Source organism: Corythoichthys intestinalis, chromosome 16, assembly GCF_030265065.1.
Source record: "Corythoichthys intestinalis isolate RoL2023-P3 chromosome 16, ASM3026506v1, whole genome shotgun sequence".
NCBI classification, from domain to species: Eukaryota; Metazoa; Chordata; class Actinopteri; order Syngnathiformes; family Syngnathidae; genus Corythoichthys; species Corythoichthys intestinalis.
Window position 1 is genome coordinate 10,919,750 of NC_080410.1, and position 121,896 is coordinate 11,041,645.

Genomic DNA, 121,896 nt, shown 5'->3' on the forward strand with positions numbered 1-121,896 from the left:
GTGATTTACATCAAATTCAAATAAGCAAGAAACAACAAAGAAATCGAAATTAAACACATAAATAAAATGAGATATAATAGTCACATTAAAATCAGCAAGACACAGTTTTTAAAAAAATAAAACAAGAAAAAAAACATGGACAAAAAGCAAAAGTCATGACTTGAGTATTTGGAAAATTGGGGCAGTTGATGACTTAATGACTGGTTTAATAAAGTCCAGTTTCCTTGCATTTGACTGAATGGACATTCTGAATTAGCATCAGAAGCTTTGTTAAAACCTGTAAATACACCATTGCAATAATTGAATCAATTAAAATGAATGAACGTTTTTTCCATGTCTTGCTCGGACTGAAGTCTTATCAAATTTTTTTTTTTTTTTTGGAAGGGTTTAAAATAATCTTTTCCACATTTTATTGCATAAGATTCCCTTCATGAATCCATACTTTTGGTAATAGTCTTTACCAACACTGCTCCACTGAACCTAAGAATCAAGCATACCATTGTGTGAATCTGCATGTCGTGATATACGCATTAATGAAGGCTCGTGGAGGATCGCCTGCTGCTGTTGGTCTGTAATCCTCCAGTAGCCTTCGCTTTCAGCATAAATCTAATAACGGCCAGGGACTTAGTTTGCGGTATACGCCTGACCTACATCAACTGCTCACATTGTGCTTAAATCGCGTATCCTTCTGCAAAATGTCTGCTTTCAAGGGCACGTGTGCTTATGCGTTTCTGTCGTGTACACGCACTCACAACATGCACACACGTGCACAAAGAACAAGGCTCAACAGTTTAGTGTGGATGCGCCTGTCACATTACAGCATGGATTGATTTATCCTTAAGCTTTCCACACTTGGGTGCCTCGCTGCAGGTGGCTAACAGGAGAACCATAATCTGCACATTGCATTGCATCATCACAGACGAAGAGATGTAGGCACTTCCCAAAAAAAAAATTCTGTGTCGCTTAGGTGCTACTTTACTCATGTTCAATTGATTGGTTATTTTTATTATTTTTATTTTGCACTTAAAGGTGAGCAGTTAGTTTTAAATGTATTGGACATCTATCAGACACACATTTGTTTGTTGCAATAATATGGTGTTGTTATAAAAAAAAAAAAAAAGTCATTATTTTGTACCCGTGGTACCAAGTTTGTGTATACATTGTTGCAGGTATTAGTATAAAACATTATACACAATTTTTAAAAATTTTGAAAATTAGACAAGTCAGTCGTGTTATCAGTTGGATATCGATATCGGGTGTTCTCCGGTGTTCCTTGTGTTGGGACAGAGTGTCCTGCCATTTGTTCTTGACTGTCGGGGGAGAACTGATTGCGAGAGGTGGTGCGGTTTTTTACATTGTTGCAGGTATTAGTATAAAACATACACAATTTTTAAAAATTTTGAAAATTAGACAATTTTCACGAGGATATTCTTGACTTGAGGCAAAATTGAGCAAGAACATGTGTTCATAGATTGCGATTGGCTGGCAACCAGTTCAAGGTGTCCCCTGCCTACTGCCCGTAGTTGGCTGGGATAGGCTCCAGCACCTCCGCGACCCTCGTGAGGAAAAGCGGCATGGAAAATGAATGAATGAATGAATGTGTTCATAGATAATGATCAATGCATTTTGTAGTTATCGTCAGTGTTGTTAATCTTACTTTAAAAAAGTAATTAGTTACAGTTACAAACTTCACCCCAAAAAGTAATTGAGTTAGTAACCCAGTTACCTCATTGTAAGAGTAATTAGTTACTCAGTTACTCACCATATTGTAGCGTCTACAAGGACAACGCCAACTTGGTGATTATAATGCACACTCAGTAGAAAAATAGTACATTATTTTCAAATTATTGTACCCACCTGGACGCCACGAACTGTATGTAAAAAATGTTGCCCGAGAGTTTAAGATCACACTCGTATTGCTAAATGCTAATGCTAATGAGAATGCAAATGCAATGCTGACACGCTGAGCAACCTAGCCAATCATTATCGCTTTTTCAACGGCGTTTCCACCCTCTTCCCTGCTCTCCCCTCCCGCTCTGCTTTCTTCCAGGAAGCTGTGACAAAATCAGACAATTCGCGTTTCATGCGCCCCTTCACATCCACAGTAACGGTAATGGCGTTCCAAAGATGGGAAAAGCAATTAATTAGAAAACTCAGGATTGAAAAAAATAACGCCGCCAGATACGCTATCATACTCTAACACCGATATTAACAGCACTGGTTATCGTTATCGTAACCTATAAAGTGATAAAACGTAGATTCCTCAAAGCAACACCAAGTAACTTTTCAATTTTGGTCGAATTTAGCGACACCTGTGGGCAAAAGTGGTAGTGTTTTGCCTCAAGGAACACTGCGTTTCTCATGAAGACCAACGCTGCGAGGACCAGCGCACACCCGCAGTGTCGTAAAATCAATCAAAAATCAAAGTCCCGGTCGCCTGCAGATGGATTAAACAGCATTTCTGTTTCTAGCGGCTGCGTGTAGGATGAATAGTAATAAGGTAATGAATCCAGTTGTGGCTAAACAATACCATGTGATGCTTAGCAACCTGTGTCTTAGTGTGGCTTTTTGCTTTATGTTACGTTACTGTATATGCTTTATGTCCTTTATGCTCGTCCGTGTACAAGCATGCGCGCCATGCACAATCTGCAGTTGCGCGTTGGACTGGAGGTGGCAGTCGCGAGTAAAAAAGTGACAAACTCTGTATAGTTCCTGTAAGACGTCAACATTTTATTCTAGTGCTCTTATTTTTGTTTTGATTAAATTGTACTGAGGGACCAACAGAAAGGCACGACTATCCCTTTGGTTCATCAAAATGATTTCCCATTTCTCATTTTGTGTTCATCATTTCCTTTTGGTGATCACAAAAAAGACCACAAAAGCCCCAGTGAAAACCCAAAACATACTTGCGGAATTAATGCTTTAGAAGGTCACAGAGCTATTCACACTATTTTCTCATTGTGTGCTATTTGCAGCGACATGGCAGTGGTAATTAGAGGTGAGACAGCTAGACGGGTATCTGTGTAGATAATGGGACACCTCTATTTTGGTTCTACTCTATTCGTTTCTAAACCTCAGTCTTCTCTGCACATTTTTCTTGCAATCTAATATTTCACTCTAGTCCACGTGGAGCTGAACTGAAATTGTCCCACATCAGTTCCTCCCTCTGAATCGCCTTAATGCTACTGTTGTCACGATACAAAAATGTTCAACTTAATATCGATACTCGAAAAAAAAAAAATAAAAAAAACTCATTTTTCATTACTCATTTTATGTAGTATCATTTTCGATACTACATAAACTCTTTCGGGTCATTGATGATGATAGATGTCCAGTCATATGACTCTTAAAAATGTAATTAAGACTCTTTATCACGAGTCGATGTCCACTCCATTTGAGGTGGGAGGCTGACAGCAAATGAAGTTTCGTTCATCCGCTGCTTGTCCTCCCACTTCAAATGGATTGGGCGTCGATAGCATTTTACTTCGCTTCCTGTTTATCAGTCACTTCTTGTTGATTTTGTGGCATTTCTGGGTCACTTCCTGTTGATTTCAGGTCATTTTCTGTTGGCTTTATAATTTTTTCTGGCCACATTTATTTGATTTTGGATCACATTCTTATGATTTCGTGGCATTGCCAGCTCACTTCCTGTACATTTTTAGTCTCTTCCTGCTAATTGTTTTTTTTTTAGCTTCGTCAATGGCAATGCCTTGACAAGGAAAATGCAAAACTATTGTCCATTGCACATAAAAAGTAGTGCAAAATCAAATTTACACCATCACGACAAATTTCTGGTGACCTGTGGTAGTGCAAAAACAAATAACTGAGTATCGAGTGATCAAATTCGATACTTTATCCGGATACATTTCAGTATTCGATACTTTTCTTTTTTTTTTTTTGACAACCCTACTTACCGCATCTCTGACTTCTTCATATTGGAGGCCAATGCATGTTCAATTGGACTGATGTGGAAAATAATCACAATTAGTTCAGTCCTGTTAAGCAGGTCAGGCCTAATCTATTCCAACGTGCATTTTCATTGTCAATTTGTCACTGTAGTTATCATTTAATCAAGTTAAGATTGTCTATCATCCAAGAGGATTGGACCTCGAATTCTTCATTTTACTTGCTATCTGGATGAAATTGCCTTCCCATTTCGATTATGTACAGCGTGCACACACAGAGCTATTATGAATCAGTATTAGTAAGGATGTATCAATGTAATAATTGATATATTACTTTAATGTGTTGCGTCCATCCTTCATTGTTGCATTTTAGTTATGCATTGAGCAGCTTAGTCCACACCAATTATGTCAATGCTAATGTAAAGTGCAAACCAAAACTATGTACAAATACAAGTGTGCGCGTAAATATGAGATTGCACATGCTCCACAATGTCTACACATGTGTGTGTGAGGGTGGGGGTGTGCGTGTTTATAGGAGTGAGAGAGAGAGTTATAATAGCAGGATTCATGGGTTGAGATCACACAGTCTGTCATGTGGAGCCAGACTGCTTTGACCTTGACAAGCTTATTAAGAATACATGTTGGATAGTGTTATATATTTCGTTTCATTTTCTCTCTAGCCTTGTTACACTGTGTCTCTTAGCAGATGATTTAGCGGGTAAGACAATCAATATGATAAAACAATATATTTTTGTGGGGCTGCTTCGCATGCAAAGCTCCACACACACAGTGTAATATTCGTATTTTTTCCCCCCATCTACTATTTCAGTGGGCCTCACAGCCTACGCACTTTGACCGATTCTCACCGTTCCAACTTTGAAACGTTCCAAAACCTCACACCATGCAAGCTCTCTTTCGATTTCAAACCCTAACATTTAAGATTATGGCAAGATCATGGACCAAGCCCCATTTCCAATAGCAAGCTAAGCCAACTAAGATAATTCGCACAAGACAATTTACAGCAATATTCAGGAAATGAAGGCTTACGAAGATTGCATAATCTAGTTTTTGCCAAAAACATGCTGCCCCACCAAAATGACGTAAACATCTGCATTTATTTCAAGTGATCCCAATAATTTACAATGGGAATAAAATGACCTGCTGTTGACAGTGGGCGCCCCAAAAAAGCACCAGTCAAACAGAAATACCCTAAAATCAACAGAAAATTATCCAAAAAATGTAGGTAATGACACCGGAATGCTCCAAAATGTGCAGGATTGACCAACAATTTACAGAAAGTGACTTTAAAATAAGTATGTCTTCTGATCTGATTCATTTAAACTGGGAGGTTTGTATGTTAATGCTAATGTTTCACTGACACTTTTACAGGGAGGGGAGAATGAACGAAAGCTAATGAGTTAACAAGGACGTGACCTGAAAGTGCTCCAAAATAAGAGGGATTGAACCATAGGAGAGCAAAGCATCCCCACGCAATTTCTTCAAAAATTGCATTTTCTAGTTTAATTTGTTTTGTAATTAGTGAGTGCAATTTTGGAGCACTTTCCATTGAGTTTTTCTTCAACAGATTTCATAAAGCAAATCCGCAGCTTCCAATTCCAGAATGAATCCTGCTGTGCAGGAGAACATGGTTAATCTTAGAAATGTATGATTAATCACAAATGTGGTATTGCGCTGTTAAATTTATAGTTGTTTTACAGACTTTGTATGAACGTAAAATGTGCACTCCATTTTTCCTCAGTTACTTTAAGATGCCATCAATTCCACAATTTTGAAACATATACAAAATTCTCAATGGTCAATTAAACAACATTATGCATTATGCTCATCTCTACTGAAAGTAATATTTCAGATACAGTACATTTTGTATTACAACACATTGTGAATGGATGGTTTATTTTGACCTGCTGTTGATACTGCTGTTCTGTGACAGGGATAAATACCCAGACAGACTCAAATGGTCACTCATATCAGACTGACAGACTCATATATGATTTAAAAGTTCGGCTTGATCATGCACTAGCTTCTTTTTTACATTTGACACTTGAAGTTGGAGCCTGGAGCATAATTCAGTGGGAGGTCTTAGCATAAAACCAAACATTTACATCTTCTTTATTCTAAGAGTAGATCGACAAGGTTAGAATGATATAACTTTAGAGCCGCAGTTGTAGGGATACTTCGCAAAGAAAAGCTGACCACATATAATATTCATATTTATTTTCTGTCCATTTTCAGCACACCGCTCAGTCAGCACACTAATTGGTTCTCACCATTTAAACATTTCAAAAATGCCTGTGTCGCCCATAATGTTTAAGGAGTGGGGACTAAAAAAAAAATTAATTAATTTCCAACAGCAAAATAATTTCAAATTCCAAAAATGTATCTCATTCTACATTAAAAAATTCAAGAAATCAAGACAAACTAAAGATGTATACAATTACTGTCGAATACATTAGGTAATCTGACAAAAATATACCCATTTATTTTAAATAAAATGAGTTTATATGAACAGGAAGGACCTGAAAAAGTCAAAAAAATCTACAGGAAGTGGCCATTGAACAGGAAGTCACCCAAAGATGCCCTAAAATCATCAGGAAATGATCCAAAATTACAGGAAGTGACATGCTCCAAAATGTGCAAGAAACAGGGCTGAACAATATTGGAAAAATGTGATATTTTAATATAAATAAACAAATAAATAAATAAATAAATAGATAAGGGAAAAAAACTGACATTGCGACTTTTTGGGGGTATGAGATATATTGCAATAGATGTACAGTATATTGCGATATTAAAACTAGAAGAATTTTCAACAGATGACTTGAATAAGGGCTAAGGGAGTTGACCTCTAAATGATGAAAATTGCTGCATATAAAAGGGATAAAAAATGACATGTCTCTGCACACCTGCTGACTTTATTAAGCAAAACAAAAGTTTAAAAGTTTCACATTGCGATGGCGATGTTCAAACGATATATTGTGCAGGCCTAACAGGAAGTGAACTGTGAGTACCCTAAAATTAATTGGGAAGTGATACAAAATTTGTCACGGCCCCGACAGAGGAGGACCACAGATGCGTCACGTTTTCAACAATTTATTGACAGGACCAGCAGGGCAGGCGAAAAGATGGCAGCAGTACAGACAAAGGCTAGGCAGAAGTCAGGTTTCCAAAAGCAAAAGGCAGGTCGAGTTACCAGGGCAGGAGAGAAGGCAGCAGTCAGGCAGATTCAGATTCGGCAACGAGAGTCAGATTCAGAGAGCTAGGCAGGCAGGTAACAGGCAGGTAACAGGCAGGCTTCGCAGACGGTCTGACAGAGTGGAACTGAGAAGCAAGGCTTTAAATACACAGGTTGATTGATGAATGAGGCAGTGCTATTGGCTGGGCTGTGAGTAGGTGAATTGAAGACAGGTGGGGATAATTGAAGGCAATTAGGCCATGCTGCAGGAGGGAATCAGGTCATGACAGAACCCCCCCCCCAAGGGACGGCCCCAGAAGTCCCCCAAAAGGAACCACCACCCAGGGCGGGCGGATGGGGAGCCGGCGGAGCGTTAAAACTCCGCCGACCGATCAGAGTCCAGGTCAGGATCCGGTTCGGGTGCCCGATGGGGCCTCCTAGGGCGACCCCGCCGTACGGAGGGCTGGTCAGGGTTCTGACGATGGAAGTCAGTGATGAGCGTACGGTCTACAATCCGTCCAGCAGGTACCCAGGATCGTTCCTCCGGACCGTAACCCTCCCAGTCAACCAGGTACTGGATTCCTCTGCCTCTACGTCTGGACTGGAGTAGCCGCCGAACAGTGTAGACCGGGCCACCGGTGATGAGGCGTGGAGGAGGAGGTGGTGGTGCATTTGGGACCAATGGGCTCTCGTGAACCGGCTTTACTCTAGAGACGTGGAATGTGGGGTGTATCCGCATGGATGCAGGCAGTTGGAGCCGAATGGCGGTTGGGCTGAGGATCTTTTGGATGGGGAATGGACCAATGAACCGAGCAGCCAACTTGCGTGACTCCACCTTGAGTGGCAGGTCCTTGGCTGAGAGCCACACCTTCTGACCCACTCGATAGACGGGTGCAGGAGTCCTTCGACGGTTGGCTCCGGTGGAATAACTGGTGACAGACCGTAGGAGTGTGGCACGGGCTCGCGACCAGGTACAGAGGCATCGTCGGGCATAGGCAAGGGCTGAGGGACAGGTAATCCTTTCTTCTTGGCTGGAAAACAGCGGAGGTCGATAGCCGTACACACACTGGAAGGGGGACATGCCCGTGGCGGAGCAAGTAAGGGAGTTGTGAGCGTATTCTACCCATGTCAGTTGTTTTGCCCAGGACCGGGGGTTGGATGCTGCCATGCACCGAAGTGCCTTCTCAAGCTCCTGGTTAATCTTCTCTGACTGGCCATTGGACTGGGGGTGAAATCCCGAGGAGAGGCTGACCGTGGCCCCCAGCAGATGGCAGAATTCCTTCCAGAAGGTGGAAGTGAATTGCGGGCCTCGGTCTGAGACGACGTCCCTGGGTAGCCCATGAATTCGGAAAGCGTTGTCTAAGACCACCTGGGCGGTCTCCTTGGCTGATGGTAGTTTAGGAAGAGGGATGAAGTGTGCCATCTTGCTGAAACGGTCTACAATGGTGAGGATGACTGTCATGCCGCCAGATGGAGGCAGCCCGGTAACGAAATCTAGTGACACATGTGACCAAGGCCGAGAGGGTACAGGCAGGGGCTGCAGTAGGCCGGCAGGGGGCTGGTTGCATGACTTGCTTCGGTTACAGGTGGGACAGGCGCGGACGAAGTCTTGTACATCCCTTCTCAGGGACGGCCACCAGAAGCGTTGGGAGAGCAAATTGCAGGTGCGTGTGGATCCAGGATGGCAAGCAAGACGGGAGTTGTGTCCCCACTGTATGACCTCTGATCTCAGGTTCTCTGGGACGAAGAGGCGGTCTGCAGGACATGCACTGGGCCCGGGCTGGTTGTGAAGGGCCTCAAGTACTCGCTGTTCAACCTCCCAGGTTAGGGCAGCGACCACACAGGGACCAGGCAGAATGGAAGCAGGTTCTTTGGTGGGTCCAATGTCCTTCTGAAACTGGCGGGAGAGGGCATCGGGTTTAGTGTTGCGTGACCCAGGCCGGTAAGACAACGTGAAATTGAACCGGGTGAAGAAAAGAGCCCATCGGGCCTGTCTGGAGTTTAGTCGTTTGGCAGAGCGGATGTACTCTAGGTTCTTATGATCGGTCCAGACCAAGAATGGAACCGTTGACCCCTCCAGCCAGTGGCGCCACTCCTCCAGAGCAAGCTTGACAGCGAGCAGCTCACGGTTGCCTATGTCGTAGTTCTCCTCAGAAGGGGACAATCTGCGTGAGAAGAACGCACAGGGATGGAGTTTGCCATCCTCTGCAGCTCGTTGAGAGAGCACAGCGCCGACTCCCACATCAGAGGCATCCACTTCCACAATGAACTGCCGGTCTGGGTCTGGCATTCGGAGGATGGGGGCAGAAGAGAAGCGTGACTTGAGGATACCAAAGGCTTTATCTGCTGCTGAAGTCCAGATAAATGGCTGTTTGGAGCTGGTCAGGGCGGTGAGGGGGGAGGCAACACTGCTGTAATTGCGGATGAACTTGCGGTAGAAATTAGCGAAGCCAAGGAACTGCTGAAGTTTCTTCTTGTTTTCTGGCACAGGCCATGAGGTCACCGCCGAGACTTTGGCCGGGTCCATTTGGATGCTTCCTGCGGCCACGATGTACCCCAGGAAAGCCATGGACTGAGCATGAAATTCGCATTTTTCTGCCTTGACGTACAGAGAGTTCTCCAGGAGGCGACTGAGGACTAGTTGGACATGGCGGGTGTGTTCAGACGGGGTTCGGGAGAAGATCAAAATGTCGTCCAGGTAAACGAAGACAAACTTGTTCAGCATATCTCGCAATACATCGTTTACAAGAGCTTGGAATACTGCCGGAGCGTTGGTGAGTCCGAACGGCATGACCAGGTAATCATAATGGCCTGTTGGGGTGTTAAAGGCAGTTTTCCATTCGTCTCCCTCCCTTATCCGCACCAGATGGTAAGCATTTCTGAGGTCTAGTTAGGTGAAGATGGTAGCCCCTTGGAGCAACTCGAAAGCAGAGGTGAGCAGAGGAAGAGGATAGCGGTTTTTAATGGTGATGTCGTTTAAGCCCCTATAGTCGATGCAGGGGCGGAGCGAACCATCCTTTTTCCCCCACAAAGAAGAACCCGGCACCGGCAGGAGATGATGATGGACGAATTATTCCAGCCGCCAGAGAGTTAGTGATGTAATTATCCATGGCTTTTCTTTCAGGGGCGGACAGAGAGTAAAGACTGCCCTTGGGTGGGGCAGTCCCCGGAAGGAGGTCGATCACACAGTCATAGGGACGGTGAGGGGGCAGAGAAGTGGCCTTGGCTTCGTTGAACACCTCCCGGAGTCCATGGTAGCACTTCGGCACATTAGAGAGGTCAGGGCAGAACTGGGGGGACCAGAACTGGAGGGCAGTATGGCAGAGCGCAGACAGGTCCGGTGGCAGTCTTTTCCCCATTCTTTGATCGTTCCGGTCGTCCAGTCAAGGTGGGGGTTATGCTGGCGGAGCCATGGGTAACCCAGGATAAGGGGTTGGCCTGGTGAACTGAGCAGGTGAAAACGAATCAACTCATGGTGGTTTCCTGACAGGATCATAGCGACAGGGTTTATGATGTTGGTGACTGTGCCGAGGGGGTGACCGTCCAGAGCCCGGACTGGGACAGGATAGGGCAAGCGTTGACTCTCCAACCCCAACTGGCGAGCCAGCTCACTCTCCATGATGTCGGCGTCAGCACCAGAGTCCACGAGCACAGCCAAGGTGTGGGTGGTTTCAGGGAGAAGAAGACGTACTTGGAAGAGAGGCTTACGGTGCATGGAGGCTTGGGTGGTCATCGAGCTCAATCGGACGCCTCCTATGTCCAATGAGCTCTGGCTTTTACTGGGCAGGTGGCAACACGATGACCATCGCCTCCACAATACAGGCAGAGGTTGGACGAAAGGCGATGGCCCGCACCTGGGTTTGATCACCATCAAAGCGTTCTGGGTTTCCAATCTGCGGTTCGGGGGCGATGGGGTTCTGAAGAAATGGTGCAGGTACGGGTGCGGCTGGCGTGGCGGAAGAATCAGGAGCTGGAATAGGAGGTGTGACTAGGTTGGTGAGCTGCTGTATAACCTGGGTGAGCAGTTCGTGTTGCTGGTGAATCTGTTGTTGCCTCTGATGACCAAGCTGAATTAATGATGAGATTTCCCTCGCCATCCGCTTCATCTCGCCTTCTGTGTGTTCCAGGCGCTGCATGGCGGTCGGGTTTGTCGGGTTGCTGTCGTCCATGCTGGGAGTGTTGTGCGCTGGGTCCTTGCTGGTCAGACCGTACTGTCACGGCCCCGACAGAGGAGGACCACAGATGCGTCACGTTTTCAACAATTTATTGACAGGACCAGCAGGGCAGGTGAAAAGATGGCAGCAGTACAGACAAGGGCTAGGCAGAAGTCAGGTTTCCAAAAGCAAAAGGCAGGTCGAGTTACCAGGGCAGGAGAGAAGGCAGCAGTCAGGCAGATTCAGATTCGGCAACGAGAGTCAGATTCAGAGAGCTAGGCAGGCAGGTAACAGGCAGGTAACAGGCAGGCTTCGCAGACGGTCTGACAGAGTGGAACTGAGAAGCAAGGCTTTAAATACACAGGTTGATTGATGAATGAGGCAGTGCTATTGGCTGGGCTGTGAGTAGGTGAATTGAAGACAGGTGGGGATAATTGAAGGCAATTAGGCCATGCTGCAGGAGGGAATCAGGTCATGACAAAATTATCTTATTCCCCACTACTGACAATGGTAGACATCCAATTCATTTAAACTGGGAGGACTGGCTATTAATTATCATCCTTTAGTGCTATTGACGGCGCCAGACGTCCAATGCATTTTGACTGGGAGGGGCGAATGAGCACTCAGCCATTGAATTAACAGGGAAGTGATACTAAAATGCTCCAAAATTCATAAGAAGTGAACGAAAATCTACAGAAAACCTCCAGAAATCGCAATTTGTAGTTACATGATGCATATTAAGTCATGCTTACATGTGCTCATGTTACCTTTGCTGTCATTATATGAGAGGGAAATCTGCCATAAAGAGAGAAACCTCAGCTTGGTGTTAATTACTCAGTATCACAGGGCATCTTGTCTGAAAACAACACCCTGTGAGCAACTGTCAGTGATTTGTCACTCTTGCAATTTCTTGTAGTTTTAATTATTGGTGAGCGTTACTGTAAAGGCTGCAAGAAAGGAGCTCAAATCCTAGTTAGACAATGGTTAATACCCCAACATGGTGTCTATGATAAAGACAATATGCAATTACTGTAACCACTCACTGATGTCTTCTCAACCTACATCAAACATGACCCGAATCTCTTTGACAACAGCTTCTAAAGAAATAATGAGTGGGAATATGTACATAAATCAATATGACAATTTGTAAGTAGAGAAAATAAAGGTCACAGAGCTCGGAGGTTCAATATACCAGAGTACCAATGGAAAAGTAGTACTTAGGTTGTGGAAATCATATTCCTGAAGTGATCAGTTACTCAATTTGCTGTGTTTGTGTAATGTTTGTTTTAATATACAAAAAAAAAAAAAAAAAAAAAAAAACTGAAAATCACATTGTTTGATTTTTAAATAATTTATTTCCAAATTAGAGTGGGAAATAAGTATTTAGTCACCTACACACAAGCAAGATTTCTGGCTGTCAAAGAGGTCTGACTTCTTCTAACGAGGTCTAACAAAGCTCCACTCGTTACCTGTATTAATGGCACCTGTTTTAACTCATTATCGGTATAAAAGGCACCTGTCCACAACTTCAGTCAGTCGCACTCCAAACTCCACTATGGCCAAGACCAAAAAGCTGTCGTAGGACACCAGAGACAAAATTGTAGACCTGCACCAGGCTGGAAAGACTGAATCTGCAATAGGTAAAACGCTTGGTGTAAAGAAATCAACTGTGGGAACAATTTTGAGAAAATGGAAGACATACAAGACCACTGATAATCTCCCTCGATCTGGGGCTCCATGTAAGATCTCACCCCGTGGCATCAAAATGATAACAAGAACGGTGAGGAAAAATCCCAGAACCACATGTGGGGACCTAGTGAATGACCTACAGAGAGCTAGGACCACAGTAACAAAGACTACTATCAGTAACACAATGCGCCGCCAAGAACTCAAATCCTGCACTGCCAGACGCGTCCCCCTGCTGAAGAAAGTACACGTCCAGGCCCGACTGCGGTTCTCTAGAGAGCATTTGGATGATCAAGAAGAGGACTGGGGGAATGTGTTATGGTCAGATGAAACCAAAATAGAACTTTCTGGTGGAAACACAGGCTCTTGTGTTTGATGAAAAAGAATACTGAATTGCATCTGAAGAGCACCATACCCACTATGAAGCATGGGGGTGGAAACATCATTCTTTGGGACTGTTTTTCTGCAAAGGGACCTGGACGACTGATCTGTGTAAAGGAAAGAATGAACAGGGCCATATATCGAGAGATTTTGAGTGAAAATCTCCTTCCATCAGCAAGGGCATTGAAGATGAGACGTGGCTGGGTCTTTCAGCATGACAATGATCCCAAACACACAGCCAGGGCAACAAAGTGGCTTCGTAAGAAGCATTTCAAGGTCCTGGAGTAGCCTAGCCAGTCTCCAGATCTCAATCCCCTAGAATATCTGTGGAGGGAGTTGAAAGTCCGTGTTGCCCAACGACAGCCCCAAAACATCACTGCTCTAGAGGAAAACTGCATGGAGGAATGGGCCAAAATACCAGCAACAGTGTGTGAAAAGCTTGTAAAGAGTTACAGAAAACGTTTGGCCTCTGTTATTGCCAACAAAGGGTACATAAAAAAAGTATTGAGATGAACTTTTGGTATTGACCAAATACTTATTTTCCACCAAGATTTGCAAATACATTATTTAAAAATCAAACAATGTGATTTTCTGTTTTTTTTTTCCACATTCTGTCTCTCATGGTTGAGGTTTACCCATGTTGATAATTACAGGTCTCGCTAATATTTTCAAGTGGGAGAACTTGCACAATTGGTGGTTGACGAAATACTTATTTGCCCCACTGTATTTAAGATCAGGTGTTTTCTAGGTCAGAAATGTGCAGAAGGTCTTTGGAAAAGTCCTGGAGGGATGAATTGTTTTCCTCCCATGAGGTCCAACCAGTACAACACTGCTATTAAAAAGATCTCCCATATTGCAGGTATCTATGTTAGATGAGGGACGGCCAGAGTTATTAGGGATGCATATTGGACCACAGACTCAAATCAATAAACCGTTTGCTCCCGCCCTTAGCGAGGACATTCTATAGTCGAACTTGATAAACCGCCATAGATGCACTTGAAAATGAAAACCTCTAGAGGTGTGTATTGGGTATACTCAGATCAAATCCATCAATCTATTCATCTGTACCGCTTATCACAGTTGTTTTTATCGGGTAACGTGAAAAGAATGACATCCATGCACAGCGATCAAGAACCATTGTAAGTGTAACATAATAAAACTGAAGATTTTCAGATAATAAACCACACTAGCTGCACGAAGCATAAAATATTTCTATAATCATTATATGGTTGTACAGACAGTACAAACTGTTTTTGCATGTATATCAATAGAGAGAATGACTTTATGATTATATTATTGTTTTAAGTATTGTCACTTTTATGTAAAGCGTTTTTAACCAGATTTACACTCTGAGAAAAAGCCAGTTGTCCTTGGAACATCAGCCTTCAGCGTGGTTGTCAAACACTGAGCAACTCCCCTGCTGGGGTTGATCTAAAGATACCTGAACTCTTCCATTGTGTTACTTCAATTCGTTAGACAGAGTGGGGAAAGAATGTCATGAATAATAAATCACTTTGGATCATTACACCCAATAGGCATCGTCTTGCATTGACGCTGACAAAAGAGCGCTCATTCATTTTCTTTTTCTACCAATGAATACTGGCTGTCTAATTTCTATATTAAAAACTGTTGCCCAAAACTGTCATATGTCGGAAGTATGGCAATTACTTATAGCAGTGGTCCAACAAATTCTGACTTACTGGAAAGCTTTGCCCAGGCACACTTACTCTGGAGACCCATAAAAGATATGCAAAGCGGCATTGATCCCCTGTTTACAGGAAACAATCACCATCGGCTTTAGTTGGACGAGGTAATAGCTCCCAATGACATCTTTTAAAAATGTAGGAATGTTTAAATGACATTGGTAATGCTGTACAATGTGACGATAGCAAAATATAACTGGAGCGGACATGGACCAGATATAATGTAAATTTCGGCCCAATTTCGTAAAACGGATCCACCCCAGTGCCTTTTTGAACAATGGCCCAAACTCAATAAGGCGTCACTTGCCGGATGAGCAACCAGTTTTGGGCCAGAAGTGGTTCAAAGTAGCAGACATGACATTCATGTATGGCCCGAATATGGCACACGTTACCCAATCTGGTCCAGATTTGTATCATAACCGTTTTCAGTATTAAATCTGGAGTCCATTTTGTTCAATGTATGATTCTGTAATGTGCTTATATTGCAATTTAGGTTTTGCCTATTAAAAGCAATAATGACAACAATTCTCATGCCATTTATTAATGATAACATATTGATGCAACATACAACAACATAACAATTTAACATTGTTTTTTCACAAAATATTTTGATTGGAACAAGCAACTCAACATCAGAGATGACCCATTTTTAGACTGTAAACAACATATTGTATTAGTTAAGTTGCTGAGGTAACGGGGGACCTAATTCATTGAGGATGAGAGGGAATGGTTTATAGTGTCCAAATAATTCGGTGGGCAGTTCAGTGATAGAACAGTTTAATGGGCAGGCAGGCGTTTTCCCAGACAAGCAGTACAGGATATAGGGGGAAAAGCATAAAAATGAGCGCAGTATCAGGATCACAAGGTTCTTTGTTAGCTGAAAGTCACATACCTGTAGGTGAGGGGTTTTTTTATTTTATCTTCTTCTTCTTCCTGCCTTTGAGGGGGGCAGACGTGTCTCCTCCCTGCTGCTGCTTGCTGCTATCTTCGTCACTCTAGTCTGTCTGCTTTTTTTGTATTTACTCTGTAGATCAACTTAGCAGGTCTCTCATACGAAACAAAACGAAAATGGATCTCATTAGTTGGTCACTCAGCGCAATTGAGAAGATTTTTTCAACAAGAGACGGTGCACCAGGAGAGCTGTCTTGCCCAGATGGGACCTTCGCCGCTGTATATTTGAGAGATTCATGGGATCACTGGAAGCCAGTGTGTCTTACTGTCTGTGGAAGATATCTTACTACTGTGGAAGATATCGAAGAAATTTGGCTGTTTGGCGTGACAGTTGTGGGGTTCCTTCTGCTTGGCTTAGGAGGTGCCCTGCTCTACCGGAACGTTTCCAAGATGGCAGCTTTCAAGGAAATAAACAAATTGACCACGGATCAAACGGTGCGATTCAAGGCATTGGAAGACTGCGTCGAGGCTCGGATTGAGAACTGGCTCCGTGAACTCACGGTTCGGTCCGAGGAAGGATGGAGAAAAGTGGATGCTACCTTGTGCTAGGTGAGGGAACTTTTGGGGCAAATGACTGAAATGTCGAGGCAGACCGCGACTATTGGCAATGACTTAAGGGACCTGAGGTCTCGCGTACACCACGAGGAGCGTGAATTTGACTGACCACCAACCGTATTTGGACATATTAAATTCTTATTCGGCTTAATTCGATTATAATTTTCCTTTACCTTTCCCGAACACCCATTTACATTTATATCAATTTATTCCTGAATCCTCATCCAGCATTCAAGTAAAAATGCATTTGTTTTATGTTTGAACAACATATGGTTTTCATGATAACATTTTTTCTTTTGTAGTGCAAACCTGCGTTGGTCCAAACCTGCTTAAAGGCAGGACTGTAAATACTAAATGCCTCCGTTTCTGATGTCAAAGCCAAAATGGGACCAAATTTCAGACTTATAAAATAACTAATCCGAGTAACCACTGGAGGGTGATGTACACAAATCCTTACTCGGATTAGTCTAATGTCGTTGTTACGTCAGCAGAATCGATACGAGAATTGCGTGACGTAATGTCGCAATATACTGTATCTTAGAACCGATTTTTTTTTTTCAAACACTCTTAATGGGATTTCACATACTAAAGTAGTACTACAAGTCAACCTCATGATGTCCCTATCTCCACTCAACAGTCAGCCAATTGGCTTGCTCTGCCAGCAGTCTGTGAGTAATGCATGCAAGACAGTTGAAAATAGCAACATATAAAATCCAAACAGAACGTAGACAATAGAATTTGTTCAGAATTCAGAATAGCTGTATTGTGCAAAGGTAATACGTTTAAAAGGAGGCTTAAAAATATACAAAATAGAAGGCTTAAAAATACACAAATACTATATACAAATCGATGGATTGTGCACAGAACGATTGAGGTTCAATGTAATATTATACATGGATTTAGTAGATAAAAATAATAAATAAAAAGAAATATAGAAATTATATTAATATATTATAAGTGTCCAGGTAGTGCAGCAGTGGCAGTGATATAGTATTGCACCTTTCATTACTGTTGTGCCCGGGGGCATTATAGATCCAAATTCTGGGTGGCGATGGCTCATGGGAGGATGATAATGATATTATGTTAATTTACTATACAGCGATCTCAAAAGTCAAAACAACTAGTCACAAGTTTTAGTAGATAATTAAATAGCTATATATTTTAGCAAAAATATGTATGCTACTGTTGTGCTTCTGTTTACACTGGATAGTTTTGGGGTGCAGCACTACTTTATATTTTAGCATTCATGGCAGGACAGTTTTATGTCAATTCAAAAATAAAGTGAGTGAGGTGGAAATTTTTCTAAACCTTTTTTTTTGTTTTTTATTATTACTATTTCCGTGGCTCTCTCTCTCTCTCTCTCTCTCTCCCTATATTAAGTACAGGCCAAAAGTTTGGACACACCATCCCATTCGTGCATTTTCTTTATGTTCATATGTTCACTATTTACATTGTAAATTCTCAATGAAGGTAATAAAACTATGACTGAACATGTGTGGAATTAAGTACTTAGCAAAAAAAAAAAAAAAGGTGAAATAACTAAAACATGTATAATTTTCTAGTACCTTCAAAGTAGCCATGCTTTGCTTTGATAATTTGTTTGCACACTCTTGCCATTCTCTTGATGAGCTTCAAGAGGGAGTCACCTAATATTGTTTTTCACTTCACAGGTATGCTTTTTCAGGGTTAATTCGCAGAATTTATTGCTTTATCAATGGAGTTGGGACCTTCATTTGTGTTGAATGAGGTGTGTCCAAACAAACAAACAAACAAACAAACAAACAAACAAACAAAAACAGTGCGTGTATACATGTATATGTGCGAGTATACATTGCCGTGTCCCCACACTGGAGAAGTAGCTCCAGCAGACACCAGGAGAAACATCAGACATCTCAGTCCAGAAGAGCTCAGTCCTAGGAACAGCAAAGATACGGCGCAGGACCCTCAACTGTTGCTCCCAGGCCTCTGGTAGAGGACCCGAGCTTAGGGTGAACAGCCACCCAGCCTACCAGGGTGAGATAGGGGTGGGTAAACTGAAAGAGTTTTTTATTTACTTTTTTTTTTCCCTTTAAAAAAAAATAAATAAATAAAGAGGAAAACCGGTAAATATTGTTTTTTTTTCCCATTCATTTAAAATAGGTTGTTTTTTTAATTTAAAAAAAAAAGGAAAACGTTACGTATTTTCTTTTCAAATTTGTCTTTTTAATTTTCTTTTATCCACTAGCATTAAGCACTCTGTTACTTTAAAGCAGACATGTCCAAAGTATGGCCCGGGGACCAAATGCAGCCCGTGGTCAAATTTTATCCGGCCCCCAGCATCTGTCATAAAATCAATAACGTCTGGCCCACACACAGACTTCATAAATTGGTCAGCAGTACTGCTACCAGCACATGAAGTATCTTACAAACTAAATGCTGCTCCTCATTTACCAACGAAAAGGCAGCAGCACTCTGGGCAACATTACCCCGTAGGACCCTTTACTCCCAATTTTCTAAAATGGTGACAAAAAAAAAAGAAAGAAAGTTGACTGCGACGACCGACGCTTCAAGGATAGGTGGAAATTGGGCTATTTCTTCACCAAAGTATGCAACAACTGTCTGCCTCTCTGTCTCTCTGACTGTCTGCAAAAAAGACAGTCACTGTTTTTAAAGAGTTCAATGTGAGGAATTATTACCAAACAAGACATGATGACATGTACGACAAGATTACAGGGAAGCAGTGGTGTTACCAGGATGCCAGGTGTGGGTGGGCATTAGTCTTACCTGGGGCGGCAAAAAAAGAAAAAAAGCTACAATGCTCAAGTAGGTCGAAATCCAGCGTAGGGCAACTGCACCTTAAAACATGTTTTGTTTTCTTCTTGAGATAACTGTTGTTGTGATTTGGTCTAAACAAATAAAAGTTGATGTGATTTTATTTGACTTAGAACAAATCCATAACTGAACAGTATGGACATGCAGGTGACAATGTTTTTTTTTTAGGTACCCTATTGTGGTTCCTCGGTTTTATTATTATTATTATAGTTAGTCTTTGTTCTGCAGCCCTTTTGAGCTCAATTTTACCCCCTTAGAATGCTTCAAAATGCACCAAAATCGGCAGACAGGTAGACATGTGCAATTTTTGATACTGTGTAAAGACAAATTCCAAATACACTATGTAGCACCCCTTAGCAGTCATTCTTTGTCCGGCCGACACTTTGAGCCCTACTTTGACCCCCTCAGAATGCTTCAAAACTCACCAAACTCAACAGCCAGGTGAACACTGATGAAAACACAACAGTACTATATGAATGGGTTTCCATACGGTGCCCAGACTGCCGTTAGTACTACATCCAGTTTTCTTTGGGTGGGCATAGCGTGTCCGTGGGTGGTCCCATCCCTGCCCCCCGGTAACGCCCCTGCAGGGAAGATATGTAGTGAGAAATTGAGGCAACTTGAATCTTGATTTCACAGCAGCAGTATTTTGCAAGAGCCCGAGAGTCGAAAGAGAACGCCACAAAAGCTAGCTGCGAGATTGTTGAAATTTTTAATCTAAAAAAAAAAAAATAAAGCAAATGTGACACACAGAATGGCTTGCTAAAATTTGCTTAAATGTATTGTTCTGCATAAAGGACGTCAGCCAAGGTCGCCCCCCCCACATTTTTACCACACCAAATCTGCCCCCCTTTGCAAAAAGTTTGGACACCCCTGCTTTAAACCATAAATAGTATGTATTCGTACATATTTATTTCCCACAATATGTAATACCAGGTTCTGTATCACTATAATGCTTTTAATTCAAGAACTGATGAAGTTGTTTTAAAGGAATGAATAGCTGAGGTAGCAATATATAGGTGTCAAATGTTTACGTCATTTGTTGGCACGAGGTGCAGGAGCATGACTGCAGGTGCTGTAACTCCAGCATCAGCTCTCAGGGATTAAAATGGATAATTGGGTCAGACAGTTCAAGTTCATACATTATCTGTATTGTTTACTTTTATTTTTAACTTCCTCTTGAGGCTAACCAATCAAGAGATAGGGGTGATGACACATACTGTACATGGTTGTTGCTCCTCCAGCTCACTGATCCCCCCTGTTGTTATCTCAGATACTAACACCCAAGTCTAGTATTCGTTGTCCAAGTATTTTCATAGACTTGGTAGAATTGGGAAAAAAATAGTTTGGGTCATATACAATGTTTGGCTACCAGTTTGGGGTGTAAACTACCACCTATTGTTCATGTCAGCTAGGATAGACTACAGAAATATACTGTATGTAGGAATAGTTAACTCCGTTCACTCGCCCCTCCCAGTCAAAATGGATTGGACATCTGGCACAATCATTGGCAGCTCACCTCGGGCTTTGATGATCAATTTGCTAATCGATTAGCGAATGAAATTTATTCTATTTTGATAGTTCATAAATTGTTTCAAGATATTTTGACCGCAAAAATGTCCAAATCCTTTTTTTGGTGGGTGCTGTTTATATCCCACCCCGCCCCATTTTTACTGTCCTTTAAAAATAATAATTACAGTTATAATGAGTGGAAATAGTACTTTTTTGGTTAATGTATAAAAAAAAAAAAAAAGAAATAAAGAAATAAAAATATTCTCTTTTTATATATTAATCCATTTATTTTTCATTTTCATCTTTTTTTCAATTTTTGCTATGAAAAAAAGGGTGGATTCAGTAAACATTCTCTTTTTTTCATTTTTGGATTAGATTAAAAAAAAACAAGGAATAAACGGTACCGTATTTTTGGGACTATACGTCGCACTTGAGTATAAGTCGCACCAGCCTAAAAATGCGGAATGAAAAGGAAAAAAACATATAAGTCGCACCAGAGTATAAGTCATATTTTTGGGGGGAAATTTATTTGATAGAATCCAGCACCAAGAACAGACATGTCATCTTGAAAGGCAATTTAAAATACAATAGAGAACAACAGGCTGAATAGGTGTAAGGTATGCTAACATTACATGACACTAGATGTTAGATTAAGCCTAAAAAATCCAGCCCAACCCGACTGGCCCGCGGGTATTAAAGCCCAACGCGGCCCGAGCCCGATCAATTAACTTGATTCACTTGCACCCTTCTTTAAAATAAACTGCTATGTTTTAAGCCAAAAGAACTGTGTTTGATAGAACAATGTGTCTATATGCTGCCATAGCAGTTTCATGGCGCATTAAGCCCCCAAACTATTTTTAATTTGTCCGTTTTAACCTGGAGACCCCCGTTTACAGACACCGTGCAACCGCTTTTGTTTCAATCAAGCCATAAAAAGAAGGTAATTATTTGTTTTATTCGAAATGTCTGTCATTTTTAGCTTAAAATCATTAACTGATGTCTAATATTTAGTTTAAAAAATAATAATAATAATAATGTCTTTAAAAAATATTCACCCGCAACTTTTAAACAAATTACATCACAATGAAATAAATAGCGTCTGTAAAAAAGTCACAGGCCTCATAACTATCGCTTAATTGTATTTTTTTGGTTACTGTCGCATTTTCCCCGATATACGGTATTAGATGATAAAAAATCAATCCAGACAAAGAAAAATTGGAAAAAAAAATAAAAAAATTAAAAGGGTCTATATATGAAAAAGAAAATCTCGACCACTCCTTGATGTCTCCGATTTCTGCATCACGACCCTTGTTATATAGACCCTACTCACCAATGTCACAGAATGACGTGTCGCTGTATCCGGCCGCCATATTGTCCGTCTCTGTTTAGCCCTATTCTCAGTGGTTTCAATTAGTCGTTCAGTTTATAGAGCAATTCATGGAAGCCCCGGTGCTTTCAGACGCTGTAAACTCATTGGATGCGTTGCATAAAAGGCGTTATGTGGAAAAGCTTCAGTCTATCCATTCGCCAGATCCATATTTGATGCCTAAATCGATATTTTTCGACCCGCTGTCTTCGCCCTCTCTGCCTGACATCTGCTACCCTGATATCTACAACTATCTTGTCCACACAAAATCAGCCTATTCTCATGAAAGTTTGAAAAACTTTAAGAGCAGCACTCTAAGTCTAAGCAACATTACCCTGTGTGATTTCTAAAATGGCGACAATCAAAAAAAAAAAAAAAAGTTGACTGCGATGGCCGACGCTTCAAGGATAGGTGGATATTGGACTATTTCTTCAATAAAACACGCAACAACTGTGTCTGCCTCATTTGCAAAGAGACAGTCGCTGTTTTTAAAGAATTCGATGTGACGCGATAAATTACCGAACAAGACACACTGACATGTACAACATTACAGGGAAGATACGCAGCGAGAAATTATGGCAACTTGAAGCTAATTTAATTTCACAGCAGCAGTATTTCGCAAGAGCCCGAAGGTCGAAAGAGAACGCCACAAAGGCGAGATTGTTGAAATTATGAATTTAAAAAAACAATAATAAAGCAAATGTGACACACAGAAGGGCTTGCTAAAATTTCTTTAAATGTATTGTTCTACGTAAATCAGCCCAGGTAGCCCCCCACATTTTTACCACACCAAATCTGGCCCCCTTTGCAAAAAGTTTGGACACCCCTGTTTAACCGATGATCCGTAGACGAGGCCAGCTTCTTTCACTTGTTACCAGCTAAATATTATTCAAAAAATAAAGATGGTAGAAGAAATAAGCATCTTGAATTTGAAACGGTATGTTGTCGGCGATTAGCCTCGCAATGATCTTAATTGTGGTTGTCAGCCCCAAACCCTCTAAATATATATTAAATGCATCTTACCAGATATAAAATGACTACTACATAATCTGTGGTAATCGTTTGGAGCCCAGTTTTCTCGTCAGATTGCAGCAGTCCATCTCGCTCTCCTCTCCGGGTCTCTCGGAATACGGTAGAACCTCAAGTCTCTCCGTCTATCTTCTCTGTTATTGCAACCGACCGCCACACACGCCTTCACCATTTTGATTATTAATGTTAACGAGCAGAAAAACACGCCATAATAGGAGGAATTTACGTAGCGGTAATGCATCAACAACGACGAGTTGACGGACAATATAGCGCAGGGGTGTGGTTGTGACGTCATGTGAGTAGGGTCTATTACCATGTTTCACCCAAAAATCCGGCTGTGGCCATTCACAGCTGTGTCATGACACTCGGTGATACATGCTACATGGAGTTTTGGGCTCGAAAAGAGGTAAATACGTGATAATATTTTGTTAAATCATGGTGTCTTTAATAATGCTCTCACCTCTAGTCTGGGTTTTAATGTTTAAAAAAAAAAAAAAAATTAAATGCCCTCCTGTTATGACCTGTGGGTCACTTGTTCTTTTTACTGCTTTTTTCCACTGGTGTGTGTGTGCATAAATTGGGTGGCTGATTGAATGAATTAGGTGCAGGTGTTCCTTGTTCAGCCGCTCCTGATTGGTGCCCCATAATTAGCCAAGGTGTCTCCCTGGCCTATTTAAGAAGCTTGCCACCAGCACTTGTTCTCCTCTCCAGCCAGACCAGCATTCAGAACTGCCAGTTCGTTTGTTTGGTTTTCAGCAGTTATTCCTGCTTCATGTAATCTTTGTATAGACCCTACCCACGTGACGTCACAGCTCCGCTCTCCTGAATGGTACCGCCCAATTGTCCGTCAAAACATAGTGTTAACCTGTTACGGCTACGTACATTCCTCCTATTTACGGCGTGTTTTTCTGCTCCTTAACATTAATAATCAAAATGGTGAAGGCGTGTGTGGCTGTTGGTTGCACTAACAGAGAAGATGGAAGGAGAGACTTGAAGTTTTACCGTATTCTGAGGGATCCAAAGAGGAGAGCGAAATGGACGGCTGCAATTCGACGTGAAAACTGGGCACCAAAAAATCACCACAGACTGTGTAGTAGTCATTTTATATCCGGTAAGATGCATTTAAGATATACTTAGAGGGTTTTGGGCTGACAAATAACCACAATTAAGATCATTGCTAGGCTAATCGCCGACAACATACACGTATGTATGTAGTGAGAGTGCTATCGCTAAACCATATAAACATTAAAAGCCTTAACTCCATTGACAAACGACATGAAATACATTAGACTTGACAGTGGATGTTAGCAATAACAAAAGATTTTGAATTGAAAATTTCGTAACTCACCTTTCCAAGCACAAGATAGATTCCTGCCGAATTTTCGTGGACGAGGACCTGTTTCACCCAACCAGCAACGAGTATTTATAAGCCTCCAAGCTCTTGAAGTTTTTCAAATTTTCGTGAGAATAGGCTGATTTTGTGTGGACAAGATAATTGTAAATATCAGCGTAGCAGATGTCAGGCAGACAGGGCGAAGACAGTGGGTCGAAAAACATCGATTTGGGCATCAAATATGGATCTGGCGACTGTATAGAACGAAGCTTTTCCACATAACGCCTTTTATGCAACACATCCAGTGAGTTTACGGCATCAGAAAGCACCGGGTCTTCCATGAAATGCATTTTAAATTCCTCGATCAATTGAAACCAATGCTAATACAGAGACAAAATGACGGACAAGTGGGCGGAACCATACAGCGAGCACGTGGTTTTGTGACGTCGGTGGGTAGGGTCTATATAGTGTAAATAGTTCACCAGTAATGTAGGAGGGAGATGCCTTTTTGTTTTACAGCTTTTCTCCTGTTTTTGGTTGATAGGAGTTAGGTGAAGGAAATGTCTTTAATTTGACCTTTTTTCTTTTTGTTAGGGAAGGCAGGGTTTCTTAGATTGTTTTGTTTGGTATTTTGGCAAAGTTCTCCCTCTCAGCCAAATTAAGAAACTGCTCTTGAGTTCCCATTTTCACTGGCTTTTCTGGGTGACGGTTTGACGGGAGGAGCACACAACCCATGTTGCGTCCTGATTCCCCTAGACTGGGGCTTAACACCTCCAGTTCAAAATTCAAAAAAGTTCAAAAATAAATGACTAATCCATAGCAAATGAATCGTCATCTAATTTAATAGTCAATAAATCGTTTAGGTAAAACACGGAGTTGCTCCTTTAAATGTTCTCAAAGCTTTAATCTTTCAGATTTACTGCCATCTCGCTTAGCTACACACATTTTTTTTTTTAAAATTCAAGAATATTTAGGTCGACTACCAAATTGCACCGCTTTCGGGTCCGAGATAAATCAGTCGTGGCGCCTGACTATCTCTGCATTATGTACCCTAAGCCGTTATTAACAGAGCTGTAGAGCTTCAGTTAATTTCCCCTTAAGGATATCATACCATCATTTCATTATCATGCACATGTTTGAACTGTATAGTGATTTAGAGAATGAACATATCTATTGGACTGAGGTTAGAATTTGCTGCTCATTTAATTACACAATTCATGTGATCTACAGTATAAGGACTGATGGCTGCACTGCTGGGCGGTAAGTGGGCCATGATGAAAAGACAACATGGGGCTGATTTGATACTATGTGATTCAATCATGTGATGACTTTCCCCCTGCTAGTGTGTGTCTGTGTGTCGCTTCCCTGTAACTTTGTACTGTATTCCCAGTGGCAGTAATGCAATAGTCTTTTATTATGTCCTGATGACAGAGATGGATAATTCTTTCATATAATAGCTGATTGAATCTCAGTTTCCCCCTCAACACATCAGTCAAGCATCTGGTCCAACGCTGTCTGGCCTCAACTGATAGAATTAGACACCAGTGAAAAGGAACTGGGGTGAGAAGATCACCATTCTAAGTTTGTACGAACCCATTTATTAAACCTTCTCAAAGTTGAGTCCAATCATGTGGTGTCCAATCATCCTTCTGCTGAGAACTGAATTTTTTTTTTCCCACTAGCAGACGTCCAATCTGTGTGAACTGTTCAACAGGATTGGACGTTATCACCTTCAATGGCAGCCCAATCGTTCTTCTGTTTTGATTTGATATGGGTTTATTACTAGTTGTAGACACCCAATTCATTTCAAGTGGGAGGGTTGACAGCAAATGAACACTGGATTGGACGAACATGAGTTCATTCCCTGCCAGGACCTCTCACTTCTATTGGATTGGACGTCTTTCACAGTCAATCGCAAAAGGCTGTACGTTTATCGCTATCCATGGCAGACCAATCATCCTTCTGTTTTGAATTTAAAGTTTATCACTAGAAGACATGCACAAGCTAAACACTCGTGCGTTGATCTGCAACATTTTTACGACAGTTTGGGTATGTAACGTGTTCGGGGATATTTTTTTTAAACAATGTTTATTACGGTAATACTTGATAATAATACAGATTCTAATAATAATAATAATGGCTGTATTTTTGAGGGAACAATAAATTTACACCACTATATAAACGGTACACTAAGTACTTTTACTTGTGTAAGAGTCATATCTTTAGTGTTGTCCCATGAAAATATATTAATTAAATATCTGTAGAAATGTAAGAGGTGTACTCACTGCTATAGACAGTTTTATTCGAAAACGTGTTTATAATCTCATACATGCAAGCACAATTTCATTACAGTTCAACAAAATGTTGGTTGTGATGGGAAAATGTATTTTTTTGTTTTTAGAACACAGGTAAAAATGAGAATGCTTTCTCGACCATTAACCTGCTCATTTTTTTTTTATAAATCATACTTTTACAAATTTAAATTGAATAAGCTTGTTACTATCCTTTTCACATTTTCGCAAAGAGATTCTCTCCTAAATGACATTAGAGAAATGAAAAAAAATGATAAAAATCACTGAATGTTTGTAAATAATAACAATAATCAAAATAACCAAAAAATAAAATACAATCCAAAAACCAAAATGTTTTGTAACTAATAATTTTTTAATTACTATGTTGATTGTTTCCCTTCTCTTGTAAATACGTGTTAGTATAGTTTTACTTTTCGGTCTCCATGTAAATTTATCTTTCTATTTAAAAAAAAAAAAAAAAAGAAGAAGAAGAAAAAAAAAACTTTCACTTATGCTTCTGGATTTAAATTTACTTTGTTGCTGTACACATTTGGGCTGAACAATTGGAAAAAACTTAGATTGCAAATTTCGGGGGGTTGGTCATATATTGCAATATATAGAGTATTGCGATATTAAACCAAATATTTAATTAATTATTTATATATATTTTTAAATATTTTTATTTATTAAGAATTTTCAACAGATTACTTGAATAGCTCTGAGAAGACTTTGGTTGACTCATGTTTCCCTCTTGCTTTTCTCATTTATCCTTGTATTCTTTTTTTTCCCTCATATTATATTTATCATATTCTTCATTATCTAAAAAATATCGTAGTTTCTGTAAGTTTGTACAGTTGCATTATAGATTTAAGTTGCTTCAATTTACTTTAAATGTATTTATAGATTTAAGTTGCTTCAATTTACTTTAAATGTATTTATTTAAGAGCTGAAAGGGCAAAAAATTGAAAATTTGCGATATATGATTGTATTCATGTAAAAGCGTTTAATCCAAGCTAAGGGGGTTTAACTGTAAATGATGAAGATTGCCGTGAATAAAAGGGATACAGGAAGCCATGTCTGCACACTTGCTGCTTTTATGAAGCAAACCAAAAGGTTATGTGTTCAAAAAAAAATAATAATAATTGCACATCCTGCGATGGGAGTATTGCACATGCGCACATCTTAATGCCAATATTCAAATGAGATATTGTGCAGGCCTAGTACGCATGCGCGACACACATCAGTCACTTCCTGTAAACCGTGCACATGCGCGTTTGACTTGCATGTACTGGGCATCTGCCACTCAGATCCTGTCGGTACTCAAATTGGGTTGCGACAAGCCCATCCCACTTCAAATGGGTTGGACATCTATGGCAGTTATAAAAGGCACAAAAAAAAAAAAAAAAAAGTAGATTTGTAAATAGTCTTTTTTTAAAATCTATTTTCTCAAAAGGGATCAAATATCTACCATTACCATCCATGTTAGTGAATGAACAGGAACACTCCAAGCCTATTCCCAACTGTTTTGAAAGCATCATTCAATGTCAGCCCCCGCAGTTTAAATGGATTGGATGTCTGTGAATGGCTGCCACTGAGTTAACATTAGCCTCAGGGTTAATTAATTATTCATTATTACAATTAGTTCAGTGGAAACATAGTTAAGAAGATATAGGGACTTTCGCATAAATAAACAGGAGCGCATTTGTGTCACACGGTGTCATGGAAGTGAATTAAGGAGTTTCATTTAGAAATCAGTAGTTCTTTAGCACCACCTTGTGGAACCTGGAGGCAGACGCAAACCCTTTTAAGGATCTAACCAATTAGTCGTGAATTTTTCACATATCACAACAGGAATTGGCCAATCCCCCCTGGAATAGGTGTTCTCTGTTTTAGGCTGAAGTTACCAGCCCTTGGCTGGCAAGGTTCTACAAAGAATGGTTGAGATTTTTTGCTAAAAACTATGAGCACAATGTCACATACCTGTCAACCCGAGGCCGTTGGCAATCTTAAAATTAGTGACGTATGCCCTTACAGAGTGGTGGCTAATCTCACAATGTTGTATATAGCGTGCAATATGAAACAAAAATAAAACTCAATTTCTAAAATAATATGAATTTATTGGTATTATTGTAACATATAACCTGGTGCAATCAAAGAACAATATCTTCAGCTACATCATGATTATTGAAATTTAACAGTGACTTTTGTAATAATTGTATGTAGCACTTTTGGCAATTTCTATCATGTCTTGACGGCTGCACTTCAACTCGCAATTCCGTTTGACGTGAAGGTAGTTCGTTAGTGTGTCCAATTATAAATTAAAAAGGTCAATTGATAAAATTAACTTACCGATAAAATCTTTGAGTCAGGGAACATTTCTTTTGCCAATTCTGGGAAGTGATCAGCAATAGTTGCAGGCAAATTGGGTTCGCCAACAAATTGTCAGAATAAAATCTCTGCTTTCATTACTGTTCATTCTGCAGACTTCATCTTTATGACCAGTGTTGTTAATCTTACTTTAAAAAGTAATTAATTACAGTTACAAATTACTTCTCCCAAAAAGTTATGTGGTTAGTAAATCAGTTACCTGAATGTAAGAGTAATTAATTACTTGGCAAAGTAAATGGTGTTACCTTTCATGTTTTTTTTTTTCATTTAAAAAAATAAAAATAAAAAAAAACATAGTAATCTTTGTTATGTTTGGAAGTCATTTAATGTTGTGGATCGACTGTTAAAGTTGTTAAAATTGCTACCGTTTTTGCATTAGTTCCCTTCCGTCTACTTTTGACATGTTACAGTTTTAAAACTGTTACATCATTTAAAGATAGATTCAAGTCAAGATTCTGCCGATTTAGGAGTATTTTAGGAAGGAAGGTTCATTACAACTGAGCCTATCTGCGAAGTCTACTGCTTCAAAATGGCGACTGTTTATTAACGCCACCGTCTGCCATTTCGCATGTAGTTCTAGAAGCATTTGATATCTAGGCGTAGATTGTAGGCTGTTGGCTACAGTCAGGAAATATTGGAGCCATCTAGCATAGTGATGGGATAAAAAATATAGTATGACCCGGAGTGAATCAGCATATTCTGCCTTTGTGATGTATGATTGTCTTTGTGACCTTGAGTGTAACAACTTCTTCACTTTGGCGCCTGCTGCCTCGTAGCCATTGTAACCATCACTGCTAAAACCGCAACACTTGTTATGACCATTTTTGGGCAAACTGGTAAGACTACACAACGGGTTACCATTTTTGGGCAAGTGACTCATCTCCTGAGGGTAGGGACTGGCCATCTCTGCTCTCACGTGATGCCTCATTATAAGAGCTGGGGATATTTCCCTCTTCGTCAGAGTCTGCTGTGGGTTGCGTACGGACGCTCAGCCTGTTATTTCTCCGCAGCTCTGCCGGGGTGTCTGCTCTCCGCCCGCTTGTCAATGGTAAGAGTTTTCATTGCTCAAAGGAATATCTTGTGTGCTTTAACAGTCGCGCTGGGATTTTAGAAGTGACTATCTAGATCTAGCGTTATTGTTGTTGTGCTTGTTTTGCTTGCTTTTGTGGGACTGTAAATAATAAACATCGTATATTTTGCAAAAGTGTGCGTGTTGCTGACTCACTGCGAACCCGGAAATTTTTTGGAAAACACATAGCATCGCGTTTGCTACAGCGTCACAACACTCTTCTCTCTCAGTATCCCTGATTTTTCTCGCGTCATTCAACCAACATAGTAACGCACATTGTCTCGTTGCCGAAACGGTGACAAAATCCGAATGGAGAGGAAAAAAAACGTAATGCACGAAAAACGTATAGCTTTTGACCGTACGGCGTACACATTTAAAAATCAGTGCTCATTTGTACAAATTACGCCGAACCGTACAACTTGATAGGTATAATGTCAGGAAACCAAGTGTCCTTGCAGTCTACAACATGCCACCGTCCTAATAGTTTTTGACTTTTTAGTAGACATTCACATCAATAGTTTGAGTGGATTAAGAGGCCTGGAGCAAGACTGATGGTACCTGCTCAAGCCTCAGTTCACGTCAGTGAGCACTGTCACACCACTGGTCCACTCGCTCATGCACCCTCAGGAGATGTCAACCCTCTTAGATTCGTTGCCCACCCACAGAAGAGGGTCATGTGGCCCTTTGAGGTATGTACCTCAACATATATAGAGTATGAAGTGGATGGATGGATGGATGGATGGATGAGCAAAAGGATGGAAAATCAATGGAAAGGGAATGAAGTGTCAGAAAAATGACAAAAAGATTAACAGGGGTAGAAAAATAAGGCACGGCAGCAGGAAGAAAAATTGAACAACAAAACAAATGGATGAAATTAAAAAATTAAATTAAAAAAAAAAAAAAATTACAGACGTGTACACGATAATTTGCTTCTGACAATGGTAATGTGAACTAAATAGGTGCCTTTGTCATTTTGTTGATTTCTTCTGCTGACCAAAGCATTAAAAGTCCTATTGTAACAATTTAATTCAACAAGTGGATGGACTCTGAAATCCAATTATGAATTCTTGCATGAACGTGTGTGGATCAGCACTTCTATCTAGGTCATGATACAGTATAAGCATTATGTATCGTACATTGTCATCTCCAAATTTAGCTCCGGTGTTGCCAAGGTTTGAGAAGTTAACTACTTAGGTACTTCCTGGTAAAATGTAACGACTATGTTTGCATCCTCAACATCCTCTTGCGCAGGGTTCGATAACCTTTTTAACCGTGAGAGCCAAAACACCCAACATACTTTAAAATAAGATTCCACGAGATCCATACAGTGTGTGCTTGAGATATACAGTATATATGTAATTTCTGACTGTATATTCTGTTGACAGCATGTCAAGAGTCTTTTGTGAGCACCGTTTTTTGTGTGAATGCACTTGAATGCATCACATGGGAGCGAGAGTGAGGTCATGCTTGGCTTTTACGAGTGGTAGCCAGAGTTGTGATTGAAATACATCTTGAGAAACCAACAACGAAAGCCTAACATTATTACTCGGGATGTTACAATCGTTGCTCAGTTGTGCCGTCACCACGTGAAAAATAACAAATAGAAACATGGTGAGACGCTGTGTATATTTCCTGCAATAACTAGGGGGATGTGTGCATTACAGTGGCCGAGACAGGTGGAGCCTTTCATGGGAGCCGTATCGTGAGTTTTTCTCCCCTGGAAGTGGTGACTATTTCACAGGTGAAAAAGTGAAAATGAAACTGATAGTGCAGCTGTGTGACTTGGGGTACCATGCAGTTCACTTTTGTTTAATTTTCCCCTTTGCATTGTTTTTATACTCCAGTTCGTTCGGCTAAGTGGAGACTTGCGAGCTCTGTCACCGTCCATCTCTGTGCAATCCGCGACGGGAGGACCACTAATGGGCACCGAACTGAAGCATATACTAGTAATTGCGACGTACAATTAAAGTGTCAAGATCAATGTATGAATGCACCAACAGCTCATCACAGCTCGTACATGTCAAGCGAGCCGGCCGGTCCCACATTTAACATTAAGGGTTGGCGGAGAGTCAGACGCATGCATCAAAAGAGCCAGATATGGCTCGCGAGACATCCCGACCCCTGCTCTAGAAAAATGTTTTTATAGATGGATGCATAACAGATGGATTTTTATTTTATTTTTTATTTATGCAATTTTAAGCTAAGCATTGTCATGGTTTGAGTTGAGTTCTATTAAGTTTGTGCCCTAGTGTGTCTTGTCCTTGTGATTACCCATTGATTTCACCTGTTGTCACCTGCCTGTTCCTCATTGTCTTGTTACCGCATGTCTGTATTTAAGATCCCCATGTGCAGTGACTTCTTGTTGGGTCATCGTTTATATGTCGTCCATGTCTACATCCACGCCACGCTTTCCTGTCCCTTGGTGCTGCCTTGTTTGCCGGTAACTTGATCTGTTTTCTTTTTGTGTTTGCCTTTGCGTTTTCATCCATGGTCTTTTGTTTGTACTTTTGTGTTTTCCTTGCATTTCCTTGCGACCTGTGACAAGCATAAAATTAACATGTATTTTAGAAAGAAATACTTAAAAGACTAATCAAAAATGCCTCTGCTGGTTCTAACAATTTCACATAATCCTTGTTGTTTGTTTTAGTCTTAGTCTTTTGGACAAAAATACTTATACTTGGTCAAATTTTAGTCATTTCAAAATGTGTTCGTCTAGTTTTAGTTGAGGACATCTTATACAAATTTCATCTAGTTTTAGTTGACAGTTACTCAAAATGTTTTTGTCTGTGAAATTCAAAAGTTTTAGTCCAAAAATCCAAAGATCCAAAGGTTTCCAACAATTTCGAATGAACATAGTCAGACGAGCACATACTTTGTGTCTACAAGGACAAAAGCAGTATATCATTTTCAATTAAACCCACCTGGAAGCCACGCACTTATGTAAAAAAAAAAAAAAGAAAAATGTGCGTTTAACACTGGGAAATTTAGGATTTTTTTTTTTTTTTTGCTATTCTTAGAGTCTAGCCAAAACTTGCAAGCAATCAGTATTTCCTAGTAATTGCTCATTTACCAAACAAAACAGCTGAAGTGGGTCATTGGCTAAATGCCGTTTCGCCAACTTGATCTCCTCTAGATTTACTGACCAGAAAGGCCAAGTGGCTCTGCTTTAGACTGGCCAGTGTTTTAAGAGGACGCTCGCCATTCTTAAACTAATGTAAAGGCCAATGCTACGCTAACGCTAGGAGTTATATTTACCATCTGATGATAACTCAGCACAGACCTTTAAAGGCTCAAGCTGCACTGCATTTTTTCTCTTGCCAAGATAAGAAAACAACTCTTACCGTGTTTCCAAACAAGCAAGATGGAGTGCAGCCTAGATTTAGACACATCCTAAGCTACGGTGGGTAGAGTGAGGGAGAGGCGCAGAACATCTCACGTGAGTGACACTGCTACGATGCAAGCTGACATACTCTACGTACAGTAAAATATGAAAATGTCACTGATTGTGAACATGACAGAAACTATGTCGAATTTTTGTCTCGCTGTCGTCTCGTCAGACGAAAACTTGCATTTGTCTCGTTATGTTCTAGTCTCCCAAGCCACGTTTTTAGCTCGTCATCGTGATATTATCGTCATGAAAAAAATGTTCGTCAACAAAATATTTTCACCATTGTCATTGTTGACCAAAACAACACGGCACATAATCAACTAAATCCTCATCTTCTAGTATTACTAGATTATTGTGCTCAAGTTTAATGCAACACTACAATACAAGTAAACAAACTACTGTAAAATGGTTGATAAAGTGCTCTTGATAGCAAGGGCGTAGGTTTGGTCTCAACATTGGTAGGGACAATTTAACAGCATAACCTGCATGTACACTTTTTGCTGGGGACGGGCCATTTAAATAAGACCAAACAGCCTGCGTGAACGGGGGTCAGGGCTACATTTCTCACCAATATGAACCTAATTAATTGATAGGCTAAATGAGCAATGCAAAAAAAATCTGTATTGACTTATACTAATTTAATGTGTATTGGTTCAGGTGATACACCGTTCGTTCACACCTTTGTTTTCAAAAACTTCGAAAAAACATTTTGAAAACTTCCAGAATAAATGTCTGGATTTTATTAGCCCATTTAAATGGCAATATTAGAACACATATTATATTAACATACACAAGAAATACAAACTTGTTAATCATCAATAAACTATCTATAATTGGGTAATCCTTAGTTCACTACATTTCTTACAATTTAATTACGTTAACAGTAGAAAACATACAGGAGGGTATTTCTCTCAATGCAGCTTCCTCCTCGAGTTCGTGAAATTCACACGGATTATTGTTATGCTAACTCTGATGCAGGTCGGACTTTCAGTAGCAAAATTTGTGGTCTGTTCCCCACCTAAACAACATTGACGTCTTTTTACATTACTTACAGTGGCTGCTGCTGGCGGAAAAAAACTTCTAATATCCCTCGTCTTTGAAGGGGGGGAGGAGGCGGCATGTTGTATTACTTTTTTGTATACATAATTTTATTTATAGTTTTTGGATACAGGTACATAATTTCATAGATCTCAGCCAAGTCAAAAATAACAATTCTATTGTAATTCACTGTAATTCACTTGATAATGGTCGGGTATATTCTATTCTTACAACATATGGGAAGACAATGTAAATGACCTATATAAATGACCTATACAACTGAAGTCATTCCATAATGCAGATAAGGTTGCTTAAAAGTTGGTGGGGACGAGCATCCTGAAAAGTTGGTCGTGTTATGTCCCTACCGTCCCTATGCAAACCTACGACCTTGCTTGATAGATGTACTGTTGCAAAGGACAGCTTGTATTAAAAATAATAATCATCTGTACAATAAATAGTTCACTGAATGTGTAAAAGAACAAACCTAATTTATGTCGAATGTATAACATAAACTGTGTGTAATGAATGATGTGACAAAGAGTGATAGTTAAAAGTTTTGTGTATGGAAATTAAAATTCAGACCATTTTAATGTATTCTCTTAAGTTTGTGATGAAGGCAAGTTGTTTGCCCCAAGTGCCAGAAAGTTGAAATCCCATTAAAGTGTTCATGCCATAAATGCAGTGAGTGCACATTTGCCTCTCGTTTGCCCCCGTCCTAAACTGTTCCTGAACCCGGCATCTATGTCTTATTTTCTCAGAAGAGTTTTTGCTCATTCACTTTGTCCTACACCAGCGATGTCAAACTCATTTTTGTCGTGAGCCACATTGCAGTTATGGTTTCGCTTAGAGGGAAAGCCATTCATTATGTAGTCCAAACCATAGAAATATTGAACTCATTTGGCTGACATTGACGGCACTAGATGTACAATCCACTTTGAATGGAAAAGGGTGTACGCAATCATATTGGTTGAACAATAAAACTGGTTACACAATGCATTGATTTCCTGCGTCAACTCACAAAAACATTTGTATACATTATTTGTGCATGTTAGGATGATGTGTTTCTTCTCTGATGATGTTTGTATGCAAGATGATGGTGGTGTTGTTGTCCCCAGGCAAAGAAACTTGAAAGTCTAAAAAGAGAGGGGGGAACGAATCAAGACCTTAATACGCCATTACTCATGGTAAGGCCACAGCCACAGAGCTGGCACTGATTATCTCATTTCCCTGCAGTGTTTGTTTGACAACAGTTTAAACTCTGTGCATAGTGACACATTCTATAATTTATGTAAATGTAAACAAAAAAAACACGATATGGAATGGTGCACTTGCCTGTATCTAAATATATGAAAATCTCAGTCAGACAAACAAGTCTTGAATGAGTAGCGGAAAAATGTGGCCATTTTGTAATAATAAAAAATGCCTTTGTTGAATCATTTAAAACTTTACACAACTACAGTGTATCACAAAAGTGAGTACACCCCTCGCGTTTCTGCAGATATTTAAGTATATCTTTTCATGGGACAACACTGACAAAATGACACTTTGACACAATGAAATGCGGTCTGTGTGCAGCTTAGATAATAGAGTTAATTTATTTTCCCCTCAAAACAACTCCAAATATAGCCATTAATATTTAAACCCCTGGCAACAAAAGCGATTACACCCCATAGAAACTACGTACATCTTTAAATGTTCAAATTGGGTACTGCTTGTCATTTTCCCTCCAAAATGTCATGTGACTCATCACAGGAGTCCTGTCAGCATTGCTGCAGAGAATGAAGAGGTGGGGGGGGGGGGTGTACCGACTTCAGAAGAGGCTTCCTCCTGGGGTGACAGCCATGCACACCAATTTGATGTAGAGTGCGGCATATGGTCTGAGCACTAACAGGCTGACCCCCCACCTCTTCAATCTCTGCAGTAATGCTGACAGCACTCCTGTAATGTGTCACATGATATTTTGGAGGGAAAATGGCAAGCAGTACTCAATTTGGACATTTAGGGATTTACGTAGTTTCTATGGGGTGTAGGCTACTCACTTTTGTTACCAGGGATTTAAATATTAATGGCTATATTTTGAGGGGAAAATAAATTAACTCTATTATATAAGCTGCACACCGACTACTTTTCATTGTGTCAAAGTGTCATTTTGTCAGTGTTGTCCCATGAAAAAATATACTTAAATATCTGCAGAAATGCAAGGAGTGTACTCACTTTTGTGATACACTGCAAAGTGGCTGATAACACATACAACAATGTTGAGATACATATTTTTATGAGAGAGTTGAAAAATAACTGTGATAGGGCCTAAATGTAGTTGCACAAGTGTATGCACACTCTTAGCTGGGGATGTAGCTGTATTCCTTTTAGTCCTGTATGGGACAACGAATATATATATATGTGTTACTGTATATCTCCAAACCGATATAAAACTTTCTTTCAAAATTGTGCCTGTCTATTGTCATTATCACCATAAATAGAAAGCAGATGTCAATTGATTTTTGCTGACTTGCTAGATTTATGGGCGAGTGGGCTAATCGGGTTGAAGATACCACAATCGCCACTCAATCGTTAGCTCCTACTTGAGAATTGGCCAATAGGCTCCTCCTGCCAACCATATGTGAGTATTGCATACAAGACAATAGAAAATATCAATGCAGATAGTCCACACAGAACAAAGACAACACAATTCGCTTCAAAATAGTCATTTATTATAATTAAATTCTGCTAACTTAATATACTGCAGTCTTAAAAAATCAAAATCACTAGTAATGGGTATTAGTAGATAATTAGATATCTTTACTTTTGGACAAAAATGCGGCATGTATTCTACTGTGCTGCTTTTGTTTCGACTGAATAGTTTTAGTTTGCACCGTTGCTTGATGTATTAAATGTTTGTGACAGTTTAAAGGGACTCTGCTGGATTTTTAGAGTTAATCTAAAATACTTTTCTACTCCATGCATGCTCCACAAATGAGCTGATGAGTACACAAAGCGCTGACATTTTAACTGAGACTGCCCCCAAAAGCCCTTTCTATGACCTTCAGTAGGAGATTTCGGTCGACCACTCTTGGCAAACACACACACCACACGCATCCCTGGAGCAGAAGCGCTGTTTCAAACAGCCTCTGCCTCCTGATCTCCAGTTGGCAAAAACACCTTTCTAACACACTTAAGACTTGCTACTAACTGTTTTTACGTGTCTGGTGCTGATTTGATGGGACAAGCACTCGTTGCTTTATGTTCGTGCTTGTACAAGCATGCAAGCTGCAGTAATGCTTTAGGCCGGAGGTGGCAATCGCGAGTAAAAAATTGACAAACTCCGTATGATAATGCAAATTCAAAAACAAAGTGAGTGAGATGAAATCTGTCATACTCGTAATTAATAATTACTTTTCACTAAATAATTTAAAGAAATTATACTGTATCCTGCCATATGGATATCGTGATATAAAATTGTGTGTGATAACCGCCCATATGAAACAGTATTTTCTTTCATACCATCCTTCATCTTCCACCTTTTATATATATATATATATATATATATATATATATATATATACAGTGCCTTGCAAAAGTATTCGGCCCCCTTGAACCTTGCAACCTTTCGCCACATTTCAGGCTTCAAACATAAAGATATAAAATTTTAATTTTTTGTCAAGAATCAACAACAAGTGGGACACAGTCGTGAAATGGAACAAAATTAATTGGATAATTTAAACTTTTTTAACAAATAAAAAACTGAAAAGTGGGGCGTGCAACATTATTCGGCCCCCTTTCGTTAATACTTTGTAGCGCCACCTTTTGCTCCAATTACAGCTGCAAGTCGCTTGGGGTATGTTTCTATCAGTTTTGCACATCGAGAGACTGACATTCTTGCCCATTCTTCCTTGCAAAACAGCTTGAGCTCAGTGAGGTTGGATGGAGAGTGTTTGTGAACAGCAGTCTTCAGCTCTTTCCACAGATTCTCGATTGGATTCAGGTCTGGACTTTGACTTGGCCATTCTGACACCTGAATACGTTTATTTTTGAACCATTCCATTGTAGATTTGGCTTTATGTTTTGGATCATTGTCCTGTTGGAAGATAAATCTCTGTCCCAGTCTCAGGTCTTGTGCAGATACCAACAGGTTTTCTTCCAGAATGTTCCTGTATTTGGCTGCATCCATCTTCCCGTCAATTTTAACCATCTTCCCTGTCCCTGCTGAAGAAAAGCAGGCCCAAACCATGATGCTGCCACCACCATGTTTGACAGTGGGGATGGTGTGTTCAGGGTGATGAGCTGTGTTGCTTTTACGCCAAACATATCGTTTTGCATTGTACCCAAAAAGTTCAATTTTGGTTTCATCTGACCAGAGCACCTTCTTCCACATGTTTGGTGTGTCTCCCAGGTGGCTTGTGGCAAACTTTAAACGAGACTTTTTATGGATATCTTTGAGAAATGGCTTTCTTCTTGCCACTCTTCCATAAAGGCCAGATTTGTGCAGTGTACGACTAATTGTTGTCCTATGGACAGACTCTCCCACCTCAGCTGTAGATCTCTGCAGTTCATCCAGAGTGACCATGAGCCTCTTGGCTGCATCTCTGATCAGTTTTCTCCTTGTTTGAGAAGAAAGTTTGGAAGGACGGCCGGGTCTTGGTAGATTTGCAGTGGTCTGATGCTCCTTCCATTTCAATATGATGGCTTGCACAGCGCTCCTTGAGATGTTTAAAGCTTGGGAAATCTTTTTGTATCCAAATCCGGCTTTAAACTTCTCCACAACAGTATCTCGGACCTGCCTGGTGTGTTCCTTGGTTTTCATAATGCTCTCTGCACTTTAAACAGAACCCTGAGACTATCACAGAGCAGGTGCATTTATACGGAGACTTGATTACACACAGGTGGATTCTATTTATCATCATCGGTCATTTAGGGCAACATTGGATCATTCAGAGATCCTCACTGAACTTCTGGAGTGAGTTTGCTGCACTGAAAGTAAAGGGGCCGAATAATATTGCACACCCCACTTTTCAGTTTTTTATTTGTTAAAAAAGTTTAAATTATCCAATAAATGTCGTTCCACTTCAAGACTGTGTCCCACTTGTTGTTGATTCTTGACAAAAAAAATTAAATTTCATATCTTTATGTTTGAAGCCTGAAATGTGGCGAAAGGTTGCAAGATTCAAGGGGGCCGAATACTTTTGCAAGGCACTGTATATCCCTATTGTTTACTCTATCCTCCCTTTGTTTCTTAGTTCAGGTACAGTACTAATTTCAAAAGTATCCTTCATTTTCGACTGGCCTTAGCATAACTGTACTGTACAATGCATGCCGCGTTATGTACGGTGGGGCAAATAAGTATTTAGTCAACCACTAATTGTGCAACTTCTCCCACTTGAAAATATTAGAGAGGCCTGTAATTGTCAACATGGGTAAACCTCAACCATGAGAGACAGTGGACAAAAAAAAAGAAACCAGAAAATCACATTGTTTGATTTTTAAAGAATTTGTTTGCAAATCATGGTGGAAAATAAGTATTTGGTCAATACCAAAAGTTCATCTCAGTACTTTGTTATGTACCCTTTGTATGCAATAACAGAGGCCAAACGTTTTCTGTAACTCTTCACAGGCTTTTTACGGTTGCTGGTATTTTGCCCATTCCTCCATGCAGATCTCCTCTAGAGCAGTGATTAGGGATGGGAATTGATAGGATTTTTACGATTCCGATTCCATTATCGATATTGCTTAACGATTCGATTCTTTATCGATTCTCTTATCGATTCTAATTTGGGGAAAAAGAAGAACAAACGTTTTGATTGGCATCGAGTTTGTTTAATCAGAAGTCACAACCTTACAAACTCACAACGAGATCAAAAGAGGCCCAAAGCCTCAATGTTAACTGTGGCAATAAGTGGCAAATACACAAGAATGTGTAACATTTTACTGAAACATTTATCTAATAGAAATAAATAATATTGGTATATATTGGCAGATAGGTTGTTGTTCTGCCTTTGGCAATATGTGTTAAAGCAGGGGTCCCCAAACTTTTTCCTGTGAGGGCCACATAACTTTTCCCTTCTCTGATGAGGGGCCGGGGTCAGTTTGTAACAAAAAAAGTGTGACGATTGCATAAGTGCATAAATGTAAAAAATTATTGTTTTTCAGAAAGCCACAATCAAATAACCCTTTCTGGATTCTTTATAATAATAATAATAATTAATTAATAATAAAAACACTATTAATTACTTCACTCACTTCGGCACTGTAAATATTTTTCACCCTGGCACTTACATGCTCATACATTTCTCCGGGGAGAGTTGGGACGGGGCTTTACAGTCCCAGCCCGACTCCCCCCTGTTTTTAATGCACCACACACCAAGGTTGTGGGATGGTTGGGACCTGCTGGGGGGGGGGGGGGGGCCTCACGGCTGCCTCCTCACCACAGGCCCCGCCATCCCTGCACCTTTTTTAAATGCACCACACACATCATACTCCACAGGAGAGCTCCGGCAAAGGGCGGTGGGACGGGCGGCTGGACAGAAACTCCATGCTGCGGTCCCACTGCCCCAAGCCAAGCTCTCCTATTTTAATGCATACATTGCACTACCCTCCCCTCACACCCCCATCACGGTGCTGGGTGATGGCTGCCAGTCGGGAACCTGGCAGCCACAGTAATAGGGTGGTAGGTGGGTCCCACACTTTTTCTATATGGCGTGGCTCCCGGGGTGTGGCCTCCCCTCTGCCTCGGCTGCCGGCCGCGGGAGTGGGTTGGGGGGTCGGGTCTCCGATCTTGCGTCGCCCCGTGGCAGTCCCTGGGCGTTCTCCTGCCTCCGCCTTCCCCTCTCTTCTCTGGCTGGGCGTCCGCCCTGCGCTCCGTCGCGGGTCGCTGGCTGGGCGCCGGTGTATCAGCGGGGTGTCGCCTGCACCGGCGGGGGACCCTGCCTTGCCTGGGGCTTGGTGGGCCGCTGGGGGTCCCGTGGCGTGCCGTGCCGGTTGGGGGGCTGTGGCTCGTGGTCCGGGTGGGCGGGCGGGCGGGGGTGGGTGTAGGCGTGGGGTTGGTGATGCGTCCCCTCCTGCCATCCCTGAAGGCCGGTTGATGGGCGCGCGGGTGGCCCGGGGGACCACCCTGGGTCCCGGGGGGGGGTGACGGTGGCTCCTTTGCTGGGCGGTTGGAGGAGGGATGGGCTGCGCATGGATCCCCCCGCCCCCCCGCCCGCCCTCCCTCCCCGGGCTGGCTGGGTGTGGGCCGTGGCCCTGGGTTGGTGCCCGCGCGGTCTCTCCGCCCGTCTGCGTGGCTGTCGCGCGCCCGGTGGGGCTTGCGTGCTGCTGGATGTGGTAGGGCATGCTCGGGTTGGGGGTTCCGGTGCCGGGATTGGCGATGCGGCGGCGTAGGGTTGGTCGCCAACGGGCTTTCACTCATAAGAGATTCACACGATTACTGGGTTCTAGATCACAGAACTGATTTGTGTACACTCTACCCCTTTCAATCACTTAGTTTATAGTCTTATAGACACCCCCACCCCCATTCTCCTCTTTCACTGGCCAATAGGCCCCCACATGGTGTAAACCGGAAATACATCTCGCTGACGATAGCACCAGCATATTAGTAACTAGTTTAGATGTTCAATGTATTTCTTGTTGTTGTTTGTGTATGTGTTTCTTTTCTTTCTTCTCTTGTATTTCTTTTCTTCTGTCCCCCCATAATCCCTTCCTGTTCGCTGCTTTGTCATAATAAAAAGGTATTTTGAATGATCACAATGGGAGTATGTCAGACTCTCAATGTGAAACATTAAAACTGTTCAGAATCCGGGCACTTAGACTTCCATTCTCTGTGTCAAACAGCTGAACAGGACAGGTTTAAAAAAAAAAAAAAAAAAAAAAAAAAAAAAAAAACACTATTAATTAAATTAACCCTCTCTGAATTCTTCAAGGAAAAGGCCAGGAAATAAATAACACGATTGAGAAAAAAAAAAAAAAATCAAAATGGCCGGACCAAATGTATTTGGGCTGCGGGCCGCAGTTTGAGGACTGCTGGGTTAACGTGTATTATTTTACCAATACATTGAATTGCATGCCTTTTAGTTTTTGTGGCGCTTACACGCTCAAGTGGGGGCGCCCTTGCGCTTCCTCACGCGAAGAAGAACGCGCTCACGTGAAGAAGAGCGCGCTTACACCCAAAGAAGAAATGCCGCATCCAAGTGAGTGAGCGAGTTAGTGAGAGAGGGAAACACTTCTACGAGCCTACGTTCTTTGTTAATGTTAATATCTACAGAGGCAACGCCTGTATGTATCATCTTTTGTGTTGTTGTTGTTTCCACTCGCGATCGGACACTTAAATCCAGTTGTGTAGTGGTTTGAACGATGTGCTAATGCTAGCGAACGAATGCTAACCATTTGTTATTACTGTTATTAGCAGCTAATCATCGCTGATTTACGTTGATGCAAACCTGTTTGTTATTGGGGACGAAATTGATTTGTTTCATTTCTATTCTTAGTTTCACTCTTCAAGTGATGGTTGAATAAAGTCAGCAAATTATACCAACGTGTTCTGCATCGTCATTTGGGAGTTTAGCTAGCTGTATAGCCAGGACTGAGCCTTAGCCTCTCTGTGAGGACAGCGCAGTCGTATTCCCTCCCGATGCAGTTATCTCCACCTTGCAATGACTGCAAGTCGCTTTGTTGTAATTTTTCCTCGTGAAGTGAAAACACACTTTCGAGCGTTTGAACCTACGTGCTGTCATTGTTATGTTTATGGCTGCAATGCTCGTGCTTACCCGTCGTAACCTTTCATTTTCAAACTCTTTCCTGGTGAAGTGTAGTCAAACTTTGGAGCGAGTGGTTCTTGGCGCCATGCTAGTTTGATGTGTCTGGACAACAACACACGTCACGACGCAATACGCGTCTTTAGGAATCGTTAAAGGGATCGTTAAGGCTTTTTCATTGTGATGTCGAGGCCTCGAAACACTCGGAACCGCTTCCGAATTGGAATCGGATTTCGATTCCCATCCCTAGCAGTGATGTTTTGGGGCTGTCGTTGGGCAACACGGACTTTCAACTCCCTCCACAGATATTCTATGAGGTTGAGATATGGAGACTGGCTAGGCCACTCCAGGACCTTGAAATGCTTCTTACGAAGCCACTCCTTTGTTGCCCTGACTGTGTGTTTGGGATCGTTGGGATCAACCACAGACAGGCCTGGACGTGTAGTTGCTTCAGCAGGGGGACACGTCTGGCAGTGCAGGATTTGAGTCCCTGGCGGCGCATTGTGTTACTGGTAGTAGCCTTTGTTACTGTGGTCCCAGCTCTCTGTACGTCATTCACTAGATCCCCCCCGTGTGGTTCTGGGATTTTTGCTCACCGTTCTTGTTATCATTTTGACGCCATGGGGTGAGATCTTGCATGGAGCCCCAGATCGAGGGAGATTTTCAGTGGTCTTGTATGTCTTCCATTTTCAAATTTTTGCTCCCACAGTTGATTTCTTTACACCAAGCGTTTTACCATTGCAGATTCAGTCTTCCCAGCCTGGTGCAGGTCTACAATTTTGTCTCTGGTGTCCTTCGACAGCTCTTTGGTCTTGGCCATAGTGGAGTTTGGAGTGTGACTGAATGAAGTTGTGGACAGGTGTCTTTTATATCGTAATCAGTTAAAACAGGTGCCATTAATACAGGTAACAAGTGTAGCCTCGTTAGACTTCGTTAGAAGAGGTTAGACCTCTTTGACAGCCAGAAATCTTGCTTTTTTGTAGGTGACCAAATACTTATTTTCCACTGTAATTTGGAAATAAATTCTTTAAAAATCAAACTGTGATTTTCTGTTTTTTTCCACATTCTGTCTCTCATGGTTGAGGTTCACCCATGTTGACAATTACAGGCCTCTCTAATCTTTTCAAGTAGGAGAACTTGCACAATTGGTGGTTGACTAAATACTTATTTGTCCCGCTGTCCTGGACTCATTTTTCCGTTCATTTGGCTGACATATAGACATGTAATCAGCAGAGATGGTTAGCTCTGATTGGTTCAAATGTGCATATTTTCTGGAACAGCAAAAAAAAAAAAAGGGAAAAAAAAGGCTGTTTAATTGATGCGACAAAAAAAAGGGCAATGCAACATAAAATGGATCAAATCTTTAAGAGCAATGAAAGAGTTGAGGAGGCTTATTTAATATATTTAGTTTTATTTGCTCTGATGGGGAGGTTCAGAACATCTTAGCTGTCAGTGTGCACTTTGGACCTATACTAGTATTTGTTCGTTTATGTTAGGCTACTTATTCATTTCCGTATGATTTAAAAAAGTCAATGTTTGCGTGATCTTCAAAATATATTCCATTTCTCTTTGCATAATATACACTGTAGGTCATTTGTACTTCTTTTTCTGAATGTATGTTACTTATATCTTTATTTAAAAAAAAAAAAAAAGTAAATGTTTACATTAACTTCAAAATTATAATATACACCCTATGTTCTTAAGTAGTTGAAATTGAGATTTGGCATTTAGTATGTGAAGAGATGAGAGAAAATAAAAATAAGGAGATGGAGGTTGGGGTTATTGCTGTTAGTGTTAACTTTTATTTTGCAAATCATTGAAAAAATACAATTTTGAATGAAAATCTGTTTATGTATGTCTTTTGGAAATAATTGTGCTCGTACAATGCGCAACTAATTTCAAAAGTATCCTTAATTTTCGGCCGGCCTTAGCATAACTGTACTGTACGATGCGTGCCGCATTATGTATTTACATAAATCACCAGCAGAGGGCAGATCTAGGACTGTTTGTGGCTTCTCGAGACTTCCGGGGAAAGAAAATAGTGACGGACCAAAAATGGCGGCGCACCATAACAGCGATTTATGTATTTACAACGACAAAACTACTTACGCGTGATCATGTTAAATTTGGATGTTATCAACTTTTCTATTTTCAAGTGATTATAAATTAGCACAACAAAAGCCAACGCCTGACATTTGCTCAGTAGAGCTCCAACGAACCCTTGAGCTATGTGGGGTGAAATTGAACCTCCTGTTAAACTACAACGTCAGTCGTCTGATAAATGTGCAAAGGACGACCAAGGCACAATACTAGAGGATCCGGTGGTAGTACCTTGTATTCCCTATATTGACTATCCGAAACCACCGCAAGATACACAGGTAAGCTATATACGCTTATTGTACATAGCTAAAATACATACACTAAGTAAGGGTTAGGGTTGTCAAAAGTATCGAACTACCGATACAAAAACGATATTCTGATTCGATATTTAACTGACAAACTATTGATAATCAATTATTTGTTTTGTCACCCAAAAAGATGCGATAGAGTAAATTTGATTTTGCACTACCCTCGATTGATTGACAGTAATGGTTAATTATTGCCTAGTCTTCTATTGATGGCGCTAGACGTCAAGCCATTTGATGTGGGAGGGTGGCAGTGGGAGTTCATTCCCTGCCACCTTCCCACTTCAAATGGCTTGGATGTCTACTTGTGATGAAATCATTTAAAGTCTTTTAATTTGATTTTTAAGAGCCACTCAGCCATATGATTGGACTTCTATCATTGTCAATGGTTTTGAATGAGATAAAATGAGCAATGCCGCTACCATTTTAAACTAAGGACTATTATATTGTCTTTTGCGACCAGTTGTTGCAAGATAGTCCAACTGATGTCACCACTGATGTCCATGCCTTGTTGGAGGCTGTAGTTGCCAGTGGAACCCAAGTGAAGAGTCAACAAATAGGAGATGCTGAATTGACACCCGAGGAACGTAGAAAGGAGCTACTGCATCAGTACAGGAGCAAACCACTAGTCTTCTTGGAGCGCTACCATGTATGTGTACTGTTCTGTTCTGTTTTGCCATCTACTGGTACTTATGCAGAAGTGCTGTGACATTTATTTAAACATTAAAAAGTAGACTGGTGAAATCAGTCCTATTTCTAATTGAGTACTTAAAAATTTTTAAAAGTAGTGATGCACAATAATGCATATTTCAACTGATACCGATAACCAATTGCCGCCTCCTTCCAGCCGATAACCAATAATGTCAAGCTAACAACTATTGAAATGATATACATATATACAAATTTAAAAAGAGAAAATGTTACTGTGCAAAAATAGAATTTATCGCTACTTTTTCCACATCAAATGTGAGCAAGTACTAAATTCCAACGTCGAATCAATGTATATTAATTCATATTAATAATGCTTACAAAGTAAATACTTAATTGCACAAAAATACCTCGAGGAGGGGTTGGGGCACTGGCGCAGAATTCGACAAAACTGTGTCGGTTGCACACATTTGGAGTCTAAATCAAGTATAGAATTATCGGATTGCATTATCGGTTGAATTTTTAAAAATCTGTATTATCGGTGTGACGTCATAACCGCCATTATCGACCGATAATTATCGGTAACCGATATAAGCAAATTTTCTCTGTCAAATTACATACAGTGTGATACATTTGTAGTATGAATTAAAATGTGTATTTTTTAGCTTTGTACAAAAAAATACATTTGCCACAATTTTTTTGTTTGAGCTGACAACAGATGACTCAAGGCATTGGATAGGCAATATTGGTTTTTTACTTTTTTTTCTTCTTTAAACTACATTGTTTCCCAGTTATTTGAAGCACATTAGGACTGAGCCCTGACTGTAGGGTATACAGAGAAACATTGTTTGTTTCCTGATTCCATTTGAAAAGTAACATTTTGTTGCACTTTTGCCCACATTTCCAGAGATGCCTGAAGCCCATCCATCTTCAAGCTTTTGTACATGTCAGTACCGACCCACGGGCTCAGCACTACAGCGAAGTGATCCAGAGGCAAGCGTCAGGAGGCACACACAAGACGCAAGTTCGAAACCAGCGTTATGCTGCACTCAGAGCCCTGCAGAAAGGTATTGGCATTTTTTTTAAGTATAGTTTTTTTTTTTTTTTTTTTTTTGTTCAGGCACTTTTAGCAGTGCATCCATCTTCACCGGTTCTGGAATTGACATTATATTTATTAAGTTATGGCAAGCTTTTCCCGAGATGAGACACAAACATATTGCTAAATTTTAAGTCATGTAATGGTTGACTTTTTTTCATTCTTTTCTAGAGGGTCAGTATTTCAGTGACGAACAGATGCGAACGAGGCAGCCGCTGCTATATGAACACTATATTGGACAGTACCTAACTGATGACGAGGTAATGATCACCTCTTATTAAACCATCAACACATGGTTTGTTTTAACTGTTTCTCACTTATTCTGTTTTTTTTTTTTTTCAAACAAAGTACAAAGTGTAGTGGCCTACACTGAGATGAGCAGCCACTTTTTATACAGGTTGTGCCCGGGTTACAAACGAATTCTGTTCCTACGCCGGCGGCGTAACCTGAATTGACGCATAAGCCAGAATTAACCCTTTAAGTACCCCTAAATACCCCCCAAATCTCAAAATAACTATCCACAACATGTATTATACGTCATTGTACTGTCCTTGCCGAGACGTTGAAGCTAAGTCCTAGCTAGATAGCGAGCTAAGCTCCGAAATGACGATGTCAGACATCCGTGTGGTTAGCTGATTCAGCTGATCATTACATCAACACTTGCAGAATAAAACTAAAATACAAATGAAATTAATCCGTTCCATCTTCAATTACAGCAATCAAAATTTCTGTTCATAATTAGCTGCTGATACAGCAATAACAATCCACACAAACGATTAGCATGTATCAGTTAGCGTCCACATATCATTAAAAACAATCACATAAACTCGCCCCAAGTATTCGACCATAATTGAAAATGCACAATGAACAGTATAAAAAGTGTTATATACAGCTGTTGCAACAAAACATAAGCAACAAATGTGCTCGCAGGCTTCAAGTTCTTCCTGGGAGCAAATGCGTTCTTCTTCGTGTGTACATGCGCCCTGACTCGCGTGTGGTAGTGGTACTACCTGCTCTGTGCTTACTGCACCAAAACAAAAGCACGCATCACAAAACAACGGTCAACATTAATTAAAAAAAATAATAATAATGACTGGAGACAAAATGGCGGACGAGACGCTAGCGTCGTAAAGTCGAAATCACATAAGTCGATTATGTCGTAACCCGGGGACTACCTGTATTTAGTTAAGACGGTTCTAAAATGGTGGTAAAAACTGAAGTATTGGTCTCACTTTGTGTAGTTTTTTTCCCGCGTGAACTGACTCGAACAATTATTCAATAATACAAATAATGGTATTGACTATCGTGTTTTTATCATATGAGTCTACTGTCTATATTATATAGTGTATTCGATTGCTGCCAGCCCCCCCCCCCCCCCCCCCCGTCACAGTGCTGTTTTCGTCAACAATGACGATAACGAAAATATTTCGTCAACAAACATTTTTTTTTCATGATGATGACGTCACGATGACAAGCTAAAACCGTGTCTTCAGAGACTAAAACATAACTGGTTGGATGCCAGTTGTTGTCTGACGAGACAAAAATTCGCCATAGTTTCTGTCATAAGTTCGCAATGTGTGATATTTTCTTATCGTATGTGTGGTTAGCACGCATTTCAGCAGTGTTTTGTGTCACTTTTGTGACGTGCTGCGACCCTTCCCACCCCACACATAAGTCTGAGCGTGTGCCCATTCCAGGCTCTTTTTGTGAAACGTGTCAGGTGCTGCTTGGTAAGTTTTGATTTCTTATCTTGGCTGTGCCATGTTGCTTTAGCCCTTAAAGGTCTGTGCTGAGTGATCATCTCACACTAAACTAACTTTTAGCATTAGCATAGCGTTCGCGTTAGCATTAGCATTTAGTGCGGTGACTCGGTGTCTTCTTAAACTCTTGGAAAACTTTTTACATACAGTTCGTAGCGTCCAGGTAAGTTTAATTAATTGAAGATAATGTGCTGTTGTCCTGCTGAGTGTGTATTATCAACATGACGATGTTGATGTCCTTGTAGACTAATAATTATGTGCTCGTCTGTCGATGTTCATTCGAAATTGTTGGAAACCTTTTATTCATTTATTTATTCATGAACTAAAACTTTTGAAGTTTGTAGATGAAGTTATAGAGGAAAAGATTTTGAGAACTGTCAACTAAAACTAGACGAAATTCATCTGAGCAACTAAAACTAGACAAACACATTTTGAAATGACTAAAATATGACTAAAACTAATAAGTGTTTTCGTCTAAAAGACTAAGACAAAAATTAAGAGCTGCCAAAAAAAGCACTGCCCATTCAAATTGAATTGGACCTCTATCACTGTCAGTGGCAGTGTAAGATGATCACTCCCAGTTATAATAGATTTGATGTCTACCACCAGAGAAGTTTCTTTTGAAGCTTGGTTTAAATGAATTTTACTTCACACTACAGGTGATAGAGCGCTCTCAAGAGGCCATGTTGGATGGTGCGCCAAAAAGTACAGCCGCATCTCAGGGTGCTACAGGAGGGCTGGCAAACCTCCTCCTCAACTCCTACCAAGAGCGTCTTATCCAGACTCGTCTACAAGAGGAGCAGGATAAAGAGGATGGCGCAGAGGAGGAGGAGGAGGATGATGATGATGCAGAGGATGAAGGCAAGAGATGAAAAACAGACAAGAAATTTGCAGTGGGGATAACTGATGTAATATGCTATTACCGAAATGACATTTTTTTGTCTTTCTTTGTGTGTGTTTGGTCATTTCCACTCCAGAAGACAAAGTTCAAGAAAAGACTTGGGAGCCGACCTCTGAAGAGAAAGCACTTCTTCGGGAGGAGTTTATCAGTCAAATGCACCAACGCTTTCTTGATGGCAAAGACACGGACTTCAACTACAGGTCGGTGTGAGTGCGGAAAGCTGACTCTTTTTTTTTTTTTAAGTGAATTATTTGGCATCATAAAACCTCAGAACGTTATTTTTAAAAAAATTGGTGTCTTTATTCTTGTTTAAAAAATGCATTCTTCCAGTGGCATTGAAAAAGTTACACATATTACAAATTCTCCCATTATGTGCATGTGTGTCTCTATGATAGCGAAGTGGACGAGAATCCAGATTATGACAACCTTGACATCGTCAACAGAGACGCAGAGGAAAAGTACTTTGATGAAGATGATGAGGAAGAAGATGAACCAATGACAGAGTAGTGACCACAGGGACAATAAATTCTAGATATTTGCTCTTATTTGTGTTCTGTTGTACACAGATGGATATACTTTAAATTTGTAATAAATGTTTTGGAATACACAGCATCTGTCATTTTTCACATGAAAAAACAAGGTGGCTATAAAAGTCCACATACCCCTGTTCAAATACAATATTTTTTCCTGTTGTACAAAATAAGACCAAGAACATTATATTAGCTATTGATGTGACCGAACACCTGTAAAACTCAATTAAGGAAGGGGAAAAAAAATCCAAAGGTGAAGAAATATCTGAAATAATGTGATGGTTCTAGTGCGCAAACTCTCATCACTCTTGTGAGTCTTCGGATTCAGATGTGTTCACATAATAGTATACTCAGGCTGAAAGAATCAGAACATACCTGTCACCATTTTAGGTTCTTATGATTAACGCTGCCTCATTTTCGGGAATTCTACAGTGGTATGCTTTTCCGGGCATCATTTTATTTCTATCAGGAGTTCGAAAGGTTGGTCTTCAGACTGATGGTAAGTGTGAACTTTTCCTGTAATTCAGCAGCAATAGCCCCGAAGCAAAGTCGAACCACCATAAAGAAATGTGGTAAAATTCAAGCCTGAGTGTTCAAAACCATCAACTTAACTACACATCACTGTATGTACTATATGTATGACTAAAACATTTGTGCACCTTTAACTAAATTCCAACAGAAAGTAGCCTCAATGTTTTGATCTAAAATAATTTGTACCAAAAATAAAATATATATTTTACTTATTTTTTTTAATATTATGTATTTCAATTAACTTTTTCAAATTGATTTAGCATCTATTTCAGGGGTGTCCACACTATGGCTCGCGGTCGGCAGGTTTTATTGGCCCACAGAAAATTACGAAAATATGATTGAATAGGGCCCGCACTAGGAGGTTGAGTTCAGTCCTGTTGCACTTCTCAGCTTCAACACTGGATAAAGGTAGTCACAGTGTCTCTCCATTAGCTCCGGGGTCAAAACTTGACTTGTTCAAATCAAGGTAGAAAACTAGAATTGTAATTGATGATTGAAACCTGTCATATCAGCGTTGACGTCATGAGTCTCACTTTTATGTGACTTATACATTAAGAGGGTTAGTATCTTAGAATTTAATGAATATGCACCAATGTCTGCCCACTGTTTTAATGAAAAGACAATATGGCTTGATATTTCAGGTGAACGGTCCTAACTTCTACTCTTTACATATTTTCAAAAAGCTGCTATCATTGTAAAAATGTGTGGTTAAATTTGGCACGCAAACATGCAAAGAAAAAAAAAGTTGATAACTCCGTGTTTTAAATACCGGATGGAATAAATAAAGTTCTAATGAGAGCCATTTTTATTTGAATAAAATAAAATAAAAATATCTATGGCCTTATGATGGCTCTGAGTAATGTTGAAAAATTTGGCCAGCTGCATGTTAAAAAAATATATATGTTAAATACATTTAGTATATATTAGTGCTGTACGATATGAAGATGTACCGCATATTGTGTTCATCAAATGAAAGTGAAAGGATTAAATAATTGGCCCTTGCATCCTTTGATTTTTCTCATTGCGATCCTCGGAGAAAAAGTTCGGACATCCCTGATCTACTTGAAAGCAAAATCATAAATGAAAGATTTTTAAATCGGAACAAATTCATTCCAGTGACCTTGATAGAACTCAAATCCATTTTAACTTTGATGGCTGGCATTCAGTGATCATGTTTTACTGGTATTGACGACGATAGACTTTCGATCCAATTTGACTGGAGGCCTAGCAGGGATCGTGTCATCACTGTCACCCTCCCAGGTTAAAATGGATTGGACGTCTATCCCTATCAATGGCTCGCAGTGAATTAATATTTTTAAAAAATGTTGGCGCCACGCTGTTAAAATATTAACAATTTTCATCATGAGTTCAACATGATTCTTCATTTTCTTTCAGCTATCCTCTGAAGTAGAGCAATGACTGTGTCCTGTTTGGAGGAGAGCAGCTCCAGTGCTGTAGCAATCCTACACAGGGACTTATCCATCCGTACCTCCCTTCTCTCACGCCGCCTTTCTCTGGCTTCCTTTTGACCATGGGCCACGCCATCTAGGTCAATCTGCTCCTTCCTTCGCTTTAATATCTCCTGGTAGAAGGAGGAGCCGCTTTGGTCCTCATTTCCCTTGTGGGCTTCGGGTCCTGTCATTGCCGGGGTTGAGACAGAGGCTGAAAGAGAGGAGCATGTGGAGGGGAAATTGGAAGCCAAGTTGTGGTTATTGCTACGGCGGAAGCATATGACATCTGTTGGAAATGATGGAGCTTTGCGGGAGGTGTTCAGGTCTGTGTTGACTGTGGACACTAGCGAGGGGGAAGCGATTTGTGTGAAACGAGGTGAGGATATAAAAGATTGTGGTGGATCAGTGGAAGACAAATGAAGGTTTGCCGTAACAATGTCACTATTAAGTACTATCAAGGGTTTGAGATCCGGACTTTCTGTTTGCCGAATAGCTGACATTGACGTAATAGCACCAGTGGTGCTGCTGCTGGCAGAAGTCTGGCCTTTGACCCCTGATTCCACCTGAACAGATGTGTGTAAATTCCCATTAGGGCGGACAACGTTGGTGGGCGGAGGGACGTGCAGTCTTGCTGGGACCTTCGCCGAAGCTTGTGCGATACTGGCACCTCCTCCTTTGCTGCGTTTGTTGCTGCTGATGTAAGAACCCACAGTGTCACAGAGCGTAGCATCCATCAGCTGCAATGTAGAAACAAGCAATAGAGCTCATGTAACTAACTGGATTTACTATTCAGTTGTTAGTGGCTGCATTAACATTCCTTTCTTATAATGACCAATAATGCTTAGTTTTTATCCAACCTGTCATGCTGTAGCTTCTTCATACTCTTTACCATAAAAGCAGAAAATCTCACATTTAGTCCTTGATGCCTTAATTTACATTAACAAACACACAACAAAAAGCAGTGGGCGAAAAAATTACTACATAAGGGGGGGGAAAATATATATATATACTGGACTGTCTCAGGAAATTAGAATATTGTGTATTCTAATTTCCTGAGACAGTCCAGTATATATATACAGTGGGGAGAACAAGTATTTGATACACTGCCGATTTTGCTGGTTTTCCCACTTGCAAAGCATGTAGAGGTCTGTAATGTGTATCATAAGTTCTCTTCAACTGTGAGGGACGGAATCTAATACAAAAAAAAACAGAAAATCACGTTGTATGATTTTTAAATAATAAATTTGCATTTAATTGCATGAAATAAGTATTTGATACATCACAAAAATCGAACTTAATATTTGGTACAGAAACCTTTGTTCGCTATTACAGATACCAAATGTTTCCTGTAGTCCTTGACAAGGTTTGCACACACTGCAGCAGGGATTTTGGCCCACTCCTCTATGCAGATCTTCTCCAGAGCCTTCAGGTTTCGGGGCTGCTGCCGGGCAACACAGACTTTCAGCTCCCTCCATAGATTTTCTATCGGGTTCAGATCTGATGACTGGCTAGGCCATTCCAGGACCTTAAGATGCTTCTTACCGAGCCACTCTTTAGTTGCCTTGGCTGTGTGCTTTGGGTCATTGTCATGCTGGAAGACCCAGCCACGACCAATCGTCAGGGCTCTCACTGAAGGAAGGAGGTTGTCAGCCAAGATCTGGCGATACATAGCCCTATCCATCCTCCCCTCAATACAGTGCAGTCGTCCTGTACCCTTGGCAGAGAAGCAGCCCCAAAAAATGATGTTTCCTCCTCCATATTTCATGGTTGGGATGGTGTTCTTGGGGTTGTACTCATCTTTCTTTTTCCTCCAAACACGACGAGCCAAGTTTAGACCAAAAAGTTCAATTTTGGTCTTATCCGACCACATGAGCTTCTCCCATTGCTCCTCTGGATCATCCAGATGGTCAGTGGCAAACTTCAGACGTGTCTGGACATGTACTGGCTTCAGTAGCAGGACCTTGCGTGCGCTGTAGGATTTTAATCCATGACGGCGCAATTTGTTTCCGATGGTTTTCTGCGAGACTGTGGTTCCAGCTCTCTTCAGGTAATTGACCAGGTCCTGCCGTGTAGTTCTGGGCTGATCCCTCACCTTCCTCATGATCAGTGATGCCCCACGAGGTGAGATCTTGCATGGAGCCCCAGAACGAGGCAGATTGACCGTCAACTTGAACTTCTTCCATGTTCTAATAATCGCTCCAACAGTTGTTACCTTCTCACCAAGCTGCTTGCTTATTTCCTGTAGCCCATCCCAGCCTTTTGCAGGTCTATTATTTTATCCCTGATGTCTTTACACAGCTCTTTGGTCTTGGCCATTGTGGAGAGGTTGGAGTTTGTTTGTTTGAGCATGTGAACAGGTGTCTTTTATACAGGTAACAAGTTCAAACAGGTGCAGTTACTTCCGGTAATGAGTGGAGAACAGGAGGGGTTCATAAAAAAGAACTAAGAGCCGAAATATTTACTAGTTGGTAATGTATCAAATACTTATTTCATGCAGTTAAATACAAATTTATTATTTAAAAATTATACAATGTGATTTTCTGGATTCTTGTATTGGATTCCGTCCCTTACAGTTGAAGAGAACTTATGATACAAATTACAGACCTCTAAATGGCTTGCAAGTGGGAAAACCAGCAAAATCGGCAGTGTATCAAATACTTGTTCTCTCCACTGTATATATAATAGGATTTTTTTTTTTTTTTTAAAGGAAAATGCTAAATTAAAAAGTCAAAAAAATTTGAAAATTGAAAAAATATAGAACGTTAATTAAGAATGTTAATTCCTTTTTCATTTTTGAAATATTCATTCATTTGTAATTCTTTTTCAATTTAAATATATATATATTATTTTTAATTTTCTGGAGATACTTTTTTCCAAATTGTTTATTCATAATTTTTCTTTTCAATACTATATAATTTTGTAATTTTCAAATTTGTTTTTATATTTCTCATTTTTAAAAGTCTTATTATGATTTTAATTTTAGAATTTTCTATTTATATATTATTTATAATATTGTATATATTTTATTTTTTTTAGCTCTTTATTTTTCAATTTTTGTATTTAGTATTTTTTATTATTAATACCATTTTTATGTGCTGTACCTATGCTAAATGTATATTTACCGTACTTTAAATGTAAATTCAAGCATCAAGAGGTTAATACTCACATCAAAGAACTCCCAGGATGTTTTGGCATGTCCCGTCTCCCGACTGCGATCTTTGACCCTTTTGTACGTGACGATCAGATTGTTCCACTTGCGGCGGATCCTCTCTACAGGAAGGAAGTGCCCCTTAGCTGCCAGCTCCTCCTGGACGCTCTGAAAGAGTTGCGAGCGCTCCCGAGTCTCATACAGGCCCCAACGACGACCGACTGCGTCAATCAGACACAAAACAGCCTTGGAGGAAAAATCAGAACCGAGGGGAGGAGCAGATGGCATCACTGTCGCTGGAAAAAAAAAACACACAACAGGGAAAATTGCTCAGGATTTGAAATGCAAACCAAAGAGTCGTGATTACTAAAGTTTCGCTGTAGTCCAATCAGAATTGCTAAAAGAAGTAAATCACCCGAAAAAACTTTGTTTTGGATCATCTGGATCCCTGCTATGCATAACAATGACATACAGTGGGGCAAATAAGTATTTAGTCAACCACCAATTGTGCAAGTTCTCCTACTTGAAAAGATTAGAGAGGCCTGTAATTGTCAACATGGGTAAACCTCAACCATGAGAGACAGAATGTGGGAAAAAAACAGAAAATCACATTGTTTGATTTACAAAGAATTCATTTCCAAATTAGAGTGGAAAATAAGTATTTGGTCACCTACAAACAAGCGGATTTGTGGCTGTCAAAGAGGTCGAACTTCTAACGAGGTCTGATGGTAACGAGGTGTGATGTTCAAACGATATACAGTATTGTGCAGGCCTAGCGTTGATTATACATTTGTATAATTTTCAATCATAGATTTTACCTCTGGTGTGAAACAATTTGAAGCCCCTTCCTTAGCCCAAAGAACATCATTGTGCATTCTAACCACATAGATGAGATTATTTAAAATGTAAACTAGGGGCTATGAAACTTACAACTCTAGAACAAACACACCCATCAAAGTATGTAGATCCAAAAGAAAACAGTATTTTGTGTAAGATAAGTACAGTACATGATTTCCATTTCACAGTGATGATTACACTGGTCAATGAAAAAAAAAATGCTGCTTTGGTTTACTAACTTGTTCTTGGTAATTTTAGGGTGCTGTCCAAATTTGACATGACTTTTTATTAGGGATTTCCCACTCACATATTTTTGCGTCAGAGTCACCTGATTTTGAAATCTTCCGACGACGAGTCCCGATCCGATATCTTATTTTTTCAAATCCAAAAACACAATGACAAATAACATTAAAACAACAATTTAAAAAAATGCATCAAGCCTATGAACCCTAAATTACATTAAAGAACCGGAAGAGGTACGTACTAGTAAAAAAAAAAAAAAAAAAAAACTCATCGCTGATTGGAAGAATCCACTGATGAACTAGGAAGTTACTCCGCTTCTGGCATGGAATTTCAAAATGAGCATCACCAAAGAAACAAATGTGGCTTCCGCTATAAAAGAATATTTTTTATTCGGGACAAACATATGAAGTCATATCAGACATGCTCCATACGAACCATGACCTTTTTATTGTAAGCTCTAGTTGTTTTGCAAATCAAAGTTTAATTGTTTTGTGCTATGCAAAATTACTGCAAAGCAATATATTCTTAGCAATGCAAAGGACTGAAGAGTTAAACTGGTACAGTGGTACCTCTATATACGAAGTTAATTCGTTCCAGGAAAAGGTTTTTACGAACTGCACTAAAATCCTTAATAAATACTGCTGGTACTAGTGCAAATAGCAATTACAAAGCGCAAAACAAATAATTATGAATAAAAATCAGAATAAGAATAATATTATAATAATACTAACAACAATAATAATAATAATAATAATAATACCAGTAATAATTTAATGAATCGGGTTGTTCTGTGGCGGACATTTTTTTGCTGTACCTGAACGCACCGTGGGGCTGACATGACGGTGAGCAAGAGAGCGCGGCTCTATTTTACTTTCTCTTTTGATGCTGGCGTCAACAGCAGGACACTAGGCGTGTTGTGTTGCACAAGTTGATGGAATAAATTATTAGAAACCTGACGAAGCTAGGGATTTCTTTGGTGATGTTACCACAATAAGAATTTTTACCTTAACTTATAAAGACTGACGAATGGAGGAGGACCACCGGTAGTAGTTCATGGATGCACACACGATGCTTATGCATATTTTGCTATCATTTTCATCTTCATTTCAAAGGTAAGCGTCACCTTTTCTTTTCTTTCTCCACCTGCACTCACCTTTCTGGATCCAGTGTTGATTTCTCTCATAAGAAAATCAGCCGTGCATCAGTGTTCCGGCAAAATAAAGAAACTGTGGCGCTGTCAAAAATCATTGTATTTCGAGCATGTCGTCGGATGTAGAAACAAATGGCGAGTCCAATTTTACGTCGGATGTCGAAAAGCTCGTGCGTCGACGCGATCGTATGTCGAAGTACTACTGTATTAGGTGAAAATAAATTAAAAATCTGATTAAAATACAACTGATATGAGATGAAAACTAAAGCATACAGGAAAAACTTGAAATCAGCTACCAAAATCTGTACAGTATATAATTAGTTGGTTTTTTTTAAAATCATGCAACAGAAAATGAAAAAATACCGCCATCTACTGGATTATGGCTCCTCTCTCATCCAAAAAATTCATTTGATGATGTTAACTCTTTTCGTGCCATGATAATAGACGTCCAATTATCCTTCTGCTGTGAATTTAAATGAGTTTATGACTAGTAGACGTCCAATCCATTCAACTCGAAGCCTAGCTCCCTGTTCAAATGGATTGGATAGCTTTCGCCGTCAATAATCTAAGACGGTAAAAATAAATAAATAAATAAAGAGCAGAAGGGAGTACTCACACAGTTGTACTTCAGTAGGAGTGGTGCTACCTACATGGAGCACCGATGGTCCTCCTAGCTCGTCTGCAGTAAGATCCAGCCCTCTTCCTCCCCCGCATGCAAGCTCGTTGCAGGGCGCAGGCGAGCCTTGTCTGTCCAAAATCAGCGCAGATTGTTTTTCACCTCCCTCCTCGCTTTTGACGTGCACTGTTGCTGCATCGCAGCTGCCTCGTTGTTGACCGATAGTCTCCATTGCGTACTCACGTGCAGGCATACACGCACGCACACAAGGATTTGCACAAACCTTGGAAGGAGGCGACTGCGCAGGCGTTCGATTCGGAAAAAGTTTCTAGAGAGGGTGGATTTCAGCCGAATACAGATGTGCTCAGCAGCGAATATTCTTCAATGTTACACGCGCTTGTGGACATGCGTGCGTGTGAGATGAGCGTTCCGAGGGGCAACGAAATGGCTGCGTTGCGGCTGCCCACAATTAGCGGCTGCGCAGAGCGGCTGCGCAGTCAGTTCAGCCTCGCTGCGAGCTGTGACGTCATTATAATGCAACAGTCAACAGTCCACGCTACAACCATTTTCGGATTCTAAATTGAATTGGCATACCAATAAATTAAACATTAACGTTTTTTTTTGTTTGTTTGTTTTTTTTCCTTTAAAAGGCTTTTTTTTTCTCCTTAGTTAGCAATTTGCCTGGTAAATATTGTGCTCAAACAATTAATTGCCAAGCAATGGAACAAGACGTGTTTTGGCCGCCTGAGTGCAAAGCAAAAATAGATTAAATAAAATATGAATGAAAAAAAATATTCATATGAATATATTATTCTTGAATGTGTTTACAATTTGTAAGAGAGGTCAGGCTATTTATTTATTATTATTATTTTTTTAGTTAAGAATGGTCTATTACATTGATTTTCATGTATGAGACATCCATCGCCATCAATAGCGGAATATTAAACACACAAACAAATAAAAACAGCAATAAATAAATAAAATAAAGCAAATATACAAATATAGGTCGCAATCAATGGCAGTCCATTACACCGATTTTCAAATATTAGACGTCCATCACTCTCAATAGTGCATGGGAAATTATTTAAAATCAGCAAATAAAGAGGGGGAAAAAAATGACAACAACATAAAAAAAATAAAATAAAATAAAAAAAACAGCAAAAATTATTATTGAGCACATATTTAAAAAATAAATAAATAAAAGTCACACATAAAGGCAACCCGTGAGTAATAAACTCACGTCACAAGCTTTCCCTGCCAATGGAACATGAACTTTTGCTGCCAGCCCTTGCAGTTCAAATATATTGGATGTCTATCACTATCAGTGACAGACAATTAGTTTAAATTTATTAATTGATGAAATAATGTAAAATATATATATAAATTTTTAGAATTTTATATGAAAAGATCAATTAAAAAGAAATGAACATTAAATCTTTGTTTTTCAGCAGTTAACACATTCACTGCCATTGACAGTGATAAGACATCAAATCCATTTGAACAGGGTTGGCTGGCATTGAGTGATCATGTTTTACTCCCACTGTGTTCACTTGGGGTCCAATCTAATTTGAATCGCTGGCACCCCCTCAATCAAAATGAACTGGACGACGAGCACTGTCATTGACAGCCAATGAGTTAAGAGAAAATAGACATGAAGAATTCGGTGAACTTCAGAATGCCATACGGCAAATATACACTCACCGGCCACTTTATTAGGTACACCATGCTAGTTAACGGGTTGGACCCCCTTTTGCCTTCAGAACTGCGTCAATTATTCGTGGCATAGATTCAACAAGGTGCTGGAATGCTTTCCTAAATCTCCTGCAGTTCAAACCGAGCATCAGTATGGGGAAGAAAGGTGATCTGAGTGACTTTGAACGTGGCATGATTGTTGGTGCCAGAACGGCTGGTCTGAGTATTTCAGAAACTGCTGATCTACTGGGATTTTCACGCACAACCATCTCTAGGATTTACAGAGAATGGTCCGAAAAAGAAAAAATATCCAGTAATATCCAGCTCTAGTGACGGAGCAGGAGAGTGTTTGATGTCAAAAAATGTCTGTATATCTTCACGGTAAACTATTGTATGATCCAACTTATTCCAATATTATTGTGTAGATAGTTTGCATCCAGAGCTGTCGTGTGCTTTACATTTGATTCCGGTATACAGTATAACACAGCAGTTTGATTTTTGCAGATAGCCAGTGCATCACAGCACACGAAAACGTTTATGCAGTTAGCCTCTACTGAGACGTCTAATGACGTCTTACCTTATTTTTGTCACGTAAAAGCGCTGTCCAGATTGATGATCATCCTGCCGGTGTTCTCAGATTTACCAGATGTTGCTCTCAAAGCTTGAGTGGCGGTGAATAAGCGACATGGAAAACGGATGAATAAATGTATTAAACTTAGTTTGATTGGTGGGTAATCGTATTATTTTCTGCCCAACAGATTCTAATGACACCTTATTTTACACATTGAGATATAAGAGGACTGTCGTACGTGTTTGTATTTAAAGCACGTGAGACACATTGTGAGCAAACGTGATTCTCTTTTTATTTCAGTCCGCACTGGCACTGCATTAATGGAGCATTCACACAGTTTTGGCAAAATTAACGAACACCAAAAGGACCATGATATTTTTTCTAGATTGATTGTATGTGTAGTGTTTATCAACCTATTAGGTGCATTCAGTAACTCAAGTCCTCAGATGAAAAGCAACAAACGGTCCGCGAATGCGGAAGCGAGGCTTGACCACAAATCAGACAACAATAACAGAGGGATTGCGTACAAAGGTTTATTGAACAGACACAAAAAACACGCAATCACGAAAATGGAGACAAAAAAGGGTCGGTGACAACAGGTGGGATCAAAAAACAGAAGGAACACCGTGGTGAAAGGCCGCAAAAGCAAGAAACAAAACAAGGCAAAACAAACAAATAAAGCACTCAAATACCGGTACCTGCACATGGTAAAGGATTCCAAAAACGGCAGACAAAAGAAAAAAAAACAAAGGCACAGATGCAACTTGCAACGAAGGGGTCAAGAATACAATCTGTCAAATGGCAGCAAGTCAATATTTTGGCAAGCCGCCTAGTTTCGGTTTAAAGACACTGCTGATGACCTGGAATTGGATACAGGTACGGCATTGGGGACTCATCCCACAGCTCTGTAACAAATCAATCTGACCAGCAGCAGAATTTGACAAAATCATGCCAGTCATCATACTAGCTTTGCTTGCTAGCTAGCACAGCTGTTCTCCCAGTCCAGCCTATCCGCAGCATCACCCCCAGCGTGCACTGCATGGTGCCCTCCGAGGTCAAAACATGTACTAAATATTATAGATTTTTAAATCAATGGCAATAATGTATGTGGTTCTAATAACATATTTTAGTAAAAGAAAACAATTGTGGCTTATCAGAGCCTACAAGTCTTTAAGTCCGAGCGTTCCTTTAAATACTTATCGGGGGTATTTCTATCTAAAACCTACCTAAGAATACTCACAGACGCTTGTTGTAATAATGTGCAAATTTTCAAGAAAATCGGTTGAGCCGTTTTTGAATCCATAGGTAACGAAAACATTCACGCACGCAGACACATACTTGAACAAAGTTCCATTTATCAGTTTAGGTATGAGAAATCCTAAACACATACACAAAACAACAATCGCATTGCATCAGTTAGTATACCTGGCATTAAAAACAGCAAATTCCAACAACGTACCAAAAGTTTAGCAGATAATGTCGGGAGAGTTTATTAAAATATTAAAAGTACAAAACAAATTCACCTTTTGAAGGGCGATTGTGGGGGTGTGGATTATATATACAAGTGTACGTACGAAACACGAGAAATCATGGTCATCATTTTTCATCTCAATTTACTACAGACCTCCACAACAAGAGTAAATCCTCACTGACAGGCTGATAATAACACAGTGTTATCATCTTTAATATTGGTCGTTATGCAGTGTTGTTAACGGCGCTAACGGCGTTATTTTTTTTTCAGTAGTGAGTAATCTAATTAATTACTTTTCTCATCTTGGCAACGCCGTTACCCTTACTGAGGCAGGAAAGGCGTGCGTTACTATGTTGGTTGAATCCCGCGAGAAGTCTTGAGAGAGACGGACTCACGGAGACGAGAGAGCAGAGCAGGAGTGGTGAGGAGGCAAGGGAGTTGTGACGCCGTTGCAAATGTGATGCTAGGTGGCGCCAATAATACCTGACTGTAGCCGATAGCCTTCAAACTATGCCCACTTGATGCTACGGTAGATATCACATATTATAGAACCAGGTGCAAATGGCAGGCATGGCGGCATTAGCAACATGTATAAAGAACTAGATGCGTTAGTAAACAGCCGCCATCTTAAAGCAGTGGACTTCTCAGGAAGGCTCTGTTGTAGAGAAACTTCCTAGCGAACCTAAGTAACTTTTTATCTAAAATGCTCCTAAATCGGCAAAATCTTCACTTAAATCTATCTTTAAGTGATGAAACAGTTTTAAAACTTACACATGTAGAAAGTAGACAGAAGGGAACTAATGCAATAACGGGAGCCATTTTAACAACTTTAATGGTTGATTCACAACATTAAATGACTTCCACACATAGCAAAGGTTACTATCTAGTTATCGCAATATCCGCAATAGCCCTGTGTCTAGTTAAGTTTAGGATAAAGAATTGGGCTAGGGCCAATTGTCCCAAAAACCCTTTAAACTTTACATTGTGTGACCTGTTTTTTTTTTCTTTTTCTTTTTTTTTTTTTGAGAAATAAACATGAAAATTATCACCAGTTACTTTGCCAATTAACTAATTACTCTTACATTCAGGTAACTGAGTTACTAACGCAATTATTTTTTGGGAGAAGTAATTTGTAATTGTAATTAATTACTTTTTTAAAGTAAGATTAACAACACTGTCGGTATGTATTTACTGGGGAGACCAGAACCATGTCCTTGAGAGTTCAGAAGGCACTCTTGAATTCTTCATCAAATAATTGTTTTAGTCTGGCACCCATGCTGAAGAAATGAGGGTTATTCTGCAAGAAAAGAACAAAATGATGCTAGAAAAAAAGCAAAACCTGATCGAAACCATTCCAGTATTCATCACAGCGATTTTTATCACCTTGTTGTACAAAACGCAGTTAGAGAAAAGTAGCTCAACATCGGAAACAAAGTCGGAGATGAGGCAGTATTCGTTCTTCTGGAGCTTTTCTTCAATTTTGCATAACCACATAGGAGTCTTGACCACAGAGGTGTAGTCTTTCAGCTGAGAATGAAGCACAAACACATGAGCTATTTTCAATCACTAAATGCTTATGTTCAGACTTCAGACCACAGGTGCGCAGACTGATTTTTTGTCATATCTGATCTTTTTGTGTTACCGTTAAGACTACCTTTTTTCATTAAGTCCGATCAAGTATTAAAGTGTTACGCGTGCACAGTACCTCGCAGTCCACAATTCTACATCAAATGATAAATTATGATAAATAAAATGATTTATCCTATTGCTTCATCAAAGCTCCCAACCAAGGTGGGATGCCCGACATAACTTTAGATACTTTGCAATATTTATCCAAATTAGAAGCTAAATTAGAAGCACTACATCCATGCATATTACGTATTGTAAAGATATATAATACAATCACTTTAATCAAGAAATAATAGTTTTTTTCCTCATAATATTACAACTTTTTCTTGCAATTTTACGACCTTAATCTCATATTACATAAAATTACTTCACATTACTTTTTATCGTAATATGACGTAAAGGCAGAGGTGGGTAGTAACGCATTGCATTTATTCCGTTATTTACTTGAGTAACTTTTTAAGAAAAATATACTTCTTAGAGTAGTTTTACCACCCAATACTTTTTACTTCTACTTGAGTAGATTAGAAGAAGAAACACTACTCTTACTCCCCTACTTTGGGCTACACTAGAGTTGTTACATTTTTCCTGTTTATTCTAGATATTGACTTTATTTCTGCCAGGGATGCCGACAGCAAATCTACCAGTTTAACCAATGAGATGTCGCAACAATAAACGCATGACTCCATCTATATTTTTTCTCCACTAAACGGCACTCATGCTCTTTGGACGGGTAATATGTCATAGTGTTCTGGTCTGACTTTTATGACTTTTGTGTCATCTTTTTGGCATAATACGGTCATGTAATAGGTTCAGGCAGGGATCCCCAACCACCGGGCTAGGGACCAGTACCGGTCGGCTACCGGACCGCAGAGAAATAATAAATAATCTTTGGCCTCTTGACTAATTCGAGAAGAGAATTGCGTATGTCACCTTCTAGTGGTCTTCTGCTATCACCGGGGTGTTTGCCCCCCTATAGCAGCCCAGCGTCAGTCAATGTAAACAGTAACGTTAGCTGCTGTTGGTTGTGTGCTGCGGGCGGTGACGTCTTTGGACAACTTTTTATGGTGAAAAGCCAGAAGAGGAGCCTACAACCAAGTCCATTCTGCATAATATGTGACTAAAAGCTAGCAAACGAGGCAACAAAAGTGAATACACTGAGAGCATCATACCTCGTGGTGCACTGTACTGCTAAAGCCAAGAAACCTTTCACAATTGGAAAAGAACTCATTAGGCCTGCGATCAAGCATAATTGCCCTCAAGCCAGTCCATGAAAAAAGGCCCACATTACACCGGTGCATGGGGCAAAAAAGGTTGAGGACCACTGGCAATATTACAGCATAATAATAACAGTTCATGTGGATGAAATTATGCTGAGAGAAAAAATACGATTCTAAAAAAAAAATAGACATTGTAAGCAGTCAGTTACAATGTTACTCATTATTTGAGTATTATTTTCAACGAATACTTTATTTTATTTTTTACTTGTACCTGAGTAGATGTACGGATGACAACTTTTACTTGAGTGATATTATTTAGAAGCAACGCTACTCCTTCTTGAGTAAAATCTTTGGCTACTCTGCCCACTTCTGCATAAAGGTAGCAACGAAGTATTAAGAATTTAAACTTGTTATATTATGACATTTGTCCAATAGATTCAGATGCAATGTTTGGCTATTTTTGCAATATTTCGACTTTAATCTTGTAATATTATCACTTTATTCTTGCAGTCCAATTTTTGTCAGTCTTTGTGTGGCTGTAATACTGTATTGTACCTATTACACAGGGTTAAGCTAGAGAAAGAACAGAGACCAAAGCCTTACGTAGCCACATGGATTTGTTGCAAAAAATTGTTCATCATCAAGACTAAACAAATAGAGGAGCAGGTAATGGCACTCCTGAAAAGGAAGAAGGGTGAAAATTATTTTTAAGCAGAAGCACGATCACGTGACCGACAAAGAGTGGCAGGTTTGTTGCTCACCAGCATGTGTTTGGATATTTGTTTGGACAGGACAGTTGAGCTTTCCAGTTCGTCAGAGTAGCGCCACTCTTTAAATGCCGAGAAGATACAAAAGGTGCACTTCCACGTTTTATTATCACTGTGAAGAAAAAACAAATTACATCAGTTTGACAGATCGTTCAGTGTATTTTTTTGTGGGGATGCTTTGCAAATGCTCAGGTTGCAGTGCCATTGACGGCACTCAACGTCCAATCTATTTTGACTGTGAGGGGCAAATGAACGTTAGTTTTTCAAACTAGGGCTGCCATGATTAATTGAATAATCGATTGGCAAAATGATCATCATCTATTTTGATGGTCAATAAACCGTTTAGATATTATTGTTTCAAAATAATTTTATGTACCCTTAATTAAACTGTATGTTATGTGAATACATACATGTACTGCCTGACACACTACAAAAGTGTTATTACTTAACCGAATCTATTTATTAAGTGGAACTGAAGGAAGGATTTTAATGTGTTTAATGTGATATTAAAATCTTCTCACTTTTAGACGGGTTGTTCCGCAACATTGACAGGAAAAGCATGAAACATGTTAACTAGTTCAGTGTTTCTTCACTGATGGTCGTGAAATAATGTGACATTAAAATCTGCTCTCTTTCATTGTTTCTCCATTGGCGGTCATTATTTTTGACAAACAAAAATCCCCGAATTGCCCGAATATAATCAGAAAGTGACCCAAAATTTGCTTGTTCATTCGCGCCTCCCAGTGAAAATGGTTAGGACTAAAGATGATGCCGATCGATCGGGTCCGATCCCATCATTTTCAAAGTATCGGAATCGGCAAAAAAATATTGGACATGCCTTTTTTTAATATATATATATATTTTTTTATTAAAATCGTTTTCTAATTGTATTTAACGTTACAGACAAAATGTCTTACACTCATCCAGAGTAGTTTTGACTTAAAGTAGGGCTATCAAATTTATTGCGTTAACTGCGGTAATGAATTTTTAAAAAATTTTCACATTAAATAATTAACGCATGCGCTGCACGACCCACTCATGCATTGTCGCGTTCAATCTATAAAGGCGCCGTTTTACCTATATATAGATCTAAAAGGCAGCGTATAATGAGTAGAGAGTATTTTGACAGCCTTTGGAGCCTTTTTTTATTTGGCTATAACCTTACAATCCCTCTCTCAGCAATTAAAAATATCGTGGGAGGCAATGTGGGGAAGAAAGGTAGTACTTGATCATTTTCTTAACACCCTGTGTTCTTTCCCAACGGAGAGAAGATATATCAATTGGTGCCCCTACGCACAGTCATGGTTGCACTTCCCATCATGCATTTGGGCAGAACAGTTAAATGGCTGCAGTATCATTTACTGAAAGCTCAACAAATACACTAGATGGCAATATTTAGTCACAATATACAAAGTTACATTGTATCCTTTAAGAATTACAAGCCTTTCTATCTGTGGATCCCTCTCACAGAAAGAATGTTAATAATGTAAATGCCATCTTGAGGATTTATTGTCATAATAAACAAATACAGTACTTATGTACTGTATGTTGAATGTATATATTCGTCCGAGTTTTATTCATTTTTTTCTTAATGCATTGCCAAAATGTATATGATCAGGAAAAATTATCGGGAATGATTGGAATTGAATCGGCAGCAAAAAAAAAAAGCAATCGGATCGGGAAATATCGGGATCGGCAGATACTCAAACTAAAACGATCGGGATCGGATCGGGAGCAAAAAAACATGATCGGAACAACCCTAGTTAGGACGTCTAGTGACATCAATGGCAGCTAATGATTTAACAAGGAAGTGACACGAAATGTCCCCAAATTTAACAAGGAAGCGACCAAAAATCCCAATTTTATCATTTTTCCCCATGGAAGAGAGAACAAAGCATCCCCACACAACTGCTCCAGAAACTGATTCTTCAGTTTTATAAAAATACCTCATTTTAATGACAAATGCAATTCATTGTCTCAATAAAAGAAAACATCCACAATAAATACAAGTCTACCAACACAATCTCTGTCAACTTGTACTAGGACGACTGATTGTGATCACCTCAAAATGTTGTTGTCAATGTGAGGAAGGTGACAGTTTGGATGGAAGGAACGTGGGCAACTGTCACACACGACTAGGTCTCCCTCACTTTTACACACACAACACTCATCATCATTTTTCTGCTCGTCCTGTTGAGACACGGTACAGTTACACATTTTTGCCACAATATTAAAAGGGCGAAATGAATTTCTATTTCTATTAGAAACGTACCAGATCACCATCGGTTGGTTTACATAGTTTGCAATTACACAGGAGCGAGTGAAGCTGCAACACTTTTTCCTGAAATAGACAAAAATGATCGTTTTCTTCTCCTTATGCATGTCCTTATCACCAAAGCAACAATACAATTGAATAAAATATCAATTCCTGATTTATTCTCATAGCTACAAAGGAGTATTGGGGGCATACTCGAAGTAGACTACCGTTCTTTAATGCAATGAATTAATTCAAAGCAGGGGAAAATGTAGTGACTTGTAGTCCTAAAATTACATCACTTTGTACACTAAAACCTATCTTGTGAATCAAAAAGTCCAGAGTAAATACAGGTAGCCCTCGGGTTATGAACGAGCTCCATTCCTACCCTGGCGACTTAAGCCGAATTTCGCCATAAATTTGGAATTAACCCTTTAACCCTGTAGTGGCCAGACATAGAAAAACATAAAAGAAAAAAAAAATCAACCACTTATATGGTGTTGTTGGAGGCCTTTGAAGATGAAAATGAAGTGTTTGCAAAAAAAAAAAGTTTTTGTAAAGTTTTATGAGAACGTTGTAATCTTACAACGCTGGCTAAATGGGGTAGCAGGATTTCCTGACTCTAACCCTAGTTGTACTCATTGTCAAATCAGAAAGATACAAATGTTTATATTTCAGTAAAAAAAAATACACTATGGGTTAAATTGCACTGGTTGATTGCTTGTTACATGCCCCCAGAACAGTACATAGTAATAATTTCAACAGGAGTCATATTTTTACAAATAGCACATTTATTTAGAAACATCACATCAGCAACAGGGGCAAGCCGTGTGTCTGTCTCCCAGTACATTCGCACTTCAGCCATTTGTACCAGGCCCATCTTCAGATACATGACCATCGTTCGTTCTATTTCTTTGTTGGTGTTTATGGATCTTCCATGTGTTTGAAGGCTATACTCATTTGTGTTTATTGTGAGTGACTCAATCATGTCTTCAGACACAAATTGTCTGAAGCATTCCAATGGTGTGTCGAGGGAAGGAACATCTTTTGTGAGAGGTGGGCCAGAAACATCCAAATCAGGGCTGATGAAAACTTTTTTCTGCCAGCGATATCCGTCAAGGGGCATGGCATGTTTGGCTGGTTGGGGCCCAATGTCCTCATAGGCTGGGCAGTCAGTGGGTGGATGGTTTTCTTTGTCCACTTCTTCGTGGGTTTCGTCATCTGACTCTTCATGAGCTTCATCAAAGTCTATGTCCACATCACTCTCTTCATTTTGGACAGCATCGATGACCTCCTGCACAGTGTAGAAGGTCTTTCTCCTTGCTGAAGACATTCTGAAATGACAAAAACTAAATGGAAATAACATTGGTACATGGGCGGGGGGCAAAGTAACCTATTTACACATCTCATTAGTCAAACAATACTGCCTGGCCAACCTAGTGTGCTCTGATTATCAGGTGAGAATGTTCAAGAATGTGAAACCATCATCCCAAAAGGAAGGCATTTTGCATTTCTACAAAGATGATAATGTCTGCAGTGGGAATGCATTTCCGAACATTGTCACCTTTTCCTGGAACAATGCAACAGGCACCCTTCAGCATCCCACCAGATCCAACTGCTTAGGCGATGAATCGAGCCAACATAATAGGCACATATATACAATCAGAATGAGAAACTGAACTATTGTAGGTGATTACAATTATAAGCAGTAGAAAGAGGTATGCTATTGCAATATATTTTGGTAATACAGCTTCTTGTACAGTGGGTTCCAAATAGTACTGGTTTGGAAATGAAAAATAAATATAAAGCCTATATAATATAATACAGTTTATCTGGAAAGTGTAAAAGATGTGTGCACTTTTAAAATATATTGTGAAAAATAGAAGGTCCCTGTTAAAATGTCTATTTAGGCTACACTTAGCCAGTTAACTTACAAACCTACACCATGGCCATTTTGACTACCCAAGGGGCAGAGTTGTAAAATGTATTTCACAATAATTGCATATGTACATGGTCTGGTAAGTGTAATGATTGCAAAAAAAAAAAATATTAAAGGCATTATTATACTTACTTAAATCTGATAAATCCAGTCCAAGGAACCAAAGTGTTGTTGCACAGCCAAAGTTCTGCAGATTCTGAAAGTCCTGGAACTGTGGGCAGGGCTTATATACAAATTTCCTATCCACACCTATTGTGAGACTGAACAGTAGGCCCCAATGAATATACTAATGTAGAAAAAACAACAACAACAACAAAAAAACATTTCAACTCTTTTTTTTTTTGGTACAAAAAATAAAAATGTTGTAATTCTACAATGCTGGCCTCTACAGGGTTAAGTACCCCTAAACACCCCCTAAATCTCAAAATAACTATCCAAAAACATGTATTATGTGTCATTGTACTGTCCTCGCCAAGAAGTTGGAGCTAAATTGTAACTAGACATCGACCTAAGGTTTAATCCTTCCCCTCTTTCACTAGGCTGTGTGACTTCTTCATGGGAGCAAATGTGCACTTACTCGCGTGTACAACCTGCTCTACGCTTCCTGCACCAAATTAAAAGCATCCATCACAAAACCAAAGTCAACAATATAATCAAATGCACATTTTGCCAAAAGGCAGAACAGTCATATTAATAAAAAAATGTAAAAAACAAGATACTGTGAGGTACAATAAGGATTCCGCGACTAAAAAAAGACAAAAACACGACTGGAGATTCCGGCGTTGTAAAGTCGAAATCATGTAAATCAGGTACGTCGTAACCCGTCGTAACCCGGGGACTACCTGTATTTACTTGATCCAAAGCAAACACATTGGAAAACACATACATTAAGAACAACATCGAGCGACCGGCCTTCCAATATGAGTTCCTTCTTCCAGGAGGCATCTTCCCCATCCAATGCCTCCTTCACAAAGTCAGCTGGTGTCATCCAGCAGCTGTTTGTGCGAATGCTCAGACCACAGTTCCCTGTTGATGAGAGGAGTTTTCCAAGAATTATAACGCTCGCAAACCCTCGATGAGATTTAGGGAAACAACAGCTCAGGTTTCATGGATTCTTTACCTGTTGCAAATCGTTTTCTGTGTAATTTGCCAGCAAGTTCCCCACACGTCACATTGAACACAGATCTGTCTGAGTTGCTGTCATTGCTGCTGCTGGGCCCCTCCTCCTGTACTTCAGCCTCTTCATCCGATAAAATCTCATGTTCGGAATCTAAGGGGCATAAGTACTATATTGTATATGATGCTTGTAACTACTTCTTGTCACTCTTCGGATTTGAAATCATGTATGTAACTACCAGGAGCTTGTGAGCTGTCAAAGCGCAATTTTAAGATGTCTGCATTCCACACTCAAACTGGTGAAGCACTCAGAAGACTCCTGCCTAGTCAGCAAAATTCAAAGCATTGCCATATTTCTAACCTCTGACCCTTTCTCTTCTGATCATATCACCTACCCGGCAAATTTGAGGTAAATAGGCTAATTTGTTATTAAGTTATCGCAAAATTCTTTTTCTGACCTCTGTGACCTTGGAACGTTGACCTCATTACCCCAAAATTGAATTTCCTCTTCCATTTCATATTACAAACATATCCTGCAAGTTTGATAATAACCCCTTAAAGGAAACCACAGACTTAAAGACTTGTAGGCTCCAATAAGCCACAATTGTTGTCTTTTAGTATAATGTTATTAGAAACACATAAAATATTGCTGTTGATTTAAAAATCTATAATATTTAGAACGTGTTTTGACCTATGGAGGCCGCCATGTTTTACTAGCGTAATGCACGCTGGGGGTTATGACGCAGTTGGGTTGTACTGGGAGAATAGCTGTGCTCTATACTAATGAAGCTAGTATGACTACTGGCATGATTTTGTCATATTCTGCTGCTGGTCAGATTGTTTCGTTACGGAGCTGTGGGATGAGTTCCCGAAGACATACCTGCATCCAATTCCAGCTCATTAGCAGTGTCTTTAGTGCCAATCCTTGGTGGTTTGCCGCGATATTGATTTGCTGCCATTTGACAGTTTGTATTTTCGATCCCTTCATTGCTAGTTGCATCTTTGCCTTGTTTTTTTCGTCCGTCTGCATCCCAACGCGGTTTTACTCAGGTTTTCTTTTTATTGATCACGACCTACTGTCTCGGACCCTTTTCCGTCTCCTTTTTCGCGATCGCGTGTTTTTTTGTGTGTTCAATAAAGCCTTGTATGCAATCCCTCTGTTATTGTTGTCTGCTTTGGGGTCCAACATTGTTTCCGCATTTGCAGATTGTAACAGATTTGTTGGTTTTCATCTGAAGACTTGAGTTACTGATTGCAGCTAATAGATTGATAAACAATACACATACTGTCGATGTAGAAAAAAACAACATAGTCCTTGTTGTGTTAATGTAACTAAACAGTGTGGTCATGAGCACTACCTGCATGCAGCGAATGTGTTTGAAGTACAAATAAAGTACACAACAGTCCTCTTATACCTCAATATGCCAAATAAGGCGTCATTATAATCTGTTGGGCAGAAAATGATGCACATAGCCAGCAATCATGCAAAATTTACACGTTTTTTCCGTGTTGCTTGTCCATCTTAAGTATTTACTTACGCCGTATTCATGTTGCATTTGTATCCTTATGATGTAACCTTTTTAATTTGGCACCTTTTGGATAATGAGTGTCGAACTGAATGTAAAAGAGTACTTATTCTCTGCCACAAAAGCTTCGGGAGCAACATCTGATAAGGGTGCAAAATCTGAGAACACCAACAGATTCGATAATAAATCTAGACAATGCTTTTCCGTGACAAAAATGTGATGGTTGGTGACCCGGTTCCGATCAGTTAAGGGGCAGTTTACATGGCGACGCTGCGACACGAAGACGCAATGACCGAGTTGCGGAATGGCCATACGTGCATATGGTGTCGGCGAAGACGTAAGGCAAAGACGCACATTTCCGAATCCAGCCTCCAAAATGGAACGATTTGATTTGGGGGGTCGCAGCGCAATCATATGAATGGAAACCCCCTTCGCTTGGATGATGTAAGCACTCGCACACGTCACATGGGCGTGTGCAGCGATGCTATTAAACATTAAAAACAGCAAATGGCGGCACATCGGCTTTAATTTACTGTTTTTATAATATTTATTAATTTAAATATGTTGAATGTTTCCATTTTTTGTGCCTTTTGGAGCAAAAGAAAAATACCATTGCTTGGAGTGGGCAGGCATGTTTTCTTCCGGGCTGAGGAGCTTGGTGGGGTCAAAGTGCATCATTAGCTGTTGCTTTGTAAATCTCTACTGCCCCCTAGGGCCTGGCATGAATACTACATCGTTTTCCTGCAGAATTGCAACATTGTTCAAATGGAGACGAAACCATAAATGCACATTTGAAATTTTTCGTATTCTCGGAGAGTCCCCATGAAAACGGCCCCTAAGACAGCACTCTCAGTCACGGAGGCGGAGCCCATTAGACGTCTTTGTTGAGACAAACTGCATCAACGTTTTCGTGTGCTGTGATGCATGGCCTATCTGCAAAAATAATCGAACTCATTTGTTTCACTGTATATCCTAATCATATGTAAAGGACACGACAGCTCTGGGTGCTAGCAATCTCCATAATTATATTGGAATAAGTTTTAACACACAATACTTTACCGTGAAGATCCGCAAAGAAAAACTAAGTTCTTTACAGCAAAGACTCCCCTGCTACGTCACGATAGTAGGAGAGTGTTTACTGTCACTAGACTTCCCACATGAATACTACCGGTTTTGTACGACTCTCGTCTCATCTCATCCCACCTTTCCTGTTCATTTTGCTTTTGCTGCTCGTGTTTTGTAATATTGACAGTGCTGTCCGGCTCATTAATGTGCCTCTCAGGTTCAAATTGAAAGGACTGAACAGATGACATGTTTAGGCTGCTAGAGTCATACTTTGAAAGCCCGGCAGCGCAACCCGTTGACGTCACCGCCCGCAGTGCATTGTGACATCAACAACAATGGCGACCTACTAGTTAAACTAATTTTACAAATTTGATTAAAACAAAAACATCTAAAGCATTCATCATGCTATCAAATCAGTGTAACTCATACTAAAATTGATCTTTTAAGAACCACAAGTCTTTCTATCCATGGTTCCCTTTAATTTGTTCTTGAGTTATCTTGAACACAAATATAAAGACAGACATACGGAACCGAACACATGAACTCCACCTTCTATAGGTTTCACCTACTGGCGGGGGTAATAACAAACCTGTGTCAGTGCTCTTATCAGTGGCGAAGAGTGATTTTTGCACCTAGCAGAAGGACAAAACAGGCACCAATAAAAAATAAAATCACAAACAGATAAGTCATTTTGCAGTCGATTCCTACCTTATTTCCCCTCCCTCTGACGCTTGCTGTTTGAAGATGACCGGTCTGCAGTTGATTCAACAACAAAAGCAATCCAAAATTATTTTTCTATGCAGCTAAACGATCCATTAAAAAGAATGAAAGCACTGCATTAAGAAATCTGAATTTACACATACAATAATACTCAATTTGCTGTTGGTAATTGTTGTACACAAAGCATCATTAGTCTCTAAAATGGTACCACTCAGTGATGGTGAGCTTTATGTACAGGGGAGGTAATCATAAGCGGAGTTTGAGTTTAGGGGCAGGGGGGACACAACATGTTGATGACCCCGAAACGCAGTGTCACCAATAACATTAACTTACAAGAATATTTATAATAATATGTTGAAAATGAGCGTTTTTTGATTCCAATCATTCTTGAGGGGAATTCCCAATCAGGCTGCTTAGGCTACACTTTTCGCCAAGATCGTCATCCATTGAATATGGTACGCCCACCAGTGTCGTGCCAATGTAGTTACCCCAGTCAAAAATTGTATCCCCAGGGCAGAGCCGCTGCGCTGCACTGATTTCCATGTTGTGGTGATGAAGAGGTTTTAAAACATGGCCCATTCATAAAAAAAACAAACAAACAAAAAACAAGTTTTTTTCTGTCATATAACGTAACATACGTACTGAACGTAAAAAAGGCAATGTTTCACTGTTTTACTCGTAGTATGACCAGTAACTGTTATGACTGTAATTCAAGTCCTGTATGGAGTTTCTCCAGTTTAATAAACGTCAATGTCCAAAATATATAACTGTGGTTCTTTTCTGGCTTCAATGAATTGTTTATGTTGACATAACTCATAACTAATGTGTGTGTGTGTGTGTGTGTGTGTGTGTGTGTGTGTGTGTGTGTGTGTGTGTGTGTGTGTGTGTGTGTGTGTGTGTGTGCACTCCCGCGGCCACGGACACAATTTTTGACGGGGGTGACTACATTGGCAAGACACCAGTGGTGGCTAAGTTGTACAATTAGCGTCCTTAGTGGGGCAAATTGAAACTCCGCTCACCATTTTGACGGTGGTCTCCAGCGTTTAATGGCCCACAATTTCAATCATTGGTTCTTGCTCACTGACTGTTTTCGCTTTTGAAAGCTTAGGTTTGAAAAAAATGACGTATATTCATCTTGCCTCTTCGGTCCTTGGGTGGTTTTGGCTAAGCAAAGCAAATGACCGTCTAAGGTGCTAGTCACATGATCTGTTCAAAAAATAATTTTGACCCATTATAAAAATATCTTTTTTTGTTCATTTCATTCATTTTTTTTGTTTGTTTTATTTCTTTACAACTTTTATAGACAATATTTTACCGGAAAATTTTGAATTTTAAAATCATATACTGTATAAGAAAGTCAATTAGATGCAATGACACTTTTCGGCCACCGGGGATGAGGGGGGGGGGGGGGGGGGGCTGGCCCTCCCTGAAAATCTGCTTATGGAGGTAATTGCTATAAATTCACTCCATGGTCTGTACTGTGTCCACATTCAAATCCAATCTGTATTTAACATACCCCTCAAATAAAATGCATATTTTTTTTCCCCGTCCACTTTTTCAACATGGCACAAAGCTCGCACGTTTTGACCGATTCACACCGCTCAAACTTCCAAACTATCCAAATTTTTACACAACAAAGGCTAGCTTACATTTTCGCCCCTAATGTTCACGGTTGCGCCAAAACCACATTTTTAAAAAAATGTTTTCAATATAAAAAAAGTCCATTAATTTACATTGGCAAAAACAAAATTTAAAAAAAGGTTAAATTATACTTGTCCCATACAGGTTTTGTTACATTCACATAATTCACGCATCAAAAAGTTCAAAATGAAGGCGAACAGAAGTTATCTCCCAGTTTTTGGCAAAAATGTAAAATTTCAATGGCGTCATTAATTTCTAATGGCACATTCAATCCCACAAAAATGTGTCCTTTCACTCCTATTTATTTTGGACTCGAACCTGCAAAATGTCTTCATTATTTTTGACCCCACCAAAAAAACACTTCCTGGAATTGATGCAAAATTAACAGAAAGTGGCCCAAAATGTACACGAAGTGACCTGGCTGATCAGATAATTATCAAGATGTTAAATAAATATTTGCTCAAATCAATGATTGCTTACAATAAAGACGTGCTTTGCTCTCAATAAAACTGCCTTGTCATAACACCGTTTCAAGCCGGCTTTCGTTCCACAGGTCAACATTGGGCCGAGCCGCAGATGTTGGGAAATCAAACTGCCACATTGAATGGTGTTGCTAAATGGAAATGCTTTGACACACATGCATTTGTTCCACATACAAACACACAAATAGTAAAACAAGTTCACTGGGTCTCGCACTCGATTTGCTCCCCAATTCCTTTTAAGGTAAGACACCCCTTAGTAGCTAGGGACGTCCCAAAGTAAAACAAAGGGAACGGAAGGGTTAGGTTTAGAACAACTGTGGAGACTGTCTTCAATGTGGCAATGCCCCAAAATATTCAGAGAGTGATAAAAAAAATGAACAAGAAGTGACCCGAAATCAAAAGAAAGTCAATTTGAAATTTCCCTAAAATCAACAAGAAGTAACTAATCAACATAATGTGATCCAGAAATGCCCTAAAATTAACAGGATACAGTGGGGCAAATAAGTATTTAGTCAACCACTAATTGTGCAAGTTCCCCCACTTAATTGTCAACATGGGTAAACCTCAACAATGAGAGACAATGTGGAAAAAAAAAACAGAAAATCACATTGTTTGATTTTTAAAGGATTTATTTGCAAATCATGGTGGAAAATAAGTATTTGGTCAATACCAAAAGTTCATCTCAATACTTTGTTATGTACCCTTTGTTGCAATAACGGAAGCCAAACATTTTCTGTATTTCTTCACAAGCTTTTCACACACTGTTGCTGGTATTTTGGCCCATTCCTCCATGCAGATCTCCTCTAGAGCAGTGATGTTTTGGGGCTGTTGTTGGGCAACACGGACTTTCAACTCCCTCCACAGATTTTCTATGGGGTTGAGATCTGGAGACTGGCTAGGCCACTCCAGGACCTTGAAATGCTTCTCACGAAGCCAGTCCTTTGTTGCCCTGGCTGTGTGTTTGGGATCATTGTCATGCTGAAAGACCCAGCCACGTCTCATCTTCAATGCCCGTGCTGATTGAAGGAGATTTTCACTCAAAATCTCTCGTTACATTGCCCCATTCATTTTTTCCTTTGCACAGATCAGTTGTCCTGGTCCCTTTGCAGAAAAACAGCCCCAAAGCATTATGTTTCCACCCCCATGCTTCACAGTGGGTATGGTGTTCTTCAGATACTATTCAGTACTCTTTCTCTTCCAAAACACGAGAACCTGTGTTCTTCCAAAAAGTTCTATTTTGGTTTCATCTGACCATAACACATTCTCCCAGTCCTCTTCTGGATCATCCAAATGCTCTCTAGCGAACCGCAGACGGACCTGGGCGTGTACTTTCTACAGCAGGGGGACACATCTGGCAGTGCAGGATTTGAGTCCCTGGTGGCGCATTGTGTTACTGATAGTAGCCTTTGTTACTGTGGTCCCAGCTCTCTATAGGTCATTCACTAGGTCCCCCCCATGTGGTTCTGGGATTTTTGCTCACCGTTCTTGTTATCAGTTTGACGCCATGGGGTGAGATCTTGCATGGTACCCCAGATCGAGGGAGATTATCAGCGGTCTTGGATGTTTTCCATTTTCTAATAATTGCTCCCACAGTTGTTCACAGTTTCTTTACACCAAGCATTTTACCTATTGCAGATTCAGTCTTCCCAGCCTGGTGCAGGTCTACAATTTTGTCTATGGTGTCCTTCGTCAGCTCTTTGGTCTTGACCATAGTGGAGTTTGGAGTGTGACTGACTGAAGTTGTGGACAGGTGTCTTTTATACCGATAATGAGTTAAAACAGGTGCCATTAATACAGGTAACGAGTGGAGCCTCGTTAGACCTCTTTAGAAGAAGTTAGACCTCTTTGACAGCCAGAAATCTTGCTTGTTTGTAGGTGACCAAATACTCATTTTCCACTCTAATTTGGAAATAAATTCTTTAAAAATCAAACAATGTGATTTTCTGTTGTTTTTTTTCCACATTCTGTCTCTCATGGTTGAGGTTTACCCATGTTGACAATTACAGGCCTCTCTAATCTTTTCAAGTAGGAGAACTTACACAATTTGTGGTTGACTAAATACTTATTTGCCCCACTGTATGTACAGGAAGCCACCTAAAATTAACAGAAAGTGACCTGTAAGTACACTGAAATTAACTAGGCGGTGACTCAAAATCAACTCAGTGTCTGCCATTGACAACAATAGACAATAGACGATAGACAATTCATTTAAACTAGGACGACTGGCTGGTTGTTAACTTGTAGGCTGCCATTGACAGCGCTTGAATTCCAATTCCTTTTGACTGGGATGGGCAAATGAATACACAGTCAAAATGGGTTGGATGTCCAGCGCTGTCAATGGCAGCCAAAAAGTTAACAAGACATTAAAAAGCTCCAAAATTAATAGAAAGTGCGCAAATCTCTACAGGAAGTCAACTATGGGACATCCCCACCCAAATTCTCATGAAAATCAATTTTCTGGTCTTGTCTTAGTATTTTTGCTTTAGTATTCAATCTCATTAGTTAATGCAAGTGCAGTGACGGACAGTAAAAGTAGTAAATTAAATAGCCAAACCTCCAGAAGCTTTGCAAGAGGTGTGTCCACACATCGGATGCTCATCTTCCAGTTCTTGTAACTAGCCTTGCCCCCACGACGTTGAAATTCATTGGGAGTAATCCACTCTTTGTTGACCAAAATGGATGGCTTCCCTTAAATATGGAAGATTTAGAAACACTCATAAGTGAGTAAATTTACAGGACAATTAATGTAACGTGGTCCGGCTGTGTGACCTTTTCTTAGACGATCTCGGTTCAATGTCCCTGTCATGTTTCCACAGGTCACAGGAAGGCTGTATTTATATAGTGGCCATGTCCAAATGTCATTGCCCTTACCCTTAATTGGAGAGGCTGGAGGAATAAAAAATGATTTAAAAAAAAAAAAACATCATTCGTTCCAAAGAGCAAATTCAACAACAATGCTGTTTTAATGCAGTAACAATAAAGAGTCTAAGTCCACAGTAATTTTAAAACATCCCAGTTTGTTAGTAAGTACTCACAGAAGCGCAGTTTTGTTTTCTTTGATGAAGAGGGCACCTCTTCCTCACTCTTGTTGTCTTTTATCTTGTGTTTCTTCTTTTTCTTTGACGCTGTGATTTCTTCACTGCTCTCGACATTTTCATCTTTTGATGGCTCTTTTGTAATCCTGACATCAGTCTCCTCCTCTTCAATCCATATAAAAGGACTATTCATTGGTGATGCAGACGACTGCGAGGGCTGCTCTTCCTCCCTGTACAACGTGTAGTTGTTCTGCTTCTTCTTCTTTGACACTTGTATTTCTTCCCTCCTCTCTAAACCTTCTTTTTCTAATGGCTTTCTTTTCCTTGCAGTGGTCTCCTCCTGTCCCTTGCTACTTGTCCTTGATGATCGACATGATTGTGAGGGCTCCTCTTCCTCCCTGTTCACGTTGTTGTTTTTCTGTTTCTTCTTCATCGACGACACTTGAATTTCTTGCCTCTCCTCTACATTTTCATTTTCTGAAGGCTCCTTCCTTTTTCTAGCATCAGTCTCATCCAAATAGGAGGAGCCTGGTGCAGTGAACAAGATATCAACGATATCAGATGTAAATATATTTGTATGGCACAATTCAACACAAGGTAAATCAATTTCAATATGCTTCATATGAAACGAAAATCAGCAAGAAACAAAACAAAAACAATCACTTAAGAAATAGAAATAAAAACGCATAAAGACTACGAAAGTCCCATTAAAATAAGCAAGACACAGTTAAAAAAATCAAAATAGAAAATAGCAAAATACCATACATTGCAGGTTTAAACAGTCAGGTCTGTTAGGGATATGTTATGGTGGGTAGTAACGCGTTGCATTTACTCCGTTACATTTACTTGAGTAACTTTTTCAGAAAATTGTACTTCTTAGAGTAATTTTTACCACCGAATACTTTTTACTTTTACTTGAGTAGATTTGTGAAGAAGAAACTATACTCTTACTGCGCTACTTTGGGCTGCAGTACAGTCTTTACATTTTTCCTCTTTATTCTAGATATTGACTTTATTTTTGCCAGAGAGGCTGACAGTCGCTCAACCAGTTTCATCACTCATGACCCTATACATATTTTTTCTACACTAGAGGGCACTCATGCTCTTTGGACGGGTAATGGCTCATGGTGTTCTGGTCTGCCTCTTGACTTATATGCGAGTAGAGATTTGACTACGTTGCCCTCTAGTGGTTGGCCGCCATTACTGGGGTGTTTGCACACCTATAGCAGCTGAGCGTCAGTCAATGTAAAGTAACGCCAGCTGCTGTTGGCTGCAGGCTTTTGCTCAATCAGGGGTAACAATGTTTTTCTCCACTAGAGGGCTCTTTGGACGGGTTATGTTTCAAGTTTGTTGTGGTCTGAATTTGATGATTTTTTTTTTTTTTTGGTCATCTTTTTGGCCTAATATGGTTAGGTAATAGGCTACAGTACAGTATGATAATAACAGTTCATATAGATGAAGTTATGCTGAGAAAAAAAATATACAATATAAAATTTTTTTTAAAAATCACAGATTTTAGGCAGCTATTCATTACTTGAGTATTCTTTTTAAAGAATACTTTTTTACTTGTACTTGAGTAAAATTTTGGATGGCTACTTTTACTTAAGAAATATTATTTGAAAGTAACGCTACTCGTACTTGAGTAAAAATTTTGACTACTCTACCCACCTCTGCATACAACCAAGTCCATTCTGCATAATATGTTGCTAAAAGATAGCAAATGAGGCAACAAAAGTGAATGTACTCAGACCATCATACCTCGTGGCAAACGGTATTGCTAAAGCCAAGAAACCTTTCATGATTGGAGAAAAACTCATTATGTCTGCGACAAGGATATTTGCTGTCAAGTTTTAGGACAGGCCACTGTTAAAATAGGTTGATTCAGCATATGGTGGGTTATATTTTCCCTGCACTTAATGTTCGTTTTTAGCCATATCGTGTTATTTTATATTTACTGTACTTTTCTGCCACACATTACTGGTCCGTCGTCCAAAAAAGGTTGGGTACCACTAGGCTATAGTACAGTATAATAATTACAATTTATGTAGATGAGGTTGTACTGAGAAAAAAAATATACGTACAATTATTAAATAAAATTCAGACATTGTAAACAGTTACTCACAATGTTACTCATTACCTGAGTATTCTTTTCAGCGAATACTTTTTTACTTGTACTTGAGTAAATTTTTGGATGACTGCTTTTATTATTACTTTAGTCATTATCTACAAGTAACGCTACTCTTACTTGAGTCAAATCTTTGGCTACTATACCCACCTCTAGTTTTAGGGTCAGTTTACATGGCGACTGCGACACAAAGACACAATGACTGAGTAGCGGAATGGCCTTGTGTGTATATGGTGTCGGCGAAGACGAAAAATTCTGAACCCTGCCTCCAAAGTGGAAGAATTCGATTGCGGGGAATCGAGGGGGGCTTTCTCCGCATGCATATCAAAGGCTCCGGCGGCGTGAGACCGCGCCGATAACGTCAGCACTCATACGCGTCACACTGGGCGTGCGCAGCGGCTACTAAACATTAAAAACAGCAAATATGGTGGAATGTCAGCTTTAATTTACTGTTTTAATAATATTTTTAAATTAAATATGTTGAATGTTTCCATTTGTGTGCCTTTTTGAACAAATGAAAAATGCCATTGCTTCGAGTGGGCGGGCATATTTTTTTCCGGGTTGAGGAGCTTGGTGGGGTCAAAGTGCATCATTCGCTGTCACCTTGTAAATCTGCACTGCCCCCTAGGGCTTGGCATGAATACTATATCGTTTTCATGCAGAATTGTGACACTGTTCGAATGGAGACGGCCCAAATAAATGCAAATTTGACTTTTTTCGTATTCTCGGAAAGTCACCATGTAAACGGCCCCTTAGTCCTGGTTTAAAGGAGCTAACCGTTTGAGCACACCTCAGATCCTTAGATAACTTGTTCCACAGTTTAGGAGCCTAATAATTGAATGCCGCCCTCGTGTTTCTGGTTCTTGGAACGCACAATAAACCAGTTCCAGATGACCTAAGGTATCTGGATGCTTCATAGGGATCAAGCAAATCAAGAATGTATTTTGATCCAAGGCCATTAAGTATTTTGTAGACTGGCAGTAAGATTTTATTGACATCCTTCGATTCAGCAGAAGCTAATGTAATGCTTCCATGACTAGTGTTATATTGTCCATTTTCCTTGTATTTCTGAGGACTGTAGTGTCAGCATTTTGGAGTGGCTGCAGCATCCTGCTTGATTTTCTGTTAAAACCTGTAAATTCGCATAGCAATAATCCAATTTGCAAAAAATGAATGCATGGATGAGTTTTCCTGGGTTTTAAGACAGAAGAATAAATAATTTACAACACTCTAATGGATGGCTTTCTAACACTTATCTGATTTTATGTTGCTGGAGCATACCCCAGTTGATTTTGGGTAAGGTGTTTGGTCATTAAACAATGAGTCACTGGAAGTTAGTCAGTCACATGGAGGGAATTTAAATACAATGGCATAACCATCCACACACACATTCACCAATGGACTGTGATTCAGACATGCAGAACTACATTAATTAGTTCATCGACAATACAAAAAATGACTCATACCGTCGTTGAGGCTTTTGCGCAACTGTTGCAGGGTGGGATATTCGTTTACAATGGCTTCCTTAAAGACACACCGCCAAAACACTTTAATGTCCTGTGATCGTTTCCGCTCCATCCAGTCCAGAATGTCATAGAGGTCATTTTTCAAGGTCTTCTTGTTTCTTTTGCGGTTTACTTTCTGCACATAGAGGCACACAAAAACATTTAATCACATAAAATGGTAGGACCAATCTATTTGACCCGGGAGAGTAGGAGCGAATGAAAGTTCATTCAGTGCCATTGACTATAAAGAGAAATATTTCATATATTCCGCATATACAGTGGGGCAAATAAGTATTTAGTCAACCACTAATTGTGCAAGTTCTCCCACTTGAAAATATTAGAGAGGCCTGTAATTGTCAACATGGTTAAACCTCAACCATGAGAGACAGAATGTGGGGGAAAAAAACAGAAAACCACAATGTTTGATTTTTAAATAATTTATTTGCAAATCATGGTGGAGAATAAGTATTTGGTCAATACCAAAAGTTAATCTCAATACTTTGTTATGTACCTTTGTTGGCAATAACGGAGGCCAAACATTTTCTGTAAGTCTTCACAAGCTTTTCACACACTGTTGCTGGTATTTTGGCCCATTTCTCCATACAGATCTCCTCTAGAGCAGTGATGTTTTGGGGCTGTCGTTGGGCAACACGGACTTTCAACTCCCTCCTCACCCCGTGGCGTCAAAATGATAAAAAGAACGGGGCGCAAAAATCCCTGAACCACATGGGGGACCTAGTGAATGACCTACAGAGAGCTGGGACCACAGTAACAAAGGCTACTATCAGTAACACAATGCGCCGCCAGAGACTCAAATCCCCAATCCCCATTGCCCAACGACGGCCCCAAAACATCACTGCTCTAGAGGAGATCTGCATGGAGGAATGGGCCAAAATACCAGCAGCAGTGTGTGAAAAGCTTGTGAAGAGTTACAGAAAGCGTTTGGCCTCCGTTATTGCCAACAAAGGGTACATAACAAAGTATTGAGAGGAACTTTTGGTATAGACCAAATGCTTATTTTCCATGATGATTTGCAAATAAATTCTTTAAAAATCAAACAATGTGATTTTCTGATTTTTTTTCCATATTCTGTCTCTCATGGTTGAGGTTTACCCATGTTGACAATTACAGGCCTCTCTAATATTTTCAAGTGGGAGAACTTGCACAATTAGTGGTTGACTAAATACTTATTTGCCCCACTGTATTCTTTCATTGCTTTAAACAATATTTCTATCTAGGACATTTACTTACAGTATTATTTGGTTTGTGACCAGAAGACCTGAGGGGTTCAAGACCCTCTTAGAACTTTGTAATCAAAGTAAGAGCATTCCTGTCCTTACATTTTATTACTTTATGTGGGGGCAAATAGGCCAAAGGAATGTTTGCATTTCACCTTTTGTTATCAGTAAACAAACTCTTTTTATCTTTTGTTCTCAATGAATCTCTTGTTGTTTGGTGTGTCAGTATATTCATATTCATTCCTTACTGTCTCACACCCACTGGGAGTGGGCTCACGTGTTCATTTGCAAATAGACTTCAAAGCTGACATATCCTGAAAGTTGGGCCCTCCCTAAAACCCGGAAGTCACCGAAAGGTGGACAAAGAGAGGGGTCCCAGACCAGTCTGTTTTGTCTAATTGTTTTGTCTGATTGTTACTTCAATATGTCTTATTGTTCTATGTTCTGTTTTGTTACGTTTTGTAATATAGTTATTAAATGTTTACTAAAGATACACGATAATATCGGTTACCGATAATTATCGGCCGATAATGGCAATTATGACGTCACACAGCTAATACAGATAAAAAAAAAAAAAATCAGCCGATAATGCAATCCGATAATTATATACTTGATTTAGCCTCCAAATGTGCGCAACCAAGCAGTTTCCTCCACTTCTTCACCACCGCCTGCTCGTCCCCTCCCCTCTCTGAAGCCCCTGTGGGAGGAGGGGTTGAGGAGTACGGCGTCATAGAGGAGGCGGTGTTGTCAGTGTTGAGGCGGTCTCACTAGCGTGCGTTGATTTTCCCGTGTGTGGAGTGAAATGAAATAAACGACGCTCTCGCAAACTACAAAACATGCATTGCAGAAATTCCACGAAAGAAAGCGTCCTCATTGAACACCACTAACCCAGGAGCCATTTAAAACTGCATCACAAAGAGTTTTGGAACGAATACGAGGCTGCTGCTAGCGCGAATGCTAAAGCTATTGTAAACACAAACTATAAAGGAAGCTATGGGGTTTGTGACGATACAGAGACGCTGCGGACCTCCCGGAGTCGGATTGTTTGGGAATGCAGCCCAAAGCGGGTGGTAAACTTCCATCTATGGCTAAACACCTCACAAGACCGATAGTCGACAAGTAGCTGTCTTCCGACGGAGCCCGCCGGTCTGGCAGGCCGCCGCCGCCTCGCCCTAGGCGGCCAGAGCAAAGCCATGCACCGAATACGCCGCAGCGAGCTGGCCGGGGCAGGCGGATATCCGGTATGAACTGCCGCCGCCACTCCGATTCAAGACAGAGGCCTGGCGCGGGTGCTAATTTGGCAGCCAGACGGACTGAAGGGCACAGGCGGGAGGAAATTCCCGAAATTACCCGATAGCCAAACCCCTGGATGAAAAAATAATGCAGTTTATACGACCACGATTCTTCGTAAAAGACATGCCGATCACATCAGTTTTACCACGGACATTTGGACAAGTGATGTCAAGTAAGCATGTTTATCATGACAGCACAGTGGTTAGTTGATAATTGTAACATGCACCAAACCACACAAAGAAGTCATCCAGTCAGTAATGCATTCAGTACGCTTTAAATTTATGACGTCTTAATCAGATAATTCTTCTTAAATCTAGTCAAATAATTTACCCCATCTTGTTTGAGTGTTGAAGACACTCAGATGAAACAGATGAATGCGCCAGATTATTCCACTTACTTGAACTAAATATTGCCATTTGTTCTTATTAAGGCCAAACATCTTTAAAAAAAAAAAAAAAAAAAAAAAAAAAAAAAAAGGTAATTTTTCCCCTAAATCAAGAAAAAATGCTTTCAAATAATGTTTTGAACCATACATATTCTTGAATAAAGAACATTTCTGACAAGTTTTTTTTTTTTTTTTAAGGATTATGTATGATAATTTATTGCTTAAAATAAGGCTGTTAACCTTATTTTCAGCTGGCTATTTTTCTTCAAGAAATCTGAGTGAAATATACTTGAAGTGCTGGCAGTTAATTCACTTATTTCCAATAGATTAACATTGAAACCAAGGGAATTTAACTAGTTTTAAGGAGTTGTGTTTTTGCTGTGTAGTAATGTTATCCGTTAGGAATGGCTTACTTTTAAAGCCATTTTTGGGCAACTTAGATATTTACTCCGTAAGTAATTGTTGCCAAAAGTTTACCATTACACAACGTCAGACAATCTGTTTTTATTTAGATGTTGGAATTTACTACTTGTTCACATTTGATGTTGAAAAAAAAAGAGCAATAATATTTTTGCACAGTAATATTTTCTCTTGTGTATACTTTAAAATTTTACATAAATCTTTTAATAGAATTATCGGTTTGACATTATCGGTTATCTGTTGGAACGAGGAGGAAATTATTGGTTATCGGTATCGGCTGAAAAATGCATTATCGTGCATCACTAATGTTTCCCATCTTCTGTCCAATCGAGAGAATAAAAGAATTTGCAAGTAGAAGATGTCGGCCTGGCTGTTTATTGCAGCACACAAAAAATAGATTATTCTACAACGATGATAGACGTCTGATGTTGTGGCCCTTTTTCATCCATATGCTGTCGTTCATTTGCTGCCATTGAGTCAAATCTATTATGGGGGGGAACCACTGAGTACTTCCCAATACAACAAAAATGGATATTATTAAAGTGCCTATGACACCAAAAAGCATGTTTATTCCATATTTCACGCGGTATTTTATGCTCCTGAATGAAATCGACCGCTTGGATGTGTGTGGAAGCGATCATTTTATTTATGAAATTTTCTGAATCCTGCGCCATGAAATGAATAACTTCCTGTTTTGAGGAGGAATGTGAATGTGATGTCACCTGGGTCAGCATCTCACAATACAGCATTGCTTTATAGCAAGGAGATGGACAGCAGATTCAGCTGATTTTGCGGATTAATTTGTTTATTTTTTGCATCACGCCAGCCAAATGTGCTGCAGGGATTTGTTGCTGCACCAGGGAGTGGCGTGTGACCCTTTTTTGGTTTCAAAAAGTTCCCGTTCACCCTCGGAAAATGGCCAAAACAAGTCAGATAACTGTGGGACCATTGGACTTTCGAGGAAGTGAGTAAACATTGTATTTTGTATTATGTCAAATACTGGGATCATGGCAAATGTTTTAATACGGAGATGGCTTGCATTTTGTGGCTGACAATGCTCCTTGTCCACCGAGAATGCCATTCGGCCGACGACCAGCGGCTTGTCGCACATCCCCCCAGTCCTTCGCGTGCCCGCCAGGAGAGCGCTATACTCAGCTTATTGCCCTCTTCATGTGCCTGTGCTATGTGTTCTGTCAAATTTTCCACCCAATCAGAAATAGCAACTTTGTGTTAAAAATGGCCGCGAATACAGCGATTACAAAGTAAACACTCCAAACTTTCTTTAAATAAAGGACTATTTACTTACGTTTGATCATGGACGCACATGTAGAAAAATTCTCCGACGACACATCCTGCCATGTTAGCTGCACAACAACTGCACGCCGCTCTCTCACTGTTTATATCTTTGCCGTGTAGTTAAGCATTAATTTACGCCATATTCGTGTTGACCATGTGGCAGCTACGTACTCCTCCGACGTCGGCCGGTTTGTCCGATAGTCATTCTCCAGCTGCTTCCCCGGCAAACGAGCTCGCCTGCCCGCAGCAGGGGAACGACCAGCTGTAACTTGCTCGCCGCCAGGCGGGTTGCCGATCGGCGAAGACAATCGACAACTCCGGCGCTGTGTGATATGATCTGGGGTAGTTTTATGTGATTTTTCGCTTCAAAAACTTTGAAACATCACTTGGTTCGGATTAGCATGTCGGCTAGCTGTCACACCTCTTGGTTTGTTTACGATCTCCGAAGCTAGGGCAGGGAAATGACAAAAGCCGGACATAAAATATTGTTCGGGAAAGTGCAAGAAGTAGACAGTTTTGACAATTATGGAGTAATTTTGCCACGTCGTACTGAATAAATGCATTTTAATACTTAATTAAAAAAAAAAAAAAAATACTCGATTAATCGATAGAATTTTCAGTCGAATACTCGATTACTAAAATATTCGATAGCTGCAGCCCTAGACTCAAGCTTGACGTTCTTTGATCAAGCCGGCCTGTTCAATCATGTGGCGTGTTTATATCACCGTAAAATGATTTGACATAGAGCGCTACCATCAACATGACTCAAAAGCACAGATTTTAACCTCCTTCCCAGATTTTATTTGGCACCAATTGACCATGGAAAACAGGAGATATGATCCTTTTAATATCACAATAGGGAACATGTTTTCTCCACTAGAGGGAACTCTTGCTCTTTGAACGAATGATGCTTCATTTCTGCAGATTTTTTTCTCTTGCTGGAATTCCATGACTATTATTTGTATTTATTTGGCTTAATGTGGTTATGTAATAGGTTATAGTACTTTATAATAATAACACTTCATATACATAACTTTATGCTGACAAAAAAATACCATGGTTTAAAAAAATCAAACATCATAAGCAGTTACTCACAATGTTACTCATTACCTGACTATTATTTTCACCAAATACATTTTTTACTTGTACTTGGGTACATTTTTTGGATGACTACTTTTACCTTTCCTTGAGTAATATTATTTTGAAAGAACGCAACTCTTGGGTATAATCTTTGGCTACTCTACCAATCTCTCATAATAATACAGTGCGCTGCGGTTGATGTGGATTGGCTTGTTCCGCCTTACCTTGTAAAACTCTTCTGGAATCAGACGGTAATCCCTGAGCTGTCGTATGAACGTGTGCGGGTTTTCCATGCACGACAATTCTGTTTTAGAGCGGTGGAAGAGCTCCAGCAGTACTTCTTCTCCCGGGAACTCCATTAAGCTGCGAAACGTCAACGTACAGTATACCCCTCTACAGTCACAACACTGGCCGACACTTCTGGAGAGTCAATAAGAAAATAATTCACGGCAGTTAGTCACACTTGTAAAAGAAGTATGTCATTCGATTTTCCTGCGCAACTGCTGTATTTTTGAATTTAAAATGGCGCTGAAAAGGAAAAGCTACTGCCCACCCCCGACGGGTCAGTGTCAGTGACGTTTCGAAAGTGGAAGTCACACCTATGGACTTCCTTTCCACTGACCGGGGGGTGGGAGAGTGGGAGACTTCAATCCCGCTGATTTCAGTATCACTGACGTATAGGTATGGCCACTTTGTAACCGACCTCTATTAGTATTTAATGTAAAGATTTTTGGACAGCAATTCACACTGTGCTGTAAGCGTTCACCAGTAGGGGTCAGCGTTGCACTTTGACGATTTGTAAACGTAGTGCTTCAATTGCACCCAGAGGTTAATGGAATAGAAAAAATATAAATACCGCACATTTGCGCAAGCGAGTAAAATGAGTTGGGGGTAACAACATGTACTTTTATTTTGTAAAGGTAGGGTTAGGGTTAGAGTTAGGTGATTACTGGTGATTTTGGAAATTTGGAACGTGGGTCAGGGCTACATTTCTCACGAATATAAACCTAATTAATTGATAGGCTAAATGATCAATGCAAATTAAATCTGTATTGATTTCATGTGTACTGGTTTAAGTGATAAACCGTTCTTTCCCAACCTCTGTTTTCAAAAACTACTCAAGAAACATTTTTAAAACTTCCTGAATGAATGTCTGATTTTTATTAGCAAATGTAAATTACAATATTTGAAAATAATTTTAATTATATTATGATACACAATAAATACAAATGTGTTAATAATCTTTTAATGATCTAGGAATGCAAAAAAAAATTTTTTTTTTTAATCAATAAATAAATATTTGTCTTAAGACCACTCAACATCATCTGTCTGAATGAATATATTAAATATAACCGAGAAAAAAACTTCTTAATCAGGGATTGGCAAAAAAAAATAAAAATGGAGCCGTCCTTCAGGTAAAACACTACTGGTTTTGTCCTCAAGCATCTCTTAAGTGCTTCAGTGGGCTGAGCAATTATTAGCTCGATTATGATCAATATATGATTATCTGAAAAAAGGTTTGCATAGGCTGCAAATAAAAATGATTTTACATAAATATTTTAAAAAATAAATCCATACATTTTTATTAATAAATAAAATGCACTAATACGTATTTAGTTTCACAAGTTTAAATTCCCTACATGCTCTCGCCTTCTTCCCTTCCAAACCAGGCCGTTTACAAGAGGAAAAGCATCAGCTTGTGTTGTTGTTGTTTATGTTTTTTTTTTTTGTGACTGTTAACACTTTCCTGTGAAACACAGACTGCGTCCTGGGACCTCTCTCTCTAAGCAGCTTCTTGCTCACGTTTTTCTGGTTCTATCGTTTCCGCCAGAGTTCATTATATTTCTCACAGTTTAATTAACGTTAACGGCTTCCTTCCTTCCTTCCTTCCCTCCTTCCTTCCTTGCTTCCTTCCTTCCTTCCTTCCTTCCTTCCTTCCTTCCTTCCTTCCTTCCTTCCTTCCTTCCTTCCTTCCTTCCTTCCTTCCCCTTCCCTTCCCTTCCCTTCCTCCCTTCCCTTCCTCCCTCCCTCCCTCCCTCCCTCTCTTCCCTCCCTCCCTCCCTCCTTCCTTCCATCCGTCCTTCCATCCGTCCGTCCGTTCATTTGTATTTGTCGCTTTTCCTGGCCTGCCAGAGACTTCAGATGGAAAGTAGCCTTTGGCTAATCATGTCGTATATCTTCATGTACATGTTCATTAATATGCACTGTCCATTTTAAATAAATTAAAATAAATAACAATAAAATCCAAAGTACTCACTCTCTGAACTGAAGTCGAACTAAGCCTACTTGTGTTGAAAATAAAGAAAACTAACATAAGTCTTATTGCCTGCCTGTTTCCAAAGTCATGTTTTTCAGGCATATGGTATTGGAGCACATTCAGGTAACAGTTTTACCTTGTGTTGATTTGGAAAAGTTTGACATTTCATATGCGACTTAATAGAAAATTGCCTTAGCTGATTCAAACTGCTGGAAATAGGACTCGTCTCTTTAAGAACCTCCTCCACTCCCCCGACGGCGCTAAATAGACGTCTAGCGTTGTCAATGGCAGCCAACAAATTAACATGATGCGAAAATGTTCCAAAACTAATTGGAAGTGACCAAAAATCTTCAGGATGTGACGCATTGGAGAGCGAAGCTTCCCCACGCAATCTCTCCAAAAATTACAATTAGGTTTTGTCTTAGTACACCGTAGCTTTTGTATTCGTTCTTATTAGATAATGCAAGTGCAATGAATGGCACTGAAAGATGAGCATTCACAGCCAGTCCTACTAGCTTAGACGAATGGGATGTCCATCGTGGTCAATGGCAGGCAAATGATTTAAGGAGTCAATTTTTCAGAGAGGAAATTTATTTTGTCTTCTCTGTTTTGTATTAAAAAAAGAGCTTGCCATTCAAACAGGGTTTTGATGAGGTTTTATGTCCATCAAAACAGGTGGTTTCTTGACTTTTAAGTTATCAAAAAATAGTTGCAATAGCTTTACTAACGTTGTGTATTAAGTACATTGATAAACCTAAGAAATGATAAGTCACAAATTATTACTACTATTAATACTATTAGCTTATTTTTAGTGCTCATCTTCTTTGTAGCTTCCCAGGTCATTGAGAATGACATCTTCATGGTGCTTTTCACAGTTTTCCACCATCTGCAGGATAGTTGCTAAGCGTCTGTCCAAAGCAGCGAGGTGTGGTTCGGACAGTAGGGGAGCAACAGCTGCAAGTGGATCCTGGGCCAGCGACTGCCGCATGACATCACTCAGGCGAAAGTCTGGATAGAACAAGAGACGCAGTCGAAGGAGGGTGGAGCGACGAATCCTGTACAGGTAAAAAGAGAGCAAGTTGAAAGCACATACCAGCATTTTAATAGGATACTGTATATTCTCCTCACACGAAATCCCACTTCCTTCTTTGTAACTGTTTAAAAAAACAACAAAAAAAAGGCTAAAATTTATTGCAAACACCATACTAAACACCAACATTAAATGCAACTCCTTTAAGTATAAAAGTAAGATGCCCCAATATATTTGCTTATTTACACATTAAATGCATACTTTTTGCACCTTTAGGTTGCAAAAAAAGGTTTACCTGCAGCACTGCTTTAAGGGAGCTAAAATTGATAGTTCGTCTTGGGAGTGACGTCCAAACCTGCAAAATATTAGTCAAAGTAACATTAAGTAGCAATACATATCCAGTATTGTCAGGCCTATCTGCACATTGTGCTTATGGCCTCATCGAAGAACCATTATATTGGACAGTCCACATAACTACCGTAATTTTCGGACTATAAGGCACACCTGACTATAAGTTGCTACTAGTGTTGCACCGATACCATTTTTTGGCCCCGATACCGATACCTGGCTGTGCAGTATCGGCCGATACCGATACCATACCGATACCACCCCGATTATTTATATATATATATATTTATATATATGTGTTTTTTTTTTTTTTCCTTAATTTTTTTCCCCCAAAGAGCTACATAATTGGATGTGAAATCATTGCTATCAAGGCTTTGTCAGGCTGTTGCTTACCTTTGCAAAATAGGAAAAAGTACACTAAACCCTAGTAGACAATAGTTGAATAAACCTTCCGCTCTCAAAGGCCAAAATAGTGCTAAATTTGTGAAATTAATAAAACATGTATAATACTAGCCCAACAGTAAGAAAGTAAAAATAAATTCATACTAATAAACTCTGAATGAACTGAATAAACTTTTTTAAACCTCTCAAAGTCCAAACAGTGCAACTTTCATGAAATTATTGTCACATTCTGCTGCTGGTTAGATTGTGTTTTGTTGCTGGGCGTGGGGGCGTGGCACTTGAATCCAATGCAGGCTCGTCAACGCAGCATTTAAGCACGGGTGATCTCAGAGAAGGCTGCCGAGATATTTGCCTTGCTGATCGCTATTTGACATCTGGCACAATAATCTCGCTACATTTGCTTGTTATGCCCCTGCATTGGGTTTTTCTGTTAGTGTGCTGCTCTCGTTTGTAACCGCTGCCTATCGTCTTGGTTTGTCCGTCGACCTGCTGTCACGGACTCCTTTTGTTATTTCTACTGTCCCGCGATCGCGTGTTATTTTTTGTTTGCAATCATTAAACCCTTTTATGTATCCCCCGCTTGTTGTCTGCTTCGAGGTTCAACCTTGTTTCCGCATTTGCGGACGCTAACAATTATAAGTAATAATAATTGACCACAGCACCCCGTCTCTCCTTTTTTTCGGGAGGTGGGAGTCCCTTATTTCTATTTGTGAAAGGTGGCAACAATACTTTGGAAACACTTCCCAAATTACTGCGGCATTTCTTTCAGTAAAAGACAATAAAAGTAAAGTAGACGAAGTGAACTGACCAGAGATGGTTGCTCCGGTCCAGCGGCCTTCTTCCTCTGGATAGCAGTCCTGCTCTTGCAGGCTCAAACTCGTTGTGTTCGTTCACGTTTCGTCTTCAAATGTTTTATCAAGTTCGAGGTATTGAAACTGGCCGATTTAACTCCACATCTCCAAACTTTCAGGCCACAAATCTTGCATGCAGCCATTGATTTTAGTCGACGGGATTTCTATTTGGAAATATTTCCTGAGCGCCGCGGCGCCGCCATATTTCCTGGTTTGTTTTTCGTCCATATGAAAAAGCCCCCTTTTGATTGGTCAGGAGTGGCTATTGGCCCGCTCTCATTGGTCTGGAGCAGGCCAACAGTGATAGCTGCTTGGTGTCACGTGTCATCACACAACACAGAGACAGAGTGTAGTGAGCGCCAGGAGGAGAAAAAGGCTGTGGTCAGATGTTATAATAATGGACCGGAAAATGGTATCGGCGCCGTCTTTGTTGATACTCGCCGATACCGATACCACCATTTCGGGCCGGATCGGCGCCCCCTGCTGATACTAGTATCGGTATCGGTGCATCTTTAGTTGCTACCCACCAAATTTAACACAAAACGGCATTTATTCATAGATAAGCCGCACTGGAACATAAGCCCCAGCTGTCCTCACTGTATTATGGGATATATACACCAAAAGATCTAAACCGGTAACACTTGATTTGACAGTGGCATCATAAAATTGTCTGTATGATTAAAGACTTGTCTCCCTAAAGGGAGCAGTGATGGCTAAATGAACCACCATGAAGCTTTCAGCCAATTGGCTGAAAACCTTCATTGGTTCATAAGGCTTCATTCGGCCATCACTGCTCCCTTGAGGGAGACAGTCAACCTCTACTGCCACCTGCTATCAACACTGTTGTCGTCCAACATGCTTCGCTTGCATGTATTGCAGCGCTACAAATGTAAATAAAAATTGAAATTAATGTTCTGGACTATAACATCAATGGACTATAAGCCACAGGATTCAAAATGAGGGAAATAAAGTAGTGGGTTATCGTCCGAAAATTGCAGTATTCACCTCATTTGGCTGCCAGTGATGATGAGACTGGGAGAGGCAAATTAATATTCTTTCATTCGCCCCTCCCAGTCTAAATGGATTGGACGTCTCGTGCCGTTAATGTTATGTAATCAAAGGCTGCCAAGATTAATTGACTAATCGATTAGCAAATTAATCGTCATTTTGATAGTCAATAAACCATTTTTAATCCTTGCAGCAACAATTTCCATTGTGTCCATTTCATATTTCTTTCCATTTTTATTTCCCTTTAAAAAAAAAAAAAGTTATTATTATTATTTTTTTTTTTTTTAAGCGGGAAACAGTAATCATTTGTGTTGCACTAACACAATTTTTTGGCTCCTGTTACCTATTGCGACAACTCGCTGTATGGTATCGACTGATACCGATGCTGTATCGATACCATGTTTACCTTTTCAACTTTTTTTCTTTCTTTTAATCCTAAATTCCTGCATACTCACTTGAATATTATGTAATTTCTATCATGGCTTGCTCAGACACTGCTTAACTCATTGTCTGCCATTTGACGTCCAATCCATTTGAAGTGGGAGGGCTTGCAGTGAATTTGCTACCCTCCCACTTCCAATGCATTGGATATCTACTAGTGATAAACTAATTTAAACTCTCAGCAGAAACATGATTGGATGCCACACAATTAGCCTTCTGTCATCTTCTTGGGAAGGGTGACGAGTACTCTTTTTTTTTTTTTTTTACAGTCCCATGCATAGCTAGCGGCCATCTTAGGTAGGGCAATCTGGTTGCAATTAGCACGGGTGACATTTATTCGGTCTAAATAATGGCAATATAGTATGCCATTTGCTATGAAAGTTTAGTTACTGTATTTATATCTGCTCTTAGAAATAGTTTTCAAGCCAGCAATTCTGAATGAAGAAAATACTGGCAAATTCCAATCCTAAAATAAGTTTTTTATGTCTTTCAAATGTTATTTATTCAATGGTACTTATTGAACATGCATTCATTGTTATGTTCAGTAATTCATAAAGTTTGAGTCTACTTACGCTCTTCCGTTATCAAGATGCAGCAGGAATGCTTCATTGCCAAATTTCTCAAAAGTCTCATAGTGATGTCTGTCCATGTTGCCTTAGAAATAAAATGTAGCTCCTTAGACTCTTCTAGATACTGTACATAAGAGGATACGCTTAATTCATGCCGTGTCAGGTTTAATCATTGCTACATGACAAGGCCTTCTTGAAATTTGAGTTGTATTTAGAAAGTAGACACTTACTCATGAGGAAGTCCAATATAGCCATGTCTATAACATCCACCAGTCTGGTGCCGTGGTTGTACGGAGGGGTTTGCTTGACAGTGTCACAGTAGGTGGAGTCCTTTTCCCACCTGGCACAATACAACTTTCAACATTTTTCATAAAACAGAGCAGCAATTGTGTCTGCACGTTTGTGATTAAGTTTTGTCATAATTATGTCAACTTAAAATAATGTAATACCTACATGTGACTGTAATTTCCTGTTGGTGTTTTTTCTCTGTCAAAATTGCAAAAGTGCAAAAAGTCTCACTGCTATTTTAATCAACACCTATGCTTTAGTGTGTGTGCACATTTCCCTCAATATTGTAATAATTACATGACCTAATTACAGTACAGTAAATTAACTTCCTCTTCATTTAACTCTGCCTTTAAAAAGACAAGAGCTACTGTATATTTTACATAAGATAAAGAAAATCACAATATTTCTACTCATCCAATTCTATAACTCTATTAGCGTTTCTACAGGTATCAGCAAATCTCATTTAATGCTTTTTAATGCCCCTTTTAATGCCACGTTAAACAAATTTAATTCCCATGCCCAACTGAAGTTAGTGTCACAAACACAAATTGTAAGAAGAGCTGTCCGATAATGACCTTTTAACCGATATCCCGATATTGTTCACCTCAAAAAATCCGATGCCGATATAAAAACCGATGCCACTATATGTGGTTGTTGACTTAACATGCAATGGCTAATTGTAATGTGACGCCCCACTGGATACTTTAATAATAACAAATGTGTCAACTTAAAGGTTTTCCAATAAACATTCTGTAAAAAATAAGGGAACAACTTCAACTGAAGTTTTTTGAATCAAGTGCAAGTGCAAAGTGCCAATAAGGCCCTGCCATATCACATATGGCTCACACAGTTTCTGGCTCAAAATAAAAACAAGGGAACACAGCTTCAGCAGAGTGAATAAGGTATGTAATGAGTTTATAATTCATTATTTTTCAGTCATTTATTGTTCATTTAATTTTTGCACCATGAATGCAAATGGTATGCTCACACAACAAATCCCAAGCATTTAAGTTAAGAGACATCTAATGGGAAATAAGTGGGTCTGCTGTGCTAAGCTGTGACCAGCCCTTGAACAAAGGCACAAGGCTTTTACATTCACTTTGAACACAACATGCATATTGGCCCAAAACTGATAATGAAAAACAGATGTCAATATTATCCAATGTCATTTTTCAAATTATTTTATCAGCCGATATTATTGGCTACCTTGATAATATCGTAAAACTCCAATAAAGATTTTATTGGCCGATATTATTGGCTACCTTGATATTAACGTAAAACTCTTATAAAAGTTATGTAAAAAAAAAAAAAAAATTTTAATGCATCAAATATTTAGTTTAATGCTTTTTAAGGCCTGAATTTTGACAACATGAATTTAATGACTTTTGATGCTTTTTAATGACCCACATAAACCCTGTTTATACATAAGGTAATTCTCTATTTTGACAGCATTTTAGAACACTGTTACAATGATCAAGTAATAGTGTGAGGGCAAAGAGGTGGTAAAAGGAAAACAAGAATGTTAAGTGATAATGTTCTATTATTGACTTCAACAACTCTATACGTAGCTCTAAGTGCAAAACACAACGGCAAATTAAAAAACACAACGGCAAATCAAAAAACACAACGGCAAATCAAAAAACACAACGGCAAATTAAAAAACAAAACGCCAAATCAAAAAACACAACTGCAAATCACATAACAAAATAACAAATGAAAAAACAAAACGCCAAATCACATAACAAAAAAAAACAAATTAAAAAACACAACTGCAAATCACATAACAAAAAACAAATTAAAAAACACAACTGCAAATCACATAACAAAAAACAAATTAAAAAACAACGCCAAATTAAAAAACACAATTGCAAATCACATAACAAAAAAAACAATTTCAATTGCAAATCACATAACAAAAAAAACAATTTCAAAAACGCAACGCCAAATTAAAAAACACAATTGCAAATCACAAAACAAAAAAACAAAAAACACAACGACAAATCACATAACAAAATAACATTAAGAAAAACACAACAACAAATCCGAAATGAAATTACATTTTATGCAACCGGAAAAGGTAGGGACCAGTCAAAATGTTAACTCATCGCTGATTGGACGAATCCACCGGAAAGCGTAGTACTGATGAAGAAGGAAGTTTCTCCGCTTCTGGCGTGGAATTTCAAAATGAGCCTTACCGAAGATGCGAACATGGCTGCCGCTATAAAAGAATATTTTTTTTCGGGGCATACGTATGAAAACCTATTGGACATACTCGCAAAAGGTTTGTGAGACGCACGCACCACTCCATGGGGCCAAATTACATCAGGCACGTGGATGGCTACGATAAACTTAAACCCTTTGGCCTGGCTCTGGGTGTATGGATTCTCGAGAATAATGTGGCTGGCTTGTGGCACAACAAACAACAATCTGTCTGTAATCGCGTGCAATTATATTAATTGCGTCACGGGTCTTTGTGCCATCCCAATGAGAATGCGAACAGACCTCGGAACGGAAAATGGGACAATCGCAGCAATACAGTGTGCCCTCCGTCAACGCCATTTATGCCGGCTCGTCCACCCACCGTTATGGATCATCAATCGGCAATCAGCAGATTAAATCCTGGTGGTCGTTGTTCAGAAGGTGAGTGTGTATATGAGAAGAACACAGCATTTTAAACAAAATTGTGTATACCAAAAGCGAGTCATTCAAATTATAATCTTTTTTTTTTTTTTTTTAAATGGCCACATAAAATCTTATGTATCCCCAGGTCTCAGTTTTGGATAGACTTCTTTGGAGACCTGAGAGACTATGGAAATTTCAGTGGAAGCCACGAACTGCCTGCTAGGATTTTGCTTCAGTGGTGGTGTACAAAAAGACCTGGATGAACGCAAGGACCACTGGAACAAGCACAGGATTCGTCCAAGCGGTCTTGCATCTTGTCCTGTAGAGATATCAAATGAACTATCTCTTGCCCCATAGGTAATTGTTTCATGTTGAATTGTATCACATTTTACGTCATAAAATATACACATTATTAGTCTATCAAAGTGCGTGAATTGTATACATGGGTAAAGCAACTTAAGAATAAGTGCTCTCTATCAGTTTACTATTCCATCACCTGATAAGCAATTATTTGGGACTCTGAAATATATCGAAGTACAGTTAAATGATTCCATCAGAACTGATTTTCCAAACAAAATGGGGGAAATGCTGTCAATTTAAACTCATTTAGTAGTGATGTCTGAGATTGAAGTCTAATTTGATCTGTGTAAGGAAACCTTAATCATATTTTCTCATTTTGCATATATGATTCCAGAGACGGTGGATTTCCTGTTGGGAGGGAACTGGATGTGTTTCTTGAGGCAAGGCAAACCGTAGGCTTGTGCAACGACACAAATATTGAAGAATACCTACAGCACGCTGCTCAGCAAAATTGACTACAGCGGCCACAGGACTGGAAGTCACCCAAAGAATTGTATTTTACTCTGAAGGAAATAGCTGGGTTGTAGTATTTTTGAAACTCGCTCATAATATGTGACTTTTCTTTCCTCACAATAAACTGGCTATGTTAAAATTTTACCTGGTACTTATTATGAAACCCAAAAAGTTAAGCACAAAGAATTTTAAATTTTTGGCCACTTCCGAGTAAATGTATTCACCCTGGTCTTTAAATTATTGTCCTCATGGCACTGTATTGTAGTCAGTGCATTTAGTAGTTAATTTCTGTATGTATTGGCTGACTTGAAAATGTACTGTTAATGAATACCATTTTCCAGTACATGCATAGCAACATTGAATGTTTAAAAACATACTAGAAAAATGAGTTAAAAATTAAGTCTGGCTCTCTCAATGAAAACCTTATTAAAGATTTAACATTTACCTAAAAAATCATGAGAAAAAAATAACGCTAGGTGCTTCTCCGAACTTTAGGACCAGTTTCTGCCAAAATTTGCTACATTGGCGAAACGTTCTACAGGAGTCGAATTTGACACCCAAAGTACTACCTTGCGCTCTCAACTTTTGTTCAGATGCATACAGGCAGAACGTACTAAAAAAATGCCTTAAGAAAACAAATGTAGTAATAAGAACAGTTTAAATATGCTACGTGACTAATGTGGTCAACTGCATCAAAGCTGACACAGAAAAACACGTATGAAAGGGTAATACATGCAAAAAGTATTTTTGAGGCAATGAAAAGGTACTAAAAAAGAAAAATAGTGTTTACTCGCCACTTCTAACCGATGTGTGCATACGTGCCAATGCTTGCGCAAGCGCGCTGAGCATTGTGTAGGACGTTTCGCCGCGTAGTAAGGAATCGCTGAACACAGGTGCATCCACACGCATGCGCACATCGGTTAGAAGTGGCAAGAACTCACTATTTTTGTTTTTATTTAGTTATTTAGAACCTTTTCACTGCCTCAAAGATACTTTTTGCATGTATTACCCTCTCATATGTTTAACCATTGTTTTTTTTGTGTTAGTTTTGAAGCAGTTGACCACATTAGTCACGTAGCGTATTTGAACCGTCCTTATTTGATATAACTACATTTAAGTATTTTCTGCAGGTATTTTTTTAGTACGTTATTCCTGTATGCATCTAAACAAAACAAGTTTAGAGCGCACGGTAGTACTTTGGGTGTCAAATTCGACTAATGTAGCACGTTTCGCCGATGTAGCAGATTTTGGCAGAACACCGGTCAACAGTACCTGGTGAGAACTGGCTTACTAATAAACAGAATAACATACACTAAACAGACAAGGCCACATTTGAGTCCACAACCTCAGAACTCTTAAGGTGCAGGGGGTTACTACTTGGCTAACATGCAGTAGTGCAAAAAGACTTAGACAAATCCTAAACTCTGAGTGCCATTGACAATGATAGACGTAGAACCACGTGGCTCTTTTCATACTTCTGCTGTGAATTTTAATATCACCAGCAGACATATAATCCATTTAGAATAGGTGGGGTGACAGAATGAACATCCATTCCTTTGCTAACCCTCCCCTTTCAATAGATTTGACATCTAGCGTCGTCAATGGCAATTGTTACTTTAAAATTTGATAGGATGTTTCTCAAAACGTCATACAAAAAACATTGTAAATACAGTACATTAAAAACACCCAAATCCAGGTGAATTCTGGATTCCAAAGTCCACGTTTTTCTTGAAGACACCATATGTGTCTAAAATAAAGCTGACAATGTTTTGGAACAAGTGTTGGCGAGTGGAACCGTGAGTGTCAAGAACTCGATGCGTGGAAGGGGCTGGTGGAAATGCTGCAAACCCTGTAGTGAACATCAGAACTTCTTCCAGGGAAACGGCTGCAACTTTCTCTGAAATAAGAAAGGCAACAATGCAGTAGATCATTTGATTGGCATGCATTACGCAATGCTTTTATTCCCAAAATGAAAGTGTATAATTAGGACGTCAAGGAAATCTTATTAAGGCCTGGTAACCGAATGAATAATGTTAGCTTTCTCCGGTAAACGTATGTATCGTTTTACAGAGAGAAAGAAAGTCATACTGCACTGTTTTACTTACTCGAAGGACGTTCTGCGTCATTGACATTAGAAACTTCTCGAAGCCTCTTGCCACAGCCGCTGCAAAAATTAGGTGAAGGTTCCACCAACTGCTTTCCACAGGTCTGGCAATGCATTATACTTCAAGAATTCAGTTGTGTTTTACATATTTTTGGCCAAATGTTGAACTTCAACCAAAAGCGAGCAGTAACTATCTCTGCTGGTAGGCGCCGTCTTGCAGTCGAGTCTTCCGTCTCGTCCAATCAACGATGAGTGTACTGTTTCCAGTGGATTCGTCCAATCAGCGATGAGTTAACATTTTGACTGGTCCCTACCTTTTCCAGTTGCATAAAATGTAATTTCATTTCGGATTTGTCGTTGTGTTTTTCGTTGTGTTTTTTAATTAGTTTTTTTGTTTTGTGATTTGCAATTGTGTTTTTTAATTTGGCGTTGTGTTTTTGAATTAGTTTTTTTGTTATGTGATTTGCAATTGTGTTTTTTAATTTGGCGTTGTGTTTTTTAATTTGTTTTTTGTTATGTGATTTGCTGTTGTGTTTTTTAATTTGTTTTTTTGTTATGTGATTTGCAGTTGTGTTTTTTAATTTGTTTTTTTTGTTATGTGATTTGGCGTTTTGTTTTTTCATTTGTTATTTTGTTATGTGATTTGCAGTTGTGTTTTTTGATTTGGCGTTTTGTTTTTTAATTTGCCGTTGTGTTTTTTAATTTGCCGTTGTGTTTTGCACTTCAGGGCCACCGTAGCATAGGGACGGTACGGACATAACACTACCAACTTTTCAGAATGCTCAAATTATCCCCACAAACTTTTAAGCAGCCTTATTTGCATTATGTAATGACTTCAGTCACATAGGTCATTTAGATTGTCTTCCCATATGTTGTAAGGATAGAATTGACCCTACCTTTACTAGGTGAATTACAGTGCAGTACTTTTATTATGCTCAGACTTACATTGACCCCTTTTCACTTGCTGAATGTACCAGTCCATTTTCTCCCCTCAAACGCACATTTGATTGGCTGATGACTTGCCCCCCCCACCCCCCACACACACACACAATCACTGCCCCCCGACACAAATACAACATGCTGCCTCCTCAGCAGACCGTTCGAAGACGAGGAATGTTACAAGTTGTTTTCCGCTAGCAGCAGCCACTGTAAGTAATGTCAATGATGTGAAGGTGAGGAACATACCTCTAATTTTGGTTAGAGGTGTGGTTTGAGAGAAATATCCTCCTGGATGTTTTCTACTGTTAACGTTAATTAAACTGTAAGAATTGCAGTGTACCAAGGTTTACCCCCTTCTCCCCAGTTTTTATATTTTAATTTTATTTATGTTGTCTTAAAGCAGTTCAAAGGAGCTTTCATATTTTGTTGAGTTTGGCTGTGCTTGTGGACAAAAGCAGTAGTGTTTTACCTGAAGGAAGGCTCTGTTTTTATTCATTTTTGTTATTCCCTGACTAGGAAGTTTTTTGTTGTATTTAATTTATTTAGACAGATGATTTTGAGTGGTATTAAGACAAATGTTTATTTTTTTCCATTCCTGGATACTCAAGAGATGATTAACAAGTTTGTATTTCTTGTGTATGTTAATATAATTTGTATTCAAATAATCCAGTTTAAATTTACTGATAAAATCCAGACATATATTCTGGAAGTTTTCAAAATGTTTCTTTAGGAGTTTTTGAAAACAAACTTGTTCAAAACATTATTTGAAAAGATTTTTTTTCTTGATTTAGGCAAAAAATGACCAACTTTAAGATGTATGGGGTTAATAAGAACGGATAGGAATATTTACTAAAAGTAAGTGGAAGAATCTAACGCAAGAATCTGTTAACTAGCCTTTAACACTCAAAACAAGATGGAGAAAATTGTTTGACTAGATTTAAGAAAAATTGTCAGATTAAGACGTTATACATAAATTTGCAGTGTGAAAGTTAGGGTTAGGTAGGGTTAGTGAACAGATTTATTTTTTATTAATCATTTAGCCTATCAATTAATTAGGTTCTTATTGGTGAGAAATGTAGCCCTGACCGCCGTTCACCCAATCTTTTTGGTCTTATTAAGGTCCCGTCCCCAGCAAAAAGTTACATGCTGGTTATGCTGTTATATAATCCCTACCAATATTGAAACCAAACCTACGCCCTTGCTTTTCATACTTATAAAACAGTTTTTCCCAACCACTGTTCTGTGGCACAGTGTGCCATGAGAGATGATTGATCCAAAAAACAAATGGTGTTGTGGTACATTCAACTGACTTTGAGGTAGGTATTACTTTAGTCTACACTCAGTCAGTCTGAATGTGGCAGAGCACGGAAGACTTGGATAATATCTCCAAACGTGTTCGTATTTACAAATAATAATATGTCCTATACCAAGTAATATTCACATATTGTGTGCCTTCTGACTGCCAGCGAAAAAATTAACAGATCTAGATTTTACACTGTTGAAATTATAGGTGGATTTGTGCGCCAGTGTGATAATTGTAGTCATCTGACACAGATGGAGTACTAACTGGGCCAGTTTGGTGCGGCTGTAGGATCGTTTCCATGGTGACCTCCACGACCTGCGAGGAGCAAGGCTGAGTTCAGGTAACATGGCCGCCAAGGACACTTCAAGTAAGTGTGGTTGGCCACACAGTGGATGCTCTGTTGAGCAGTAGTAGTCACACTGACCATAGAAACACACATTCCCCGCTGGAGAAGGGGGGCGGGGGGGGGTTGGGTGCAGAGAGATACATCTTAGTGATAAGACATTAGTGTCTATCGTGAAAGATGTAATAGTGTAACAAAATCCCACAGCAGGAGCATACCAGGGGAAGTGAAGAAGGTGCGAGACAGCTTGCGGTCAGTAGTAATCTCTCTGATCTCACTGGTGACATTGATGAGACGACCGACCACTGGGGGGATTCTGTTGAAGCCCAGTAGTCTGAGACACAGAGCAGCACAGAGAATGAAAAAAGCTCTTTGAAAAAGCACAAATCTCCATTGAGCCAGAACACTTATGATACAGTATGTCCTGTAGGTGGCAGTTGTCTGCCGTCGAATGTTTCACATTAACATTTTCTACATTATTTATTTATTATACATAGTCTAACTCTAAACTACTTTAATGCTTTCCATTTTTTTACTGAAAAATAGAGCAGAGCCTCTGAGTAGAAAACAATGTTTTAAAATGTACAAATTTCCCCTAAAGAAACAATGGAAATACAAATGATCTGCATGAACCAGGGGTGGGATTGTTGCCATTATCAAATTGATATTTCATTTGACATTATTAACCCCTTGGTGCCTGAATATACAGTTAACAAATATACATAAAAAAGCATTGGGGGAATACCGTACATAAGCACATGAAAATAAATCAAACCATCTCTAAAATATGCCATATTTCATATTTTTCTGTAAATTGTTGTTGGAATGGAAAGATAAAACATAAGACAGATATATACATTCAACTTACTGTACATAAGGACTGTATTTGTTTATTATAACAATAAATCAACAAGATGGCATTATCATTATTAACATTCTTTCTGTTAAAAGGATCCACGGATAGAAAGACTTGTAGTTCTTAAAAGATAAATGTTAGTACAAGTTATGATAATTTTGTATTTAAGACCCCTCCTAATGTTTTCGTTTGAATAAAATTTGTAAAATTTTCACTCAAAAAATAAACTAGTAACTCGTCATTGCTGACGTCGCCGAGCGGTGACGTCAACAATGGCACACATGGGGGCTCCCTGCCGTTCTTCCACAGTGTCTATAACTAGGTAAAGTAGTGATTGAAATACACCACAAGGTGTCAATGGTCAGTTTTAAATTACCTAGAAATCAAGCCAATGAGTGTGTTTTGTCCCTTGACGGACACCGTAGTTCCCTGTTTACTGGTCTATCCATTGTACTTCAAGGTCATATGAGTGCTGGCTTCACAACGTACGAGACCTCTGATAGTTTGTATATTGTGACTAAATATTGCCATCCAGTGTATTTGTTGAACAAAATATTTGAATAGAGTTTGACCAAAGTCTGAGTAAGTTTTATGCGTATTTTGCATAGCTATTTTGATTGGGAATGCTAGTTCTTTGCATTGTTGTTTAACTGTGTGAGAATAGGGCCTCAGTGATACAGATTGAAGCGCTTTTCTTTTTGTGAACATTATTTTTTTGAGAAATAGGAATATTATTTTTGTTGTGCTTTCACTAAATGATACTTATGTTTGTTCTGAAGGAGTTGCCGAAGCTTAACGGCACGGTCCAATGAACGCCTGTGTCCACTTGCCTTTCTCTGCCTCTTAGCTCTCAATGTGCAAAAAACTGCGTCATTGTAATCTGCTTGAGGCAATGCATGAGCGGGTCATTCCGCGTATGCGTTAAATGCGTCAAATATTTTAAGATGATTATAATTTTAAAAATTAATTAACGCGATAAATTTGACAACACCAATATCTATATTTAACTGTGTATACTTACTGGATTAGAGGTCGACCAATATAACGGCAGGCCAATATACCGGCTGGCCAATGAATAGATTGAACGTCTACTTGTGACAAATTCATTTCAATTCAGAGCAAAAGGATTCAGGCATCAAGCGGTTAATGGCAGTGGTTGGAATTCACAAAGATACTTTAAATCAGAAAGTTAACACAAGGTCTTCGCAGCATGGCCTCTACTCTTTAATACAAGTGTGAGGAAATTTCTTAAGTTATTTTCTTTTCATTTCACAATACAGTTAAAGCTTTTAAGGGAAATGCTTTCTTGGTACCTGTCAAGATGAAAAGCTGAGATCTCCGCGTTGTGTCTTTCAAAGTCAGAGAAGTAAAAGAGGTTCACATCCGTCTCTTCGTCTCTGGACTGTCTAGATAAGAAAGACACTCGTGCTGAATTGAATGTGGTGTAGCATTAGCGTCATGGCACACCGATCTTACTTCCTAGGTTTGAGCAGAGCTTGTCCGTGGTTTGGAAATGACATTAGCAGTTTGAGCTGTGTACCCCCTGACTTTTGAACTAAAAGATGACAAAAAAAGAAACATACCTTTCATATGGTACAATAAAAATATATAATAATTCAAAAAAATAACTTAACTCATTTGAATTAAGTAAGTGAAAAATCCGAATTTAGTAAGTAGTCTAGTTTGCAAATCAAGACACTTTTGTATTTTCCAGAAAACAAGTTTAACTCGCAATTGATTTTTTTCTACACAAAGGTGCAGATTTCAGGAAATACAATCACTTTGGGTGAGGAACACTCAACAAGGGTAGTATTCTTATAAATTAGGAAGAAAAAAAAAACTAACTCTGCTAATATAATTTTCATCACATTTTGTTATCTTATTAATATTGAATATAAATAATACCTCTTCTTCAATCCACAGGATCTTGTGATATGAAAAAATGAGATATTGTACATAACTTCACATAATGTTTTTTTTTTTTTTTAATGAATTGTACAGAAAAAGTCGAAAAATAATTCATCTTGGTCACATTTTATACAGTATATCATGAAAAGCAGGCTGTCATTACATTAGGAGAGTGTACATTTTATATTTAGCTGGATTATCTTGGTCTATCTGTTGGGGAGTTCTGTGAGAGAAAGGCACTGGCAAAACAGCAGAAAATCAGCCTGTATCTGCAATTTTCACAGCGTTATACACTTCTCAATATATAATTTACTGTATTCTGCACTGTGCTGAAAGTCTGAGCAGGCTGTCTGAAACCAACAAACACAAAACAAGCTTCTTTATGTATGAGTTCATCCCGAATGTACCAAGTCATGAAAATGTGCCTGAGGTGTGTATCTTTGTGTACCATGTGCAATGCATTTCTGTAAGTGATATCCAACACTATCTATGACAATTCTTTTAATTCCTTCCAGATGGTACAATGTGAAATAATTTAATAGTCCTTCTTCAAAAACAGTATAAGTGACTCTACAGGTAATTGTGCTTAGTGACGTGACACAGGTCATAAATTTCCATCTTTTAAATTTGTCAACAAAAGTTTCGACATGTATTCATGTGTATTCAATTTTTTAATGAAAAATCTCCAGAGTTCCCTGCTCTCAATGTAAACTTTGGCACAGTTTACGGTCTTCATTAGGCTAAGAAAAGAAAAAAAAAAAAAAAAAAACAGTGATTACCTTGCCTTGCCTTGCCTTGGGGTCTCTCAAAGACTATACTCACTTTTATAAAGGGATCTGAGTGGAAATGAACTAAGAAGCATGGTGGGGACTTTGTTTTTCTCTTTAACTAAGAAGAAAGTGAATTATCATAATTAGATGAAAACTAGGCACTACTGGGACCATCGTGGTTAACAGCTAGGTCAGCTGCTAAATTTATTCTTGCCTTGTTGAGCAATGCAGCTTCCTCAAGTGAAGTGCTGAATTCTGTCTGTCGGCTATTAATCCCAAACAGACAACTCGATGTTTAATACTAAATTTACTAAACTTTAAAACTTTAGATGAATTTACCTAACCTGATGGTATGTCATGTTTAAAATATCACTACTCTCATGAGCAATCCCCGCATTAATTCAATTATTTTGGCTCACTAGCATGCAGAATGTTTCCTTGTCTGTCAAATATGCATTTCATACAGTATAATCGGTGTCTTCACTATGCCGCTTATTCTCGTTCTGCCCTCTCACCTATTATTACTGCACCACTTTTTTCCTCACCTGCTCCAAGAATGCGTTGCGTTGCCAAGTAATGAATCAGCTTTGACACAGATAGGTCCTTTCTGTTATACAGTTCTCGCCGAGTTATTCCTAAGTGGAAACGCAACCAAGGTGGGTGTGTCTCTGTGTCGCTTGTCCAAGAGACTTTGTCGTACCCTTCCTCTTGACTCGAACTCTGCCTATAAGGGAGACATTGGAAGGTGAGACATTGCCCAATATACAGTACATTACCTTAAAGACCCTGTAAAGTGAATAGCGTACTGCACGAATGCTGTTTTTAGACAGTGACGTCGCCATCGTAACGCGGAAGTTGGTCATTATAGACACGCCCTCGCATACAATCCATTTTATTTCTGCTTGTTTTCTCCGGTAACCTTTCAAAGAAGAACATGCCGAGTAATCACCACTGCTATGGAACTTGTAGAAATGACTCTAGACATTATGACATATGAATGATGTTTTCTTCATACGTTTCCCAAAACCAAAAACTCAGAGGAAAAAATGTGAAGAATGGATCAACTTGCGTGGACGTCCAAAAGACCAGTTTAACGTCAACAAGGTGAAGCCATTCACATTTCATATGCAGTAAATATTTTGTTGGAGGCCATGGTCCTACAGAGGGTGAAGAGGTAAGCCATTTTGATATCTTTACTTATTCTTAACGTGGCGTTTTGCCGTGCTGCTTCTGTCTGACAATGAATGACCTGAAAAAAAATAAAATAGTATCTGACTGCCACTGTTGTTACCTTTTCTGTTGTAAAAAACAGCTTTAGTAAGGGGGAAGTGTAAATAAATTATAGAATTAAGATTTGTTATTGAAAAAATTAAAAGTGTTCGTTGGCCACTGTTGTTACCTTTTCTGTTGTAAAAAACAGCTTTAGTAAGGGGGAAGTGTAAATAAATTATAGAATTAAGATTTGTTATTGAAAAAATTAAAAGTGTTCGTTGGCTGTCACTGAGTAGCATTTGCGATCACTACACAAAAATAGCAATGTAAATTGTCCCCAAGAATGGTCAGAGACGTAAGTCAACCAGAGGATATAATATACAAGAAAGACAGGGCATATGGTGGTGAAGGATAGATGATTAAAAACAGGAAAATGTCATTGTCAGTGGCGTAGGCCTAAGGCAATGTACACAAGAAAAAGGTGTCGATAAAAAAAGCTACCGCTGGATCAGGTCGGCTCTTTTTCCCGTCTTTTTCAGCCCTCGAAACTCAAGCCATCTCTTTAACTGAACATTTGCATGTTCTTCCACATCTTTACCAGTGAATTTGGCACCAGGGATATCATTTTCGGACAGAATCAGTAGGTCTAGCTCAGTAAACATCTCATTCGTACACTATTTCCATGCATTTACTATTAGGGACAAACGGGAGGTTGACCCTCCTAGCAACAATTGCTAACGTCATGAATATTAATGGGCAAAAGTGACATGTTGCTTGCGGTACGCCATTGAAATACTTTGTACTGAATATATTATAATGTACATGTTTTGAATTGCTGCTGAAGAAATGCTAGGACTGAGAACAAATAAATTGAACTCTCTAATGACAATAACCTATTTAAACAGTGAGGGTTGAACTCACTGGCTGCCATTGACAGCTATACCTGAACCAGAGCTACCTTACAAATTAGCTGTTTTTACATTGACCACACAGTAACTATTACATAGTGACACTGACAACACTCAAAGAAACAAATCAACAACCTGACTACTATCCTATCATCTTTACTTTTATTTGATAAACTAACAGCTCAATCATATATTACATGGACTAGGGATATGCGCGACTAGTCGTTTAATTGTTTTACCAGCCTACTCATAATTAAACGTTTCGCATTTTACTAGTTGGTTAAACGCAGCATCATGCATCTTGAGCCCTTTTGAGACATACGCTGAACCCCAGTTAAGTCCCGGGATTTAAACGGCTAGCCCTTATGTCTGACAGCAATTTCCCGGGTCGACTGACACGCAGATGACACGGACATTAACTGAGTCGTGTCTTAGTAAAATGTCCGGGACTACACCGGGATGCGTCATGCATGAAAGCAGCTAGGTAATTCCCCAGTCCCAGTATGAAGGCTGATGAGTTAAATACCATGGCAGGCCAATTGCCATTTCCTCTTTCTTCGCAGTAGGATGAAAAGCAGTCAACAAACATCGCACTTATCAACATGGCAAACTGAAAAGATTTTTTTTTTTTAAACCTGTCAGGTTCAGCTGCTTGACACAGACAATGGGGGTCTGTGTGTTTTAATGTACCACATGGGAGTATGATATAGTCCCATTGTGATGATTATTCATTGTGTTTCGTTTATTAGCACAAAGCAGCGAGCAGGAAGGGGTGATGGGTGGACAGAAAGGTAAATATAAAAGGAGAGAGAGAGACAGACGAGAAGAACAAACAACAACAAGAAATACATTCAACGCCTACAATAACTATGAATATGGTAGTGCTATCGATAGCTAATTGTATTTCCGGTTGACACCATGTGGGGGGGGGGATTCATGACCAAGGAGAAACAGGAGGGGGAGAGGGTCAGAAAGAGATGTGATCATACACATCATACACAAATAAGCAATGTGAAATGTAAAACCCAGTATTAAGTAAATCACTTGTGTGTATATGTTGACATTCTATTCTATGCTGCCTGATCATGAATCCTGGCACCGATAGTTTCTCTACTTGAGTGTTTCTAATTGCACCCAGTCATGCGTGAATCCCATCAGATGTCTGATAGTCCTGCAGACAAGTGGAAATGCTGCTTGCGGGCCAAGGGCGCAACTTTGGCAATGTGTGGTTATTTTGTTGCCAATGCAGACCCAAAATTATATAATGTCCGGGTTATAAAATCCGTTTCCTCGCCTTTCACGCACAGAGAATGCCGAGTGGCCAACATAGGACCCGGGTAAGTCCCGGTTCCTCTTTCCATGTCTGAAAGCCATGAGACGGGTAAATCCCGTGTCACATTACACAGAAATTTAGCAGGATATAAGTCTGAAAGGGGCTTTGGTCTTCGTGCCTCTGCCTCTTTGTAAACAGGCTGAGCAGCCAGGGAGCGAAATAACCCCCCCCCCCCCGACCCGACACACACACACGCATACACGTAGGAGGAAGCAGGGACACAAAGTTTGGGGAGGTTTTGGCGAACGTATCAGAAATGTATTTCTCTTTCAATTGTTTACCTTTATTCAGTCAGTTTTTGTTACAGCAGTAGAATTTAAACAAACAACTTGTCCTGATTCTTTGGGCTAAAATAGCTCGCAATTTCACAAAATGTTTGCATTTTAAACTTTTTATTTAGTATGTGTATCAAATTGTGAGTTTTTTGCTTATAGACTAGTCGACTAGTCATAAATAAAACCTCATGCAGACTAGTTGGCAGGGAAATTAGTCGAAATTCCCATGCCTAACATGGACAGTAAGTGTTTGCCATGGGAGAGATAAAAGTGGTAGTCTCTGACATAGGAATAAAAAGACATAGTAGGCCACCAAACACTTCGGTTGCTTACATAACAGCAAAAGTCCAGCACTCTGTTTTACTGTCATACAATGCCTGTTTGTCATATCAGATGAACGTTTTCCAAAATGCACTCACCACTGACTGTCACTATTGATGCCCCCTTCCTTGTCATCACCAGTGTCCTCGTTTTTCTTCACTCTTAACAGCCAGTCATCCTCCAGCAGCTCTGCTTCTGGCAGGTTGTACAGCGGGTGTTTGAAAAGTGCCTCCAGCTTCGAGGCCTCCTCGATGACTCGATTTACTTTTCCAGTGCCAATCATTTTCTTCTCTGTGCCAATGGTATCAGGCAATCCAGTCACATTGGATTTGTAAAATTTGTCATTCGGGGAACTTATTGATAGTTTATCTGAAGAGGAGGACAACGACTGATGCATCTTGGTATCTTTTCTTTGATTCAAGGAAGAGGAAGATAAGGTTGGAAGGACACATGCTGTTTGGAGCACAGTGAGACAAAAGACTGCTAGAATGACATGAAGAGCAAGGGACAGAAAGGCCAGGCAAAGATAGATAGAGCGAGTGGATGGACCAAGGTACCGTCTCACCATGCTGGAAAATAAGAGCAGAAGGAGAGATACTTGAAAACCAAATAGGCTCATGAACCCTGCCTACTTCAAACCTAATCACGATGAAAGATTTTATTGTTTTTCTTTATCCGTGTGTCTGATTAAATTTATTTTTTCCCATCTACTTTTTCTGATTTATATTGGAAGCTCCATATGGAATTGGTCGGAGCTACCACAGCAGATTTTCACCCACAGTACTTAAAGAAACACTACAATATTTGAACCTTAAACATCTCCTGATTGTGAGAATTGTCTCTGTTGTTGCCATGGCGACACATCTATTTCAGTGGTCTGGATTTATCATGGACTCGCCCAGCAAACTCTAATGTTACATGTACAATAAATACTGAGAGACCTGATATGAAATAAATTCAATTTTCAAACTGTAGGCTGAGCCTTGGAGCGAAAAGTTTCTCAAATAGACTTTATGGTGCGTTTAATGTATGGTAATGTAAATCAGTTGGCTTTTACTTCTGTCAATACAATAAGCTCAAACACATGACTAAATATTCAGAAGAATATAAATTACGTTGCGTCCACAGAAGACTTGTAAATCTACTGGCATAGACTGACAGGATTCTCATTGATGAAAATCTTGGGCATTAATTAAGTAAAAAAAAATTTTTTTTTAAAACCTAATCATTTACATGAGATACAGAAAAGCTCACTGAAGAAAATCAATAAATTATTGAACTTGCTGCTCCCAAATCCCCTCGGGTATGGCAGGCAGAAGGAATTACTTACATCTCTTTCCCTTCAAGACCTTTATTTCTTCTCCCACACTCTGTTCGTACTTCCTCGGCTAATGAGACGGATGTTTGATTTTTCTACTGTGGTGTGCAGTCATATGTTTGTTTGTTATGGCACACTTCAATTCAAACAGAGAAGAGACATGTTGAAATGACCTGTGTCAGTGTGACCTGCACACAAACGATCTTTAAGCCTGTCTGTCATTGAGTGGAGTGATAAACACAGCAGCACTGGCAGAAGCTGCAAACATATTTAATTCTGATTCCAAGAGTAACAGTTTGCCCGTGACCTCTCACTAGAAAGCTTTGCAAATGTTGTAAAATGTATTTTCCCAAATGCATTAATATACTTACAGTAAAACCTTCAGCTCCAAATTAGGTCCTAACATTTGGAAACCAACAAAAGCAAATCGGTCTCTAAAGTCCAACATTACCATAGTAAAGCACTTTACTTGAAATGGAGTGTGATGTTTTTGTGAAAAATTCAATTTCTCATGAAGTAGCATTGTAAATATTCAAGTAGCAACATTTTAAGTTGCAAAACATTTACTTGAATATGTTTTCTATGTTATTACCATACCGAGAAGTGTTGCACAGATTCCGATCGGTATCGATACAGCACTAAAATGACGTCATCGGTATTGGTGAGTACTAAGAAAAAATGTGCTGATGCTGTGCAATATGCACTTTGCGAGCTCTAGTTTCAAATCGCTGGTCAAGATTACCCAAGATTAGTCATGTGCCAACTACCTGTTTCAAGATATACTGTAGTATGAAACCTAAAAAAAATTCTGTCATACCGTCCCTACGGTATTAGCTAATTTTTAGGTCCCAAAAATGCAGGGAAAAATCCCTCGCTTGAAGCTGCAAGACTCAACACTCCTCCCACCAGTTGTTGCTCAGTGTCAGTGAGTCAGCTGTGCTACATGATGGCTGGAGGAGGTGAAACTCCTGAACTTTTTCCCCATTAAAGAAAACAAAATCGCTGGTATGGAACGTTACAGACAGCCACGGCTTAGAGGAGGGCCAACCGACATGTAAAACATGTTTGTGGAGGGTGGCTGCCGAGGAGGCAATACCTCCAATGTGATTTCACATTTATACAAACTTAAATGTTAGTAAACACTGTCATGAACGTTTCCCACCAGCTTCGAGAGTTAACTCCAGCGTGTTTTGTTTTGTGTGTCTACAGTTGTGGTCAAAATTTTACATACACTTGTGAAGAACATAATGTCATGGCTCTCTTGAGTTTCCAGTTATTTCTACAACTCTGATTTTTCTCTGATGTGATTGGAACAGATACTTCTTTGTCACAAAAAAACATTCATGAAGTTTGGTTCTTTTATGACTTTATTATGGGTGAACAGAAAAAAGTGATCAAATCTGCTGGGTCAAAAATATTCATACAGCAGCGCTAATATTTGGTAACATGTCCCTTGGCCATTTTCACTTCAATTAGGCGCTTTTGGTAGCCATCCACAAGCTTCTGGCAAGCTTCTGGTTGAATCTTTGACCACTCCTCTTGGCAGAATTGGTGCAGTTCAGTTAAATTTGATGGCTTTCTGACATGGACTTGTTTCTTCAGCATTGTCCACAAGTTCTCAATGGGGTTTAAGTCAGGACTTTGGGAAGGCCATTCGAAAACCTTAATTCTAGACTGATTTAGCCATTCCATTACCACTTTTGATGTGTGTTTGGGGTCATTGTCCTGTTGGAACACCCAACTGCGCCCAAGACCCAATCTTCGGGCTGATGACGTTAGGTTATCTTGAAGAATTTGAAGGTAATCAAATTATCCCAGTTACTCTCTGTAAAGCACCAGTTCCATTGGCAGCAAAACAGCCCCACAGCATAATACCACCACCACCGTGCTTGACGGTAGGCATGGTGTACTTGGGGTTAAAGGCCTCACCTTTTCTCCTCCAAACATATTGCTTGGCATTGTGGCCAAACAGCTCGATTTTTGTTTCGTCTGACCACAGAACTTTCCTCCAGAAGGTCTTATCTTTGTCCATGTGATCAGCAGCAAACTTCAGTCGAGCCTTAAGGTGCCGCTTTTGGAGCAAGGGCTTCCTTCTTGCACGGCAGCCTTTCAGTCCATGGAGATGCAAAACACGCTTGACAGTGGACACTGACACCTGTGTTCCAGCAGCTTCTAATTCTTGGCAGATCTGCTTTTTGGTGATTCTCGGTTGAATCTTCACCCTCCTGACCAATTTTCTCTCAGCAGCAGGTGATAGCTTGCGTTTTCTTCCTGATCGTGGCAGTGGCAAAACAGTGCCATGCACTTTATACTTACAAACAATTGTTTGCACTGTTGCTCTTGGGACCTGCAGCTGCTTTGAAATGGCTCCAAGTGACTTTCCTGACTTGTTCAAGTCAATGATTGTTGAAGTCAATAATCATTCACAAGAAATTGCTCATTCGTGTTGCTGTATGTATATTTTTGACCCAGCAGATTTGATCACTTTTTCTGTTAACCCATAATAAAGTCATAAAAGAACCAAACTTCATGAATGTTTTTTGTGACAAAGAAGTATCTGTTCCAATCACTCTATCGGAGAAAAATCAGAGTTGTAGAAATAACTGGAAACTCAAGAGAGCCATGACATTATGTTCTTCACAAGTGTATGTAAACTTTTGACGACAACTGTATATCTAGCGGTAGTAAAACTTTGTGGTTTTTTTTCTCTATGGCAACTGTCTGTGTTAAGAAAGAGAGTGTGTGTATGATATAAACATGATACGAGTAATACACACGTGCTTTTTATGGAAAATAATGGAATTATTTTTGTTTTGATTTTAATAATGTTGAGCTATGGCTGTGGGTTAAGGCTCACCTATTATTTTAATTTTATTTAGAATATTTCAGTTAATTTTTAAATTTATTTTAACTTAACATACTTGTGTTCCAGTTTGCTATGTTTTGAAAAATAAAAATCCTGTTCAATGGAAAAACATTTTTTATTTTGTATTTTTTTTTACCCAGGTTTCTCAAAGTTTTTCACATTTTACAGCTGTAATTGCAATACTGTGATACCGTGAAACCGTGTTGTTCTTGCCTAGGCTTATCATACTGTCAGAATCTCATACTGGCACATACCTACCCAAGATATCTGCTAACTACGCACGCCACTGTAAAAACCGAAAGAAGCGCTTGTTGCTCTTCCCAAGATGATGATACTGTAAGTCCAATTGTGTGGTGTCCTATCATCCTTCTGTTGTGGATTCAATGAGTTTATCACTTGAAGACGTTAAATCCATTTGAAGTGGGATAGTGGAACCCTCCCGCTAGCAATGGATTGAACGTCTAGTGCCGTCAATGGCAGATGAGTTAAGAAGTGTCTGACCAAGCCATGATAGCAATTAGTTTACATTCAAGTGAATATCCAGTAGCTTAATAGTAAATGAAAAAAAAAAAAAAATTCTCCCTATAAACTTGTTATCGATACAGTATCGGCATAAGCAGATTCTACACTGTCGGGTGTTGGAATTGGTATGGGGAGCCAAAGAACTGTATCTGTGCAACACTAATATTAAGATATCGCTCCTGTTTTGCTTTTTTTGTCTGACCAGTTTCATCACATCCATCTGTAATTTAAAATCCTGTGTATTGTACAATAATGGGATTATGATTTTCTGCCTTTCAGCCTTTCTAGATCTTAAGGATTAAAACGCGGTCAGTGTATTTAATGATGCCACCTAACTAACTACTATATGTTTCCGTTAATTAGCTAACTGCTTTGGGTCTGAATGTATAATGAGTGTTGTTGCGGGCCCCAGAAGAACAGGCCAGTACTTAAATCTGCTGAAAATTATATGTTAATACTTGGGTACAAAGACAAGAATAAAATATTTTTGTCAATATATGCTTTGCAATAGGGGTGGGAATATCTTGGTACCTCATAATATGATACAAGTCTCACAATAATTATTATGCACCGTATGGGATACTCCTCTTATCATTACAAAGGTCAGGAAATCAGTCTACAATACTCGACGTTACGATAGAGAAAATGGATAAAAACAAGCTATTTCTCAATAGAAATCAATCAAAACCATATGTCTTCCTTACAAACTATGAGAATATTTTAGTGCAACATTTCTCTAAATAAGCTTAGAAACACTACATTACAGAAATCCCTCGCTGCTCAACGCTTGAAAACATCATGCCCTAAGTCCATCGCAAATTTTTGTTTTCAATTAGAAAAAAAATATATATACAGATAAGCTGTCCCGAGCCGATCGCGGAGTCTCACTCTCGCTCCCTCCCTCCCCTGGTCTTTGTTCGTCTGGCAGTGCACTGGAGTTGCTTATTAAAGTTAACGATGATTGAAAGCTGTTTGGGTTTGATCTTGCCAGACACAAACTTCAAAAGCACTTGCAGTGGCAACTCATTGTGTGTAAAGTGAGCAGCTTGAGCAAATTTGAGTGGACTCACTCAAGGAAGCATTTAATAAAGCCAAGCATTTTACTACTTTATTGTTGTTGAAAAATAATTCGGTGGGACAGAAACAATTTTAAAACTTATCATAATTATTACATTTGAAGAGCTTGAAAACCATTTATTTAAATATATATATATATATATATTAATTATACTTTAGGGAAAAAGTGAAAAAACATGTCTTTTATGTATCTCCTTCTAATGCTACATCGGAATAAATACATTGAACACAAAAAAACAAACAAACAAAAAAAAACAATTGGGGGGTGCACTACGCTGTTTTTCACTTATCGTGGCAGGTTCTGGTCCCCATTAACCGCGAAAAACGAGAGCTCACTGTTTTGCAAAATTCTTATAAATGTGTCTTTCTTAAATCATTGGCTACCTTTGACAGTGATAGACATCTATTTCATTTAAACTAGATGGTCTGATTTGAATGCTCACGTTTGATTAGCATTCACTGAACAAGACGTCCAATTCATTTGGACTGGAACTTTTGTTCATTCGCCCCTTCTCTGTCAAAATGTATTGGATGTCTAGTGCAGTCAATGGCAGTCAATAAGTTAACATACATATTATTCTAGTGCCGGTCGAGTTTAAAATGTTGGTAGTTCGTTTATTAAACAGTGAAATCTTTTTAACTACATTGGTTCTTGGCCGGAGCATATCGTTAAACCATTGTGATTTAAAGTATCACAATATATCACCATATTAATATATTGTCTCACCCCTACTGTACAATATCATCACTTGAAGTGAAAAATCTTTATTATTTGTCATATTTCAATATTCAATTATTTTGAATTCTAATTAAACATTCATTAATACAAGATACCTGCAGCATTTTTTCAAAAGGTGACAATTTACATATAAACAAATCAAAAACGTTTTTTAGGTGCTGTTTTTTCATTCTAGCTGTAATTATATTAACTACTTATTAAACATCATTTTGAATTTGTAAACAGTCTGTCATCTAAAACACTTGCAATATACTGAAAACAGTCAAATATCTGATGGCCCAGCTGGTGCAGTTAAATGTAGGTTGCTTGGAAACAACCCAGAATTTGACACCTAATTCGAGCGTGCACATGCTTTATCCACCAGGCAGGCAAGCAGCCACGCCGAAATGCAAACCAAGGATAATAAGACTAACTCTTTCCAGAATCACATCTGCCATGTTTGAGGTCACTTAGCTTGTGTGTGCATGTGTCCATACATTAGGTCAGAAAGTGTTTCTTCTACATTCTTCCTTCTCATATGTTCTACATGTGAAAGATATCTTTGTACATATAGATTTTTGGGTCAGTTGTTAGTGTTTTGATCATGTGAAGGTCAAGATATTACCTTAGCTCAGCCAAGAGCTTGCACTTGAATATGTCACAAAGGCAACAATTCTGCTTGTCTGTTTTGCACCAGCACATAATACATCATCTCTATATGTGCCATTTAGAAGGGAAAGCAGAAGACCTTGAGCTATCAGGAATTGCGCAGCAATGGGAATTGTTGACAATTTAATTTAAGCGTATTTTGAAGATGCCTTACAGTTGGATGCCGACCTTTTCAGAGTGTGCCCAAAGTTAGCTGGATACGCCTAAATCAGTTACAACCCTACTGAGGATTAGCAGTATTCAACCTTGATTGGGTGCATTTTCAAGGTTTGAAAGTCCATAAATGTGAATTAATTTTAATTAGTGTTTAGTTTTTATTAACTATAAATAAAACGTTTTTGGTGAATGCCTTTGTAATGTATCAATTTAATTATATTTGAACACTTTCGTGCATAAATTTTGGGAGGGGCGAATGAATGTTCACAATCCTCCCAGTTTAAATGAATTGGATGTCTATTGTTTGCAGGGGAAGGCAACAAGATGTAAGTCATTTTCTAATTAATTTTAGTATACTTATGGTTCACTTCCTGTATTTTGAGTCACTACCTGTACATTTTAGAGCACTCACGGGTCACTTTCTGTTGATTGGTTTGCTTTTAGGTGCTTTGCAAAGCTTCCATACAATTAACACAGAAAAATACATTGGTACCTCTACTTACAAACGTCTCTACCTACAGAATTTTCAGGTTAAAACACGCCTCAACGGGAAATTATTCCCTCTTGCTATGAAAGAAATTTCAGGGTACAAAAGGCAAAAATACAGTATGACTGGTACTTGCAGCTCCTAGAGTTTACTGAGGGTAACATACTTATAGCTACTCTGCCATTGGCTATTGCCTAGCATTCCTGGCATCCAATTGGCTATGAGGGACCTCTACCGTATGTGTATGTGTATGTGTGTATCCCAGCGTCCTCTTCACTTGGCCTTCGTGTTCCAACAGCTTTACATGAGTGTACGTAGACTTCATTACCTATTGACATGACACTTCCGCCACACCCTGCGCCACGCCTACGGTATGGGGTCCTGCCCACACTCAGCTTCAGTTAAGGCTAATTAACGCTCCGTAGTCGGTTGCAGTAATTTTTAAAACCAACGCAACGCCAGATTCAGGTTGAAAAAGTACGAAAGCTGTACCACATACCAACAAAGGTATTGGGAGGTATAGGAAGGATTTTCTCAGGAGTGATTTGTTCGAGGATTCAAAGTAATTATTATATTTTTCGTACCGTGCATGCATTTTGAAATGTGAAAAAAAACAATGGGAGAAATTAACTGCTACGGCATTGGCGTCATAATTCGCAATATTTCCGTAAAATAAATGAGGTTTTTTTTGTTGCTTTTACCCAAGAATTGAGACTGTTTTACGTTAACATATATAAAGAATTCGGGGGTTTAAGCATTTATTTAAAAGAATTTTCAACGTAAAAAGCTCTTTGTCGTGATAAGGCAGCGCCACATTGGTTTAAAGACTAGCAGCACATTGGACATACTTACGTAAAATAAGTGCTAACTGCCCAGTTTTTTGCTCTTTTAACAAAGAATCGAGACTGTTTTACGTCCATATCTATAAAGAATTCAGGGGTTTAAGCATTTATTTACAAGAGTTTTCAACGTAAAAAGCTCTTTGTTGTGATAAGGCAGCGCCACAGTGGCTTAAAGACTAGCAGCACATTCGACATATTTACGTAAAATAAATGCTAACTGCCCGTTTTTAAAATTTTTTTTTTGCTTTTAACCAAGAATTGAGACTGTTTTATTTCCTTATTTATAAAGAATTTGGGGATTTAAGCATTTATTCACAAGAATTTTCAATGTAAAAAGCTCTTTGTCTGTGTTTCCACTCGGTCAGCTTTGACAGAGATAGGCCCCCTATTATTCGGCCCCGCGCCCTGTGTCCCGACAATATATTATGAAGTCTATGGTGTGTATTAACTTTTATTCTTTACTTTATTCGTGGTTTTTTACATAATGCACGGCTCTTGATTTTATGTTGATTGTCCAATCATTTAATTGTAACTTGTATTTGTTACATGTTTTGATGCATTTTTATGCATTATAAAAGATTTATGTTTGAATTTTGGGGGGCATGGAACGGATTAGGGCATTTACCTGGAAAACGAATCTCTACTTACAGAATTTTCAATCTATGAAACTACTTCCAGAACCATTTCGTAAGTAGAGGTTCTCCTGTACAGTGAATAGATGAGAAGCAAAATATAGTATAACAAAAAGTATAATCATCACCCTGGCATTGCAATCAATTTCCCCGCTGAAGTTAACAAATAATATTAGAAGGCCACATTATTATTTTGGCAACTTTCACTTTTTTTTTTTAAAAAATCACCAAATGATGAATCGAAGTGACATGAACTTGAGTGCTTGGTGGCAATTGGGGTCATGTGTGCATATGGAACATTTGTCATAGTATTTTTCTTTAATCACCTCTTCTCCTTCCCAGACCAGAACCATACCATCTATGTTCCACTTCTCTCAAAGCTCAAAGGCCCAATCTTTGTGAAAGCCTTTATTCCTGTGGGTGCTGCACTC

At 39.4% G+C, this 121,896-nt stretch overlaps 4 protein-coding genes across 5 annotated transcripts; 1 reads left to right on the plus strand and 3 right to left on the minus strand.

Moving 5' to 3' along the window:
• The first annotated feature begins 45,496 nt into the window (after positions 1 to 45,496).
• ccdc97 (coiled-coil domain containing 97) lies at positions 45,497 to 50,926 on the plus strand. Of its 2 annotated transcripts, none has more exons than XM_057860544.1 (7): positions 45,497 to 45,872; positions 46,363 to 46,548; positions 47,455 to 47,614; positions 47,815 to 47,903; positions 50,063 to 50,264; positions 50,381 to 50,510; positions 50,700 to 50,926. In XM_057860544.1, exons 1-7 carry the CDS (start codon positions 45,723 to 45,725, stop codon positions 50,809 to 50,811), a joined length of 1,029 nt encoding a protein of 342 aa, XP_057716527.1. In that variant the 5' UTR covers positions 45,497 to 45,722; the 3' UTR covers positions 50,812 to 50,926. The 2 variants fall into 2 exon arrangements, with proteins under 2 accessions (XP_057716527.1, XP_057716528.1); XM_057860545.1 differs by having other exon boundaries at positions 45,502 to 45,872; positions 50,381 to 50,504; positions 50,700 to 50,923.
• On the minus strand, positions 50,026 to 59,250 carry LOC130931627 (uncharacterized). The gene is made up of 3 exons (XM_057860543.1): positions 58,811 to 59,250; positions 55,983 to 56,260; positions 50,026 to 53,553 (listed from the first exon to the last, which is right to left on the minus strand). The coding sequence occupies exons 1-3, from the start codon at positions 59,061 to 59,063 to the stop codon at positions 52,747 to 52,749; spliced, it is 1,338 nt and encodes a 445-aa protein (XP_057716526.1). The 5' UTR covers positions 59,064 to 59,250; the 3' UTR covers positions 50,026 to 52,746.
• A 2,342-nt stretch (positions 59,251 to 61,592) lies between these two features.
• LOC130904317 (nuclear body protein SP140-like protein) lies at positions 61,593 to 89,857 on the minus strand. Its single transcript, XM_057817011.1, has 15 exons — positions 89,502 to 89,857; positions 83,527 to 83,701; positions 79,936 to 80,463; positions 79,670 to 79,786; positions 79,455 to 79,588; positions 74,766 to 74,810; positions 74,647 to 74,689; positions 71,471 to 71,620; positions 71,237 to 71,376; positions 68,430 to 68,498; positions 68,220 to 68,347; positions 66,152 to 66,269; positions 65,994 to 66,068; positions 63,928 to 64,071; positions 61,593 to 63,841 (listed from the first exon to the last, which is right to left on the minus strand). The coding sequence occupies exons 1-15, from the start codon at positions 89,634 to 89,636 to the stop codon at positions 63,767 to 63,769; spliced, it is 2,076 nt and encodes a 691-aa protein (XP_057672994.1). The 5' UTR covers positions 89,637 to 89,857; the 3' UTR covers positions 61,593 to 63,766.
• Positions 89,858 to 92,342: 2,485 nt separating this feature from the next.
• fam20cl (family with sequence similarity 20 member C, like) lies at positions 92,343 to 112,746 on the minus strand. Its single transcript, XM_057817105.1, has 10 exons — positions 112,277 to 112,746; positions 108,675 to 108,853; positions 106,928 to 107,006; positions 106,765 to 106,857; positions 104,814 to 104,929; positions 104,517 to 104,697; positions 96,414 to 96,523; positions 96,187 to 96,268; positions 92,860 to 92,919; positions 92,343 to 92,589 (listed from the first exon to the last, which is right to left on the minus strand). The coding sequence occupies exons 1-10, from the start codon at positions 112,744 to 112,746 to the stop codon at positions 92,343 to 92,345; spliced, it is 1,617 nt and encodes a 538-aa protein (XP_057673088.1).
• Positions 112,747 to 121,896: the final 9,150 nt, after the last annotated feature.

What these genes read in the sequence shown, in the direction of transcription:
- ccdc97 (XM_057860544.1), top strand. Translation starts at nt 45,723, where the DNA reads ATGTGGGGTGAAATTGAACCTCCTGTTAAACTACAACGTCAGTCGTCT. An exon ending in AACCACCGCAAGATACACAG is followed by an intron (nt 45,873 to 46,362) that starts GTAAGCTATATA and finishes TTTTGCGACCAG; the next exon opens with TTGTTGCAAGATAGTCCAAC. An exon ending in ACTCAGAGCCCTGCAGAAAG is followed by an intron (nt 47,615 to 47,814) that starts GTATTGGCATTT and finishes ATTCTTTTCTAG; the next exon opens with AGGGTCAGTATTTCAGTGAC.
- LOC130931627 (XM_057860543.1), bottom strand. Translation starts at nt 59,063, where the DNA reads ATGCCTGCACGTGAGTACGCAATGGAGACTATCGGTCAACAACGAGGC. An exon ending in TCCTACTGAAGTACAACTGT is followed by an intron (nt 56,261 to 58,810) that starts GTGAGTACTCCC and finishes TTTTTTTTCCAG; the next exon opens with CGACAGTGATGCCATCTGCT. An exon ending in CATCCTGGGAGTTCTTTGAT is followed by an intron (nt 53,554 to 55,982) that starts GTGAGTATTAAC and finishes TCTACATTGCAG; the next exon opens with CTGATGGATGCTACGCTCTG.
- LOC130904317 (XM_057817011.1), bottom strand. Translation starts at nt 89,636, where the DNA reads ATGGAGTTCCCGGGAGAAGAAGTACTGCTGGAGCTCTTCCACCGCTCT. An exon ending in GCGCAAAAGCCTCAACGACG is followed by an intron (nt 80,464 to 83,526) that starts GTATGAGTCATT and finishes TCACTGCACCAG; the next exon opens with GCTCCTCCTATTTGGATGAG. An exon ending in CGCTCGATGTTGTTCTTAAT is followed by an intron (nt 68,499 to 71,236) that starts GTATGTGTTTTC and finishes TGTCTATTTCAG; the next exon opens with GAAAAAGTGTTGCAGCTTCA.
- fam20cl (XM_057817105.1), bottom strand. Translation starts at nt 112,746, where the DNA reads ATGGTGAGACGGTACCTTGGTCCATCCACTCGCTCTATCTATCTTTGC. An exon ending in GCAACGCATTCTTGGAGCAG is followed by an intron (nt 107,007 to 108,674) that starts GTGAGGAAAAAA and finishes GTCATCTTTTAG; the next exon opens with TTCAAAAGTCAGGGGGTACA. An exon ending in TCAGCTTTTCATCTTGACAG is followed by an intron (nt 104,930 to 106,764) that starts GTACCAAGAAAG and finishes TCTGTGTCTCAG; the next exon opens with ACTACTGGGCTTCAACAGAA.